The sequence below is a fragment of the Spermophilus citellus genome (assembly GCF_964194105.1).
Source record: "Spermophilus citellus genome assembly, chromosome: 4".
NCBI classification, from domain to species: domain Eukaryota; kingdom Metazoa; phylum Chordata; class Mammalia; order Rodentia; family Sciuridae; genus Spermophilus; species Spermophilus citellus.
The window spans coordinates 215,481,501-215,603,396 of NC_138185.1; the positions used below are offsets into that span (position 1 = coordinate 215,481,501).

The 121,896-nt window shown below is 53.8% G+C and overlaps 1 protein-coding gene across 2 annotated transcripts; it reads left to right on the forward strand.

Moving 5' to 3' along the window:
• Nucleotides 1-2,019: 2,019 nt before the first annotated feature.
• SLC24A4 (solute carrier family 24 member 4) lies at nt 2,020-121,053 on the forward strand (the record flags this gene model as incomplete). Of its 2 annotated transcripts, none has more annotated exons than XM_081291851.1 (17): nt 2,020-2,149; nt 4,218-4,328; nt 77,352-77,428; nt 80,733-80,807; nt 82,133-82,217; nt 82,657-82,760; nt 83,236-83,310; nt 86,028-86,053; nt 87,566-87,619; nt 88,265-88,407; nt 92,080-92,249; nt 93,877-94,081; nt 108,983-109,149; nt 114,021-114,135; nt 117,039-117,151; nt 119,731-119,796; nt 120,868-121,053. In XM_081291851.1, 17 exons carry the CDS (start codon nt 2,020-2,022, stop codon nt 121,018-121,020), a joined length of 1,869 nt encoding a protein of 622 aa, XP_081147977.1. In that variant the 3' UTR covers nt 121,021-121,053. The 2 variants fall into 2 exon arrangements, with proteins under 2 accessions (XP_081147977.1, XP_081147978.1); XM_081291852.1 differs by having other exon boundaries at nt 88,265-88,350.
• Between the last annotated feature and the right edge of the window lie 843 nt (nt 121,054-121,896).

Sequence of the window (121,896 nt, forward strand, 5' to 3'; positions counted from 1 at the left end):
CTTTGTTGATATTGAGATGAAGCTGCTCAAAATAATTAGTGTAACTTCTCCCTCCCTCTCCTCCAGGGCACCTCTGGCCTGCAGCCCTGTGCCAGGCTAACATGCATAGAACAACCTTGCTTACTCAGTCCAAAGGGAACCTGGCAGGTGGTGGCCCATCCCTGGCATTGGGACAGGTTCAAAGAGGGAACTCATCTCACACTTGATTATGCACACAAATCCCCAGGGATCTTCTTTAAAATGCACATTCTGACTGAGTAGGTCTGGGGTAGATCTACTGAGTCCTCCTATCTCACAAGTATCCAGCCAATCACCGGGGCCATACTGCACATCCACAGAAGGGTGACTTTTAGATTCACAACTTCTGGGGGTTTTATCTAGGGGTCTGGCTCCCTTTTGGTTCCTGGAAAGCAGGGACTGGACTTTCTTACACCTTTTCTTGCTTTGTTCCCTGGCTGGCACTTGGCACAGGGCCCACGCATAATGGGTAAGTATTTATTTAATTAAACAGAGTTGGTCTTGTTCCAAAAAGGATTTTAAGTGGACTTAACACCTGGCAGGCCCTAAATTTGCACGTGATAAATTGGCCAAGGAAGAAGTCAGAACTAGAGGTCCCTTTCCCAGGCCTGCACCTGGACTATACACCTCCTTGCTTTTCTGAAAATGTCTCTCCTAACCCATTTTTAAAGCTGTTTACAGTAGAGGATTGATCTGAGAAGAGGAGGAAAAACAAAACCAGAAAATCTTGCGGAGCCATCAGGCTCTGGAACATCAAAAGCTCAACTCCCGATGGCTGAGCTGCAGGACTCTCCAGGTTCTCAGGTTCTCTGTCTGCCTACTCTCCAGCGTTTTGCTGGTTGGTGGGGCGACTCCTCACCCAGGTCCCCGGCTAGCAGAGGCCAGCGAAAGCCCTGCAGGAGCTGGTCCCTGAGGGTGCGGGCGCCTGTAGGCTTGGTGCAGCCGGCTTGTTAGCTCTGCACGAGCAATTAATCTTCTGATGCATCCCCCGCTCCAGGTACTGGCCTAGGGTTCCCGGAGGGTCTTAGGAGCCGGAATGAGAGCAAACCCTCCGCAGATTCCCTGACGGTGCCATAACCTGTTTCTCTCTGCAGCAGCTTCAGAAGATAAATAAAGGACTAATTTAGGTTCCATAGAGAAGGAAGGAGAGAACAAGGGACAAGGAAAGGGATTACTTTGGTCAGTAGTAGGGCCTCGCGGGGGGGGGGGAGGGAGGAGCGCACAGGCGAGTGCGCCCTAGGGGAGGAGTACACGTGCTGGGGAGGGAGGGCGAGAGGCGGGCGGGAGGGGAGGAGTGGGGAGGCGAAAGCAGCTAGCGGGAGGCGCCACTGCCTCGCAGACGCAAGCACCGGCAGCTGAGGAACCCGAGAGAAAGTTCCGGGGAGAGCTCGCCCCCGGGAGGGCCGATTGGAGGCTTCTCGCCTGGAGGGTCGCAGGTCCCGCGCGTCCAGCCTGCCTACCAGCTGCGCACACTTGGCCGCCCAGGGGCTCCGCTCGCCGGGAAGTAGGGGAGCATCGCGGGCTGGCAGTCGGGGCGGCAGCGGCTAAACTTGGAGGAGGAGGATGCTGCCAGTGGGCGCGGCGGCGTGGAGCGCGTGGGTGCACTGAGTGCTCCCGGCGGGCTCAGCCGGGAGAGCACGCTGAGCCTGAGCGGGCAGGTAGCGGCTCCAGCTCCCGGACTGCGCCAAGCCTACTAGCTAAAGCCGCCAGCGCCACCGTGCCGGCGTCGCCTTTTCGCCACCGAGCAATGGTGTGCGGAGAGTGCAAGCCACGCGCGGGACTCTGAGCTCCGACGGTGCCGTGCCCCCACCTCTCCTCTTCCTTCGGGAGACCCTCGCTCTGGGCCAGCTACGCTCACGGGCCATGAAGCTCTGGCCCAGAGTCGCTCGCCTCTGAGCTGCGCATCGCCGGCTCCAGCCCCGGCGCTGTTTGGCCACATACCGCACTCTGACCCCAGAAGCTCCCCATCCCCTCCCAGCGACAGCGCCCAGGCGCTCGGAGATGGCGCTCCGCGGGACCCTCCGGGCGCGCAAAGTTCGCAGGAGGCGAGAGATGCTGCCGCAGCAAGTTGGTTTCGTGTGCGCGGTGCTGGCCCTGGTGTGCTGTGCGTCTGGCCTCTTCAGCAGCTTGGGTAGGTGCGGGTGCCGGCTCCCTCGGGCGGGGGAGTCGGGGGGACTTGAGCTGGGAAGCCTCGAGACAGCTCCCGCTCCCTCTTCTTTAGGCTGGTTCCAAGGGTTTGTCCAGCCCCCTCCCTGCGGGGCAAGTAGTGCGCACCCAGGAGGACGCTCTGAACTGTGGAGCCGGTTCCGCCGAGCTGCGCGCGGCCCCCGGGGGCTCAGGACGCGGCTGTAGGTGTGTGTTACTAAGATTGAATCCTGTGCCGCCTCTACCCCTGGAGCGCAGGGAGAATGGGCAGCGCAGCGGCAGCGGCAGCGCCCAGGGATGAAGTCTCCGGCTCTGGGTTGGGTGAAACTGAACGGTCCGCTTTGCTATTCTGCAGAGCTACGAGGGTTGTTCTCCACGTCCCTTGAAAACCCAGCCTCAGAACGGGAAACTGCCACAGGGTCTCAGCTCTCCCTTCGCCCTCGCCTTAGTCCAAAGCGGTTCCCTGGTTTTCCTGATGCGTCTTCCCCAAACACTAAAAGGATTGGGACAGTCTGTCCCCGCGGGAGATTGCTGCCACATTTCAGCATCGCTTCCCTTAACTCCTCTCAGTTCCCACGGAAGGAGAGGGCTGGTAGGTGGGGCCGTGATTCTCCAAGAAGGACAGGGAATTGGGAGTCACTTATGTTATTGCTAATTTCAGATGGAACCCGGAAAGAAGAAACTTGGTAAAACGTATGCCTTGGGGTTTGAGTCCATGTGGAACCCTCAGAGCACATTCTTGTCCTGATGCTGTGGTTGCAAGTTGGATACTGTGAACCTTTAAATGTTTCTTAATGTAAAAGAAAAATAGAAATGTAGGTGATTTTGCAACTGAGACATGGAGGTACAGCAGTTTTTTGTTTTGTTTTGTTTTGTTTTTGTTTTTGTACCAGGTGTTGAGCCCAGGGGAACTTAACCAATTAAGCCACATCCCAAGCCCTTTTTATTTTTTAATTTTGAGATGGGGTCTCACTAAGTTGCTTAGGACCTCGACAAGTTGCTGAGGCTGGCTTTGAACTTGTGATCCTCCTGCCTCAGCCTCCTGAGCTGCTGGGATTGCTGGCCTGCACCACCTCCCCAGTGGATGGTACTTTCTTGAGAAGTTAGACCGTTTGTCTAAAGACCATTCATTTAGAGAGGTTTACAGCAGCATGTTAAAATCAAGTGAAACTTGATCAAAGTTTTTTTTTTTCTTTTTTAAAAACCACTGCCATACAAAACCCAAATTTTGTGATTTGGGATAGAGTATTAAAAAGTGACTCTTTCAAAAGAAACCCAGAGAGTTTGTTTTGAATGTTTTAATGCGGTACTTTGCAAATTGGGCAAGTGGGGTTTCCCCCCCCTTAATTACACACCAGAAATAATAATTTTAAAAATGCCCAGATGCTCTTAGCTGTCAGCATTCTAGAAGAGGTATTATTACCCAGCGGAAACAGTGCACCTCAGGAGAGGTAAATGAATACTTTAAAGGTCTTAAAATGAGAACCATTTTATTTGCTAGGTCAGGAGTTTAACGGCCTTTGGACCTGGCGTCCTTGCCTTCTCCCATGGGCTTAGTGTGTCCTTTGGACCATTAGCATCACTTGGGAGCCTGTCAGTGTAGAATCCCAAGTTCCACCCCATTCTGGATCAGAATCTGCATTTCAACAAGACCCCCAGGTGATTTGTGTGAGAATCCCTAGGCCATTCCCCACCAACTGTCTGGCTTGCTAACTTACGGAGTTCCTGACTCTGTTTACTGAAAGAGAAGTCAGTGGTCACCTAACTAAACCCTTTATTGCACCAATGAGGGGCTGAGATCAGCTCAGTCTTGTCCAAGGTCAAATTACTCGATGGTCTATCTGGGATTAGAAACAATGAATTAGTCCCAGGAAGCAGAGTACTGTGGGTAAGCAGGTGATATATCTCCAACCATTAGCTCACTCTCTACAGGTGTCTCTAAATAGCCAAACAGGTCTGTTGCTGACATGGCTAGGTATGTACCTGTAAGGTCATTTTGAGAATGCAGGTATCACATTGACCTAATGTTATCTCTGACTTGTTTTCCAATCCAGGACACAAAACAGCTTCTGCTAGCAAACGTGCTCTACCAGACGCATGGCGGAACAGAAAGCTGATGGCTCCCGTGAATGGGACTCAGTTGTTGAAGAACTGCACAGAGCCGGGTAAGACGTAGATTCTCCTTGCTGCCCCCCAGGTCCTCCACCATGCCCTGCAGGCTTCTGGCCCTGCTGGGGATGGTGGTGCCTGTGTGGACAGCTCCAGCCAGAGCTGGGAAAGTTGGTTTTATGAACCCTAGTAAGAAAGGGTACCTGCACCGTGTTGGAAGATAACCTGCAGACAGCCATCTGTCACACTGCTAAGCAACACAAGTGGTTTCTTTATCCAACAACTCAGAAGGTCACATTCCAGGGTTTTGCTTGTTTGTTTGTTTGTTGTTCTCACAGTGCTCCTAAAGGCTAAGTATCCCCATCCCCTGGGTCCCCTTGGTTGTCTGTGTGTCTGTTTTCTTCCCCTATGGCCACTGCATGTGCTTGATAGAGGTCTGGGGCCAGCAGATCTAGGTACTCTGGTGGATGATGCTTAGGGATGGCCCACCGGGGTCAGAGAGCACTGGGGAAGGCACGGGGGAGGAAGAGTGCTTGGGGCATGGGGCCCTTTTTCTGAGATGGATGTCCCTAGTGTACCATTCCTCTCCAAGAGATAGACTCTGCTTTCCCTTGAAGTGGTTTTGATGTTTCTCCTCAAAATTCTCTAGTGAGTCAGCGGAGGTAGGGACCCAATGATGACATCTTGTCTGTGCTCCTGCCACAGGCAGGCTTCACTTATGGGAGTGAAGAAGATTCTCAGGAGGAGAAAAGAGCAGGCATCCAGGCACCTGGAAGCTGCCCTGGTCTCCCGTGGGGCAGTTCTAGGCATTAGCTCTGGTGCCGATTCTTGGGGTCTTTGTGAGGAGGATCGAGTGGGGTGATGTGTTTGAAAACCCCGAGGGAACTGGGGGATTTTATCCTCGGTGGCTCTTTGACCAAGTCGTCAGGCAAAACATAATCTCCTTGTCTGTCTATTTTCTCACCTGTGGAATGGGCAGAACATTTGCCTGCTCTGGGGTTGTTGGAAGCATCTGGTAAGTCTCTGCATGGATTAAAAGGAGACGGATAGCCAGGCAAAGGAGAAGGTTTGGATGTCAGTCTTCACGTGTCTTATGGTCCCCCTCAGTGAGGCCATCTCCCCATTTTCCAGGTTACAAAAGGTCTAGGGAGGAGACCCAGTTGCTCCAAGTCACAAGTCTCCTAAGTGGTGCTAGTGGCTTTGGAACCCAGGCCTGTGTGACAGAGATGTTTTGTTGGTCCCACAGATTTGTGAAGGCTGAGCCTTCCCTCAAAGGCACCGTGCTATTTTCTATACCATTAACTTCCCTCAGGGTCCTCTGTGGAGGATCTGAGGCGTGGAGGGGAGATGAGCGCTTGCAGGGCAGTGCTGGGACCGCCCCCCCCCCCAGCAGTCCCGTCCATCCTGGTGCCTAACCTCACCCAGCACATCTTCTGAAGACTCCAGGGTGCCAGTGAACTAGAACCCAGTCAGAACTTCCCTAGCCTAATTTTTTCTCCAAAGTCCTAACATGCCCCCCCCCCCCGTGATTGATGCCAATTGTAGCAATCCAGGTCCCTAAAGTGACAGGATGGGCCCCAACATTGGCTGTCCCTGGCCTTACACCTGTTCACCATGTCATGAATGCCCCTTGACCCAAGTCAGGGCAGCAGATGTCTGGAAGTTTTGACTGGGTTCTAGTTCACTGGCACCCTCATTTGGGGCCAGCTGTGCCCTTGCCCAGTAACTTTTGTCACTTTTTGATACGAGCATGTTGGCTTAGACTGGACCCTATTTCTAAGGCTGGAGTTCTCCTATGCCCCAGTGTGGCCCTGAGGTCTTCAGCCTGCTGTTAAATCAGCAAGTATTCCCCAGACTTATGAAGCAGTCTGTCCTGTTCTACAGGAAGGCCTGGCCTTGTCCCTCCTGTGGAGGGAGAGATGGGAAATATCATTAGCAATGATTAACATCTGTACTATGTTTCACGTTGACTACTTCCAGAGTAGAAGCTGAGACGTAGAAAGGACTCGGTAAATGTTGGTGGAATGATGGAATGAAGTACGTTTCCACGTATTATGTACTTCAGTCCTTACCATGTTTTTGCAAAGACAGGAACACAAAGCTTAGAAGCTCAGTCTTTTCCCAAGATCTCTCCATCAGCAGAAGCATCCCTGGGTTATCTGGCTCCAGAAGCCATGCCTTGCCCACTCCATTGCACCAGCACCTGGGCTCCCCCCAGCTTCCCCATCCCCTGCACGTGAGCAGCTCTGCCCCTTTCCATTTCACATCTGTAGCAAACGCCACCTTTGAGGTGTGTCTGGCCCATGTGTGGCATGGGCTGGGGAATATAAGCTGAAACATGGTGCAGCCCCTGCCAGGGAGTGGCTTATGACCAAGTAGAGCCGACAAGATCTCCCATGGAGAACATGGGCGATGACCAAGGACCACAGAGGTCTCTAATCAGCAGTCTGGGTGGCACTTTGGGTGCTCAGAGGAGGAGCAGTCCTGATGGGGGTCTGTGCTGTCATGGGTACAGTTGAGGCTGGCCTCCATTGCAACCACAGGAACTTCCCCAAACTGGGTTTAGCCCCCAAAGGAAATTATTACTTAGTAACTGGAGTGTGGGATGGAGGGTTAAGAGGTGTCCATGACCCAGTTTCTCTCTCTCTCTCTCTCTGAACTCGGTTGTTCCCGTGTGGGGAGGTGGTGAGCAGAGGTCCAACTTTACACTCTCTCAAATTCAAAAATGCAGGGAAAGTACACCTGAGGCTGGGCTTCCTCGGCAGGAGCCCTGAGCCAGGGCTTGCAGTTGACTTGGCTTGAATGTGTGGCCACCCTAATTGCTTGGGCTGGGGGGACTGGCTTAGACCTGGGTCCCAGGCTGTGCCTCTGGAGAAGAGAGCATAGCCACCTCCCCCAGCTGAGTCTTTATTACTGGATATCAGAGGCGCCCAGCCTGGGGCTGCTTCTGTGAAGAAGGTACCAGGGCTCCGTGCTGAGTTTCAGGCTGTGGTGAGGGTGGCTTGCTGGCTGCCTCCCTTCTGCATAGCTGAGAGGTTTCCCCCGGGGCATCATGAGCTCCTGTGTCCTCTGGAGGCTTCTGCCTTGCACCCTTCTCCACCCACCCGAGGGCATCTGGTGCTCCTCTTGCTCCTCTCCCAGACGAGTTTCTTTAGGGAAGAGGAGAGGAGGGGAATTCAGAGTGGCCGACTGTCCAACCCCCCGCCTGCAGGTGGTGTCCAGCAAGCGCTGGTGCACATCTTTGTAAGGGCCTCTGGGCAGGGATCAGACTCCTTCCCCCAGCCTCCTGGAGGCTCCTCTTGTTTTCTGAGTGGAGTAACTTTCACTTAAAAGCATAACAAGGAGCTGCTCTGGTCATCCCAAAAGACTCCATGGGGTTAAGGTGCTCTTTTCCTGACTTGTACTTCTGCCACCTCTGTGGGAAGTCTCGATCTTGTCATTTGTGTTTTGGCTTAGGTGCCCCAGACACGCTCCCATCACCCCTGCCTTGTGTTATCTTCTAAAATAACTTTGTTATCTGCCAGCCTTGAGGGCTACCTACTCTGTGCCTGGAGAGTGGTTCTCAGTCCTAGCCACAAGTGCAGTTCACCCCGGGGCTTTGTAGAAATATTTGAAATGCCTGGGCCCCACCCCTAGAGTGTCTGACCTAATTGGTTTGGTGTAGGCCCAGGAATCTGTACTTTTAAAGGACTCCCTAAAGGGCCCAAGCAGTGGCTCAGTGGAAGAGCACATGCCTAGCACGTGTGAAGTGCTGGGTTTGGTCCTCGGCACCACATAAAAATTAATAAATAAAATAAAGGTATAGTGTCCATCCACAATATATATATATAGAACTGCCTAGGGGATTCCAACTGGAAGACAGGTGATGCTCACCTGGTCTGAGCTCTGCTGCTGCTCAGTGTGGGGGCATCACCTGGGAGCTTGCTAGGAATGTAGAGTCTCCGACCTCCCCCTGCAGATTCGAATCCACATTCTGACAAGGTCCCCACATGATTCACCAAAGGCCAAGAGGAACTGGTCAGCATGCTGCTGGCTGCTTGGAAGGCATGCAATAAATATCTGAATTCTGAGTGAGAGTTAAGACTTTGTCTAACAGCAAGTTTCCTGAAAACTTGTTTCTTTCTTTCTTTTGGGGTGGGGAGAGGATATAGGGCAGCTAAAGCAATTGGTTTCGTTTTTGACCAGTGATGTCTTTGGAAAATTTATAAATAACTCTTTTCCAGAGATCTGAAGGCACGACCCAGGCCTCGAGGCCTTAGATGTTGGTTTTCATGGTCTGTTGAGACCAAGTGAGTCCCGTGTGCATAGAGCATGAGATAGAAATAAGTGGCAGTGACTTTAAGTCCCTTGGGACCCATCTGAGCTTGGGCTGCTATAACAAAATGCCACAGTCTGGGTGGCTTGAACAGATACTTACTTCTCATAGTTCTGGAGACTGGAAAGTCAAGATCAAGGTGCTAACGGACTTGGCGTCTGGTGAGGACTCTTTTCCTGGCCTGCAGTTAGTTGGCTGCCACCTTGCTGTGTGCCCACACAGTAGAGAGAGAGCACAAGCTCTCTGGTCTCTCTTCTTATAAGGGCATTAATGCCACCCTGGGACCCCCACCTTCATGATCTTGTATAGCTCTACTCACCCCCAAATACGATCACATTGGGGGTTAGGGCTTGCATAAAATTTGGGGGAATGCAAACATTTGGTCCACAGAAAGAACCAGTGAGTTTCTGTGCTGTGGCGGTCACCAAGACACGCAGACCCTGGTGGCATATGTCCACAGTGGGCAGACTGGGAGGGGAGGGCCACTGGAGTGTCCGAAGACAGCCGAGGTTGGAACTTGGTATGTCTCAACCGCAGCCCACGTGGCAAGTGACACCAGGGGGCTCTGACAAATGCAGACGCCTTGGCCCTGCCCCAACCCTGAAATCAGAAGCAGCCACAGATGCATTCCAAGGGCTGCTGTGGAAGCTTCTGGAAGCCATGCCCTTTCCATCTGGATCGTCCATGGCAGGTTCTTGCTGGTCTCTCTACATCCTAAAGGCTTTCCTTGGTTACCACATCCCATGTCGCCTTCGCAGTCGCTGGCGGTCGAGAGCCATCGTGGCTCAGCTCCTTGCAAGCCCCAGTTCTGGATCATCTGCCTCTCCCAGCTAGAATGTGGCGGGCGAACGCTGTACGCTTCAGTTTTTCCACCTGTAAAATGGGACACAGGGCTGATGGCTCATCTGCCTCCTCAGGTTGTTAGAATTACATGAATTAAGACAGTGTTTGGCACACGGCACGTGCTCAGAGCTCAGCTTCTGTTCTCATAATTTTCTCATCTGTTTATCCCGGCGCTGATCAAAGCCAGTGGATAATAGGTGCCAAAAAACTATTTGTCAACTGAATTTGGAGGACAAGTGAACAAGTAAACATCTCATCAGACATTTTTTTCTTTCCTCTTCTGGAAACAAACATCTCTTGGCTTTATGTTTTTTAATCTTTGGAGAATTTGGGGTGCTGGAGGATGCCACACTGATAAAGCCTGTTTCTGCATAGAAACCCCATTTTTATATCTTGACAGGTGTTAATTTGGGCTTTTGTTTTGGTGGTGGTAGGGACCGAACCCAGGGGCATTTAACCCACTGAGCCCCATCCCCAGCCCTTTTTTATATGTTACTTAGAGACAGGGTCTCAACGAATTGCTTAGGGCCTCGCTAAATTGCTGAGGCTGGCTCTGAACTCATGATCCTCCTGCCTCAGCCTCTCAATTACAGGCATGCACCACCGCTCCTGGCCCACTTTGGGCTTTTTAATTGGGGTTAGCATGGTCTCCTCTATTCTTATGCTGCTCCCCCCATTTGAGAGTGAGTAAGTGATTCCTCCTCCACTGAGTCCATCCTATGCACCATGTTGAAGAGGAAGATGTCGTAGGAGCTTGGTTCCCTCCCATAGTTGCAGGGGGTTCAAGTCCTCTTTAAGGTTTTGCTTGGGAGAGGCTGAGAATGGAGGGGGGTTTCAGGGGAGCACAGGGGACTGACTCAGGCACTGGATGGAGGCTCTTCCGTGGCCTCTTGGTTCTGGTCCACCCCGGCTTTTTCTTCTGTAAAGGCCACTGAGGAAGAGAGAGGCTGGCAGAGTCAGAGGGATGGGACCCCTGGTGCAGATGGCACTGAGGCTGGCCGGGAGGAGAGAAGGCCATCGGACAGGGGTCTCCATAGACACCCTGTATGGGAAGCGGAGGTACAAAAAGCAGGACAAATCAGGAGCAGGAGGAGGAGGACCCAGAACTGCACAAAGTACATTGGGGCAAGTGGGCGGGGAGTGCACGGTGCGGTGGCAAGACGCTGGAACACGGCTGCAGCCGCTTGAGAGACAAGTCACACATCTCGGGTTCTCAGGTTGTTACATAAAGGCACATCTTGAGTTGGAAAAGCAAGAATTGAGCTTAACACTGGAGGCAGGAGCGCGCAGTTCCCCCGACAGCAGAGGCCGGACTCCCAGGCTGGGAAGGGGCTTGGCTGCACAGAGCGCAACCTCCCCAGAGCCCGTCGCTCCTCGGACAGAGTGTTACCAGCCAGCCTAGCAGAGCCACCTACAAGTGGCCTAGCAGAGCCACCAATCTGATCACAAACGGAGGCTGAGGAAGACAGCAGCCTGTCATCAATGTGCCCACGCTTTTCTGTTTGGGGGGGGGGGGTGGAGCAGCGTCACGTGATCCCGTGGCTTGGGGAGTGGAAGGTGTGGATTCCAGTCTCCCCTGTGCCGAGATCCCACCTGCGGGCATTTGGGGCTTTCTCCCTCCCTCTCTTCCCCTCTCTCTCTTAACATACAGAGATTTCAGTGTCCAGGGAAGGCTTTTGTCCGTCTGTCCTAGAGCTGGTGGTCCAATGCGGTAAAGACAGACATGTGGGTTGGAGACTCAGCTCAACCCTCACCGGTTGCGTGACCTTGAAGAAGTTACATAATCTGTCTGAGCTTCAGGTTTTCTCTTTTGTAAAGTGAGGATAGCAGCCCTCCCTCCCTGTCTCCCTTGCTGCTCCAAGCCCTAACCGACATGACGTACGGAAGTACCTAAACCGAGCCGGGAACAGGAGGTAATTGTTATGAGTGTCATTGCCGTGGCCGAACCAGGGTTTCACGTGCTGGATGTTCTAAGTGTTTCCATCTATTTGCTTATTTCTCATAACAACCCGTTAGGTGGGTGCTATTATGGTCCTCATTCTGCAGATAAGGAAAAAGAGACCAAGAGAGGTTAAGTAACTAGTCCAAGGTCACCCAGCCAACACAAAGAATCAAGTAAGTGTGTGTGGGTTTAACTAATAGGCTTAATTTTCTGGACTAGTTTTAGGTTTACAGAAAACAGAGAGCCCCTCTATTCTACCCCCTCTATCAGTTCCCCTATTATTAACATCTTGCCTTAGGGTGGTACATTTGTTTGAATGGGTGGACTAAAATCAATACATTGTTATTAAGTAAAATCCACAGTTCACTCTCCCTATGGTAGGTCCTGGTTTTGATACACTTGTATCCATCATTACTGTATCATACACAATAATTTCACCAACCAGAAACTCAATTTCAGGCCAGCCAGGCTTGAAAAATTTGGGTATTCTGAATCATGAGTGTATATCATGATCCATCATTATTAACTAAGGAGGTAGAAAAAAGATGATTTAGAGATGAGAACTTCTGTGGTGAGTTCTGGCTTGTCACCGGTGTCCCCCCTGAGAAACGGGAAATGCCTGTTCGTGGCCCAGCCAACATTAGTGTGGCTGCTTCTCGGTCTGTTTCTCATATCAGTTTGTTTGCAATCAAAAGTTTTTTCCCCCCCTTATCCAAACTATTGTGGCCATCTGCTAGCATCTCTCCTCCTTGCTGGGCCATCTGCTACCCCCTGACTTGCAGATTCTCCGCTCTTGACGACACGCCGGCCTCCCGCAATCCAGAGCGCGCCCACTCGGCTTCCTCTTGAACTCTGAGGAACGTTCCTCCCCGAGTTAAAAATGGAACTCATTAAGCATTGCCATGTGCTGCCTTGGGTGGAAGGGAAGAGTTGGATGCTTGACAAGGGATGTTTGGATCTAACGTTGTCTGTTACCCAAGGGGCCATCGGAGCATGGCATGTCACTGTGCTGGAATACTCTACTGTTTTTCCCAAGAAAGTAGTGGATGTCCCCCTTGGGAAAGGCACAGAAGGTCACAGTGTGGCTGAGAGGGGCAGGCACACTCTTCGGGGGATCTACCCCTTGCAGATGGGACCCATGGCCAGCTGGCTTCTGGTCCTACAGCTCCCTGCTTCTCATGGTAATTGCCCAAGAAATCAAATGCAGCATGCATTTCTTGAATGTGCACACGCCCTGCGGTGCACTAGGCTCTGAGCTGAAAGGGACCCTGTGCCTACTGTCAGGGGACAGGAAATGGAATAGGGATGTGGGGGGCGGGGAGACAGGCCTGAGCTCAAAGACAAAGCTGCCTGTGGCAGATACCATGGAGCAGGGTCCCCCAAGGAGGGTGTTGGGGAGGAGAGAGATGGCTCAGGGCCAGAGTGAGGACCCCTGAGCCTGGCCTCACAGGGCAGTTGCTGGCCACGGAGGGACATCTAAGCAGATAGTACTGTGCAGTGAAGAGTGCTTCCTGAGAAATCGGAGCATCATCTCTGTACCTGGAGGAGTGCTTACTAGCAACCGCTGCGTCCTGCTCATTGGTTGTCCAAGGGGAAAGAGAAAACAAACACCAGCTAAGAGAACCGGCACAGTAGTAAGTAATGAGGCTTTGGGGATTTATCAGGGAGTCGGTGCTCAGCTCGGGCTACAATGGAATCAGATTACTTTGATTTTAATTTTTTTTAAAGTGCAAGGGTGGGGGGCTGGTGGTTGGGACGTGTGGGTATCTGCCACCTGCCCAGGATGAAGTTGGGAAATGGTTCTTGGTGGCTGTGCTAAGCCATAGTTAGAGCGGATGCCTCGGATTGCAGGTGTGCTTGGTTCAGTGAGAGCCCGTGGCAGGTGGCAGCCGTAGCAACGGGCACATGTGCTGGACTTTCCCCTTCCCTGTGAGCTTCTTGAGGGAGGGGGTGATCCTGCCTTTACTAGTTCTGTAGCCTTGAACTCATTTACTTTCTAACCTGAGGGAAGGGGCAAGGTTTGTTTTATTCACGGATGGATCCTGAGCTCTGGAACCATGCCTGGTGTGTGTGAGCTCGTGATGGTTATACGGTACCTTCCTCCCAGGGCTCTTCTTACCTGGAGCTTGCATGTGCATATTATTGTTCATTGAGGACCAGAGCTGTTGACTCTGTGTCTGACCAGGCCATGCAGATGCAGGACCCGGCGTGGGTTTGTACTAAATCTGGCGCTTTCCACTGGCCACCTGAGACCTGGGGAAGGAGGTCTGGAATAGAGAGGCCAGGGTTGATGCCCTGACAACCTGTGTGGTTTTGTGCAAGTCACTGGCTGTCTGAGCCTGGGTTTGCTGGCTGTGGAACGGGCATCAGCCTATGGGCTTTGAAGGACTCAATGCCACGTGCTATGTGGGTGGTGACAACATTTGCACCGTGGGCCAGATGCTTCAACTCCAAAGAACAAGCCTTCTTTGTGTTATAAAGAAAATTAGTTATTTGGCAGCCTTTTGGATTTGATCCTTTTCTGAGTAAGATTTGGCGGGAGCGTTGTGCTTGACTCTTGGAAGGCAAAGATCTCAGTACTGGGATGTCCGGCTGGAACAGAAGGAAGAAGGGTGTTCAGACATCTTTGCACACGCTCGTTCTCATGACCCCAGCATTGGTTAATCTCACTTCATGCTACAAATGTCAGACTTTTGATTTCATTATACATGCCAAGTTCAGTGAGCGCTGGGCAGATCCCATGCTGGCTGGTTGGCTCTGCACTAAAATATGTGTTTATTAAAAGAGCCACATAGGCAAAAAATGACCCTACTCAGGAGGCCCCCTGGTAGGAAGCCATCCCGAATTTACTAGGTGACCGCTGGTTGAGTGCCCCTGTTGCTGGGCCTGTGGGGAAATTAAAACTGACCTAGCTGTGCACCCTGCCAGCACAACGGGGAGCCCCTGTTCTAGTTGAGAGGACGGGAATCTACAAAGCCATCCTGCGTTACAAAGGGGAGTGGAAGTGCTACAATGCTAGTGCTCATTGCAGAGGAGGGAATTAAAGTCCTTGATGTCAAGGTCATAGAGGGCATCACATCAAAGGTAGCATTAAAGATGCTTTTGAAGGATGATGGAGTAGACACTTAAGTGGTTCTATTCTAAGGACTCTGCACACATTGCCTGGATGATCTTTTAACAGCACTTTGGGGTCCGGGGGTGTCACTATCTCCTTTTACAAAAGCTACCAGGAAGGTATGCAGGGGTTAAATAACTTGTCTACGCAGGGGATAGCCATATTGGTCTAGAAAGGTTTAAGTTAAGTGTTTTCCATTTTGCAGGGATAACACACTGCATTATATCTGTAAGGTCCTATCTATGTGGGTTTGATTACAGAATTATTTTATTATTTTATAAATAATGAAAAACAAAAACAAACCAAAATCTTGTCCAAGGTCTCCTAGCTCAGAGTTGGCTGAGCAGGGGTTGCACTTGGGCAGCCTGGCTTTGGAGTCTGCTCTTTGGAGGAGGAAGGCGAAGGGTCCTCTGGCTGAGGGAGCATAACTGCTGGGTGATCTTGGGACAGAGGGCGTCAAGGTGGGTTTGGCTGGTGAGTCACCTATAATGTAAGCAGAGACCAAGAGCCTTGAACACTCAGAGGATTCACGCTCTGCCTTGTAGGCAGGGGGGACTGGTGGTGATTTCTGAGCAGTTGTGTGTTTTAGGAAGACAGCCCTGCTGGTGGGCAGTGTGGGATGGCTCAAATCAGGATCTGTGCGTGTTCTTAGCATCATGCTTAATAAGCATTTCAGGGCCAAAGAAAGTGAAGAAAGAACAATTAGTAGCTACCACAGAGAGATTTAGGCAGAGGGGATGGTCTCCTGCAGTGTGTCAGGGAGTGAACAGATGGGTCTAATCTTGTGGGCATGCCAGGTAGGAGGTAGGAGTTGTCAGCTCTGATCACAGGTGACATCCAAGGTCTGTGGCCCTGCCATTTTCCATGAAGGAGCATGGAAAGTGTGCCTTCCTTTCTTCCGCTCTATGTGGACCCTTGTCCAAGAAGAGCCTTTTCCTGCACTTGATGGCTGGGTTTTATCCTGCATCCCACCTTCTCAAGTGTGCATCTGACAGACACCCTTCAGCCTCCATGGCTGGGACACTAGGGGGATGCTAGGATTAAAGAGAGAAATCCCTGTCCCCAGTGAGCCTGCAGGTTGGAAGGACCACATAGGCTTGTACTGGTCACCTGTAGTGGCACGGCTGGAAGGCTTCACAGAGTGTGCAGCACCTGAAGTGTGCTTTGCTGTGAGTATTTGATGGACAGATGGGGGAGGGCGGGACGTCCTGGTGCAGTGACCGCAGAGATGGGATGGGGAGAGAGAATCTGCTACATCAGTGGTGAGAGAGGTGTTTCCAGTTGGTCCTGGGCTCAGGTCCTGGTGGCTTTTGAGGCCAGATCAAGTAAGTTCCCCGGGCACTGTTTCCTGTCTGGCTCACATGAGGTTCCAGGAGTAGGAAAGAGGCACCCGGGGCACCTGGCAGGCAGGGTGGGAGCGGCAGGGATGGCGGAGGTGTGGTTCTCACCCTGGAGAAGTGCAGTGGGGGTGAGGCTGGGCACCCCCATCCTGGAGCTCCTTTTATCCATTTGCAGGAGCTGGTTTATTACACTTTTTTTTTTAACCAGCATGGCTTATCCCCGTAGGATTGCACAGAGGCATCTGCTATAAGCAACGTTGGAGGCATTTAAACAAAATAATAGGGAAAAGCTTATGAAACCGAGTATTATCTAGAGCACAGACAAGGCCTGTGGCCCTTGCTGTGGGGACACCACACTCTGAGGCTCATCCTGGTGTCCTTTTCTGCCTCTCCCCCACTCAAATCTGCAAGGGGGCAGCCTGAAAGGGGACCAGGTAGGGTGGTTGCAGCCCAGTCTCCCTCATGGCCTGGTGGCCTTTGTCTGTCTCCCCAGCTGGAGATGGGCACTGGGTGGAGACCCCCTGAGGTGCGGCTGGAATGCCTTCCTACTGCTGAACAAGCTCCCTACCTAGGTGCTGAGCCCAGGGAGCCACAGGGGCTAGATGGGAGCTCTGGGAACACGGGACGCCCCAGTTCATAAGACACAGATGAGAGCCCAAAATAGGGGTCACCATGCTGAAAGGGCTTCAGCCTGAAGATACCCATTTCCAGAGACGGCTAGAAGCCCCCAGAAACCTGCAGGAGCATTGATAAAGGTGATTCATGGAGTAGAGAGAATAATTTATAAGCAAGATTGGAGAAGCCAAGCAGCTCTGCTTATTAGCTGGGCCTCGGTGAAGGAGGACTGCAGGAAGGGGCGCTGCGCTTGTCTGGAGGACTCCCTTGGCTGGGGGGGCTGCACCTGGCTGCGCAGGGAGGAGCAGAATGGAGCTCTCCTCTGCTAAGTGCCTCTGGAATGAAACTTTGCCTTCTCAGTGGCTCCCCAGGAAGCTGCAGGGAAATCCCATCACCTAGGACGTTTCAATTAGACGAGCAGCGCACCAGGGGCTTATTAGAGGGGGATTTGGTGCCGGCTGTGGAACTGACTCGCTGTGTCTGTGCATCTTTTCATTCTTTAATTTCCGGGTAATACTTCTGTGGGTCTCGGAGGGGGCAAGTCCTTGAAAGAATTGCTTTGAAATCCCTTTGATCATCTGAACCTTGCTTGTGTTTTCCTTAGCTGGCAAAAATCCCAATACGGCGCACTGTGACTCGCGTTGCTAAATGACTTGCGGGCTTTGGGTGACCCATATGCATTAGGAGGAGGGGAAAGGTGGGGGCAAGGGTACCTAATTGGCAGACCACACACACCCATGGAGAGTGCTGCTGCTTCTGCAGCCCCGAGCTCACGGTCTCCGTGAGCGAGTCAGAAGGGACCTGCGAGCTGTTAGAGGAAGGCAGCGCATGCTGCAGCTCTGAGCACTGCTTCTCCTTGATCAGTGTCGCACCATCAGCCAGGCCCTTGTTAGAATGAAGACGCAGTGGGTCTAGATCAGGGCCTGAGGGTCTGTGCTTCTAAAGTGCTCCCAGGTGCTGAGAGCATTGCCTGTCGGGAAGCCGCACTTTGAATTGTGACCTGGGTTTGGGTCCCAGCTCAACCAGTGAGCTGTGTGGCTTGGGCAAGTTCCTTGACCTCTACAGACTCAGTTTCTCTGCAATGAAATAGGATCACAGGACATAACTGGTGGGGGCCCAGGCAGAATGACATGAGACCCTGCCTGCTGGCTGCCTAGCGTTGGACCCATGTCAGTGGTAGAGAACCCAGCTCTGGAGCATCTGCAAGGGGTGCTTCTCCACAAGGTGGTCTTCCCCTCCTCCCCATCCCCTGCTCAAAGCAGCCTGATGAGATGACTTTGGAGAAGACTTCGAACTTGGCCTCTCTTGGAGGCAGGTTGGATCACAATGATGAATTCCAGGTTCCGAGAGATTCTGCCGTTAAGAAAGCTTTCAACTTTAGAAGTCATTTTTTAAATCATAGTGGCTTATTGTTATGATTTGAACATGAGGTGTGCCCTCAAAGCTCACCTGTGAGACAATGCTAAGATGTTCAGAAGTAAAATGATCAGGTTATAAGAGACATAAGGTAATCAATGTCTTAATCCACTGATGGTTTAAGTGGGTGATCCTGTAGGCAGGTACTGTGTGACAGGAGCAGGTCACAGGGGGTGTGCTTTTGGGGTATGTTTTTTTTTTTTTTTTTTTGTACTGGGGATTGAACCCAGGGGCACTTAACCACTGAGCCACATCCCCAGCCCTTTTTTATATTTTATTTGGAGACAGGGTCTCACTGAGTTGCTTAGGGCCTTGCTAAGTTGCTGAGGCTGGCTTTGAACTCTCGGTCCTCCTGAGCACTGGGAGGACAGGCACCTGGCTTGGGGTACATTTCTTGTCCCTGGTGAGCAGAGCCCTCTCTCTGCTTCCCGACTGCTGTATCCTGAGCTGCTTTCCTCATCCACACCCTTCTGCCATGATGTTCTGCCATCTGTGGACTGAGACCTCTGAAACCCTGAGCCAAATAAACTTTTCCTCCTGTAATTGATCTTGGCAGGCCTTTGGTCACAGCAATGAAAAAGCTGACTATCGCCACCCACCCTAGAACGCTTTTATCTTCCCAAACGGAACTCTGTACCCTTTCAGCACCCATTCCCTCACCCCTGGAAACCGCCCTTCTACTGTTCATCTCTGTAAATTTGACTACCCCAGGCCCCTCCTAAACGTGGAACACACGATGTTTGTCTTTTGTGACTGACTGCTACACTTGGCATGATGTCCCCAAAGCCCATCCTGCGTCAGAATCGCCTTTGTTTTTAGGGCTGATGGCATCCCATTGTATGTAGAGACCACATTCTGTTTGTCCATCCTTTGACGGACCTTGGGGGTTTCCACTTTTTGACTTGTGAATCATGCTGCTGTTGTCTGTCTGAGCTGTTGGCTTTTGTAAACTTAGTATTCGCTGCATTTTGGGGGGTGAGGGAGTTGAGTGAGTGGAAAAATATCAAACTCTCCAATCACTACGCCAGCCCTCCAGGTCACAATCCAGAGAAAAAACTGAGGTCCTCAGCCCTGGCTGTGCATTGGAATCACCCAGGGAACTCCACAAAAATGGCAGTGCCCAGGTGCCACCCTGAACCCGTCAGATCAGGCTCCCCAAGGTTGGGACCTGGGGAGAGGTATTATTTTTCAACCTCCCTGATGAGCTTAGCGGGCAGTTGGGGTGGAGAGATGCCAGTAGACTTGCTGGATTCACTTCTGGTGGCAGTACAGGGCCAGGCCAAGACCTCGGGGGTCTTGAGTCCCAGGACTCCACACACTGCAGCCCGGAGTCACCCTCACCCAGATCAGCCACCTGTGCTAGAGCTCCTGGTGGCCCGCCAGGACTCAGGGAGGTGAGATTGGCTTAGGATGGAGCAAGGGTACGGCCGATGAGCAGCAGTAACCTTGGCCTCCGGCTCCTGTAGGTCCACCTGCTAGAGGCAAGTGTCCATTCGTCCACCTCTACTAGGGAGGCTGGGGAAGGTCCTGCCCACACAGGGTGAACCCAGCCAGGAAGCAGGTCTGCTCATGGAAGCACCAACATGCTATAGGAGACAGGATGCCATCGAGTGCCAAACATCAGGCCTGCCCTGCCGCAGCGTGCAGAACTGACTCAGAGTTGCAGGAGCCAGTCTCATTCTGAGGATGAGTTTTTGATGGCAGGGAGGGGACACCAAGCACACCCCAGTATGAATATTTCTCATCCCAGGATGATTGCTGTTGCTTCTCCTTGTCACTTCGAGATGGAGAGGTGCCCCTGCCTTGCACACCCAGCCACCAGGCCCTGGCCTGTGATCAGGGCCTCCCCCTTGTAGCAGGGACCTTCCTTGGTGTGTGTGACCTCGGGAGCCACTGTTTAGTGATCTGCCAGCCCTGTCTGGTGGTCTCAATGGCCTGATCTCACTTTAGTCTGATGTGTAATAGTGCAGAGAAGTGACTTCAAGACATTTACATTATTATTTTTAAAGCAGAGGATGGGCCTTGGAAACCAAGCCAAAAGTCTGTTTTTACTCCAAATTAAGTCTTCCGACTCGGTCCCCTCTGTCCTGCAGTGTATGATCCTGAGGTCTTCTTCAAGGAAACCACTGGCTATAAAGCAGCCACCTCCGCAGTCCTGATGGTGGTGTGCCACATCCATCAGGCAGTGCTCGGGGCCGGGCATGGTATGCACCAGGAGAATCTGGGCTGTTTGCAGGAGCGGAGCTGGTGAACCCAGGGCAACAGAGCCCACATTTCCCTTCAAACCTAGGAACCAGTCCCCAGCCAAACAGCAGAGCCAGGGGACTTGCAAATCCCCATTTGGTTGGGTACATGCAGCCACAGTGTCATGGGGTGATAGACTATCCCTGCTGCTCTTTCCACTTGGAGAACGTGACGGACATGCTTTGAGCAAACTTGCAGAGATGTCCCTGAGTGGTTGACTGCGCTGAGATTTGCAGTACCAAATTGAGAGAATAAACCATGGCAAAGGTAATGGTTTGATTCTTGGCCTTATTCCCCTTTCAAAGACTTTAGGTGGCTTTATGGCCGGGGCTGCAGCTCAGTGGTAGGGCACTTGCCTGGCATGCATGAGATCCTCCTAAGTTCCATCCCCAGTACTGCAAAAATAATTTGGATGGACGGTCCTTAGTATGCAGAGTGCAGAGCCAGGTGGCGTCCCCCTCTTTATTATCAGGCGTGCTGGGCTTCTCACAAGCATCCACTGAACTGGGTGTAAAATGAAGGGTGGGCCTGCCTGGGAGTGGCCCTCTGACTTCTGAGCCCTGGAAGTGTCAGGATTGATCCTCTGCCCTGGGGAGCTGTTACCACCGTCGGCTGCTCAGCTCACCTGCCTTGAAACTCCAGTTTCTGGTCTTCCTCCCTGTTTTCATGTTAGATGATGTCAGTGTAGCCGCAACCCTTGAAAGGACACGGTGGCCTCCGCGCCGTGCCTCACTGTTTGCCAGAGAGGGCTGGTTACTGCCGTCTGTTCACCTTCCCCTCACCCCGTCTGCAGTCTCTTCTTAAGGCTGGCTTTCTGGACACACGCTGTTGTCAAGCGGTAGCACCCTGAGATTCCTTTTCAGGAGAAGTTGGCAGAAGGAGTCATTTGCAGACTTATTAGAAATTCCCTGTCCATCTCCACAGGATTGAGTCATGGTCATGTTCAGGTTGAGCTCATCCTGGAGGCCAGATTTTCCCGGCCTGCTTCTCCCTGCCTCCCAGGCGGATGGGGTTCTCCTCTCCTACCTCCCCTGCTGCCTCGGGCGGTTGAAGTCTGCTCAGGCATCTGCTGGCTTGTTTATTGACTCATTCGTTTATTTATCAAGAACTCCAAGAGCCTGTGAGGCGAGGAGCACTTTGCCAAATGTAGATGAACGGAGAGAGGCTCAGAGGGAGCAGAGTCACACTCGGGCCCAGGCCCAGGCACACCCACCCCTTGACGCCAGTGGGAGCCAGGTCTCCCTCTGTGGACTCACTCACCGGCCCAAGAAGCATAGCTTTGATGCCGGCCATGTGTGGAGTACCCCAAGTGCCATGTTCAAGGCTCCCCAAGTGTCATCGGACCAGGATGGTGAACTAAGAAATGTCGGTCAAACACGCTCTAGGGAAGATTTACGTGCAGGAGCAACAGGTGAGGCCTGTCATGGTCCAGAGGAGCAAGGGGGGTTTTCCTCAAGGCCTCCATGGAGGTGTTGGTCTTGAAGGTGTGGATGACCTTTGACCCTAGCGATGGAGCCAGCTGGAGGGACCAAGGCCCTGAGGCCAGGCTTTCAGTGGTGGCCTGTGTTATCATTTGCATTTACTTACTCCCAGCTCTTCTGTGTAGGTGGGGTGTGACTTCCAATAGAGAGTGTTCCCTCCGTTGACATTGGGCATGGACTGGCATATGCTTTGGCCTGTGACATGTGAGCAGACAAGACTTGCACTGTGTCTGAGCAGAAGCTTGAGAAGCCATGTGTGTTGCTGCCAGCTCTTGGTCTTTCTCCTTTTCCACGAGGATACTGCATCCCAGACAGCATTGACCCTTCTTCCTGGGCTCTAGAAAGGGAAGACAGGAGACGCCATCCCTGAATGGCAACTTGTGGGGCAAATGGGAAATATATGTGTATCATATGTTCTGATGGTTTTTCGAATTGTTTGTTACTGCAGCATAACCTAGCAAGAGCTGGCTGATACAGCCCCTCAGCAGTGGACTTGTGTGGTTTGCTCATGCGCAGTGTGAAACTTGTTGAGGGGAGAGAGGTCTTCTTGGAATTAGAGGACAACAGGCTTCTGTCATGCAGCTCAGGGGGTCTGGATTTCTCATTGAGGCAGTTGGAGTTGGTGAAGGCTTCTGGGCCAGGGATTGATAGGATGAAGGATATGTTTTGGGACAGTGACCCCCAGCTCAGGGCAGAGGGTGAAACTGGTTCTGTTGAGGTGTTGGAGGCTCTTTTGAAAATCCAGGCAGGAGGACAGGAGGGCAGGACTGGTCTTGGTCAGACTGATGGAGACTTGTGATTCCTGGGACTGAGGGGCAGAGAGGCCAGTTCCCTGCCAGGGAGGGAGCTCAGTCTTGCTGGACCCCCACCAGTAGGGGAGCAGGGCTGGCCCAAGACGCTCCATCTGGGCGGCCGAGTGTCCCAGCACTGCCTGTTGGAAAAGATGGCCGTGCGCTTGTCTGGGGAGGCAGGCCAGGTGCAGGGTGGACGTGGGTTCTTCCCATGCCTTGAAGCCTCCTGAAGTTCTGCTGCTGTGTGAATCGCTGGAAGGTGACGGTGCGACAGGCCTGTCTGAGGGACAGATGGGACGCTGGGTCAGAGGTGCCTTCAGCCAGGAGCAAAACTCAGGGCCAGGGCTGGCTCTGGCCTTACCTTCCGTCACTCAGTAGCACCAACCTGTCGCCAGTCATTCATTCCACAGTGTAGTTAGGAGAGACCTTGGGGGCACGTGGCCTGAGGCTGAGCTTCAGCCCTGCCACTTCCCGGCAGTGACCTCGGGTGAGTTATGTGTAAACCTTCCCATGCCTCAGTTTCCCCATGGAGGGGATGGTGACTGTCCCAAAGTGGTTCTCTTAGGGCTGGTGTCATGGGAGGGGGCTACTTACGGAGCACCCCTGTCGACCAGGAATTATTCTAAGCAGCAGTGGACTAAACATCCCTTCCCTTGGGAGTTGGTGTTTTAGTGGAGAATAGAGAAGAAAATAAACAGGTAAATACGTAACCACGTATTTAACCAGGTGATAAATACTGTGAGGAATGATATCTTGGGGTAAGGAGATAATGACCTGGATGTGGATGTGAAGCTATCTGGAGGAGAAAGCAGACCACAGGGACTTTGCACTTCCTGTTTCTGGCCCAGGGAACAGGAAGTGTGAAGGCCCCGAGGAGGCGTGTGCATCTCTGTTCTGGAAGCAGCGAGGCGGCCCGTGTGACTGGGACACAGCGGGCCCGTGGGGAGACTTCCTCTTTCTATTAGGAATTCGAAGCCTCTGCTTCCAGGCCGAGCTTGGGCCGTCCTGCTGACGTGGCACTGGACAGTAGTGTGGGAATAGAGGGTCTGAGACCTGGGATTGTTCCTGGAGCCTCGGGGTTTCCACCTGTGAACCGGGAACGGTCTTCCCTACCTCCCCGGACGGTCACGGGGAACACGCACCTCAGGCTGCAGAAGTCTGTGTGATGAGCACAAGCCCCTGGGAGCCTTGGGGAGGGTGATGGGAGGTCGGGGGGCCCTGCAGTTTCCCTAGGGGAGGGGGAGGGGTCAGCACAGGGTCAGCACAGCTGCGTTGGTTGGCGTTTTGAACCTGGGTTGCAGTTTGCAACACTGGCTGCTCCTTGGAGTCACCTGGGGAGCTTCTGAACATGCCGATACCCAGGCCATCCCCCAGACCCACCAGGATCCTGAGTGTGGACCCAGGCTGCGGTGTGTGTGTTTGGGTGGGGCGTGGCCTCCCTTCCCTGGAAGAGTCCGGGTGTTGTAGGATACGGATCACTCAATCCTGAGAGTGAATCCCAGGATCCACCGAGCTGCCTCCTTTGTACCTCATTTCTAGCATGGCTCACTTATGCAGTAGGACGTGACATTATTTTTAACCTCCTAAAAAAGTGTCATAAAAATGAGAGTGCTTTACAAGTGGCCCTCCGTTCTACTAAAGAAAAGTAAAAACAGGCTTTTCTGTGGGTTCTGATATCAGCCTCCTGTTTCTTTTTCCTGAGGAGTTACTGATGACCTTTAGCTGACATGTTAAAGGAAATCAGTGCGATGCATTCTTGATATATTTTGTATGTGCTGAACTTTTCGGAGCCAAAGGTACCAGAGGACTAGTGTGTCAATTCCTGGCATAAAACCTCACTAATGGCAAAGGCAGTCAGGAACACTGGAGTTTCAAGGCTAAATAGCAGGCAGGAAGGCATGATGCTTCTTACTAGGCAGCAAGATTCTTGTCGTTCATATCATTTCCCCTATCGCTTTGGCTGCCAGGAAGCTTAAAGGTGTTCAATGCTGGACTTTCTTCGAAGTTTTTAAAAAATATATAATTATTTATTCCTACCCCACCATTACTTCTCCAAACTGTTACTCAACCTTTGACCTTTTACTCTGATTTCAAGCCTTTTTGGAACTAAATGAGTTATAAAATACTTTTAAAGAAAATAATCATGCCTTGTGCCTAAATATCTGATTGAAAAAGAGTTGTTATCCAAAATAACAGGAGAGAAGTTGAAGCATCTTTTCTCATCCTGACATCCCTGGGTGAGGGTGCCGTTGTGAGCCAAGCAATCCTTGCTCAGGAGGTGAGACCACGGGGTGGAGGGAGCTGGGTGCTCTATTTACCGTGGGTGTGGACTTGGCGGGTTTGAACCTCCTTGAGCCTCAGTTTCCTGGTTAACGGGATGGAGACAATCCCAGCTTTGCAGACTAATTGTGCAGATTGGATGAGCTTAGGCGTGTGAGGCTCTTGGCCCGGTGCCTGGAGCTTAGTGAACAGTGACATAATAGTATTTTTATAATGAGTGTCACTCTACATCAGGGGTCAACAGACTCCTTTCATAGAGATAGTAAATATGTCGGGCTCTACGGGCCACGAGTCTCTGTGGCAACTGCTACTAGAAGGAATCTGTACGTGAAAGTGTTTCAATCAAACTTGATTAGCACCGGGTTTTGGTTGGCCCACCCCGTTCCAGGTCACAAAGCTGGTTGGCAGTTTCTCAATTCCCAGTCCCTGGGCGCTTCCTTTGGGCCCACACTGCACACCCCCAGAAAGTGAGATTGCTCAGTAATTACTTTTCTGTTGTCCATCTATTCGTTTTCTGGGTTATTTTTCCCAAGATCCACCCCCAGGCCAAGGTTTCATGGTGAGAAATTGGAAACAGAATCAGCACGCCCACGTATTTTCCCTGAGCCTGATCTTCTGATGTGCATGGAGAAAATCCGTTTGAAGCCAAGTGTTCTCAAGCCCCCTTGGGTGAAGGCATTTTGGAGCCCAGGGGTGGAGCCCGGATCTTGTCAAGGTTGGGATATTGGTTACCAAGGATGAAAACTGAAACTTGGGATGGAGACGAGGTTTTGCCTAAGGCTTTTCTGCTGACTGCAGCGTCTGATCGGGGAGCTGCTTGCTCTCAGGGAGGCACCGAATCATGCTGCAGGGTCCAGAAATGTCATAAAATAAACCATCCCAAGACAAAAGGGAAAGATGAAGGCGGCCCAGTTCGTCCAGGTCAGAAGGCTGATGGGGGCCTGCTCTTCCCGCCCCTCCCCACATTTCCCCCACCCTGCCCAGGTTTTTGGTATTTCTTGGGGATATAGAGCGTTTTGGTTTAAAGTATTTTTTCAGATTAAACTTTGTATTTTGAGATAATTATAGATTCATACTCGGTTGTAAGGATCAATACAGAGATTCCTTGACCTTGCTCTCCCCGATGGCAATGTCTTGAGAGACTGTGGTGTACCACCACAGCCACCTGTTTACTGTCAGGTTCAGAACACTTCCGTCACCCCCACAACCCCTCGTGTCACTACTGGTGGTTGGAAATGTCAACTCTGGGGGGAGTCCGGCAGGCGGCCCACCAGACAGCGGCTCAGCCATTGCAGTAGCTCACATGCTGCCTGGGGCTCAAAGTCTTGTTTCCAACAACAAAACGCCTCCGCTTTCGACTGTGGCTCAGAGAGATTTGTCATTGATTGTTCTCCTAAGTGGCCCTTCTGGTGGGTTTGAGGATGAGCAACTCACTGGTCCCACTGGCCACTTCACCTCACGGATCCCTTGGGGCTGAGCGCAGAGATCTTCCTTCCGTGGATCAGTGGATTCCAGAGTGCACTCGGCAGGAGTCAGCAGAATGCCCTGTGTGCACGGCTGCAGGACTGTGAGCGTGTTCCAGCGACTCAAGTCCCTATCACTAGACGACGGTGAATGATGGCTGTTGCTAACCAGCGGCCATCTGTGGGTCATGTGCAGGTGCGTTATCTGGGCAGCTGCTAGGAGTGGCAGGTTGGGGGGGGGCTGCCCCCCAGCAACTCAGCTGTCGGGTGCTGTGGAAAGCAAGGGGTCAGTCAGACAGTGCCTCACACCGATGTATGACCTTGAGAAGGACAAAGAAACCCCCTACTCCGTCCTTTCAGGTGTCCCAGCACAACTCACAGGAAGGATTGACTCAAGAGAGAACCAATAATGCCACATGTCAGGGCTCCGTGGGCCTCTGTCAGAATCAGACACCTGGAGCCTCCAAACCAGGACCATTCGTGGATGGGCCCCCGGCTCCATCCCTGAGGACAGAGGACACAGAATTCTCTCCCCAGTCACCCAAGGTGGGGACGACTATTCATATATCTCAGCCTGTCCTCATATATCAAATGACATTGTGTTGATGGCATTTGGGACATGCAGTATGCTAATTACCAAGTCACTGAGTTATCAGCAAACCTGAATGAGTATGCAGATTGGCAGAGTACCTGGTGTTGCTGGGAAACCAGAGTTTGGAGCTTGGCCAATCCTTATGCGAACTTCCTACCTACAGAGGACTGAAAGTTAGTCCCCCGCCTCAACAGATTCATTGTGTTGAAACCCCAATCCCCAGTGCCATGGCATTTGGATGTAATTAGGTCATGTGGTGGGGCCCTGGCAGATGGGTTAGTGCCCTGTGAGGAGAGGCTGCTTTTACCAGGTGAGGATACAGAGATGAACAGTCTGCACCTGGAAGGGGCCTCCCCAGAACCCAGCCATGAGGAACCCTCCAGAACCAGAAGACAGGTATTTCTGTCATTTACAAGCCACTCAGTCTGTGGCACTTCGTCATCTCAATCCAAATTAAGATACGCCCCCTGGTGGGCCAATTCCTGGTCAGGGCAGTGAACCGACCCGTCCCTGGGGCTTTGCCCAAACTACACAGACCCCTTCATCACTTGTCTGGGAGGAGAACCAGCATGCCTGGCAGCCGACATACCAGTGGTTGGCAGGACAGCAGGGCCTCCCAGTGCTGGCCCTGAGGCCTGTGAACTGCAGGCCCTGGGATGGCTTTTTGGGAGCTCTGTGTCACCACCTGTGAAATGGAGGTAATAAGGCCCACCCTAGGGGTTGTGACAGAAGTCAGCCTCCGCTGTCCTTAAGTTAAAAAAAAATGCCACCCAACTCCTCCCTCTCTCTCTCTCTCTCTCTCTCTCTCTCTCTCTCTCTCTCTCTCTCTCTCATGCCTGGAGGGTGAACACAGGCCTCACACTGGGTAAGCATCTACCACTTGAGCTACTTCCATAGTCCTTTTATTAAAAAAAAATCATTTTGAGATGGGGTTTCACTAAGTTGCCCAGGCTGGCCTTGAACCTGTGATCCTCCTGCCTTAGCCTCCTGAGCAGCTGGGGTTCTAGGCGACTGCTATTGCGCCCAGCTGCTCAGCTTTCTCTGCCTCTGTTGGTGGCCATCCTGAAGGGTTCCTTCTCTGGCTGGAAGGGCCCAGGCTTAGTTTTCCTTAGGGAGACTGCAGTTAGTATGGCAGGTGTTGGGAGTGGACAGGAGAAGGAGGGAACTCACGATTGAGACCCTGCTGTCTGATCAGCCTGATTGTGGTTAGCAATGAACTGAGTCCTTACCCCCAGGGGAGAGTACAGGTCTGCCAGGAGATAGGGACCTTGAGCAGAGCTGACAATGAGAGACACTGTGTCTAAGTGAAGAAGCAATTAGAGTGTACAATGGGAATGACCTGGTGCAGGAAAGCTACCCAGAGCAGGGACAAAGACAAGGAGTTACTAGATGAAGGGGAAAGGAAGAGGCAGATACAAAGGTCCTGGGGTAGAGGAGATTGTGGTATGTCACTGCAACACAGGTGAGTTGGCAGTGTTTGGACTAGAGCGATGAGGGGAGGTGATGGCAGGTGAGACCACGAGGTTGCAGGGACTGGAACAGGCCCTTATAGCCCAGGGGACAGAATTGACTGACCTCCTTGGTTTCTGCATGCCATGAGAATAGATTCTGCTTTCAGACTCTGGCCATCAGACGTGTGGTACCATCTTCATTCTGTGAATGAGGAGTCAGGGTCCAGGTATGTTGGATCCCAGAGGTGGTCCCAAGACTCATTTGCTTGCTGACCTGTTCTTTATCTGCCGGAGGGGAGGTGACAGATGACATCTGAAGTCCCTTCCAGCTTACATCAGAGCAGGTTAGAGTTGGAAGGACTTACGTGGCGCCCCCTGAAAAGCACCTAAGGAAGGACTGCTGAGTTCAAGGTGAAGTCCTCCTCTAGAAATGTCATCAGCATCTGCAGAGTAAGTCCAGGTGCCTGATGCTATGATTCTGGTTGGGACCCCCATGTTCTGATTTGATTTCCTGGTGGTGCTTTTAAGATGACCCTGGAGAGGAGCAGGTGCTTAGGAAAAAAAAAAAAAACAACTCAAAAGTTCTTGAATAGCTGATATATTTATATGATTCAAAAAAAATTTAAAGCTGATATAATAATAATTCCCCCTCCTACCAGTGTCCCACAGCCACACCAGCCCCTTCCTCAAAGGAAGCCCTTTACCAGTGTTTGGACATACGGGTTGGTAACCCTAACATAGAAATCTGACATCCAAAATGCTCTGAAATCAGAAAATTTTTAAGTATTGAGATGACACTTAAAAAGTTTTGAATTTTGGAACATTTTGGATCTCAGACTCTTGGTTAGGGGTGCTCAAATGGTGAAGTCTATGCAGATATTCCAAAATCAGCTCTGAAATATGGAACTCTTCTGGTCTTGAACACTTTGGATAAGCGTTGCTGGACCAGGCATCCACAGAACATGGGTCACGTGATGACTCGGATTTCATGCTACCATTAGGGGCGTGGCCTACGGGTTTTTCTGGGTCTCTTTCCTGGCTGCTGAAGGCCCAGATCAGGGGTAAAAAGTGCCTCCCTCCTCTAATCTGCTACATAGTATCATGTTGTAGGAAAGGCTGTGAGCAGTTTAACTGCTTCCTCAGGGACCTAGATCATAGAGGATAGGAAACAATGTTGCAGTGGACGGCTTAGAAATGGAATTGCTCCATCAGAGGGTGCGAATTTGTCACTTCCACGGATGGTGCTAAATGGTTCTTCTGTCAAGTTTGTACCTCCGACCCGCCAGCCCTAGGTGAGTGGGACAGGGCCCCGCCCCCGTGACGGTATCACACTTGGTTCCAGTGCAGGCTGGAGGGTGGATCATGCATCTCAACCAGCGGGGTTGAGCCTTTATCCTGCTTGAATCATCTGTGGTCTCTCTCAGGTGGCTACTGATTGTGAGCTTTTTCTCTGCAAATATTCAATCAGTCGCCCCCTCTTTGGGCTTCTGGTGTTGTCAGAAAGGGAATTCCGTGGTCAAGTTCCCCAAAGGTAAGTCTAGTTCAGCCAGGGAGGGGCCTGGCGGGTTCAGGATCCTTTAAGCAGCTGTGACCTTGCAACAGCTCAGAACTCAGATCCACCTGTCCTGCCTGCACCTGCCACAGCCCTTGAGCAAGCTTCTTGTATGCTGCCCAGAGAGCACAGAGACGCTGGTGTGCTGGCCCAGTGCCAGAGCAATCTGCCATCGGTGGCTAAGAGAATTTCCTGGTTTTTCCTTCCCTTCTAGTGGGCTCAGACATAGGGATGCCCAACGCCTTGTCCAGCCCTGCAAGGGATCCGACTCCGCGTTACTGACCTGACCCCTTTGGTTCATTGGTTTGTCGTTGTGCAGAAGCACACAGTGGAGCAGGTACTTTTAAATGCTGCCCTCACAGAGCTCACTGTCTGGTGGGGAGGAAACAGACACAACCTGTGGGCAAAGTACACAAAGGGCTGGAACAGAATTCCTAGTTCAGCATCCGCATCTCTGATAGCGAAGGGTCAGTGTGCACAGATCACCTGGGAAACTTGGAGGATGCAAATTTTATTCTGAGCATCTCGGGGAGGTTCTAGATTCTGGGCTTCTGATGAGCTTCTGGGTGGAGATTCACTGCTGTGGGCAGCAAGGCCCTGGAAGGTGCAGGTGAGGGACCCCCAGTGCTGTGGTCTGGGTCTTTGGAGTATCACCTGGGCTTCTGAGCAAAGGCCTCACCGAGACAGTGGCATGTGGCCAAGGAGGTGGGGAAAAGAGGAGGTAGGCTGGAAGACCTAGGGGACAGCCCACTCTGGGGCCTTAAGTGGCAGGTAAGGCCTGGTTGGTTGGGGAGGAGAGGTGGCTAGAGTAGGGTGGGGAACACTTGGAGGTAAGGCATAGAGCTGAGGAAGAGGGCAGATGTGGCACTGGGTCGTACAGGTCATGGTAACACCAGTGGACCCTCCTTGTGTGCACTGATGACACCCCAGTGTGGTCTTGTTCTCAGGTCGAAGCCAGGGCTGAAGAGCTTAGGCCACCTGCTCAGAGGCTCAAAGCTGGCCCTGCAGCCCAGGCCCTCGACCTTGGGTTTTGTGCTCGAAGGTGCAGGGCGGAGGAACTTTTCCGTTCATGCAGACATTGACCTGTTATTTTGAAACACAGGCTGAGTATCCCTTATCAGAATCACTTGGGACCAGAACTAGTCTAGCTTTTGTCCAGTTTGGAATATTTGCATATACCTACTATCTTGGGGATGGGACCCAGGTTTAAACGTGAGATTGGTTGGTCTCTCCTACGTATCTTCTACACATGGCCTGAAGGCAGTCTTCCATAATATTTTTGGTGCATCTGCATTTTGACTTTGACGTCCCGCGAGGTTAGGTGTGGACTTTTCTACTTGTGGCAGCATGCTGTGGAAAGGTTGTAGATGTTTGGAGCATTTTGGGTTTGGGAGGTTAGTGATGCTCAAATACTCCAAGCCCAGACTGGGCGGGGGGAGAGGGCAAAAGACAGGGGTGGAATCTCCAAGCTGGATTGACGTGAGGAATCGGTCCCCAGAAATCACACGGCCCGGTGCCTGGCACTCTGTACCTGCTCAGTAAATTGTAGTGACATGGACCACATCTGTCTCTTTGACAAAGCTTCAGTGGGTCCCGGGTTAGAGGATGAGGTTCAGGATGCAGTGGAGGGTCCAGTTCTCCCTGGGGTCTGCTCCCTGCCTTCCTCCTCGGGCCCCTCACTGCTGGATGACCCAGGTGCGCTGGTCTCCCTCACACATTCCGTGTGGCTATTACAGGTCCTTGAGGGTCTAACACTAACCAAAACCCTCACCCCTGGCTCAGTCCCGGGAGCCACTTTAAGGGCTGCATGGATCTCACAGATGCTCCGTGGAGCGTTTCAGGTTTCCAGGGTAATTGCAGGTGGAGTGTTTGCTTGTGCTGGACTGGATGGAGCTCCTTACTTTGTTTCAATTGTATTTCTACCTCAAGGAGCGTTAGTTAGGTAGTGACACTCTCCTTTGGTATTGGAATAGCATTTCCCAATTATTTGAGACGTGAGCCATTTATTTCTCGGCGAAGACTATTTCCTTGGAGCAGTGACATTACAGGCCTCTGTGGCGGGGCTGTCATAGTTAAGGTCTAGGGAGAACAACCTAGTGAGTCCATAAATAGCTGCCCAGGAAGGTGGGTTGCAAGAAAGAAACAGAAAACAGGTAACCTTTTTTTTTTTTTTTTTTTTTTTGAGAACGGAAATCCTACAGCTTAATTAAATGTCACTTGGGAAACTTAACTCTGAAAAGTAACTGCTGCGTTTTGAGACCTGAGACCTTGGTACATCATGTTCACAGCAGCTTGATCCCCAATAGGTGGAAGCCCCTGAGGTGGATAAACAAGTGTGGAGTGGACAACGTGGGAGTGTCACTGAGCTCTAAGTAGCAAGGTCCTGCGGACACATGTCCCGACACAGATGGCAGACGTTATGCCAAGTGCAATGAGCAACTCGTGAAAAGAAATACTATTTATTTCCACTTATGTAAAGCACCCGGAGCAGCGCATTCACACAGAATTGAATGGGGGCTGCAGGGGGCTGGAGGGGAGTGAGGACAGGTGTGTGCGCTGGGTACAGAGGTTCTCATGGGAAGGTGAGAGAGTCCTGGCTGTGGATGGGGGTGACGGTGGCACAACATGTGAATGCACTTTAATGCCACAACTTTCAAAAGACGAAAAATATGTGTTGCATCTCAAAACTGCGGCTCGCAGAGGAAGCCTGCCTCAAGGCGTCTCGGGCGGCCTTGGTGGAGGGAGCTAAGCGGCAGCCAGTGTTGCCAATAGGACCCCTTCCAGCCCATGCATGCGTCCCAGTGGGCATTTGTTGTCCCGAAGTCACTTTCTGAGGACATGCTTCAGGTAGGCTCCTGCTTTGAGGATGCTTTGCCAAAAAGTGTGGAGTGGAGAGAAGAATTATAGTTGGTTCTTTTCTAGTAAAAAAAAAAAAAAAAAAAATTCTCCTCTTACTAATGGCTCCAGTCCTGCCCAGAGGGCCAGAAGGTGGGACCGTTGTGTGGGGAACTGGAAGAGGAAAACGGGATGTTCGTTTGGGCCGTTAGACACCTGCAACTGGAATAGATTTTTTTTTTCTTCACCTAAAGAGCAGAGTAGTGACCCATTATGAAACATGTTTATTTCTAATTAAGGTGACCCTTGGCAGTGATGGCTGTAATGCTTGGGTCAATTGTGCTAGGACATGTGTTGAAATCCCGCTACATGGAACCCTCGGCTACTTGCTGAGCCCCCCGTGTTCTGCAGGTGCTGGGGGCCAGTGTGCAGGCGAGGGAGCTGCTGGGGAGCCGCCCCGGGTACCAATGGCCACCTTTACCCATGGTGTGGTGAGCTCTGGACTCACATATCCTCTGGCCTTCTGGATGCCTCTGCTCGGGCGTCCAGTAAGCACCCCAACTTAACATGGTCCATGAGGGACCCTTTGCATCTCCTGCACCCTCCCCCATCCTGGCCAGCCCTCGCCATCCCAGCCTCATCACCAGCTGTCCAGATAAGTAGCACATCTCCTGCTGTCCCTCTGGCTGTCTGCCCCATCTGCCTCCACCCCACACATCCCCAGCCTGTCTGCTTCCCTTCACGGCTGTTCTCAGCTGCCCAGGCCCCGGGGCCATCCTCTGTCATGTCGTCTGGGGGCAGATCTAACTGGGGTGGCTTGTCCAGTCCAAGGGACTCCTCTGCAGGAGCCTCTGGTTGGCCCTGTGGTCTTGTCTGGCCTGGCACAGACGTCCAGATGTTCTTCCTGCTTTCCTTTCCCCCACTCTCCAATATAGGGAGGGTGGCTTCTCAGGCCCTTCTAAAACTATTAAACATCACACACACAGAGAAGCACACAACACTCCCGCACGTGTGGCCAGTGGGCACCCATGTAGTGACCCCTCAGGTTGAGGAGGGAGCGGCCTTGCCTGGCCCTGCACAGCTGTCCTGCTCTCCTGACCCCTGTCTACCCCAGAAACCTCTGTCCCACCTGGAAGTATCCAGTACCCCTGTTTCCTAACGCAGGTAAAGCTAGCTTGATTTTACCTTTAAAAACCTTTATGTGAATGGAGTTAAACTAAAATGCCAACACACGCCGTGTTCTCTCACTCAGTGTTCTTAGTTTTGTTCCTGGTCTCCTGGGGGCTGTAGTTCATGTCCACTCTGATGTTTTCACACACGGAGCTGTGCGGTTCATCCACCAGCGTTGTTAGGTATGGGTGGTGGTTTCCTATGTGCTCCGTAATCCTCCTCCCCCGTGGGACCTGGTGCACACCTGCTTATGTTTCTGTGGAGTGACACGTAGAACCGGGGCTGCGGGCTCCTATGCCAAGCAGCTTCCCGAGCGTTTGTACCCGTTTGCAACGCCTTGGTTGTATCTGTGAGTTCTGGTAGCTCTAGACTTCACCAGAAATGAGTCATGGCAACTGTGGTCGCCATTTACTGGGGCAGAGGCCTGAGGAAACCAACTTAGAATAGGAAAGATCCATCTTGGTTCATGGTTTTGGAGGATTCGGTGCTTGGACGGCCGGCTCCATTGCCCTGGGCCTGAGGTAAGGAGGGCATCCTGGCGGAAGGGCTGGGAGGAGGAAAGCCACTCAGCTCAGGCAGCCAGGGGCAGAGAGAGGAGGCGGGACGCCTGAGATCCTTCCAGGACCCACCCCCCAGTGCTACCTCCTGCGGCCACTCCCTGCTGCCCTTGGCTTTCACCCCCCTTCGTGGGCCATTCAGTAGCTGATCACTGATGGGGTCTGAGCCTTGTGATCCAGTCACTTCCCAAAGTCCCACCTCCGAACCCTGCTGCCCTGGGGACCACGCCTTCAGCACATGTGGCACTGAGGGACATTCCACATTGAAGCCACAACAGTGGTCTGTTGAAATTACAGCCCTTCTCCAGGGTGTGCAGTAGTGTTCCATTGTGGTCACCTTCCTTGACGTCTTTAAACATTTTTAAACTTTCCGTCACTTAAAAAATCTATCTGTAGTTCTGGTCCATGTTTATGGGAACCGGTGGCCAGCGGGGAGTGCTGCCGTGTGGGAGGCTCACGTCAGTGTCACCGGCCTTTGCACTCGCTCTCGCTCATACGGTGATCATCTCTCCCCTGTAGTCTCAGAAGATCCGGCACCGTTTTCCCCAGTGCAGCAGTTGGTTGGGCTCTTAAGCCAAGTGCCTCTTTATCTTTCACTTTTTTTTCTGGGGTTTTTTTTCCTATTGATCCACAGAAGTCTTTATGTTTTCAATACAAATGCTTTGATTTTTGCTATAAGTATCTCCCAGTCCATGACTGGCCTTTTTGCTCTTAACAGTATCTTTTTTGATGAGGAGAAAGGTTTGATATAGTCCGATGCATCCGACCTTCCTAATACCTAAAATTTCTTGTGCTTTGTTAATGATTGATTCCTTATTGACCTTGAAGGTATCCGCCTACTCTATCTTCCAAAAATTCTGTGGTTTTTCATGTTACAACTGTCTGCAGGTCACCTGTTGTTGATTTCTGTGAATGTCACTTTTTCTGGTGGACCAAACCAATTGTCCAGTAAGGTAGGTTGACCTGTTAAAAATGCAAATCATGTCATGCCGATATTCCCCTTCAATCCCAGGTGGCTTGGCATTGACTTTATTTCTATGTCCATCTACAGCTAAAAAATATTTTTAACAAATATGAAATCCTTTAATTCTTAAAAAAAAAACACATTTGGAGTAGATGAGGAAAATGATGAGAGAGACATGAAATGTTCAAGGACACCTAACGGGACAGGCAGGAGCTGGGGTTTGTGTCTGGGCAGGATTCGTGGGAAACGGGAGCTCTGAGAATGTGACTTGGGAAGGGCAGGAGGGAGGACCCATGTCCGAGGGATTTTCCAGCCCCATGTCCCCAGTGAGCATGTGGGTTTACTGCATCCCAGGGACTTGTCACTCCCGATGCTGGTTGATCCTTTCCTGGTGAAGGATCTTGGGAAACGTACATCTGTGTACTCTGGAGAGACGCAGTGCACACTGGTAGAAAGAGGGGTGCCGACAGCTCTCCCGTGGAGCCCACACCTCCTGGCTCTGCATGGACACATCCCACCTTTGGCCCCAGTTAGTAACATTCCATCCATCAGTGTTCTGTGGACCATAGTTTGGGAAATAAGTTTACTGCAATCAACAGTTACGTGGTTTCAAAAAGCAAGGGGGAATGACCCACAAACCAATCAGTGCTTATTAAGATCTGGGTTTGAGCATTTTGAAACATAGCTAGTAATATTGAATCATTTTCTATCCTGATTTTTCTTCTTTCTTCTGCATAGCATATAACGCATAAATAAATTTCGTCACCTCTGTAAAGACCTCTTTTCCTGATTGCATTCTGTGCCACTAGGCCACGGAGTAAACTAAACTGTTTACTTGAGCTGTTAAATTTCTTGGCTTCTTGTTTTTTACTGTCATGGTGTTAAGATAAAGGTCGTCTATGGAAAAGCCTTTTTAAAACATTTACAATGACTCCTGAGGATTCTTTCCTGAAAATGGAGTTCCTGAGACAATCCATGTTTAAGGCCTTGATCTGTCAAACCACTTTCCAATAGCACCGTGCCAGTCTGCCCCCTGTGGAACATAACATTCACTCATTTTTAAACACTTTGGTGACCCATTTTTAATTATGAGTCCACTACATTAAATAGATCAGCATATGAAAGAATGGTTTACTGGTGCTACGATTCTTTCATATGCCGATCTATTTAATAGATCTTTTCTGTGTGAAAGCAGGACTATTTATCAGAATCGTTCTCTCATTTCAAACCTTGTAACTTCTCTTTTCATTAAAGCAAATAATGGGTGCCTTTGCTCCTTCCGCCTGGGGATTTGTGGCTGTCCAGGCGCATATGCACCACGTTGTCCAACAGACTGAGTGAAGGCTGGTCAGGGACTGGGAGGCTGTGGCGTTGGGGGCTCGGCTCCCAGTGGGTCCTGCTTTGGGGGTGCATCCCTCCCAGGCTGAGCCCAGCCACATCTGAAACCTCCATGGGCCTAGGCACAGTTTTCCCTCCTGTCCACTGTTGAGCTAATAGGAAATATAAGTTAATTTTCTCCAAATCATCTGCATTTTAATAGCATCTTGAAGAATCTAAACCTCCAAAGTCCAGAAGGAAAAAAATATCTAAAGGAGAAAATATTGAATGAAGGTGAACGTGAACCTTTCCACTGGTTGGTGGAGAAGACAGAGAAGCTGACCCGGGACCTTAACAGAAGCTTCGGGTCTGTGCTGCTTAGGATTCCAACACCTGGACACCCTGACTCCCCACAGGGGATCTCGCAGAAGCCCCATGAGCAGGAAGAAGATTCCTGTGTCAGCTTATAGATGAAAGCACACCCCATCTGACAGGTGAGAAAGTTGTCGTGGGCAGTCTGTTACTGGCGACTGCTCTGCCTGTCCCCACGGAGGAGATGTGAGGCTTCTGAAGAAGATTGTCCTGTCATGGTGTTTGTGGCACCCGACAGACTGCGTGTCCTCTGGCTCCAACTGCTTCCTGAATCAAGCGACCCAGCTGGGGTGCTGCAGACGCTCTGATTGGCCCTCTCTCCCTTTGCATCGAGATACCGAGGTGACCACAGAGGCTCCCCTCAAGAGTTCCTACTGCACAAAAATCTGGATTGCCCAACTCGGGCTGCACAGTGTTCTCCATGAATTCCAGAAGAGGGGATGCTCTGTACACAAACAGAACCAAGCAATCGACCTTTAAAATGCACATTTGGAATGAAAGGAGACCCTTTAATCTTAAGGAGAATGTGTTGCCGCGTCCCAGCAAGCACTGGAGCCTTGAGATGTGCGAAGCCACAGGCACCGGTGGCCAAAGTACACCTGTGGCCGTGAGTGAAGCAGGGGTGTCCCTACAGTTGACATTGTTCCCGTGCACGCGTTGCAGCTCAAAGGATGTTGGCTGATTATGTAATGGAATTTTTTTTGCTGAAGATAGCATTCAAAAGTGCAAAAATGTTCTCTGCTCTAGCTAAAAAAAAAGTTTTGTAAAAAATGCCTTAGGCTTCCTGAATCCTCCTTGGAGCATGTGACGTGGGCTAGAGAGAGGCAGGATCGGGGAGGGGGGGGGCTCCGACAGGTAAGAGGCACAGGGCAGCTGGATGAATTTTTCTTAACCATAAGATACCAGCTGCCTGCATTTCTGGATGCATCTCAGTCATTTTGTGAAAATTTTAAAGTCCACGAAGGTCAACGTGGAAAGGAAAAGAGGGAGGGAGAGAGGTTTCCAAGGTGGGCAGAATGGCTCCAGCCATTGGTGACAAATTCAAATGGGAGATTTGCTCGGTGCCGGGGACAGCCATAGAAAGGAGCCCTTGGGTGCACGGGGGGAGGGGGGCAGTGAGCAAATGTGCTGGGCACCGTGTTTGGGGGACAAACACAGCAGGTGGCATTACGGAGAGGGGAGACAAGTGACTGTGGTGGTGTGGGGAGGGCAGCTGGCGTTGGCATGGAGCCGGAGGATGGGGCAGCTCGAGTGTGTAGCCCGGGGTTTCCATGGGTGCTCCAAGGAGGACCCAAGTGTCCCTCTGGTGTTGGAAATGGAACCAAGGACGACTGAGAGTGGGGGGCGGGCTACAGAATCTCTGGGTCAGGGGAAAGACTGCAGCAAGGGAAACACCCTATTTGGGGACCCAGAGGAGATCTCCTAAGCAATGCCCGGGTCCAAGGTGCCCAGGAAGTATCCGTGGGAGTCGTGAATGCTGCCTGGGGCACTGGAGGTCAGAGCAGGCCCCGTTTCCTGACCAAGTACTTGGGGGATGATGTGTGGAACTTGCTGTCCTTCCTTGCTTGGGCCAGAAATAAACCCCCAGCCGAGGCTTCCTTGTGCAGCCCCCGCTGGTCTGGCCCTGGCCTGTGACCCCAGGTCTCTCTGGTTCCTTGGGCTCTGCTGCTCAGGCCCTGCCCTCTCCTCCCTGGCCTCCCGGGGCTCTGGGGGGGGGGGAGTCCTCAGCTCCATCTGCCTAAGTGGTGAGGCTTCAGCACCCCTCTGTCCAGGCTGGTCCCTCTCCTGCATCCAGCCCCTTCCTACCCTTGCTCTCCCTCCCTCCTGGTCCCTGCTCGGGCTCTTCACTGTGGCCTCCTGTGGCCCTGAAGCAGGTGAGGAGGTGCCCCGGGTTAGGTCAGCCAGCAGGGCAGCTGGGGTTGGACCAGACCTCTCTGCAAATTCACATCCACTGACCAAGATGACCTCCTGGCGCTGACCGACTTGTCTAGAGGAAGTATTTGGGGTCATGTCAGAGTTGGCTGCTAGTTGACACAGGGAAACCCCTGTGACGGTGACAGTGCCCACAGGCAGTGCTGGCAGCCTGCGTCTCTCCTCTGCTGGGCCGAAGAGCTTCCTGGTGCCTGGCCCCAGGTCAATCAGGTCAACCCGTTTTTGTCAAAAGCTTTTGCAAAATGTGCAGAGAGATGCAGCTGCCCTGGGCAGAATCCACCATGCCCTTGATAGGCACTCAGCAAACAGTGGATACCTGCTGTATGCGTGACACTGTGCCAGGAGGCAGCATACTGTGAAGAGCATCAGAAGAGGGCTTGGCCTGGCTGGACTCTGTCACTGGTGTCCCCTGCCTCTGCCAAGCCCTCATGTAGGGTGGCCCTGGGCTTCAGAAACTGACGACAAAGAAGAGAGAAGCAAAATTGAAGCAGGGGGGACTCTTTCCATTTGGCTGCTTCCCCCTGGGCAGGTGCTGCTCTGTGACATGGGGTCCGGGAGTCAAGGGCCTGTGTGGCTCCGGTCTGTACTTGCAGGACCAGCCTTTGCCACCAGAGTGACAGGACAATCCCTGTGGGGCAGAGCATGGAGTCAGGGAGCCCATCTGCACAGGGTATGCGCACGTCTGCAGCCACAGTGGACCCGCTCCCAGGGCTATCCAAGGCCTGCGCAGCCCGTGTGTCCTGTTCCGTGGCCTCCAGTGCAGCTGGTGGCTGCTGTGCCCAGTGCACCTTTGAACGTGAGTTTACACGGTGCTGATGGTACAGATGACAGCGCCTGGGGTCGGCCAAACGCTGCATGCGGCCGGCACACTGGCTCTGAGAGCCCTGCCTGCCCACCTCTGCCTTTGGTTAAAGTCTCCAAAATTCGCCCTGGAGATGCAGAAGCAGCTTCTCAGTCTGCAGCCCTGAGCGCCTGCTGCCTGGCCACCGTCTGTGTCGGATTCCACACTGACCCCCACGAGTGTCCTGCGATGCCCACAGGCGCATCCCGCTTCTGTACAGGACAGCCCCTCTGCTGGTCACTTTCCCTCCAGATTCGGCATCACCCCTGAAACGTCCCCCACTCGCTCAGCCAGTTATTCTGTTTTCCACACTGCGTTGGTGACATGATTAGATTATCATTATTAGCGTGCCGCGTAATTATCTTATCACCATTAGCGGTGTCCACACAGGCTGCAGGTGCCTCGGCTCCCTACCAGCCGTGGTTGGAGGTGTGGTCCCAGGCCTCCGTGGGATGGCCTGAATCTTGCCTGTGGCGACCTCTCTGGGTGGACTCTCTGCTAGGCTCCTGGGGGAAGTGGGGTAGGGGGTGGGTGACCGCCCTTGGGGACAATAGCAAGGAAGAGGCAGAGAAAGCGCAGAGTTATCCATAAACACGCGGGATGGAAACAGGTGTACACACAGCAGCGGCTGTACGCCAGAGGGAGGGACAGGGACGGCCCTGGGCACCAGCAGTGACTTTGGAACACACAGTCCCACAGAAGACAGCCTTTCCCACCCAGGTCTTTGCCAGAGTCTCAGGAGATGTGGAAACCGAGGAAGATGGAAGGCAGTTTGTTTCCTAGACCTGGAAGCTCTCCCTGTCTCTGCACAGCTGGTCCCTGTCCCTCCCTCAACCCCTCCCCCTCCCCTGCCCCTCTTCTCCCCCTTCCCCTCCATCCCCTTCCTCCCCTCCTCCCCTCGTGATCTCCACAAGAGCCTGGGGCCACTCCATCACCTCCCACCCCATGACAAGCTCCATCAGTGACCGGGGCAGGTGGCTCCTGTGTGAGTGCGTGTGACTGAATCTCAGGTGGCATCTGGCCTGGCTCTGTGCAGTGAGCGTTCAGTGAATGGAGTTCATCTCTGGGCCTCCTCCCTCTGCCCCGCACCCTGCGTGTTCCCCAACGCACCCGTTTTCTCCTGGCCTTGCCTGCCCTTCCCTCTGCCCGCCTCCTCCCTCCCCGGCTCAGCTTCTCTGGCGCCTCCCCTCGAGGCCCTCCTGGATGCCCTGCCCAGGTCCTCCCTGGGCACAGCCAGACCACTTGGCGTGGACATCCTCCATGTCTGCCCACCTCCCACTGCCCTGCTGACACCCCATGTCTTGGGGGGAGCTCCCTGAGGGAAAGGGTCACTCGCTGGTCATTTGTACATGGTCGGGCGGGTGCTGGGGTGAGAAGTTTGAATTAAACTGAAATTCCCGCACAGGCCACTGGATGCTGGTGAGGTTGGTCTGGGCTCGGGGCTTCAGGAGAACTCCAGCAATCCAAGCCTGCTGTGGCCTTGGTGACCCCCTTTCTGGAGTGGAACCTTCTGGGCGGGCTCTTAGCTTGCAGTCAAGGCCTTCCTGTCTGCTGGGTCTACCCAGGGCATCGAGGGTTTCTCGAGCTCCCTGAGCACAAGGGCGGGCCTCTGGGTGCTGGTGTGTCTCTCTCCCTCCTAGACCTGCCCCCGAGCTTGGACCCCTTGTGGCCTGTCTTACATAGTGACATGTGGGTGATACCAATCAGCCTCCCTTCCCAGCATCTTAAAACCACCTGGGAGGCATGTGCTGTGACACCCAGGTCTCCAGGCAGGTGGAAGATGACTCAGAAGAGCAGCTCCTGTTGGCTGATTACTTAGCATGGAGGGGCACTGTTCTGGGGATTTCAGGATACAGTTATTAATTCTTACAAGTCTTGAGGACGCTGAGGCAGGCAGAGTGATGCCCTGGCTCCAGGTCGTGCGGTGTAAGCCGCAGAGGCAGGATGGAGCCAGGCAGCTCCAGGTTCAGATCCCGCCACAGGCTGCTTACAGGCTTCTTCCGTGTTCCAGGCACCGATAGTAACAGTTAGACGACAGCCCGCCACGTGGGAGGCACAGCTACAAACCCTTCAGGCAGGTCAGCCCGTCTCAGCTCCGAGGCTTTTGTGGGACAGGCGTATGCCCATTTTACAGGTGAGGCAATTGGGGCACTGAGAAGTTGAGACACCAGAGCTATGGCTGGCTGAGGTTGGAGGAAGTCCTGCTGTTGGTGCTGGCCACCTCGGTCTTGCCCTGGGAGCCCCTGATCCCAGGGCCACGCCTCCGAGAAAGAGAGGATGTGGCACATATAGGGGCCACAGAGCTGCCCGTGCACTGAGACCCCTCTGGAGGGCAGATGGTCTTGGGGTGATGCAATTGGAAGCACAGGAGTTTGCTACCCACATGCTCAGGATAAACCCAGCCCAGGTCACCAGGACAAGGTCAGGGCAGCCTTGTTGAGCAGGGACGGTTGTTGGAGAGAATGACCTTGTGTCCTCCGGCAGTGGGGAGCATATTGATTAGTGTTTGCCTGGAGTACGCAGAGGGCTTCCCTGTGAGTTTAGCACTGAGGGTGGAATCTCCCTGCCCTGAAATAATACCCTCTGCCTTGAAATAAACCCCTGGGGCCAGCACAACCTGGGAGTGTCTTCAGGCACAGCTTGGATGACAGAATCCACACCAACATGGCTTGATTCCTCTGTCAGCTGGATAATGGGGACGATGGTGACAATTCTCACTTGGTGCTTTTCTGTGGGTTTTCACAAACCTTGTCTTTTTAGATGTTTAAAACAATCCTGGCGTAGGCAGGGAAGGGTGTTTGCTTCTGTTTCTTTTTCAATTCAATGCACAGAGAGTCCAAGTAACTCGCCCAGGGTCACACAGCAGGTAGGCAGCAGGCCAGTACTAGAGCTGAGCCTCCTTCTGAGGTCAATTTCTCCCCAGACTCCTGGTTTTGACCAGGAGCTTTCTGCACAGCTTTGGGGTGAACTGTTTCCAGAAGTGGAGCAAGGAAATGAGAACATGCCTTGGTACCATCCAGGAAATACCCCCAAGTCCGCATTGGTCCCTTAGGTGTCTTCTAGTGTGGCATAAAGAAAGGGACAATGTGCTCAGCCCGAGGCCGGCTGGTCTGCCCTTGAACACGGATGGCTAGAACGCAGGGTGTGCCCAGGTGTGCCCAGCGCCGTGGTCCAGCTCTGAGCAGAGCAGAGAAGAGATCGGGGCTCATACACCAAGTGCTCCTCAAGCCTCTGCTGTTGCCTCTGAACCCGTGAATCTTCACGACAGGCGCGGCGACGCGAAACCACGGGACAATAAAGCCCAGGGGTGACGGAGGGGCTGGGATTCACATTCATCCGTCCAGACCTGGGCCTTGGCTGCCTCCTTGGGAAGGGCGTCTCCTGCCACCATTCAGAGAAACCCCAGAAGGCTCTTTGCTCGTTCTCCTCTGTGCCCACGTCCTGGAGATGGCAGGTCTCTGGAGGTCCCTGGTTTGGGCAGTGGTTTGGTCCCTGTGTGATTTCTTTTATTTTTTAACCTCCCCCTTCCTGAGCCGGGCAGGGCCCACTGTGCCTTTACCAGCCTGAAGCCCTGGTGTTGGCTGGGCTTCGCCCTGCGAACCGCCCCCAGGGACCTGCCTCCCATTTAACTGAGACGTCGGGGCCTCAGAGAGGGGAAGCAGCTTGTGCCAAGGTCCTCAGGCAGTGAGGGACAAGGTCAAGATCAAATTCAAGGTCATCTGGAAGAACCCACCTGGCTGGCCAAGGATACTTGAGCAGTTGGTGGGAATAAAGAGAGAAAACAGAAGTTTCTCCACACAGCGGTGGCCAGGGTACGCCCCCAAGCAGGTGCCCCACAGTTTGCAGGGGGCTCAGGGACTCCCCAGCTTCACCTTCCCCTCCTCTGCACCAACAGGTCTTGCTGCATTTCCCGTTACCTTCAGCATTTGAGACCTGAGTCTGTATTTTAAATTCGTGCTCAGCGTATATTGAGCCTGAAAAAAGAGGATTTCCGAATCCTACTACACGGAAGAAGTTAGGGGACCTTTAAACATCGGGTGGAATGTTTTGCAATTTGCTCGCTTGACCTACTTTTGTTAATAGATCTTTAATTCTCTTTAATCATTGGCTCCTATCTGTTGATTTTATTAAATTTCAAAAGCCACATGTAGTTTGAGTCCTCTGGGCAACAAAATGTCAACAGATTAGGGAGCACGTTTTTTCATTGCCTGTGACCTGCATGTCACACGACACTAACCTAAATCTGATTAGAAATGCGGTTTGCCCCCCTTCGGATCCTTACCCCAGAACTTCCCCATCGGAAGACCAGGGAGACGTGAGAAATGAAACCGGTGATCAGGCCTGCCTCCAGCGGTTCCCATGCCACCAGATTCCTCCCCGGGGACTTGGCTTGGGAGGATAAAGCACAGTTTAACCCTTTTCTCCCATAAGTGACTTGAGGACCTCTAGAATGAAGCTCATTGAGTGACAAGTCTGGTGATAACAATTTATACCCAGTAAAGTATTTGTGATTTTTAAGTGTTGGGAAGGACATGGAAAAACTATAACTTCCATACATGGCAGGTGGTGATATAAAATGGTGCCCCCATGGTAGAGAACAAATTGAATGTTCCTAAATAAATTAAATATGGAATCACCATATGATCCTGCAAAATTCCACTCCCAGATATGTGCCTGAAATCCCAGAAAATAGGTGCTCAAACAAAAACTTGGACACAAATATTCATAGCAGTATTATTCATAATAGCTGAAAGGTAGAAACACCTCAAATGTTGATCAACAAATGAGCGGGTGAATAAAATATGGTATATCCATACAATGGACTATTACACAGCCATAAAAAGGGTTGAAGACCTGATATCTGAAACCACATAGATGGATCTGGAAAACATTATGCTGAGTGACAGAAGCCAGATGCAAAAGGCCACAATGTCCTGGACACTCAAATCCAGAGACCGAAAGATTGGTGGTCATTGAGGGCTGTGGTGGGGGTAGTGGGGAGTAGCTGGTTGGTGGGTACAGAGTGGTTGCACAACATTTTGAATACCAAATGTCACTGAATTGTGCACTTGAAAATGGTTTCATTTCATGTTTGTGAATTTCACCCCAGTGTGGCTTAGCAGTAGAGTTCATGATTAGCATGCATGAGTTCCTGGATTTGATCCCCAGCACTAAAAAGTAAATGAATAAAAAAGACAGTTTGGATTCTCATAACACTCACTCATGTTCTATTTGCCATGAGGCCAAGAAGTGAGTTGGGGAGGGAGGGTTTGTAAGTGGGTTGTCCCACAGTAGGGTGCAATAGCAGAATGGGCTCTGGAGAGAGGCAGATATGGTTCAAATCCTGGCTCCCCCAAGTTCTGTGATTTTGCATAAGTTACTTAACCTCTCTGAGCTTCATCTTCCTCATCTGTAAGATGGAGCTGCCAATAAAACCCATCTCACAGGGTTGCTAATACAAAGCTCTTCAGATCAGCCACAAATGGCCTGGGGCATGTCACCTTTCCAAACTTTCATTGCCTCTGCTCTAAGAGTGGGGAGCCGGCCTGGCGCACCTTGACACGTGGGTGAGGTATATCCTGGGCAGGGAGGAGCTCCGGCTCCTCTGGCCTCTGTGTGCTCAGGCCTCGGGGGAGTGGATAGGGAGGCTGCCGGCGGGGGACTGCTTTTCTTTCCCTTGTGACCTGGCTACTGCCTAGGAGCCCAGCAGAGCCCCCAGCCTCTGCCAGGACGGGCGGGTCGGTACCTGCCCAGGCTGCGGGAGGCAGTGCCCAGCTGGGCGGCCATTCCTCCAGGCAGAGATTATCCCCCCCCACCCCCGGGCAGCGGCTAAAGCTGCTTTAGCTCAGGTGCCCGGAGATTTCAGGTTCCCGGGATCAGAGTCTAAATCAGCCTCAGGGCCCGTGTGCCCGTGGGCGGGGACGGTTGAGTGGCCGGAGTGAGGCTGTCAGCGGCTCTGCCCGTGACCCACAGGCAGGGGCGAGGGCCACCTCCTGGCTTTTCTGCAGGGGTCCCGGGGCAGAGCTGGGGAACAGTGGCACCGGGGGTGTGGCGGGAAGCTCCCTGCCCTCTCCTCCCCCTGGGCTCCCCCTCCCCACTCAAGGCCTGGGTTGCAGGGGCCCTGGAGAGGGGGGACTTCAGGACGCCCGCTGCTGGATGCCATTGGTGCCATCGTGGTAGGTGCCAGGGCTTGCTCCCTCGAGGCCGGCAGTCTGGCCCACCGCCTGCCCACCCGCACCGACCCGCCCCGTCACCGGGTCTGGGCTCAAGCCTGGCCCCGGGCTGAAGCCCCGCCCCCCAGCTCTGGGCCTGGAGCCCGGGGACGCTCCGGGGCAGGTGGCCTGTCCTGCCCGCGCTGCAGACCCTCGAGGTCGGGATTCTCTGCTGGCGGTACCTGGCCCGTGGCCACCCTGCGGGCCGCTGGGGTCGCGGGAAGCCAGAGCGGCCCCTCCAGGTGGAAGGCGGAACCGCTGCGAAGGTCAGACCCCTGCCACTCGGAGAGGCCGCCAGGGGGCGCTGGCCCTGCCGACAGGCTGCTCCCTCGGGTCCCTCAGATCCTGGGCCTGGGTCACTTAGGAAGGGGCCGGTGCTGGGCTTCCTCTGGCTTCAGGCAGGATTCGGCTCTGGGGAGCCCTTGGTGCCCCCCAGGCCCCAGGCCCCAGGCTGGGGAGGGCACGGTGCCCTTCCTGCTCCTGGCCTCTGGGCAGATGCTGTCAGCACTGAGATAATCTGTGATGATCTGAGATTGGGTTTTGGCGGCTCGCCCCACACCAAATGGGGCTTCTCTGAGTGAGAGAGGCCGCTTTCCAACCCCTGGGCCTCCAGGGTGACAGCTGAGGGATGGCAGCCTTCATGGGTTCCTGCTGTTGGAGCAGGAGTGACTTCCAGGCTCCAGGAAGGTGGAGCCTGTCCAGGGTCGAACACAGCTGGGCCGGCACCAGGACACTGGACCTGCAGGCCAGGGCTCCACACCTCGGCTGGCTCCACGTGCAGCAGCAGGGCTAAGCTGGGCCTGCAGAGCATCTAGAGGTCAAGGGCTCAGGCTGGATTCCAGGCGTGCCACTGTTAATTAATCCCCATCCAGAGAGCAGTAGGAAACTCAAGATAGGTTATTTTAAAATGCATCGAAACCTCACTTATTCTAGCAGTTCATACCTGCCATCTTATTTGTTATTTGAGAAGATCCGTCAACCCCCTGCCTGTTAATCTGCGCTGTTTTTTTTTCCCCAACCCCTTTCTGCCTCAGGGCCTTGCACTTCTCCTTTTCTGGAACCATTGTCCTGGGTCTTGACATGGTGGATTCTTTGAGTCATCCAGGCCCCAGCTTAAATGTCACCTCCTCAGAAAAGCCTTCCCAGCCTTCCCTGTCACACGTGGCTCTACCACAGTCTGGCCCAATCTCATCGCCCGAACTACTATAACTACCCTTGAGAGCTGGCCTCGCCTGTCTTGGTCACTGTGGGTTTCCCTTGCCTGGCTGGTGCCTGGCACATGAGAAGTGCCCACTAGGTGCTTCTTGAACGTCAAGGGGGATGAGTGTTGAGTGTGTGTTTTTGGTGTCTGTGGCCTCCTGACAGCCTTGTCCCTGTGGCCTCCTGACAGCCTGTGTCCCTGTGGCCTCTTGCAGGACCTGGCCTGGGTGGAAGTACAGTTGGTGCCGGTACATGAATATGCCACCATTGAGCAACTGAACTGAAAAGAACATTTTGGCTCCAGGTTATTGGGGGGGAGGGGCGGGTGTGGCGTGGACAATGAGATAGGAATGCACAGTTCCTGTTTGGAACCACAGAGCCAGTCGCACTGTGCAGTGGACGGCTCTCCATCTGCAGATTCAACAGACCGCGTGCCCAGAGCATTTTTTGAAAGTTGCATCTGTACTGATCGTGGACAGGCTGCTTTTTCTCGCCATCTTCCCAAAACAACAGCCTGACGAGTGTCTGCACGCACTTAACGCTGAATTAGGCATTGCCCGTCACGTGGAGAGGCTCTCAAGTCTGAAAGAGAACGCCCGCGGGCTGTGGGCAAATGCCACCCTGTTTTGTTTAAGGGGCGTGAGCCTCATGGACTTTGGCATTTGTGGGGTACAGGAATCAGTCCCTCCCAACACCAAGGGACAAGTGCATATGGTTAACAAACACATAAAGATGTAGCCCGGACGTCGAATGATCATATCTGAGTGATTTCCATTTTCTTCTTCGTGTTTCTTTGATATTTTGAACATTGTCTATAGTGTACCTGCATTTTCTATAAAAACAGAACTATTAAGTTTTAAATAGAGAGTTACTTTTTCTCCATGCTCTGGCTTCAGAACCCTGGCTACAAAAAAAAAAAAAAAGGAACATAAATAAGAAAAAATGATCTATCTATAACGAGGATAATAATACAAAGACCCTCTTGAACCTGGGGCCTGTGCACCCGAGGCAAGCACTCTACCAACTGAGCTACATCCCCAGGCCTACAAAGGCCCTCCTGTCCTGAAGGGGAGCGGGTTTGCTCCACAACTTGGAGCTCTGAGCTCAGAACCCGCCCTACAGTGAAGCTGTGCCTGGTGTCCCCTGGCAACCTGGAGGCAGAAACCCACTGAGAGGCTGCTGTTGTGGTCACAGTGGGGACTGGAACATAGGTCCAAGCTGCCTCCTCTGTAGGTCACCTGTGGACACTGATGCCATCTGGTGGAAGGGGTTTGAGGGACGCCCTTCCTAGAGCTGCTTCTGTTTCCAGACCTGTCCCTGGGGCTCCACCAGGGTCCTGCCTGGGGCACTCTGCCCTCCAGTGGCAGGCGCGGGAAGTGCGTCTCTTCTGGGTCCTGGCACCTGTTGCCTAGGAAGCAGGTCCTGGGCAGTCTCTCCACCCACCAGCAACGAGGCCGCGGCTGCCATCTGCCAGCTTTGGCCCCTGGCCACCTCTGGACCTGGCCTCCACTGGCCAGTGTGGACCAGGGGGCAGTTGTCTGGTTGCCTATCTCCATCCTTCCGATGGCCTCACAGTTGTCTTGGTAACCAGCAGAAATGTCCCTGTCACTTTCCCATAAAAATCCCGGGGTCCTCATAGCAGCAGGGATGTGAGCTCATGCACAGCCTGGCCCTAAGCTGCCGGGGCGCCCTGTGACTGGCCCCACGCCCTGCCCTGGGACCTCAGCTTGTCCCCTCCTTCTGCACACCTGTCTGCACGGAGAGAACCGGGATTCCAGTGTGGGACTGCCAGCTGGGGACAGAGCCGGCCACACAAGTGCCGTGGATGCCCTCCCCTCCCTTTCTTGGCACACAGGCCTGCCTGGCCCGCGAGGCGGGTGTGTCTCCCCTCCTCTGGAACCCGCCTGTTGGCACAGGTGGGACGAGCGCATCTTCTCTGCCGCCTCTGTACTTAACCCCTCCCCCACCCACCGGCTGCAGGCACAAGCCCAGGGCCACCTACTCTCCTCAGCTGGCCTCCTTGCTCTACTGGGAAGTGGCCAAGGGCGAAGGAGACTGCCTGAGTCCCTGAGTAGGTGCCTCGGCCCAGCACGGCGCCCACAGGACAGCCAACAGTTACAAATGAGTGAAGGCGACAGATGCTTCCAGACGGCCCTTGCTGTCAGCGTGTCCCAGAGCCGTGCCTGGCTCACCCTCCCAACAGCCGAGAGCCGGCTTGCAGCTCTGAAGCCACGCCAGGATGCGTCTGGAGCAAACCGTTTAATGACTCTGGCGTGACTCAGTTGAGATAGGAGCCGAGTAAACACTGAACCAAATGAATTTTGATTGCTGCCCAGGCATTGTGAATATCTCTGTCTGGTCGGGGTGGTTTTTTTTTCCCCTCAACTGAAGCATGAAATATACTCCGCAGGTCCCCAGAAGGGCCCGTGGGCAGGGCCTCTGGGTAAAGTAATGTTGGAAATTATCAGCATAAGAAAGGCTTTCTCAGGCCGAGGCCTCGCTTCTGTAATTAGAATTTACTTTAAGTTTCAGGACTGTGTTTGTCAAGACCAGAGGCAAGGGGTGCACTGCACAACCTCAGGCGTATTCCAGAGCTGATGTTGTTTCGGGGAGGGTTAATACAAGGAAGGCTTAAAGATTCATTCTGATTTCTAGAAACTTCATCAGCATGTGCAGGAGGCCTGCAGCATGGGGCAGGAGATATAAAGGTGAATTGGGTAAGAAATCCGACGTCCAGCAGGCGGCTGTCAATCAGGTGTAAGGAGAGGTCTTGGGGCTCAGGAAAAAGGCAGCAAGTTTAAAGGCTCAACAGGTCAATCCTGGGTGGCTTCCTGGAGGGGGCATTCCAGGCAGCCTCTAGAGGACCAGGAGGCTCTCAGTGCCCATTAAACCCGTGTTGTCAGAAAACTATTCACAGGGGTTGGTTGTGAATTATCTCATTGGTTGCACCAGCAAAGGAGAGCCATCGATTCTTTACTCCCTATCCCCTGTCTCTTTCTTCCCTCCTGGCTCAGATCGGCCACTGTAAGAGGAGTGGCATATTCAAGAGTCTGAGCAGGGTGCAGCGCGCTGCTTTTTAGAATGCTGGCTCTTGCTAGTGCTAACTGTGTGATTTCAGGCAAGTCACTAAACCTCTCTGAGCCTGAGTTTTCCTCTCTGCAACGTGGTGGGGTGAGGATCGCACTCAGAGATAAAAGGTAGTGAAGGAGCAGCCCTTTAGGTCTCAGAACCATGCCTGGCGATCAGCGAGTGGTCAAGGTCACCGGGCATGAGGCCCATGTGGACACATCCCAGGGCTTCCGTGCAAGAGCTCTCTCCCTGGGTGCTCAGGGGGAGCCTGGGCCCTGTCTTGTGAGACGGAGCTGGTTGTCAAGGACAGGGCCAGCTCCTTGGCCTCCCTCCTGCCCTGCACCCTCACCTCAATGCTGTTTCTGACCTTGATACCCCATCTCCTGGGATGTGGGGGGAGGGCAGGGGTCTGCACCAGGACAGGAGGGCTGTGGTGGAGGAGGAGGGGCTCTGGGTGGCTGCTCTCCTGTCCCAAGGAGCTTGGAGGCTGCTCCCTCTGCAGGGTATGGACCCTGTACTCCTTAAAAGGCATCTGTAAGATGCCTGAAGTCCCTCTGCAGGGCAGTGTCTGACTCCAGGACCCCATTCTGAGGGGTTTTGGGGGCTTCCCATGGTGGTTCAAGATCTTCCCTTCCTCTAGGTGTTTCCAACTCCCCAGAGGGTGTTTGAGGAGTGGCCCTCTGGAACAGGCGTGGCAAGGCGTGTCGTGATGAACCCTGGAGTGCTCTTAGCAACACAGAGCCTGGATTTGAACCTGCAGCCTTGAGCCGGTTGCCCAGACTCTCTGTGCCTCAGTTTCCTTAACTGTAAAATGGGATCATAACTGACCCACCCCTAGGCTGCTCAGATGAGCTTCACAGACTGCGCAGGCAGCACCCAGCTCTCCGTCTGCAGTGTGTCCCTGCCACTCAGCAGTGAGCTGGGTCCAGCTGGGAGCTGACAGGACCCCGGGAGCCCCTCCCCAGTGCCCGAGGCATGGCAGGCCCTCAGCAGTGTCTGCTGTTGACCAGAAGGATTACTGAAAGCCAACCTCGTTCTCCCCTCACCCCAAAGGGCAGTTAAGCCAGCAAAAATCAGAAAAGAAGGGCAGCCGTGACACCAGCCATCCTACTAAAGGGGCTCACGTGTGAGCAGATTATCTGGGCAGAAGCAGGACTCCTCCTGTGTGGGCTGACTGCCGGGCCTGGCCTGCACCCTGAGGCTTGGGTCACTCCTGGTGTTGAAATTCCAGGTGGTCCATGGTGGTGACATTTTGGGTCAGTGGGTGGAGGCTCCATAGCTGTCAGAAGGCATCCTCAAAGAAGCTTGGGACGTTCCCGTCTCAGGCAGGGAGCCCTGCGCTGGTTCTAGTACCTGGTACCTGTGGAATTGGCCTTCAATCCTGAAGACCCACCTCCACCAGCCTCACCATCTAAGGGAGGACAGGAAATGGCAGGACCCAAGGTGGGTACCCAGGGGCTGGGTGGCAGGGGACTCTGTGGAAGTGGCCTGTCCCCAGAGAGGAGTATTTTAATCACTGATATTGTTTAAAATTACTGGCCAGTGGTTATCATAAGTTGTCTGATTTTTATTATTTTTATTGTGGTAAAATATGCACAACATAAAATTTACCATTTTAACCATTTTTAGGTGCACAGCTCAGTGGCACTAAGTGCGTTCACATGGCTGGGCCAACGTCACCACCACCGCCTCCAGAACTATGTACCCAGGAAACATCAGCTCCCCCAAGTCCCTGGTAACCACAATCTACTTCCTGTCCCTGTGGTTTGGACCATTTGAAGTTTCTTAAGTGAGCAGAACCTTCAGGATCTGGCCCGTGGTGCCTGCCTGGCTTGTGTCCCCTGGTGTACTGTCCTCAGGGCTGCTCTGGGTTGTCCTGTGCATCAGGATTTCCTTCCACTTTAGGGCTGGGTCATGGTTCCCTTCCATGCATACACCAGGTATTCGTCCATTCATCCAGCCACGGCCACTCGAGTTGCTTCTGCCTCTCAGGCTGTTGGTGGAGGACAGAGGAGGCTGGACACCCGAGCAATCAACAGGAAGCAGGTCTATTAGTTGCATTGGTCCAGAGTGGCTATCACCTAAAAATCACTGGGCCTCGAGTCTGGAAATTCTTTAATCCTTATACTCAGTGGGGTGGTTCCAGGTTGGTGGGTGGGTGACATAACAGTTTCTCTTTGTCCCGTATTTTTAGGTTAGGCCAAGGTTGTGCAACTTTTTAACCACAGAAAGCAGAAGTGACAATTCTCGTACATCATCCAGTTTGCAGGCAAATTTAGCTTTTGTGAGAAAGCATCTTAGCTCTTACAGAAGATAGAAAGTTCCAAAGCACACTGAGCTCTTTGCAGACATTTTTTTAAAATTGTTTTAGATGTTGATGGACCTTTATTTATTTATTTTTATGTGGTGCTGAGAATCGAACCCAGTGCCTCACACATGCTAGACAAGTGCTCCACCACTGAGCCACAGCCCAGCCCATCTTTGCAGACATTTTTGTTCTTATTAACATAATAAGAACAAGTATGGCGAGGGTCTCTGGAGGAGCATCTTCCTGAGTCTATGGTGGCTGAACAGCCACGGCAGTGAACAGCGCTGTGAAGAGCTCTCATGGGCGGAGCTCTCGTTGCTTCAAGCCATCGCCTTCAGTTCTTTAGGCGAGTTCCCAGAAGTGGGATCGCTGGGTCCCCGGGAGTCTGGGCCGTGCGTGCTATTGGTAATTATTAATGTTCACCTGGGGTTGTCACCCAGCCTCCCTTGCTGTCCCATTCCTGCATGCTTTTCTTCTGTTGTCACCTGAGAGAACCTTGAGGCACCTCAGAGAATGTTGTGAGATTTAGATCTGAAGAGTGCAGGAGACACCTGAGGGTGGGTCCCTTCCCTGTTACTGCAGAAGGGGGTCTTCCCAGCCGGGACCAGGGGTGAGGCCCGTGGTTCTGCAGCTGCTGGTCCCAAGCCTGGCTCCTGCTCTGCCCTCTATGGTTTTTTGTGGCTGCTGGTGGCCGCCTCCTGGCCTTCTTTTTGGTTGAAGAAGGTCCACAGGCTCTGACTGGGGACATCTGTCCTCCAGGATGGACCTTAGCTGACCGTGGCATGGCCCTTCCCCTGGCTCATGGCCCATTAACATCTACATTGGTGTGGCCCCCAGGGACGTGCACCTGCCTCCCAGTACCCAAGGAGCAGGAAAGAGGACGTCAGAGGTGTCCCCAGCCATCTGTTTGTCCAGGGCAATCAATCCTGTACCAGGAGGTAGTTCTAGGGCTTGTGATGTCAGGGGGGCATCAGGGCTGGTAGTGTGCAGGTGTCTGAGATAATGGCTTCAGATTCCAGGGTGGCCCTGGGGACACTGGCATTCAGGAGACATCTGACACCCAGTCAGCCGCTTCGCAGCAGAGGGCGTGTCCCCTCCAGACCTGCTGCTTCAAACACCATCAGAGGCGACTCACTGTAGGTAAATGCGCTCCACCATTCCTGAAATGGCACGACAACCCCGATTTGCTCTAGAGTTAGCTGAGGGGAGGCAGCAGAGTTGTGTGTGTGTGTGTGTGTGTGTGTGTGTGTGTGTGTGTGTGTGAGCGGAGGGTGTGGTGCAGCCAGATCCACGTCAGTCAACGGCTGGAGCTGTCTGGTGACACGGGGAGGTTCACCCTGCTGTGCTCTGGATTCCCACACGCATGTGGTGCCTTCCTTATGAAACATCAAGGTAAACCAGCGGGTCCCTGGAAGCTGGCCTCTGGCTTCCTCGCCCTTGCAGTGAACACCCCGCCCCCCTTTACCAGGGGAGCACAGAGGCTCCCTGACAGCGCTCCCGGACGAGGAGAGGCTTAGGAGGGTTTGAACCAGATCTCATTCCCAAAACACCGGGCTGCCCCGTGACCTACTGCTCCTGGGGGGACTGTCCTCCCTGGGGGTCTGCCCAGCCAGGGCCAACTCAGCCCCTGGAAATCCAGCCCACCAGAGGCCCTCCCTCACCACCCCCAGCAGGGCCTGCCTGCAGGGACCTAGATGGAGGTGATGGTGTGGCCTTGGGGGTGGAGCGGTAGTGACTCGTTCAGGTCACGTGGCTCTTGCATAGCAAAGCCACCTTCCCCGTGCCTAGCTGAGACTCTTTCCCCGGTATTCCTTGTCTCAGTTGCTCCAGAAGTGTGGCCTCCTCCCTGCCCCAAGTCCCTGGGGCCTCTGCCGTCACCTCGTTAGCAGGTCTCATTTCCTGTGCCTTCCCTGGGCTCCTAAACTTGCTGCTCACATCTTCCCTCACCCCTGGGCTCCCGCGTGGCCCGTGACTCCAATTCCCCAGCATCCCCTCCTGCTCGTTTCCGCCCCGTCTTGTTTGGTAGCTGTGCCTCTTGGCTCGCTCGGTCTGGTGCCAGGGGACCCCTGGGTAGAGCAGGGCCATCTTTCCTTCCTGTGCTGTGCTGAAGCTCCCACCTCCCTGTGAGGTGCCAGCCGTGAGGCGCTGTGGGCGGTGGCGCCTCTGATGGCTGCTGGGTGAGACTCCAAGTGCGGCCAGTGCTGACAGCTAGCTGCCCACTGTGCCCACCATGGCCGCCTGCGCTGGCCACACGTGGACGCCCAGCAGGCCCCTGTCTCAGCCAGCTCTTTCCTCCTCCCCAGGACACTACTGATTTTCTTGACCCTTCTCTTTCAACATTCTCCAAAACTCACCCTAGTGAGATCTAGAAGGAAGATGGGATTTCTGGATCCGGAGACCAGGGTTTAGGAAACAGATAAGTCTTGGGTGGTTAATTGCTCGTTTCTACTGCAGGATCATTCAAAGACGAGATGCAAACAGAGAATGTGTTTCTTTCCCGAGAGTCTGGGTCTTGTCAGCCTGGCTGGGTTTCAGGCTGACAGGAACCTCATCGGGTCTCTCTGGAGCCCCTCAGCCTGTCCCTTGTCTTGCAGGGCTCTGGGCCCTGATCGTGGTACTCGGGGGCTATTTTCCACGGTAAGGAGCACCTGGGTTTATATATGGAGGCCGCGGCGTCTCCTGTGTGGGTGGTGGAGGCAGAGTTGGCTCTAACACCACGTCTCGGCCTGGGCTCACGGTTGCTGCCGGGGGCCCTCTAATACCCAGCATTTCCCTGCAGAAGTGTCCGGGGCCTGGCAACAGGAGCTGCCTGGCTGCAGAGGGATGTCGCCGTAACCCCTGAATTCACACAGGGAGACTTCCTCCCTGGGTGGTCGTTTGAGAAGGGGGGGCCTTTTGTGAGGGATCAGTGCCCTTCCAGAAGAGTCTGATAGGAGCCTGTTTGCCACTCCTGTCTTGTGAAGTCCCACAGAAGTCACCAAGTATGAGAGACAGGCCTCACCTGACCTGGATTCACTGGTGCCTTGATCTTGGACTTCCCCACTCTGAGAGCTGTGAGCAGTAGATTTCTGTCATGTACCAGTGACGGGGTGGAAGGAATTTTATGACAGCAGCCTGCAGAGGCCCAGACACATCTGAACAGAGGCACAGCGGAGCCCTCTTAGGTGGCCAAGAGCAGAGAGGGTGAAGCAGTCAGTTAGCGTGACTCTCCTTGTCCCTCATGTTAGAATCCAGACTGTCATGGCCAGCGCCTCTTCTGGAAGTATCTAAGGAATAGTTGCTGCCTGGAGGTCCTCGGATCTTCTGTCACTGTCCCTGCCATGGTTACCATCTGTCCCCTGCAGCATGATGATTCAGGGGAGCGTGTCTAGGTGGGTGCTGTCATCAGAAAGGGGCCTGGTCACCTACTGAAGTCCACGGCCACAGTGTCCAGTGCTGTTCAGCGTCCAGTTTCATCCTGATAGACACGGCGCTGTGATTCCTAATTTTCTTTTATCTTTAATTCTCCCAGGGTTTTTTTGTCACTTTCTCTTTATAAATTCGCATGTTTTTCTTGGCTTGAGGAAATCACATCCATTTGCAATGTTTTAAAGATGCTCAAGAAACCCCTACGTCTGCCAGCAGGGAAATAGTGATCCAGATGGGAAGTCACCGCGACTGTAATATTATTGTTTTTATTGTGACACTGAAGCCTACGTCAGATTGTGTTCAAAATAATCATAAGGGAGATTAGGATGGGGTGGTGTGATTTCAGGAGAAATTCTGATTATTCTTCCAATAACCTTTAACACAACTCTGAACCCTAAATACCTACTTCACACATGCCTCATGTAGGATGCCGGCAATATCGTTCACATGTTTTTTCCTAAATGTTAAATTTTTAATGATGGGTGAAATAGGAGGGAAGATTAATCAGACTCCATCAGACGAGGCACTTCTGCTTCTGGACAAAATCCCAGCTCCCTCCACCCAAGAGAGGTGCCACTGGAGAGAGGCTGGGGGCTTGAGCTGTGGGTTCACTCAGAAGCCGGGGAAGGACGTGACTGGGCACGCACGGGTGGCATAAGACCAGGGGACACAGGTAGGTGGGAAGGGTCTGTGTGGGTCCGGGTGGATGAGGCAGCTCCAACAGATCCCCAAACCTGGCACGAGAAGGGTTTGCAGTGAGAAGACTTTTTTGCCAGTCAGCGGTTTCTGCCTGACCCGGGCAGGGGGCCAGGGTGCCCTGAGTTACTCATCTTGCCTGTGATCGGCATGTGTAGAAGCCAAAGCTCCCAGCCCCGGTGCATAGAAGATGCATATTGCAAAAGGTCTAGCTCAGGACTCTCAGAGCTGAGGCTGAGGCTAGACTAAAAGCCTTCAGGGCCCCTCATAGGCCAGAAATCGGGATTTCTTGCACATTTTTAAAACACTGCAAATGGATGTGATTTCCTTGCTTTTCATTTAGAGCTATCTCTATAGCTCTGTGGGCACAGGAGGTACCTATAGCTAGCTCCCCAAACTTCATTTGCAGAGATAATTAAGGGATGCTAGTTACCTAAGCAAGCTATTAAGGGTGGCTTTGCTAAGGCTTTTTATTTGCAAACTAAAATGAGTACACTTCTAGAGTTTGAGGGCCTTCACACAGGATGCTGGAAGAATCTGGATTCCGCTCGGTCATTGCTGATGCTCCCAGGTCTGTCTGCCCACGTGTCCATGCAGAGTTGGAGGGAGTGGGCTGTGGGAGTCCCCTGCTCATTGTCTAGAGATGGCTATGGTTTTTCCTCACCGCTGCTCTTGCTTCTAGTTTAGAAGCGAATCACCATTAGTGTAGCTTCTTGGTTCAGTTTGGTGAGGGCTGTTTGCTCCTCGAGGTGACAGCCCTGTGGGCCTATCATTTGCTAAGAATTGGGCTCAAACTTGTATTTTCATTTGAACAAATTGCACTCCCGCCCTGTCCCCACCCTACAGTGCGCTGTGGTGTGATGCTTGGTCTTTGTCACAGAGTCCTTTGTCACCTGGGAAGTGGAGACAGTTGAGATTGGGTGACCCCGGTACTTCCTTTGTGGGCAATGGTGTAAAAAGATGAATAAAAAATAACCCGTGTGGGAATCTGTGCTCCTGATGAGAGACTGGGGAGTAGACTCGGCCCAGAAAGGAGCGGGGACAACCTGGGAATGTGTCCCCGCGTCATCCCACACTTCATGGTGTGTTTTGAAGGGTGCCCTCGGCTGCTTCTCTGTGCCACTTTACTTCCAGGCCACCGGTAGCTCCGTGTCTGTGCCTGGGTAGGTGACACACCTGCAGATTTCATGTTCTGCTTTGTCATTGATCTGTTCTTTCCTGGGTCTCTGGAGTAGTTTGGATTCTTTTTCGTGTGTTGACGTGTCATGCCATCAGAGCTCACGGGAGCATCTGGATGGCTTGCCGAGGCTGGCTGTTCCTGCACCCCGTCCCCCCTCAGGACTCGCTGGAGCAGGTGGGGCTCCAGGGTCCTGGCTCTGGGGGATGCTGCCACCCTGGGGCTCACCTGGGGACCTGGCGGGGCTCACCTGGATGGGTCTGCAGGGGAGTCCCTGGCACCTTCACAGTGCTGACAGCATTTTCCCTTAGCCTGGTAAGAAGCCGCAGGAGGGAGCACGTGTTTCCTCCTCCACCTCTGGCTGTGACCTCATCTCAGTGTGCCGCACAGCATGGAGCTTTGCCCCTTTAGCGTGGGAGTCCACGTGGCGGGTTCTCAGTGGCTCTGACATCGAGGTGCTGTGAAATCCATCACAGTGGATCCCCAGAAATTTGCGTTGGGACCATCTGTTCTCAGAATCTCAGGGAAGATGAGCCCCCTCCTGCGCCCTGCGCCTCCTGCTCCTGCCTGGCTGCTGGTGGTGCTGGGAGAAGTCCCCGAGCCACCATGTGGAGCCACCATCTGTGACTGACTGTGCATGATCAGGGCCTGGGGTGATCTGGGTTTCTGTCTTTGGCTTGAAGATGAACCTGAAATGAGCCAAGTGGCACCCGTCACTTGCGCTCCGTCCCTGCTCGGGGAGGAGGAGAGAGCACTGTGTGGAACAGAGTCGAAGCCTCCCCAGGCTGGGATCAGAGGGCTTATTGTCTTTATTTCTTTCCAGTGTCAGGGGTCAACCCCAGGGCCTTGCACAAACTAGGCCCATGCTCTGTGGCTGAGCCCCACTCTGGTCCCCCCGGGGGTCTCCTATCTTTGCCAGGGGCCTTGAACTTCTGGGCTCAAGTGATCCTGCTGCCTCGGCCTCCCAGGTAGCTGGGACTTGGGGGTAAAGTCTAGCTGGCTCCCAAGGGGTTATTGAACCAGCAGGAAGGAGAGCCATGGTGTGCAGGTAGCTATGGGGTCGGAGGGAGGGTGGCCCTCAAGAGCTGTGATGGGGCTGGGGGCATCCAGGGCTGGGGCTGGGGGGATGGAGACTCGTCTGAAAGTCCTGCTTGTCTCCTCCTAGCATCTCAAGTCGGGGTGTAGTAAAGGAAGTGCCCACCTGCTGGAGCTTTCCTACCAGGATTATTTTTCTCACCCTAAACACAGAAGCAGACAACACACTGATATTTAGGATCCATAGGACACGACTGGGCTCCAAATCATTCTTGAGTCAGGAAACTTTGTACAGATCGGCTGGAGCCATAGAACCAAAAATAAGCCCCGTGGGCCAATCCCTGAGCAGACATGACGTCCTCTGTCACATCCCCACACACCTGGGCCCTGGGTGTGGGACCACTGCTGGGTGTGGGGATAACCTCTGGGTCCACACACAACAATAGAAGCTTTAAAAAAAAAACTATCTTGTGGAGTGCCGGGTTCTGCACAGAAGCATGTGTACATAAGGGGGGACTTGTGGGGAGGGCCCCTCGGAGCACTGTGGCTCAGCCGCAGGCTGGAGAGCCAGGCAGTCAGCAGCAGCCTCAGAAGAAGAGGGAGACCCATGGTGGACCCCAGACCAAGGCTGGCAGCCCAAGTCCCAGGCCAAATGACAGGTGCATGTCCCTGAGTCCGACGGCTAAAGAAACCCGAGTCTGACCCAGAGGGCAACAGGAGCAGCAGGTGGGCAGGTGGGAGGAGGATCTGTCCCCTCCACCACTTCCCTGCTCCCACCAGCCCCAACCCAGGGGATGCTGCTGCCCCGGACAGTCGGCCTCCTGCACTCAGTTGGCTGACCCACACGCCAGTCACCACCTCCAGAAGCATCAATGCGAGTTCTCTAGGCTCCCCAAGTCCCATCGCTTTAACGCCCAGACGGGTATCACGCGCACAGACTTCTGGGGCTGGCAGCGTCCGATGGCCATGGCGGTGGGGCACTGGGTGGCTGGAAGCCCTTTGGCAACAGGGCTGGTTCAGTGGGGGACCAAGGTGGGGCCCCTCGCGTCTTCAGGTCAGTAGAAGCCACCGAGGGCTTTCCAGAAAGGGCCTGGCCTGGCTGGGCTTGGGGGTGAGGTGAGGCCGGCAGCCGGGTTCAGGTTGGAGCAGGCCTCGCTAGAGAGGGCTGGAGAAGAGGCTAGGAGGGACGGGGACAGTATTGGAGGTGGGAGGAGGAGAGAAAGGAACATGGGAAGGGGCAGAGCCGGGGTGGAGCTCGGTGGCAGGCACCAAGCCTGGGTTCCATGCAGCACTGCAAAAATGGGGTGGGGTGGGGGGCAGCCCCAGGGCCTGGTCCCATGGGTGCCTCCGCTCCTTTCTGAAGTCCTTCAGGTCCTCAGAGAGGCCTGTTAGGCTCAGCCCTTTGCTTCCTGGGACCCACCACCCTGGGTATGGTGGGACAGACTCCCTCAGAGCCCACCACCTGGATCGGCTCAGAACATCCCCTTCCTGATGCAGCCGAGGTGGGGAGGGGGTCCCTGTGGGTCCTGGGACACCCTGGGCCTCACCCAGTGTTTGCAGACACCTCCTGCCCTTGAGGGGGATTCAGAGAGATGGCCTGTCTGGCCGTCTTCCCTCCTTCCATCCTCCACCCGCGCCTGCTGCTTTCCCAGGGAGGGATGCTCAAGGTGTTGATTTAAGTCTGATGGCAGCTCCGTGACTGTGCAGCGTTCGAGGGTGATCAAGCAGCCTGCTTCAGGGGGATTCTGGCAAGATTTAGAGTCTTAATTAACAACCGTCACCGCCTGTGCGGAGCCTTGTTAGAGGACATTTAAATGCCAGCGCTCTGGGGCGATACCTGGGGAGAGCCCTGATAATTTATTCAGGCCTCAATTGATCTTGAAATGCATTTTCGGGGTATACACTGTTCTCTAGATGCAGGTTCTCTGGAAAAGAACACACTGTTAATTTCACGCACAGCGAGTTAAAAATGTCACTCTGTGGGGTCTGAGCTGCCATGGCCTGGCTTTGGCCTCACCTTGACCTTGACACCTGCTGCTGAGGGAAGGGGATTTCCCACTTGGCAGGATGGATACAAGCAGCTCAGATCAGCAGCCCCCCAATCAGGTTTCCCTCCTCCCACAAGCAGTGAAACCAAGTTTGCCTAGAAGAGAATTCCCTGGGCCCGTTACTCTCCATATGAAGGTGTTGGTCACCTGAGGAGGAAATCGGTTTCATGGCCTTGACTTGTAAGGAGGTGTTTCCCCGTGTTTTGACAGAAAGCTGCTCCCTGCCTTCCAGGGACCACTGTGACATCACGAAGCATCTTTGGTGACATCTGTTGGCCTTTATGTTGGCAACTAACTGGGCAGGAACTCACTGGGCCACCTTCCCCCCCTCCCCTGGCCCAGCACAATCTCCCAGGGAGAGTTTTTATCAGATTGGATGATTACACAATCGCAGTGGGATTTATCAACTGCAGAGGGAGAGGAGTGGGGAAGACCCTGAGCCCCGTGAACTTGAGGAGTCGGCCACGGTCCCATCTGCAGTCACAGGGCGGTGGGGTGAGCCAGCCAGCCAGCCGGGGGGAGTGGACCAGGGGAGAGACGGCTCCCGGCCTGACTATGAGACCGCAGCTCTTCTACCCTTGACTTTGAACCCGACGTCATTATGTGCAAGTGGCACAGCATCAACCATCTAGAACTCGTCTGTACCACAAGGCCGCGTCATGGCCAGCCGCAGCGGTAGAAAGTCAGTTCGCTTGGTTTCTGCCTGCTGGAAACCAAGCTTTGAGCAAGGCTGTGCAATAGTTTTCTAAGATAGTCACAGGGTCACGTACAGATCAAAGCCTCTGCTCCCCCCCACCCCCGCCAGGGCTGTTCTAACAGCAACTAGATAGGTGGGAATTTTGGTAGCACACGGCAAACCCTAGCCTGGAATGGCATTGAACAGGGAGGAGAGGTGATTGGCTCCTGAGCTGAGACCTCAGATCTAGCTTTAGGTGTGGCTGGATCTAGGTGTCAGTGGGAAGCATCAGGATTGGTCCCCTGCCCTTCCTTGCTGAATTCCTTCCCAGCTACCCTCTCTCTACAAAGGGACCCTGGGAAGTATGGACCTGCAATGTGCCACTTTTGAGAATAGCAGAGAGACCTCATGTGCCCTGGTTCTCTCTCAGAGTGACCGACCTGGGCCGCTGGGGCTGGACATATCTTTCCTCTTGGGCACTGAGTGGGCACAGCCCACAAGCCCCCCGGCCCCTCCACCTTCACAGGACCTGTCTAGGTTCCTGGTGCCACGGGGCCCTCCTTGCCCTGGTGGGCACCACGGGTCCATCCCTGTCCATCTGCCAGCCCTGTGTGCAGGTCAGGGGCCACCGCCTGTCTGCACCTGGCCCTCCCCTCCCTTCCCAGGTCACCCCAGTAGCTTCTCCCTGAGCTCCCATCCCGTCCCATCCCCCTGTCCCCGGAATGCTGTGAAAGGGTCGGTCACTGCGGCTCACGGGCAGATCCAGCTCCTGACCCTTCTGTGGCCCCCCTGCTAAAAATGGTTCTGTATTTTAAAATGGTCAGAATGATTTTTTTTTGAGAACACTACTTTGTGGCCCCTGAAAGGGTCCAGAAGTCACTGTCTGTGAAGGTGAATGAAGTTTTCTCGGCAGCAGTTGCGCTCCCGTGCTCACGTGTCACCTGTGGGCGCGTGTGACTGCCGCCCCCACACCAGGACGGAGCTGAGGGGTGGCAGAGGCCGACGGCCACAGTGCCAACCGCTGGTGTGGAATAGCAAGTCCTCAGAATTCCTGGGCTCAGAAATCAGGTGCACCCTGGTGTCCTTGGTGTGGCAAAGTCCTGACCCCGTCACTTGAGGCCCTTGCAGTCTGGGACACACCTCTCTTTTGCCCCTGCAGACTCCCTGCCTCCCAGAGTGCCCTGGGCCAGCGGGCACTGCCTCCGTCACCTGCCCCCACCTCCCACCGCCGCACCAGCTGGCTCCCTTGCCTGGAGTCTCCCTCCTTCTTGGGCCTCCCAGGAGGTCCTTGGAGGCCGGAGTCACCCTGCAGAGTGGGAGTGGACTTTCCCTCTTGGACAGCCCGCTGAGCTCTGGGTGACCACCCCCTGGGGCACTGGTCCTGCATGCAGGTCCTGCTCCATCGGCTCCCAAGCAGGTGGCCAGCGTCGTCCCTCCTCCCCCTGGGCCCTGAGCACAGTCCCCCAGCTGAGGCCACGCTCCACGCAGGTGGGAAGGAGGGAGAGTCGATGCCCCTGGCTGGAGCCTCTTCAGTACCCAGGATGGCTGAGCTGGTGGCCCCGGAACACTGGCACAGAAGGGCCGCAGCTGGTGGAGTACAGAGGCTGAGCTGAGGCGGGGGGCGGGCCTGTCACCATTCTGCACCCTTCACAAGAGACGCACCGCTGTTGAGACGTAGCTTGAGTGACTTGAGACTCTGAGGAGAAGATGGGGCGAAGGTAACAGTCATGGGCATTGGGAATATTCTCGCCTGTTCCTAGCTCCCCGTTTAGGATAGAGAGTTCTTGAGGAAGAAGAGTGTGTGCTTTGACAGCATGGGGACCGAGAACCAGGGTCCCCTTACAAGGAGGCGGAGTGAGGCAGGCATCAGTGTTCATTGGCAAGGACAGCAGCCATCATTAAAATCTGCTTTATTCCTAGACCAGGGTTTCTCACGCGACCTCTGTGGGCATGTGGGGCTGGATGAGTCTTTGCTGTGGAGGCTGTCCTGAGCACTGTAGGAGTTTAGCAGTGTCCCTACTCACCCTCCCCTGTTGTGACAACCAAAATGTCTCCAGGTGTTGGGGATGAGGCAGGACACACCGTCACTTGTGGTTGAGAACCCTGTCCCTGTGTGGATGCTTCCTACGCTCGCCTTTGGTGAAAGACCTGATTTTTATTTGATTTATCTGCTTATAAAATACTAAAGAGTAAATGCCCAGGAAAATGACCCCGTGCTTGGCAGGGTCAGTGGGTTTAAGTGCTTGTTCTCATCCGTCCTTTTCCTGTCTTGGTGGGCAACAGAGGGTCCCCGGGCGACACTGTAGCACAGCCCTGGACTCGGGGTAAGGTCAGAGAGCACCTGGTCTTGATGCTTGGCACGCAATTCTTCCCTTGGGCGTGCGTGTCCGAGGAGTGACTCGTCCCTGTGGAAGGTGGGCCAAGGCCACTCCTGGGTCCCACACCTCTGTGGAGCTCGGGGTGCTTAGCTTCCCTGAGGAAGGGCTGGAGCGGAGCTTCCCGTCAATCTTCCTGGGTTTTGCTCCCTCCCCCTGGAGCTGGAGGTCAGTCCCACTGGAGAGAGGATCCCTGCCCGCCCCGCGCTGGACACAGAGCACGGTGTAGCTGGCCCCAGGTCAGCTTCAGCGGTGCCGATTGGTCATCCTCGGAAGTTTGACACCCTCGCCTTTTGTCCTGTGGCCTGTGAGCAGAGGGAGACACGGTGGGGGAAGTGTCTGCGTTTGGAATCCAGGTGACAGACCAGAAGGAACATGCCCCGGGAGAGGCCAGTGAGTGAGAGTGGCCTCCCGTGTCTTACCCTGGGATGGCCGTGAGTTTCTGTTTACAACAAGCCCGCGGTGCTCTTGCGGAGCCCAGGGGGTCGGGTCTCCTTCCAGCTCAGGGAGGGCGGGAAGGATGAGATCCAGACCATCGGAGCCGAGGGGGACGTCAGAGAGGACCCGGAAGGAATCCTGCACTCTCTTGTTCTCCTGAGAGTTTGGAGGGAAAAGGGGTCATGTGTCCCCATCACAGCCGTGTGGGTTCAGCCCTGCTGATGACGGACAGACCTGCCTGTCCCCTCCTCCACCTGTGCTCTTGCTCCATCCTGTTAGCTGGGCCCTAGTGGCTGATGGGGCGGTGCATCTGCTCAGCCAGTGATGACGCCCGCCCTGCACAGGCAACTCTGCTGAAAGACGCTGTCCCGTCCTTTCCAGAAGGATCTCAGAGGGCCTTCCCCAAAGTCACCAGTGAACTCTGCTCTCATTTGTGCTGCTCTCATTTGTGCGGCTCAGGAGAGAACAAGACTTAGGTGTGGGAGGAGGTGGGACAGGGCTAACGGGGGACACTGCCGAGCACACGGGGCCCCAGAGGAAGTGGGGTAAGGGCTGAGTGCTGAGGGAGGGTGGCCCGGCCCACAGATACGGGTGGCACGTGGTGATGGTGGCCTATCAGGTCCCTCCCTAAAGTGCTGGTTCCAGAGCCAGCCTGGCTTCCTGGTTCGGCCTTGTCCGGGAAGTTGTGGCTCCTCATTCTTCACATCCCGGCTCCGACTTTCCACGGCCCACTGTAGCCCTCAGGGTTCTCCAGAGAAGCCGAGTCAGTAGGAGGCACACACACGTGTGCCCTGTGTTTCTTCTTGGGTATAGAAATCCACACGTCCACACTGACAGAATAGGTTTGTGTGTGCGTCAGCCGTCTGTCACTATAACAAAATGTCTGAGGTCATTAATCTATAAAGAGAAAAGGTTCATTTTGGCTTACAGTTTTGGAGATCCCGGCCCAAGATCAAGTGGCCCTATTGCATTGGGTCTTTGGCAAGGCTGGGGCATCATAGTGGGAGGCTCGTGACAAATCCTCACCGCAGGAGCCAGGAAGCAAGAGAGGGAGAGAAAGAGGACGAGACTAGGGTCCCACAGTCCCCTTCTAGGATATGGCTCCAATTACCTAAGGAGCTCCTCTAGCCCCACCCCTTCAAGGTCAGCAGCACCGCCCACAGTGCTGCCCTGGGGACCAAGCCTTTGACGTGTGGACCTTGGAGTGATGCTCATCCAAACCTCAGCACTGTGTGTGTGTGTGTGTGTGTGTGTGTGTGTGTGTGTCCATATGAGATTTGCTTTAAGGAATTAACTCCTTAAAGGAGCCGTGGGAGGGCCAGTCTGAATTGGCAGCACGGCAGGAGCTGACCTGCAGCTTGAGGCAGCATCCCTTCTCCCAGAAACCCCAGTTTCGACTCCTAAGGCCTGTGACTACCTGTGTGGAGTGGACTTCACACCCACGTGATCTGAGTGGTCTCTGCGCCCCAGCTCCGCCGCGGCAGACCTTCAGCTCATTTATACCCCGCAGAGCTCCGGCTGCTTGTCTGGCTGAATAACGGGGTGCTGCCGGCTGGCCCTGGAGGCCCGTGGAGCCCACCGCCGCTTGGCCCACAGCCCGGTCTGGCCCAGGACAGCGCGTGGGGGAGGGCAGGGGGTGCCTGCTTGGCGCCAGCCCTTCCCCCTGCGTCCTCCCACCGGCTTGCACTTGAGGCTGCCCAGGCCAAGGAAGGACCCAGCGTCTCTGCGGGCACGATGGCAGCCTTTCCCGGCGCGTCACCAGGAGTTAGTCTGAACACTCCTGGGTGATCGGTGTTGATTTTTATTCCAGGTCATTGTACTCCTAATGGGTTGAGTGACCACGAATTATCTCATCCAAACGGTGACGTTTTTGAGAGCAGAGGGGACGCTGGTAATTATTCTGAACAGCAGGTGGGCGTCAGGACCTTGGCCTGGTTGGCCTTGGAGCTCATGGACACAGGTGTTTTCAGCGCCTGTGTTTGGTGACAGGTTCGTCACATCAGTGAGTGCCAGCACGGTGGTAGGTCCAGTTGCTTCTCCAAAGAGATCTGGTGATGTCCTGACTCCCGGAACTTGTGAACATGACCTTATTTGGAAGTGGGGTCTTCACAGAGGTAACTCGTCACAATGAAGTCACACTGCACGAGGGTGGCCTTAAACCTAATGACTGGTGCCCTTACGAAAAAGCCACATGGAGACAGTAGGGCAGAGTTGACCATGGAGTGACACATCTGCAAGGCAGGAAAGGCCAAGGACGGCCTGCTGTCCCTGGAGGCTAGAAGAGGCGGGAACAGATTCTCCAAGTCTCAGAAGAGCTGACCCTGTCAGCACCTTGGCTTCCAGACTGTCCCACCTGGACCGGGTTTCAGGGGGGTTTAGTGTCTGGTGCTTTCTCACGACAGGCCCAGGAAGCACTTTATTAAAACCTTGTGCCAAGTGCCCCGTGTGTGCCAGGTTTGGACCAAAGTGCCAGGAAGAATCCGCTTGTTCTCCTGAGGGCCCCCGAAGTCCATGCCTGTGACGTTCACAGACCGGCCATAGGTCCTGGTCAGACAGCATGTGACCATCTCTGCTGGCTGATTGGACAACCGGAATTAACACGTGGCTGCGATCACTCTGGTGGCCACCTTTGCCAGCCAAGGACACACAGGACCTTCGCCACGCAGGGCCTGATCCCCTAGGGACCCTGGTTCCCTTCTTGTCACCTGCAGTGGCCAGATGGCTCAGTCCTGTTCTGCAGTCCTGTTCCTGGGGTGCAGATGGCCTGATGGTGTGAGTGACCTGAGTGGGGCCCGGGTCAGGTCCACTGCTCCCTGGGCTTCTGCAGCTGCCCTCCAGCTCCAACGAGCTCAGCAGCCCAGGACGGTCCAGCCTGTCCCCGACTTCACCAGGAGGTGCAGCGATGGCCGACACTGTCCACTTGGATGTGTGTATCTGGGGACCTGCTGCTCATTCATCCTCACCAGGTGGGACAAGGAGGCCGAACCCTCTGTGGTCAGGGGACACCCCTGCTCCTGAGCTGTGAGGAGAGAGCTGAGTTGGTGAAGGCCACGGGTGTTAAGGGCACAGCGTGGGTTCACATGACCATAACCCTGTAGCTACCACCTGTGATCTAGAACCTTCCCATCACCTGAAGTCCCTGTCACTTCTCTGCCCAGCCCCTCCCGCCCCAGCGTCTCCTTCCTCCTCTCAACTCTCCGGGGCATCCGGGAAACGGCCTGCTCTCCCTCCGCCTCTGAGCCCCGGAGTCTCTCTCAGTGGCTTTTAGGCCTCGGGCTTTTTCGATGAATCATAGTAAATTGACTTTCGCGTGTTTGCCATGGAAACAGTGGGACCCCTTGCAGGGTACTGGGACCCCCGGAAGCCCCAACTCCCCCTGCTGCGCCCTGGGTGGGCATGGGTTCCACCGTGTTCTTGGCGTGTGCCTCTGTTCACAGCCGCACACGCCGTGGATTGACGTGTATGACGTCTTTTCACCTGGGATGAGCGTCCTTCCCACACCCAGCGTGTTGAGTGTCCCCAGAGATGACGTCTGTCTAACACGCCAGGAGAGCAGGGGCTTTTGCCCGCTGGGTCACGGGTGTCCCCAGGATCTGGAGCAGTGCTGGCTGAGGGGGACATGTGTGGAAGAGTAGAGGGACAAATCACGGCTGTGTGACCGGCAGCCTGGATGACTGAGTGGCTTCTGCTGTCTCAATCCGAGGTGTTAGAAGCAGTCCACACGGGTGACTTTCTTCTCAGGCTTCCAATGATAACCTTTGAACAGGCTCCATGTGAAGAAAGGTCGTGTCAAATCACTGAACTGAGGTTCTTGGCTCTTGACGTATAGCCAGAGGCTCTTGGGGGCTGAATCACTCAGACTTTAGTTGTGGCTCTGCCTCTTCCTGGTTGTGGGACCTCAGGCAACTTACTTAACCTTTCTGTGGCCTCGTTTACCCACCTGTGAAATAAGACTTATGATAGTATTTCCAAGGTGGGTTAGGATTAAATGAAATTCTATAATTCTATGTAAAAGTGCTGGCTCGTCAGTTTTCTATCACTATAATGAAATAACTGAGACAATTAACTTATGAGGATAAAAAGGTTTATTTTGGTTCACAGCTTTGGAGATTCCAGGCTGTGATAAATTGGCCCTGGTGCTTTTGGGCCTGTGTCAAGGCAGCACATGGTGGAGGGAAGGGGGAGTGGAGCAGAACTGCTCACCTCAGGAAGAGGAATGAGGAAGAGATGGGGGTCCCACAGTCCCCTTCAAGGGCGTGTCACCAATGCCCTAAAGACACCCCCACTGGGTCCCACCTTTGAAAGCTTGATCCCCTCCCAATAGTGACACCCTGGGGACTGAGTGTTTATTACACAGACTTTTGGAGGATACTTATGATCCAAACTATAGCAAGTTTTTAGAGCACCCGGCATGTGTGTGTGTGTGTGTGTGTTAAAAGCTCATTGTACCTGTTTTCCAAATAGCAATGTTCTCCTTAATAATCCTCCTCCTTTTGATAAGCAGTAGTGCTGTGCCCCCCCCCCACTGGTCCCCAGTCTGCTGCATAGTGGGCGGGGTCTCGGTTCCCGATTCACTTTGGATATAAGCACATTATGTCATTGACTGTTCCCTCTGGTGTCCGCTGGCAAAGGTCCCAGCAGTACAGGGATGAGCACGTGACCCAGTGCAAGGGAAAGACGGTCGGACGGAAGGCGTGGCTAATTGTGGGAATAAACAAAGGCCACCCAGAGGAAGGCAAAGCCAGGCACCTATTCAGAGTCAACAGCTGGGGTCAGCTACTGTCACCTGCACTTGGCAGACCCGTCGGGCGAGGGGGCTGGGAAGAATATGGTGGGGGTGAGGTGTCCCCACACACGCTGTGCTCAGAGGCTGAGTGATAGGTCACCGGGAGCTGCACCCTGATGGCCCAGCCTCGCCTGAGTGGACTCACCTGGTAACTGTTTGGAATGGACTAGCTGGCGGGGTTGCCTGCAGGAGGCCGTCACTGGGCGTGTGCGCTGGCGTGGTCTGTCTTCCTGGTGGACAGAGCAGCTTCTCCACCTCGCCCTCCACCGTGAGCTCTGCCTCCCTTAGGCCCAGAGCCATGGCATCCGCCAGCCTCAGACTGGACCGCCGACACTGGGAGCTCCTATCCACATTTCCTCCTCTCAGCTGACCTCCTTGGGTGTTTTCAGTCACAGAGGTGAACAGTCAGCTCACACAGTGGGGAAGGAGGCTTCAGGCGTGACTGACGGGGAGGCCGGGGCAGGTGAACTGGAAGGGACATGTGTGTCCTCAGTGGGGACTGTCAGCCCCCTAGGCCTGCCACAGCTCAGGACCACCAACCAGGTGGCTTCAAACCTCATAACTTATGCCCTCCCAGCTGGGGAGGCTCGAAGTTTGGAGTGGGTGTTGGGACTGGCAGGTTTGTTCCTCCGGAGGCTCTGAGGAGCGCCTGTCCGTGCGTCTCTCCCACTTGTGGCCTGGTGTCCTCGGCTTGTGCACACATCACTCCAGTCTCAGCCTTCGTTGCTCCACGGCCCTGCTCTCTGCATCTTCTCTCCTCTTCTTAGGAGGTCACCAATCATGGCCATCAGTGTCCACCGAGTCCTACGTGGCCTCGCTTTGGTTTAACTAGTTACAGCAAAGACCTTATGTTGGGGACTGAGTTGTGTCCCCCAGGTTTGTGTGTTGAGGCTCTAGTCCCTAAGGTGAGGGGACCTTCGGGGGGGTAGTTAAGGTTGAGTGAAGTCCTAAGGTCGGGCAGGACTGGCACCCTCCTAACAAGAGGAGGAGACAGCAAGAGAACCCACCTGAGAGGTGCCACCTGCAAGCTAGGAAGGGAGACCTCACCAGGAACCAGTCCTGGCAGCACCTTGACCTTGGACCTACAGCCTCTGACCTGCAGGGTCTTGCTACCTCATTTTCAAACCAGGTCACGCTCCAGGATCCTGGTAGACTCGAATGTGGGGGACACAATTCATTTCCCTTCAGGGAGACAGTGGAGCGTTCTCTGGTTGGTGTGTTAGTCAACTCCTGTCACTTTATGAGCTGATTATCTCAGGTATTTTTTAGAGAGAGAGGGTATTTTTTTTGGCTCATAGTTTAATCCACGATTGATTGGCCCCGTGTTTGGTCAGGGCCAGGACAGCATACCCTGGCCGGAGCTTGTGGGGACACAGAGCTCCTCAGCTCATGACAGGGACTGGGTCCCACAATTCCCTTTGGAGATATGTCCCTAAGGACCTAAGGACCTCCCTCTGGGTCCCACCTCTGAGAGACGCCTTCCCAACATGCCACACTGGGGACCATGCTTTAAACACAGGCACCTTTCAGGGACATTCAAGATTCAAACTCGGGCAGCTGGCCTTGAGTTGGAAGCCAATTGACTGTCCTTGGCCATCACTGACCAGGCCTGGCCAATCTGGGCTGGTGGCTATGAGGTGGTGGTCTGGTTTCCTGAGATGGCTGCTGCAGAGAGAGTTTGTCCAGTGTCCTCTTGTCCTGTCAGGTCCCACAGCCCTGTGATTACCTACTTGTGCTGATTACAGCATCTGACCTTCTCTGGACATTGGTGTCTCCCCTGTAAAGTGGGGGTCGGGGTCAAGGATCTTTGGCATCAGAGCTGGCAGAGAGGTGCAGATGCAGGAACCACTTAGAAACCCAGGGATGGTGATGAGCCTGCTCCCCCTCCTGGGTGGAAACAGCTGAGCCACGTAGAATCAGGAGCTCCATCCAGTTGTGAGATTTTGTGGTGGGTGATCCCGTGGCCGAGGCTGCTGATCATATTTTTATTTTTTTGCAGCACATAATCTCTTGGAATGTCCAGAAAGATAGGATTGTCAACTCCTTTTCGTGCTGGTGAAGCTGATGATTTGATCTAATTTTATTTACTCCTATTTGGGACAGGAGGTGATGGTCTAAAACCTCCACATGCTGACTCTTGCCCATGAGAGGCAGAAGGTTCCTAGCGAAGTTATTTTAAACCATAGAATTGGGGAGAGAAAAAAACAATCACAATTTTTTTGCTTTGGGCTCCTGGTGCTTGGGTGGTTTCTAAACCACATACCTTATGTAAGTTGAAATGCTAGAAATTCGAAGCTATTTAAACGACTTCCCAGCCCTGCAGTCTTGTTTTCATAGTTTGAGAATAAACGTCAGGGCTTAGAATGTGAGGTTATTTTTAACCAGAGTAGAAAGCAAAGAGAGAATGACATGTTTGGAGGCAGATTAAAAAAAAAAAAAGTTCAATTCACAGTTTGCATTCCCTAAAGAGAATCAGCTAATTGAAAGGTTTAAGAAAGATCTGCATCTACCAGAAAGCATGGCGCTGCTGTCTGCAGAGTCGTGCGGCTGCAGAGCAGCAGTTTGGAAGTGCTGGTTCCGGGAAGGCCGGTCAGCCTGGCCTGCAGAGCCGCTGGGCAGGCCTCGAAGGTCTCCCTGGGGTTTCTGGCTCTGGTCTTATGTGCTGAGAAGCCGCCTGGCTGGACCACATGGTGGAAGGGCTGGCTGGGGGAGGCTGGGGTGGGCTCAGTGGGGTGGTCCCTGAGAGATGCTGCTGGGGGTGCAGGTGGAGGGTGAGTGGGCTTGAGAGTAGTTTGGGAAGGGAGATTGTCTGAGGACTGACGGGTGCTGGGTGTATCAGTCCGTGTTCGGTGCAAGACATCGAAACCATCCTCAGTATTTTAAACAGAAAGGATTGAATGCAGGGAATTAGGCACTTACAGAATCCCAGGCGGAAGGAGCCGCCCTGTGTCTGAGGCTTGTGTCCCCCAGAATTCCCATGGGGAAGCATGACCCCCCATGGGGTGGTGTCAGGAGGGTCCTTGGGAGGTGCTCAGGTCATAGCTCTGCCTCTGCCCTCATAGGAGATGCTCCAGGGGTGCCTGGCATGTGTCCCCTACAGGACGTGTGGACAGAGGAGACACCTCTGACGCAGAGATTGGGGCCTTGGTCTTGGCCTTGCAGCCTCCAGAACCATGAGAATCAATTTCCATTGTTCCTGATCCTCCCAGGTTGGCCTGTTTTGTTATAGCAGCCCACATGGACTCGGATGGGCGGGCAATGGAATGATCAAGTTAAAAACATTCTGCGCCGACTAAGGGAGCGGGTGCTCCTGCCGGCAGAGCTTCCTGGCCCTCTCCGTAGCCCTGGTCTCCGGGACCAACTGCAGCAAGAAGAGTGTGCTGCCTCTTTCCTGCCCCCAGAGTCTCCTGGGTCAACAGGGCCAGGGCTGCCAGGGAGCTGAGGCTCCTCAGAGCAGGACACAGGGCTGAGCACGTGTGACCGTGAAGCACCCAGCCCGACCCCATAGCTATGCCCCCTTGGCAGGTTCACATGAGAAAGTGGGAATGGACCTTGAGCACTAGGTGGCTGTCCCCCCATCATGAGCTGTGAGGAAGGGGTAGGCTTCAGCGACAGCTCCCCCATTTCCCTCCTGAACCCTGAGATGGCTGGTGGGCCATTCCCTGGGGCTGGGCTTCGGGTGCTCAGGATGCCAAGGAAGGGTGTCTAGCAGCTGCCTGGAGATTAGGTCTTGAGCTTGGCAAAGACCAAAGTTTGAGAGAGGCCTGTGGAGACTAAAGGTCAGAGCCGAGAAGAGGGAGAAGAGGGCTGGGGACAAGGCCCCAGGAGCAGCAGCATTCAGGGGACCCTACAGGAGACTGAGGCAAGGGGGGGCTGGAGGGTCCAAGCAAGAACGCTTCGCGAGGTGGGCTCACACGACGCCGGTGGACGTCCAGGCATCTTGCTATGTATAAGATGCGACCAGAAAGGCTGCACGTGACACGATTCCATCCATAGGACATTCTGGAAAAGGCAAAGTGTAGAGAACGCAGACATCACTGGTGGCCAGGGTTGGGGAGCAGGAGGAGGTGACTAAAAAGGTCAGCACAGGGAGTTTGGGAAGGGATGGAGTGTCCTGGGGGTGTGGCGGCAGATGTGAAGGTCCATGCGGTTCTCACAGCCCATAGAGCTGCAGCCTGAGGAGTGAGTTTTACTGTATGTAAATGTAATATGGGTGTAATATGCATGGACAGATGGACAGTCCACAGGTCCTTTTGTCCATTCATACGTACATTCATTAATATGTGAACAAGAAGTGGTTTGTTCTGTTGAATGTTTCAAGGAGATGAAGGAAGGTGAGTGACAGGTGTCTTGACCTCTGTCTGAGTGGGTCCCGGGCCACGGGCAGAACTGAGCTGATTTCCTCCCTCTAGGAACTTGGCTGCTGGCCATGGCCTCAGAGCTTCCAGGGCCAGAGCCGCTTGGTAAAGAGACTCGCCCCGAGACACGCGCCTGTTATCAGTTAGATGCTCACTGGGAAGAGCCTGTGCTGCCTGGTTGTGTGACTCTAGGAAATACTTGAGGTTTTCAGGGTCTCTGTGTCCACATCAGTAAAGTAGGAACAGTGAGCTTCTCGGGATTGCCTGAGAGATCAAGGGGCTTTGAAAAGTTAGAAACGCAACCTTTGGAACTGGACATGGGTGTCGCTGTATTTACCAGCCGGTTCCCTGCATGTCCTCCACCTCCCCTGGTCAGTGACTGCTGGCCCAGTCCACTCCTCGCCATCATGAAAAGCTTCCTACTCTGTCCGTCCTTTATTACTTGTCCATCTGCACCAGGCCAAGCATACAGTAAGGCCACATCTGGGAAACGGCACTCACCTGGTGCCTGGTGCATTGCAGATGCTCAAGAAACACATATTGACCCCGCCCTTTCAGGATCAAGGTATCCTCCATCCTGATGACCTCCTGCCTTTGGAGCAGCTTCAGTGCTCTCTGAAAGTCAAATCACCTTTGAGATGAAGCCACGTGCTCAGGGAGGCTCAGGGTACACAGTCTCGGGGGTAGGGGGGGTCTGTAAATATCAGTTGGATAATTCGCACTTGACAACTAGCAGCGATGTCGGCAGAGGTGCAGAGCCTCGCAGGGGCGGTTCAGAGCCTCACGTGGGCAGCTTTTGTGAGTGAAGAAAACTCAGCTGTGCCTTGAGGACCTGAGTGCACGTGTGCAGGGTGCTGGGGGCACTGGAGATGCTTCTGTCCAGGGCCCTTAGGGCTCCCCTCTGATGTGGGGAGGGCAGCTGGCAGGAGCCACCTGCCTGCAGTGCCCTGGGTGCTGCGCACAGTCCAGGCCCGTCATGTGGAGGGAGGCACACATCTGGCCTGCAAGGACACCTGGGCGTGTCCAAGGCCAAGAAGGAAGAGAAGTCACTCTTGGTACCAAGGTGCAAAGGCAAGAACCTTAACAGGGGGGTAGGGAGCAGCTGCCTTGCCTCCTGTCCCCTCCCTTTTCCTCCCTCCCAGAGCCTGGGATCATCCCTGTGTCCCTGAGTTCCCTGAGCTCAGTTCCACCTGCAGACAAATCTCTGCCTTCCCCGTCCCCATGCCCCTGGATTCCTGCAGCTTAAAGGCTTAGGCAGGACCTCAAAAGCCATGTGTGTGACCTCAAAAGCCATGTGTATGACCTCAAGAGCCATGTGTGTGCCCCGCTCATTCCTTTCTCCTGGGGGGGGGGGGGGATGGGGCGGGGATTTGAGCAGCAGGGACAGGCTCCGCCCCTCTCAGACCTGGATGGGGCTTCCAGTCCTGGGAGGGGGGGGGGGAGGAAGGTCTCCTTGGGAACCCGGGCCACGTGGTTTCTCTGCTCTCCTGCCGTCCTCTCCCCTCCGGGCCACTTCTGCTTTCCCTATTGTTATTGTACAAAGTTGTGTCCTCTAGAGCTCTGGGGTCAGCGTCCCCCATGAGCTAACGATCCTCAGAGCCATTGCACGGAGTCCTCAGGACACCAGGGTCTGTTGTGATCCTGGCTCCAAGAGGGTATGGCCCTGGGGGTTAGCAGATTGCCAAGGTCACGCAGGTCATAAGGGCAGAAGCACTTCCCGAAACCTAATTCTGTCTGCAGTGCCTAACATACAACATATTTGCAGTCTGCAGTTATTGCTCTTGGTGGCCAAGGTGGGAGGGACAGGGATCCCCTGCCACCTGGCCGGCTGCTGGAGGATTCAAGTCCTAAAGAGAGGAGAGGATTGGTCCCAGCTACCAGCCACCGGCTGGGAGTGGGGAGTGGTCCTCTGTGGGCTGCAGTCTTGGACATCAGGGTTAGGGCATGCCACACCCAGTAAGGAGCAGCAGATTGCCACTGAAGAGACAGAGGGACGGACTGGAGAAATGACCAGGCCATTTTAAGTCTATGAGTGGCCAAGCCAGCCTCCGATCCACAATGCACCATAATTCCCAGTCTTGGCCTGTGTGGCTGGGTTCCCTGAGCTGGTCACGTCCCTCTCTGAGCCTCACCCAAAAACAGGCATGCATAAGGCCATAGTGCCAGCCCCCTGGGTTCAGGGTATATCAGAAGACTCGGGTGGGCACTGAGAATGGCGGGTATGTCTGGGGGTGCCATACCTGCTGCCCTTGATGGCAATGTCAAGACACCTCTGTGGCCCTCCAGCGTACATCAGGGGAGCTGAGCAAGGCGGGAGAGTGAGCAAGGAGTCGGATCCGACCAAGGGCAAAGCCACTTATAACCCACATCCCCTCCCTGCTGGAGGCCAGGTGATGTGTCCTCAGCAGCGTGACTTTATTTTGATTCTCAGAGACGTCTCAGGATTGGATAAATCGCCAGCTCTCAAAACAATGGTTTGCAGAGTCGGGAAATGCCTCAAATTCTCATGGCAGAAATGTCTATTGATCTGCACTGAACCATCCCGGGCAGCTCCATTCATCCTGGAAATAAGACCCTGGCAGCGAGACGGCTGAATCTCTCCCTTAGTAATTCTCATCTCCAGGCAGAAAATCCTTGCAGCAGATCCATGCCCTTGAACTGGCAGCAGCAACTGTATTAAGGGAGTTGGATTACAGAGAGAGAGGGAGAGAGGGAGAGAGGGAGGGAGAGATGAAAGAATCCATTCTTTTCTAGGTGCTTGGGGAGCTGTTCTTTGTTGTTGGTAGAATCTGATGTTCAAATCAGGAAAGTTTCCGTATGAGGGAGAAACCATCATTGTCAAAGCTTATGGCAAATGACATTTACAGAGAAGGGATTTCTGTCCTGGACGTCCAGTTAGCAAGCATTAATTGAGTGTCTATTATGAGCCTATTGTCACTCCAGGTACCTGGAGGGCTGGCAAGGTTAACAGCATTGTCACAGGATGAAACAACATAGATTGTCATTTTGGTTAACATTTTGTCGTTGCTTATTTAATTGATTGATAAAGTCAATTAAGAACCCATGTGCCAGGCCTGGCCTAGGCACTGAGGACACGGTGGTGAACTGGGCAGTGAGGGTCACTGTCTTTCAGAAGTTTCTAGTCTATCTAGTGTGATAAGAACTGGAGGGGGTCTGGGAGTGTCCTTTTGGCATGTGTTTGTGAGAGTGCTCCCCCATTGGTCATCTCAGGTGGTGGGAAGACGAGAAGGGATCAGTCTCCATTCCCAGGGCATTCAGAGGCTGATGAGTGGCTCAGGGCTGCTTGGGAGGGGATGGTGCCTGAACCCTGAGTGTTTGCCTCAGATTATTTCCATATTATTATCCATATTTTAGCTCTTATGAATACAACTATGGGCATTTGTGCATAAGTTTGTGGGCATGCACTTGCATTTATCTAAGATGTACACTTGGAAATGGAATTGCTGGGTCCTGTGGTCACTGCTACCTTTTGATGAACTCCCAAAGCCACTCTGTGTCACCTTCCCTCCAACATGGTATGAGGATTCTGATATCTCCTTATTGCCAACATTTATTCTGTCTTTTGGACTGTAGCCATCCTGGTATGTGTAAAGTATTTTGTATAGTTTTTCAAAATATCTAAGACATGATGGATTCTAAGGTGCTAGAGTAGCTGGGTATAATCTAGTCTCCAGCACCTTTTCCTAAGAGCACTCATCTGCCCTGGGCTGAGAAATAGCTGACCTTCTTGCTCGTCAGCCCGAAGCCAGTGGACTCCACAATTCCTTGTTGGACTCCCAGGTCTCAAGTGAGGTTTGGGGGCCCACTGATTCCTAACCCTCTGTTCTCTCCTCTTGTCTTCCAGCCATCCACGAGTTCCCCACAGACCTGTTCTCCAATAAGGAGCGACAGCACGGAGCTGTCCTGCTGCATATCCTCGGTGTAAGTGGTCCTTACGGGCATGATGTCACACACCTAAAACCTGTCTGCCACAGCCCCTGAGAGATTCCATTTAGTCCTTGTCACAGCCCTGAGAAAAAAAGCAAATACCAAAAACCGTTTTGCCCACTGAGAGGTGATATCTCCAATGTAGAAAGTGGTTCAGTCCTGTCTGCTCTCTGCTTTTCTAATGGTGCATGACAGCACCTCTTCCTGATGTGTAACCATGAGCCAATAAATACAGGTCAAGGGTATCAACCCCTGCACGACATATAACCCCCACCCCAGACAAGTTACCCACCTTTACTTACCTACAGTTGAAACCCTTGCACTTCCTCTCAAACTTCCCTCCATGTGCAGACGGGCCCTGATAACACATGGTGAAGTTCAAATAGCAAGTCAAAAAGGGAATAATGGGTTCAAACTGAAATCATAGATGGTGCCTCCGTAATGGGGCAGACAAACTCCAGGCCCAGCCATGCATGTTTCACTGCCTGTTGTTGTAAATAAAGTTTTATTGGAACACAGCACTCCATTCATTTCTGTGCTCTCCACGTCTGCTGTGGTGCATCTAAGTGGCCCCCAAAGCCAAAAATATTTACTTTCTGGCCCTTCCCAGAAACCATTTGTTGACTCTGTGTAATGGAGTTGGGAGACGAAGCAGGGCAAGGCTCGCTTTGCTACTTTGGATCAACCACAGCAAATTTCCCTTCTGATCACAGCCCAACCGCCCAGCACCATCTGCTTGTATATTTAATCCCAGGCAGACATTAGTCTTTTAAAAGAGATAATTAAGAAAGTAAAACCTGGGATTCTCACATTGACAGCGACAACCGGAGAGGAATGAGTGAGTGAAATTTCAATTAATAGGCTAAACCTCTAATGAAAATGAAGGGTTAGAGTGAGGATTACAGGCAGAGTTTGAAGGGCGGGCGTGTATATTATTTCTGTAGTAATAGAGTTGTTATCTTTCTGGTGACTCCGACTCTACACTTCCCCTTTGACTGAGGTGGTGTGAGTTTGGCTGATTGGCCCCATAGCTCTGTGGCCCTGTCCCACAGAAGTCTTGGCAGAGCAAAGACAAAACAACTTCAGGAATTTTGCAAGGACTCTTACCACACTCTGGCTGGAGGGTCAAATCCAGCCCAAGCCTGTTCTCACCAGTCACATTTTATTAGACCATGGCCACACCCCTTCTAGGGCTGCTTTGGCTCTCGAAGAACAGAGGAGTTGCAATGGAGACCCTTGGACCTACAAAGTCAAAAACATTATCATCTAACCCTCTACGGAGGGAATTTTCCAGACTCCTTTAGGGAATGCGCACCTCAGGCAGGGGAACCAGGGGTCTGCAGTACTAGAAATTTCCCGCCCTCCTGGAATGGAAATTGTGGCACCATCTTGGCTCCTCTTTCTTCTCTGTTCCTGTGGGTGTCATAGAAGAGACACCATGTGGCGCCCCGGGTGCCAGTTCGAGCCAGATTCCCGAGGTCTGTGGCAGGGTCTCTCCTGCTGCCCTCCCCTCTGTCCACAGCCCCACACTTGGTTTCTTTTTGCTTCTGTCCAGAAGCTGATGAGTCACATCCAGGGACTGTCACCCATGGACTCCAGTAGACAGACCTGCCTGGGGTGCTGTGGCCTTAGATAGTGTCTCTTCCACTTTATTTTATCAGATGAGTTGTGAGATCCTCGGGTGTTGGGCGTGTGGGCGGGAGCTTCCTGGCTCCTCTCTTTCTGCAGACAGGACATCCCTGCCCAGCAGAGGGCAGCAGACCCTCCTCTCCCAGGGCCCCCTGCCTTGCCTCCCCCATCCTCCATTTCCCCTTCCTCACTCTGTTCTGCCGCCACCTTGACCTTGCTGGTCTGTCAAGCACCCTGTTGCCTCAGGGCTCTGCGCTGGCTGTAAGGCGGTCACCACCAGCAGAGGCTTTGCCTGGTGCTCTGTCACCAAATCCCTGCTGCAGGCACCCACACCTGGCACGCAGGTAGGCCCTACTGGATAGATGGGCAGGGAAAGGGCCCAGCTGGACAACCACTTGAAAACCACTGATCTGCTCATGCATCGTCGTTAAACAGAGAACAAGTGGAGACCCAGGACCACGACCTGTCCAAAGTCATGTGGCACAGAAGTCCCAGAACCAGTATTAGGACCAGGGCTCTTGGGTGCTGTGAGCCTCCCCAGGCAGAGGGACTGTGGATTTCCATGTGTGCAGAGGCCAGCAGGACCCAGGAAACGCTGGCTCACAGGGTGACCAGAGTCCCCCTTTTTCTTGGCAGAGAGTGGACAGTCAGTAGCAAGGACGCTGCTTGCAGGCTAGGCGTATTGGCATGTTCCGGGAGGCAGTTTGGAACGCCCTCCTTCTTGGTCTTGCCTCTGAGGGCAGCCTCTGCTGCTAGGAGAGACCCGCTTCTTTCAGAAGAGGCGTCTGGGTTGGACAAGCAAAGTGTGTCTCCTGCTGTCCCAGTGTGCACGCTGTCCTTCTTCTCTGGTCACAAAATGTGTGTCTTTTGGGGGGGGGGGCCCAGGGGGTCCCACACTCCAAGCAGCAGACACCAGCTGGTATTCCATAGTTTGACTCAGTCCCAATGCTGTCCACCTGGGGATGGCGTCAGACCCACAGGTCAGGGGCTCGGCCACCAGAGTGTCCTCCCTTCTGACGCCTGTCAGTCCCTGGGGGCTTCTGATCGATGCTAGAAACAGGGCTCCCGCGTCTTCCTGAGATTCAGTAATTTGCAGGAACAACTCATAGGACTCAGGGGAACGCTTTGCCTGTGTTACGAAGCCTTGTTTGCAGATCCAGATGGAGAGACGTAGGGAGAGGGGTGGGGAAGAGGAGCTTCCGCCATCTCCTGGGTGCACCCTCCGCTGTCCTGAAGCTCTTGGGACCCTGCCCTTCGGGGTTTTTGGAAGCTTCCTTACATAGGCAAGATTGATTACGTCAGCCTTGGCCCCCAGGTTAGGGGGGAGGGGGTGAGGTCCCTAACCTCTAATCCATCCCCCAAGGAGAAGCTACTGAGGGGCCCTGCCACCAGTCATGTCATTAGCCCACAAAAGACACCATAGACCCAGGGCTTTAGGGGCTGTGTGCCAGGAACCGGGGACAGCATCCCACGAGAAGATGCACAGGCCCGGGGAGCCCGGGTTTGATCCTCTTCACTGCACGTATGGCTCCTCTGGGCCTCAGTTTTCCCATGGGTCAGGGAGGAGTTGAGGGTGCTGGGGTTTCCTCTGGGCCCCCATCTGCCCCTGGCCTCTGCTGGGCTGCGACAGGGGCCCTCACTGACCCCATGTATCTTCTTCCCTTGGCAGGCTCTGTACATGTTCTACGCCTTGGCCATCGTGTGCGACGACTTCTTTGTTCCGTCCCTAGAGAAGATCTGTGAGGTACGTGGGAGGGACAGGGATGAGGACACGTGGCCTGTGAATGACAGGGTGACAAGGCTGGGGAACGCTCTGGTGGTAAAGACCGTCACTCTAAGCAGCTGGTGTTGGTCCCATGGTGACGCTTCTCTGCAGCCACTCAGTCGGTGTTGGCTGAGGGCACCCTCTTCCGGCTCTTGGCGGAAGCCGCTACTGTAGGATGTCGGGCTCCTGGGTGGCCACGCGTGTGTCCCACCTGGCAGGCAAGGGTGCCCAGTGCTGCTCATTCCCTGTAGGTGGCAGGTCACAGTGGGGATCTGAGCCCCTGGAGGCCCCTGGGGGTGCCGTGCTGCTATGATGGTGGCAGGAGGGAACATGGCTATTAGGAGCAGGCACTTGCCCACAACGTCCCCCGCTGCCAGGCCCAGCTTAGACAGCTTGGTGTCACACAGAGCAGGGAGCGGCAGAGCCTTTCTGTGAACCCCTCCTCTTTGATGGTGGCTGGGCCTCCACCTTGGGGGTCAGCACTGTGGCTCCAGCCTGCGTCAGGCCCAAACCTCTGACCCTCTGAGGACCCCTCAGTAGCTGGTCAGTGAGGAGGGGCGTGGCCCAGGGCTGGCGTGGTGGCCCCAGAGCCCAGGATTGCAGAGGCTCCTTGGGAGGGATACTTAAGCCCCAGCCCTGCATTCTACATCCGGGCGACCCTCCACGGCCAGAGCATGGCTTCCCCACACAGAATGGGCCTTGGAGAGCCCCCAGCTTGTCTGGTGTCAGCTCATTCCAGGGGACAGGGCCTCTGTGAGCTGGGGTGACGAGAAGACTCACCACAGAGAGCGTGTCTCCTGAATGTAAGACCAGGCTGTGGGGGACCCCTAGGTGCCAACCCCCACCTTCTCGGACAGGGCCTCCATGACAGTGTCTAGACTGTGGGCTCTTGGTGGGCTCCACTGCAGTCCCCACCCTGTTCTAGGTGACACAGGCCAGTCTCGCTCTCAGGCTGCAGCAGGGAGGGTGACCGTAGGCACCGCAGACCCTCTCTGTATAATCCACATTTCAATAACAGAGTCTAATGGGGGCTGGCTGGCTCTGGGGGTGCCAGAGCTTCATCCAGGGGACAGTTCCCAGGGGCCTTGGAGATGAGCAGAAAGCCGACGGCAGGATGGGAGAAGGGGCTCGTGTCCAGAGGCCTGGCAGAGCATGGAGGCGTACGCTTGGACACAGGGAGGAGAGGCTGCCAGCCGGGAGCTGGGCTCCCCAGCACATGTCCCTGGAGCTCCCTGATTCTATGTCCTCGTGATGTCCAGCACCCCGTGTTCCACTCTGAGGGCCTGTGGTCCCTTCTGTTTCAGAAACTCCACCTCAGTGAGGACGTGGCAGGAGCCACCTTCATGGCCGCAGGGAGCTCCACGCCAGAGCTGTTCGCCTCGGTCATTGGTGAGGAACCCCGGGCAGCCCGCGAGGCAGGGTCCACAGGGCTCTGGTGCCCAGAGCAGCGGGGTTGCATGTTAGCTCTGAGCTGCGTTCTCATCTCAATCCCAAGGCAGAAGTGGGGGACAGAAGCTAGATTAGGTTGGTGCCTTAGGGGAGCTGGTGGGCGTGGGGTTGACCCATTAGGGAGGTTTAACCACCCTACAATTAGATTGTGGCTTTGGCTGCACAATTCTCTAATTGGGCCGGGTCAACGAATCCTATGGCCTGTGGATTACGCCCCAATACAACCCCTCACAAAGCGGGGAGCGTCGGAGCCGCTGATCCGGGGCCCCTCCACCCGTCGGGTTCCCCATTCCCGCTGACGTCCAGGTGCTGTTGGGGGGTGGGAAGGACCTGCTCTCCCGGCAGCCACACAGCCAGGCCCGGGCTCTTTCCTTTCTAGGTGTCTTCATCACCCACGGCGACGTCGGGGTGGGGACCATCGTGGGCTCCGCCGTGTTCAACATCCTGTGTATTATTGGAGTCTGTGGACTCTTTGCTGGCCAGGTGGGTGGCTTGGAGCATGTCAGCTTCCCGGGTTCCCTGTCCTCCGACACTCTGGGGCCTGGGATGTACAGGGTCACCACCGTGGCCAGTCCAAGGCCGAGCTTTCCTTTGACAACCGCAGCCATTTAAGGAGTGCCTCCTGTAACCCTGGCCCTGAGAGATTCCGGAACCATCTGGCCTCCTGCAGGCCTGAGGCTGGCTGGTTGTTGACACCCCATTCAGTGTCCTCGGAGTCCTGGAGGGACGTTAGACTTGACCTTGGAGAGGCAGGCCATGCTGCGACCTCTGAGGAGCAGGGGGAGGTTTAACCAACTCTTGAGCACATGCCCTGGCTCCCATCTCCTCCCCAAGTGTGAGGGAGGGCCGGGTGGCCTGGCAGGATCCCGGGGCATGTCCTTGCACCTGCAAGGGGCCTGGGAAGCTCTTCCCTGCCTCCAACCCCAGCCAGCAGCAGCTGAGGCCCTGTGCTCGGCAGGTGGTGCGTCTGACGTGGTGGGCCGTATGCCGGGACTCCGTGTATTACACCTTGTCTGTCATTGTGCTCATTGCGGTGAGTCCCCCTCCTGCCCCAGGTGTGGGTTGGTCAGGCTCCTGCAGAGACACAGACCCCTGCCTGCCTGTCCCTGACCCAGCGATGGCAGGTGCCACCTCTCCCTGTCCTCACACCTCTACCCACATGCCTCCCTCCCCCGAAACCTCACGTTGGACACTCTGCTACTGAGAGACCTTGGAAAAGCCAGAGCACGTGTCCAGTGGTCCCTGTGGGGGACTCAGGCCCTGCACTCCACTGAGCCCTTGTCCCTACTGTGGCAGACCCTGTTCTAGGGAGCAGAGTCCCTGGTTTTAGAGCGAGCAAGAGAGAGAGGGCCACCTGAAAGCAGAGAGGACAGGTGGGAGCTGGGGGAAGGAGGAACAGGCACAGGAGTCCAGACAGGGGTCCCTGGGGCCTCCAGTGTGGCCTCATCCCTTTGTGGGCTGCACCCCTTGGCTCCATGGGCTGGGTGACATCATGGCACATGACAGCGAGGCATCATGCCAAGGAGCAAGTCCTCCGCAGGACAGTTTCCACCCAGAGCTCTGACGTGGTGGGAGGGCAGGTGTGCGGCACACCTAGATCTTAGGGAAGGAACGTGGCTTGGCACAACAGTTTGCCCCTCGCCTCACCTAGAGCCGACTCCACCTGGCTGCTGGGCCCTTGTATCAGTTGTCCATTGCTCTGAAATTTCTCCCAAACTCAGCAGCTTAAAACAGCAAGGATTTTCAGGGCTGGGGAGCATGAACATAGGGCAGTGGGATCCTTGGGGCCATCTTAGGGGCTGTCTGCCACAGCCCGAAATGAAATTGATAGGCAAAACGATCTACCTACACTCAAGTTAAGAAAAAAAAATAGTTTCCATAGTGCCCTGACTAAACACAAAGGAGAGTAGAAGGAATTCCTTGTGAAAGAACGCAGCTTCCCATAAGCAAATGTTTTGGCATGAAGGTTCTAGAAGAGCCAGGCGCCCCATACAGAGCAGCTCTGGGCCCTTCAATGACAGTGGCAGGCTGAAGGGGCCACCAGCATCACGGTGTTCCCCGAACAAGGGATGGTTCCCGACACAGTTCTGAAGAGCGCCCTTCAGTTCCCAGGACTCACCAGCAAATTAAGTATTTACCAGAAACCATTGAAAATGACTTTGATTAGTAAAAATCAAGATTTATAAGCTCAAGGCATAGGTCCCTGTTTTTTTATTTTTTCAGTTGCTAGAACATCCATCAGGACATTTCAGACGTGCCAAATAGGACAGCTTGACCCTGTAGACCTGTATCCCGCGGTTCATGCCCCCTGGCCTCCCTGGCCCCCCTCCCTGACCTCCACTGCCCCTGCATGCCAGTAGGAAAGACGAAGATGGTTCCTGTAGTGTCCCATCCCCTTCTGTTGAGGGCCTTTCCTCAGTACCTTGAGTTCAGAAGCTCGGGATTGTGCCTGGCTGGGGTGGCCTCCTCAAAAATGGCTTCCAGATGCTGGTCCTGTGGGTGCTGCCCACTGTGATGGCTGGGAGAGGGTAGCACAGTGGGCCCAAGTCCAGCCTCTCCTGCCACCATACGTAGGGACCTTTGTGTCCCCAAGATCAGATATGTGGGAGCAGCCCATCCACTTCCTCTCCACACCAGGCCATGCTTGGGGGCCGCAGGAGCACCCCCTCCCACCACAGAAGCAGTATTCACTTGTGCCAGGGACTCTGGGTGGGGAGGGCATGGTTGGGTGTATTAATCTGGGTTTTCCAGAGAAGCATAACGGATAGGAGACCAGGAAATGGGTGGGTGAGTAGGTGGATGAGCGGGAGATTAATTAGGCTATTAGCTCAGGTGGTTACAGAGGTTGAGAGGTCCACGATAGGCCACCTGTAATCAAGAGACCCAGGTGGGTGGCTCATCCTAGACCCACAGCCTGAGAATCTAGGGGGCCACTACTATGAGTGCTGGAGTCCAAAATCCCAGAGAAGCTGGAGTTCCAGTCCCTAGAGGAAGGAGAAGGGTACCCCGGCTCTGAGAGAGGGAGGGGTGAGGTGAGCAGACGAGTGCAGATGTACCCCCTTCTGCCTTCTGTTCTCTCCAGTCCTCGGCTGATTAAGCGGTGCCCACCATGTTGGGTGAGAGTGGACCTTCCTTACTCAGTCCACTAACCCCAAGGCCAGTCTCTTCCAGAAACACCCTCACAGACATACCTAGAAATAATATTGTACCAACCTGTGCGTCCCTCAACCCAGGCCAGTTAACACCTAAAATCAACCTCTACATGGAGCAGTGTCATTGTCCCCACTGTCACCCCTCAGCTGCCTTCAAAGTACACAAGCTGAACCTCCCCCTTGGCATTCCCAAAGGGGCCACTCTATTTTTTTAGCTGAAGCCCCACCCTGCCACACACACCCTCTGTGTAGACATATGTGTAGACATGGAGGTAGATTTTGGTCTTTGAAGTTCCATGATTTCAGCAATTATTTGCATGATGACGGGGCTCCTGCCAGGTCAGCCCCAGCAGCTTTAGAGAAGCACGGGCCACTTGTCCTGAGAGAGCCACCCAAAGCTGGGCCACATGAGGCAGCCCACCGCTGGCCCAGGTTCCAGCTGAGGAAGGGTCACCTGCTATAGTGAGCAGCAGAGAAGCAGAGCCCGCTTCCTGTAGAGCAGGTCACAGGCCAGTAGGGGGTGGCCCTAGGTGTGTAGGGGTCTGCGTTGTTTTTCATTTGGAATAAATATGCTCCCTTGGCTCCTTTTGCCTTCCAGTTCATATACGATGAAGAAATTGTGTGGTAAGTCTTTAAAATCTATGTTTCTTTGGGGGGGTTTTCTCTTGTTTTTGTTGGTTTCCTGTGTCCTTGGTGGTTGGATTCACTGAACCATTCCTAGAATTACTTCTCAAACCTGAGCTTGTTCGTCTGTGAACGTCGAAGGATATCATGCCGAGCAATCTTGCCTTCGTGTTTTCAAAGTGAGAAAGGTGTTTCCCCGATATGTCCACCTGACGGATATCAAAATAGATCATAAACTAAAAGAACCGCAGTGTGGTGGCCTGCACGAGGATGAGCTCGGGCCGACGTGGGAGACGTTACTGGCCTAGGTCTGGGGTGGGATGCGTCAGAGGTGTCACGGCAGCGAGTTAGGGCTGGTGCCTTAATGGCCAGTCCCCATGACCTCCCTCCCTCTCACCTCAGGTGAATTCAAATCTTACTATAAAAAACAGAATTTTAAAAAGAACTCAGAAGAAAATATTGGGACTCCTCTTTGTGACATGGAGGCAGGAATTGATTCCTTCTTAAGATAACGTAAGGCACAAACTCCCAAGGGACAGGTGGAGACCTCCCCTCATACCTTAGGCACGGTGTCTCCTGGGGCAGAGCCGTGCTCTTCGCCGGCTCCTGGACGTGATTCAGAGTCTGCATGCTGTAGGTGTCTGTTTTAGGGAATGTCCCCAGATGGTCAGCCTCGGGGTGTCCGCTTCCTGACGAGAGCAGCTGTGTGCTATGGGCCTGGAGAAAGCAGGTGTGGTCCCTCCCTGGCCCCAGCCCACCATGCAGCCCTGGAGTCTCCCCACTGCTGGGTCTCGTTTCGCTCAAGTGTGGAAGGAGCTGGGCAGATGGCTGGGTGGTCTGCAAGTCCCTTTCTGACTCTGTTGGCCTGTGGACTCCCTGTTAGCAAAGGAAGTTCCTCAGATGACTGCAGCCCATGCCCAGCTCACAGAAGACTATGGCTTCCCGGAGGCCTGTGGTCAGAGGTTCAAAACCCACACAGTCCCCCTCCCCCAGGGTTGGACCATTTCTAAAGAGCAAAGAGGGAACATTCCAGGCTGACTCCCCACTACTCCATCACATGCCCAGTGGGTGGCCCCGGAGGCTCTAGCGCCCTGCCCCACCCCTTCCCTGGGGACTTGGTCCCTTCTGCCTATACCCTAGTTCTTCAGGTCCCTGACCAGACTCTCGAGTGACCACAGGTTCTCAGAGTGGAATCCAGGCCCCTGCCTCCCTGAGGTGGCTGCCCCACCTTCCTCCTTCCTGGTGGCTTCCGGTGGGGCTCGGCTGGGTCCTGCAGACCCCCATGTTTGAGATGATCCCCCCTCGGCCTTCTCTTATCCATCACCAAGAGGACTCCCCCTGGCCAGCAGCCTCAAGCGGGCCCATCCCACCTGTGTGCCCATGTCCTGGGATGGGCCCTGGGATGGGACGGGAAAGACACACTGCTCCCTGGCCTGCCCAGCCATCCTGTCCCTGGGTCCCCAGGCCATGGCCTCCGGGTTCTAACCGCGTTCTCCTCTCTCTCTCTCTGAGGTGGGAAGGTTTGGTGCTGATCGTCTTGTACGGGTTTTACATTCTGATCATGAAGTAAGTACTTCTCCTGCTTTGAGCTGTGGGCACCCCCTTCCATGTCCTGCTCCCACCTTTGATCAGAGCAGGGGACAGTCGTTCGGGTTCCTCTTCTTCCTCACACCTCTATGGGTCGTTTTCTAGAAAGGCCACACTCCAGGTTTTTTGAGAATCCTCACATTGATATAAAATATCCTCTGTGTTTTGTAAGAATGGGAGATAAACTGTCACACTGCAGGAGTCTCTTCGGGCGGCTCTTCAGCAAGGAGCCAGCTGGGGGTCTTGGGGATGGTGAGAGATTCCTCTCTCGGGGGATGGCATTGCTGCCTCTGAGTGACGTAGCCCATGTGAGCAAGAGGCCTGACCCATGGGCTGGGCTGGAAGTCCTTTATCAGGGCAGGTTTGTCATGTCCAGCTGCAGGACTCAGTCATTCTCTTGGGCAAGAGGTCTCTGACCCGCCAGGAAGCCCCCAGCTCAACAGGAGCAGGTGCCCCCAGCCCGCACACTGTTCCAAGGATCCTGCTGGGATGGCTGTCAGTTTGGGTGAAGCCCCTCCCGGGCTGCCCGCCTTGGCCAGCACTGTGCTGACCACAGCAGATACCCCCACCTGGTCAGTGGGAGTCCCTGTGCTGCTCTGACCTCCCATCCTCCCCGACCCCCAGGTACAATGTGAAGATGCAGGCCTTTTTCACAACCAAACAAAAGAGCATTGCCAACGGCAACCCGGTCAGCAACGAGCTGGAAGATGGTAATGACTTCTATGACGGTAGCTATGATGACCCCTCGGTGCCATTGCTGAGGAAAGGTAAGGCTGAGCAGACAGGAGCCAGAAGCTGGCCATGGAAGCCACTCTCTCTCCTCACACACACGCACACACACTCCCCCAATACGGTCACCCTTTTACCTTTGGTCACATACACCCTCAGTGAGAAGGGACAGTCTGTGTTTGAGACGTGGTTCAGACGCCTGTCTGCATAGATGGGAGAAGGATGGAGGGACGATGTACCAGGAAGGAGAAAGCCAAGAGTGACAGCGTGGAGTTTTCCCGCAGCAGGTGGAGGCCGCTTTGGCTTTTCTGATGAGCCACAGCGTCTCCGACAGTGTCAGGGCCTGTGACAGGAAGCTGAGGGCTGCGAGAACAGAGGCTTGTCCTCCCTGGGGTTTCTGCAGTGCCAGGCCCAGGCCTGCAGGAGTCTGTCCAGGGAGAGTTGCCCAGGGAAAGAGCAAGGCTGGGAAAAGGGTCCCTGGCCCACCCTAGAGAGCCCTGAGGGGGCCCCGGGGCAGCAGCCTGGTCACCTCTGCTCATGTTGGACTCCCCCCTTTCCTGGAGTGTAGGGGTTCTGGACATCTGGATCCAGCCGGAAGCTCACTCTGCCCCGCTCCAGAACAGCATTTGAGCCTGGTGGTTGTCACCATTAGTATCTGGAGAGGCAAGGGCTCAGTGGCCCCCTGTGGTTGCCCCTGGGTGTTGAAGGCCTCCTGAGCCAGGCTCCAGAGCCCTGCCCACCTGAGGGTCTGCCCCTCCCTCTCCGTGGGTGTTTCATGAATGCCCAGAAGGATGTCCCAGGGGGAGCCCATCTCCCGGACATGTCCTCAGAGGGGCAGGACCATGTTGGCCACTGTGGGGATTTCAGCTCCACCGTCACAGTGGCTCTGAGCTGCCCATCACAGTTCCCAAGGTCTGGTGGGACAGAGGCTGGCCCCTGCCCAGAACATACATGGTGATTGACTCCTGGTCCCCTGGACCTTCATAGCAAAGAAGAGAAGCACCACATGGAGGGTCACTCAGACCAACAGAACATGCCCACTTCCCCAGGTGCCAGTCCCCAGAGCTGCCTACTGTCCCGGGGGCTGGCAGAGTAGGCCGCCCCCCATGCCCGGTGAGAGGCACCCCTTGTTTGCAGTGGGAGAATTCAGCTTCTCACCTCCCGGGAGATCTGTCACCCCCACACGTGGCGCCTCTGGGAGCTCAGTCATGGCGTCTTGACCACTTCTGTGTCTGCAGCAGAAGGGCTTCCCCATGATTTTATCTCCCCCAGTCTCTTTAAGTCCAGGGTAGTTTCTAGAAAACTGTAGACTGTTCATGAGTCTGCCCTCAATCCCTGGGGAGCAGGGAGGACCAGGTCTCGCTCTGGCCATCAGTAAAGGCAAGGGCATGAGGTTCCGGAGGTGGGGGTCCAAGGCACAGGCCTGCACTCCTGGAGCTGGAGACCTAGACCCTGGGGTGTCTTAGCCCAAGTCTTTGCTGCCCATGAAAGGCTCCTCGAGGACCCTGTGTGGGGTGCCACTGTGCGCTGTCCCCTGAATAGACCTGACCAAATCGGGGGTGGGAGTCCCTGGTGACCACAGGGCGACCGAGGATTCCAAGGACCACCAGCTGGTGGATTCTCTCAGGAAGCCCTCTTGGCCTGGGATGCAGCTCCATGGTAGAGCATGGGCTAGTGCGTGCAAGGCCCTGGATTCCATCCCCAGCCCCGCAGCAAGCAAGCAAGCCCCTGCTCTCTCAACCCTGACTTGGCTCTTCTCAGCGGAGCGTTTCCCACATAAAATCAAAAACTTAAAAAACCCAGCCTCGTGGGGGACCTTTTCCCCACCTTGCAAACACCTTTATGCACTTGAGTGTTTTCGGGGGTCCTAGTTCAACCTAGTGGATCAGTGTCCTGGCTGGTTTTCAGGTGACCTTGCTCATAGCCTGACAGCCTGGGCCACCTGCCCATCGGCTGCCATGCCATTGCAAGCCAGCCTGCCCAGAGAACTCACAAGGGGACCTTCCAGGCTGCCCTGGCCCTGGGCACAACTTGAGCTTGGAGCAGGAGGGGAGGGGCGATACCTGTGCTTCTGAACTGCCAAAGAAACAGGCTATAATGAAGTCACCTTTGCGGCAACTTGGCCGTGCCACGGCATGCTCTCACTTGATGGGTGGCACCAGGACAAAGTGTCCCAGGAAGCAGGGGTCATGGCTCCTGCTCCATAGTCTCCCTCCTTCTGAGTCCCATCCCTCTCCAAGTGGTGCCTGGGGCGGGGCTGCTGCTTCAGCAGGGAGCCGGGAGCCAGCGGTGTTCTGTGGCGGCCCCTGCCTCTGAGATGGCAGCCCCAAGATCAAGGGTCCCCGTGGAGGGAGCCTGCTACTAACACCTTCCTTCAAATAACCCCCTGGCATCTCCGCCACCATCAAGATGCCGCCCCAGGCTCCACCGCACGCTAATCACCTCTGCCAATCTGTTGGCCTCTGCTCCCTAACTCTCCTGAACTGTAAGTAACCTGCTGTCACCCCCCAGTAACACGTGCATCTAAACAACCAGTAAAACCACGTTGCACGCCTCTTGGAGGTCAGTGTCCGTGGCACCCCGACGGGCCTCCAGCTGATTTCTAACCACACGCCTCCTGTCTGCTGAGCCTTGCTGCCTCTGTGTGTGTGTGCATGGTGTGTGTGGGGAGGGTTGTGCGTTTCTGTGCCATTAACTCCTGCAAGACGGTGCTTCCTGGACCTGCCCCCTGGTTACCCTGTTACTCGCGAAGGACATGGTGGGATCTGGTACCTGGTGCAGTGTGACAGCTGCCCATTTTCATAGCCCTTCAGAGGGGACAGTGTGGGCTTCTTCTATGTGCTGTGCTCATGAGTGGCTCGGTTACTAGGCCCTCCCGGGGATCTGGAGCCCAGGGTCCATCCCCCAGGATACTAACACCGAGCATATCTGAGAAGGTGTCCAGGGACAAGCCCAGGTCTGGGGAGCTCTGGTCAGCCCCTGAGTGGAAGGAAAGGGCCGGAGAAAGAGAGGGCATGTAGGGTTCGCCTGAGACACTGGGCTGGCCAGCAGCTCCTCTCACCAGCCTCTGGGCCGGGTCCGGGGTCCGGGATCCCCATCCTCGACTTCGCAGCTTCCCTGCGGGAAACAAGGTTAGAAGCGTCCCTGCCAGTCTGTAAAGTTTCACCCGAGCAGGGAGAAGACAGGGGAGGAAGGCTCTGCCACAGTAAGGGTGGGGGCTGTGATGAGCACCAGGTTATGGGCCAGAGCCACCTTCACAGCCATCGAAGGTTCTGTGGTCAGCACTTGTGCTTTGATATAATACGTCAGGGCCCTCTCCATGCAAGGTATGATAAGAAAGGAAAGTAGACAGGCTCTGGGACCTGTCTACTGCAGGTGGACGTCCCTGGTGAGGCTTAGTGGGGCCTGAAAGACCCTTGCACTCGCCCCAGGCTGGCCCCAGAGGACAGGGAGATGGACATCCATGGATGAAGGGGCCAGATGCAGAGGACTGCCCAAGACCACCTCTGCAGGCCCCGCTGGGCGCCGTCAAAAATGCCAGGTGGCTCTTTGGGAATCAGTGGCCCACCTTGACTAATGGGAGGAGCTGCAGCCAGGCCCCCAGACTTCCAGGTGCCAGGAAGCCCTCGGAGCCAGAGGGAGTCCGTGGCCCCGGCACCTGGCTGCCGTCCTCTGGGAGGTCAGCACTCACCCTGGCGTTGTGTCCATAGTGAAGGAGAAGCCGCAGTACGGCAAGAACCCCGTGGTGATGGTGGACGAGATCCTGAGCTCCAGCCCCCCCAAGTTCAACTTCCCCGAGGCGGGCCTGCGCATCATGATCACCAACAAGTTTGGGCCCAGGACCCGGCTGCGCATGGCCAGCAGGATCATCATCAATGAGGTGAGTCCCCCTGGACTGGGACAGGGACAGGGCAGCCCTGGGGCCTCCAGAGGCCCGAATCGTCCACAGGCAGCAAAGGGTCCCTCCAGCCATCCAAGCCAGCCCTTGGGCACTTCAGGGATAAATGCAAAACCGTTTTTAAAAAGTATTTATTAACCAGTATTTCAGAAACAACAGGCATGTGTCTGGCCGGCATCTGTCTGGCCGGCATCTGTGGTCTTTGCTGTCTGTGTGCGCGTGGGAACTCAGGTCCTTATTCGGAGGCAGTGGCAGGGGCTGCGATGAGCACCAGGTTATGGGCCAGAGCCACCTTCACAGCCATCGAAGGTTCTGTGGTCAACACTTGTGCTTTGATATAATACGTCGTGGCCCTCTCCGTGCAAAGTATGTTAAGAAAGGAAAACACTGTGCCAAGCTTTGAATCATTTTGATCCAAAGGAGTAAAATTTGTATGGATGACATTGTAGCGAATCTTGCCCACTTTTATTAAGTGTGATGGGGGGGGGGGGGCTGTTAACCAACGAGTTTGGGGATTTGGGTTTGTAGCATTTTTTTATGGCCTCTGTAGGCAGGAGCATCGCAGGTCTTGATGAGCAGGTGAATACTGGTTATCCTAGCCCACGGTTAGAAGCCACTGGGAATGTTCTTTCCCTGTACCAGGTTTAGCCAGCGTGGGGACCAGAGAGGCTGGGCTCGGGAGGAGGGAATCCAGAGTTTTAATCTCACCTTGGCCACTAACTCAATCTCCCTGGACCTCAGTTTCTCTGTCTGGGCTGTTGGACAGGCGGAGTCCAGCTCTGAAGATTCAGGGGTACACACTGGCAGGACACACCTGCTGCGGAAGCTGTGATTTCTGGGACCCACTGTGGCATGGCAGGGGGAGAATAAGAACCCCAGGTGCCCAGTTCAAAATTGATTATTAAGACCCTCTGGGCTCGTTTTTTCTTCTGTCATTTTAATTCCACAATGTCACAGAGAGGTTTGCAAAGCTCAAATCATTCAGTGGCAGCAGTGCCTATGACACGGAGGGAGGGGACACAAGGGTCCTTGTTTGCAGAGGCTGGGTACTCAGGGCACAGAGAAGGAGGGCTTTCTCCAAGGCTGTTCCTGGACTTTCTGTCCTGGCCCCCACAGGGCTGCACCTGAGGCTGACCATGTCTAGTAAAAGTAGCCACAGTTTACTGGGCGCCTGCTCCGTGCCAGGAAGATGCTGGACATTTTTCCTACGTTAGAGCTTTGATCCTCCCACCGACCATCACTGGATGGTTCCGGGGTGTCTGTCGGGTGAAGTCATTCACCAAACCACACAACTAGAGAGGGGCCAGCAGATTCCAGGCCAGTCTCAGTCTAGACTCTGAAGGAGCCTGTGGGGGAACCTGGGGGTCGACCCAGCTCAGCCCCTCCTTCCTACGTCTTTATTCTTTCATAACCCTCGTCCTTCCTTGCGTTGCCTGCTATGGTCTCTGCCAGGTGGCTGCCCGTCAGGCCCCGTGCACACTCCTTGAGTGTGACCCTGGGGACTCTGTCCTGGAAACCTGTCAGCTGGGTGTACATAGGACCAGGGACCAGGGCAGGTGCGTGACACCGTGTCACCTGCTGGTGTCTGCCTTGCCTCCCGCCCACACAGCGGCAGAGACTGATCAGCTCAGCCAACAGTGTGAGCAGCAAGCCGCTTCAGAACGGGACACACGAGAACATCGAGAACGGGAATGTCCCCGTGGAAAACCCCGAGGACCCTCAGCAGGACCAGGAGCAGCAGCCGCCACCCCAGCCGCCACCCCCAGAGCCAGAGCCGGTGGAGACTGCCTTCCTGTCCCCCTTCTCCATGCCTGGTACGTTTGGGTGGGTGCTGGGTGCTCCAGCCATGCCTCCATGGGCTCCATCCGGACCGAGCCCTGGTCTCCAGCACAGAGGCCTGGATCCCCGAGGGAGGTGGAGGGCTGGTGCCAAGGGGCCACCTCCGGTCACCAGAGTGCTTAGGACATCCTCAAGGAATATGTCATCTGCATTGTGGCACACTGGTGTCCTTGCTGCCATTCCAGGCTGCCTGAGGGCCTTTGCACTACACTTTGCTGGGATGAACTACCCCCAGTTACCCGCTGGCTCATCCCTGGCCACCTTCAGGGCTCTGCTTAAACACATCCTATCGCTGTGGCCTTCCCAGACCACCTTGTTTAAGATACTTTATATTTTTCTTGTGTGTCTCCCCGACTGAAAGGGTAGCTTCCAGGGCCAGGTACCTTTGTCTGTTTTGCTCACTGCTATATCGGTGTCACCGGGCTTCACAGGTGTTTAGTGGCTCTCTGTGGAATGGGTGAACTCAGGAGCTCACGTGCAGGAGGACCCCAGGCCCACCCCTCGCCTTTGCTTTACCCAGTCTTCTGTGAGGGGGAACGAGGCCTGAGCTCTGGGGGCCTGTTCTTGGGGTTCTGTCTTGGTGTCTGCCATCCTCCAAGGCAGCAGAATTCCAGAACTTTCAAAGCCAGAACTTGATGTTTTTTCCTGAAAAGAATTCTGTTTAACATCGGCTCAGCCAGCACTGATTCAGGGGGACTCTGGGGGCATGGGGGCTGCCCCACCCCATCTTTGGGGAAATGCTCCTGTCTCCACGTAGATGGCCCAAGCCAATCAGGCTGTGTCACTGTGTCCCTGGCTGCGGCTTGAAGATACGGGCTCCTGTGGGTCACGGGGTTTCCCTGGAGTTCCTGGACTGGAGGCTCAGGACCTGCCCCTCGTAGCCCCCGGCAGGCTCTTCCCAAAGCCCAGGGCCAGCTCGGAACTGGTGCACTTCAGGGATTGGAGCAGGGCCTGGGATCCTCATTGTCCATGCTTTTCCAGGTGATTCCTGGGACCAGCTGAGTTAGGAACTGCTGTCCCTGGTCAGCACCTCCCAGCCTTTCCCAGAGGAGTCTGGCACTGGGGTTCAGCCTCCCAAGGCCCCTTGTGCTGGCCAGGCAAGGGGACTGGCGTCTAACCCCACCCCTGTGCATCCTGGCACATCAACACACCTGCCCGGGAGCCCTGCTTACCCGCCTGGTCTGGTGGGAGCAAGGCCACACTGGACTTGGGTGGCTGTTGGCCCTGGGGCCATCTGGACACTGAGCCCTGCAGGAGGTGGTGGTCTCCAGATCCTGGGTCCCCTATGGAGTCGCCAGGTGAGGGAGTATTTCCACATGGCAGGGTCCTGGGTGGGGGGGCAGCATGTCCACCCTGAGGACTGACTCAAGGGTCACTAATGCAGGACAGGCCTGAGTTCCTGACAGGTGCAGACGTGTCCTTGGGTGCTACCCTGGCAGCCCTGGCAGTCCTGCGGGCAGCTGGTCCCTCTGCTGAGTACATGGGGCTGACTGAAGGCACTCAACCCTCAGCACCCAAAGGAGCTTGTGTCCCTTGGGGCCTGGACACCAGTGCCAAGGACAGCTGTGGCCACAGCCATGGAAAGGCAGCCTTGCTCCAGGAAACGGGCAGGCGATGGGGCTGGGCCAGGGGCCGGCTGCTCTCTGGTGGTCTGCACACCTGTCCTGCACTCTGTGAGGTGGGACTTGGTGTCCCCATTTCACAGACGAGGGGCTGAGAGGCCACAGCCACCACCCACCACCGGCCACTTGATCTGAATCTGGCCCCAGTACAGCCCCCATCGGGGTCCACAGGAAAGCCAGGGCCAGGCCTGTTCCTGGGCCAGATCCTGCTCTGTAAAGTGGGGCAGACACGTGGAAGGACAGCTGGCCTCCGACTCCTTCAAGCCTCCAGCTACTGGGATGGCAGGAAGGCCCCGGGACCAGCCACCTCTCCCACCTCCTGTCCTGGGACCTGGGCTCCTTCAGACACGGCCATGAGTCTCAGATGAGCTGCTTCCCAGGGCAGAGAGTGAGCTGATCCCGGAGGGCTGGAACCCATGGCCGCGGACTCCTGTCCCCGGGTTCTCTGCCCTCTGGGGAGTGCATCCCTTTTGACCCACCTTCTTCCTCAAACCAGAGGATCCAGAAGTTCCCCTGGGCCTGGCTCTTCAGTGAGCCGAGTGCAGGGAACTCCCTGGCCATGCCCGACTCTCTGCCCTCGGAACAGGCCTGGCTTCCTGGGTCCCAGGGACAGCTCCCCTGCTGTCCCCACAGATGGGATTCCAGGTGTGTCCTTGGAAACCACAGGTCATTTCCTCCTCCTGTCCCTCTCCGTGTGCAGAGCAGGGGGCAGGGGCAGAATTGCTGCCTGAGCTGGCTGCGGCTGGTTCAGGTGCCAACGGCAGCCAGGGGACGGGGACCCCAGCACAGGCAGGGAAGCACAGGAAGCCAGAGCCAGCTAGCGAGACCCCAGGCCAAGGAAATCCCGCATATCCAGTGGCAGGACCCCCCACACCCATCTTAGCTCATGGCTTATCCATTGCACAGTGGCCGGGGACATGGAGCATCCACAGGGGTGGGTGGGACTGAGTCTCCCAGTTGGGTCCTCAGAAGGCATCACAGAACCAGGGAAGGAAAACCAGGGCCAGGCCGTGGGAAATCCTCGGGGCCAGCTGGGAACCCATGCAGCATCGAGGAATCGAGGGATGGGCCATGGCCAGACTCATGTCAGCTCTCCTGTGCTGCCAGGGACCGGCAGGGACAGACTCCAGGCCCCAGGTCCTGCATTTGAATCTTAATTCTGCCTCTCACCCCCATGTGACCCTGGACCAGCAGCGTCACCTCCCTGAACCTCTGTTCCTCATCCACAAATAGGCTGATGCCCCCAGGGTCTGGGTTGACCTGGACAGTGGATGTGAAGATGTAGGCACGGTCGCTGCACACCGTTGTGCACACAGTAGGTGCTCAGTAGATTCCCTCTCCTGCTCCACCCTCCTCAGCTCTGGATGGCTCTTGAGCGCCGTGCCGGCCAGGAGGAGAGGGTCTTGGGTCCTTCTAAGCCCAGGAAGCTGGCACTGCAGAAATGGCCCTCGATGGCCCCCCCACCTCCCAGCTGGGAAAACCAGGGAGCCTGCTGATGCCACGGCTCCTGGTGGCTCCACTCGGGCTCCGCATGGCCCGGGCTCCAGAGTTCTTATGGTGGGGTCCTGGACCAATCCTGCCCTGGTCGTGGGAGCCACCACAGATGGAGCACCTCCTGACCCTGTGAGTCAAGGCCAGGATTCCAAAGAGGCATCCTGTCAATCACTGAGCACGACTTCGGGCTCAGGGCAGGAATCAGCCAGCTCCCACGGTGGCCGAGCATCTCTACGTGCCCACGAGGTGGCTGTGCTGAGATGGTATTCACTTGGGGTCACATTCATCCCTTTCAAGTGCCCAATCCAGTGGCTCCTAGTGTATTCACCAAGTCACGCCACCACCTCCACAATCAATCAAGGACATTTTACCCCAGAGAAACCCCATAACCATGAGCAGTTACTGTCCTTGCCCCCAGTCCCTGCAGCTACTAATCGACTTCCTGTCTCCCTGGACTTACCTCTTCTGAACATTCAATATAAACGAATCACGTGATATGTGGCATTTTGTGAATGACAGCTTTCACTTGGCCTTTTCCAGGTGTCCCCATTTGGAGTACCTGTTTACTTCTGTCCCTCTATAGCTGCGTAATATTCCCTTACACTGGGTAGGCCACGCCTGGTACATTCTCCAGTGGATGGACATTTAGCTGGTTTCCACCCTTTGGCTATGAGCAGCTTTTAAAAGAGCTAATAGGGCTTCGTGGAGAAGGGGCTCAGGATCTTTTTTTCTATTTGTTCTAATACATGACAGTAGAATGCATTTTGAGACATCATACGTAAATGGAGTATCACTTCTCATTCTGGTTGTACGTGATGTGGAGTCCCACCAGTCGTGTCATCATATCTACACACAGGGTGTTAATGTCCAATTCATTTGACTTTCCTTCCTACCCCCTTCTCCCTCCCCTCCCTTCACTCCTCTCTACCTAATCCAAAGCCCCTCTATTCTTTCCCAGCACCACCCTTATTGTGAATTGGCATCCACATATCAGAGAAAACATTTGGCCTTTCATTCTGGGGGACTGGCTTATTTCACTTAGCACGATAGTTGGCTTATTTCACTTAGCACGATAGTCTCCAGTTCCATCCATTTACCAGCAAATGCCAATATTTCATTCTTCTTTATGACTGAGTAGTAGTCCATTGTGTACATATACCACATTTTATTTATCCATTTATCTGTTGAAGGGCACCTAGGTTGGTTCCATAGTTTAGCTGCTATAAACACTAATGTTGGAAACACTGTGAAGTGATAGAAGCCGGATGCTGAAGGCCACATGTTACGATACCATTTCAATGGAATACCCAGGCCAGTCCAATCAATGGGGCCAAAAAATGAGTCAGTGGTTTCTGGAGGCCAGGGGGTGAGCAACGTCAACTGGGCACTGGGTTTCTATGGGGGGTAATGAAGTCATCTAGAATTTTCTAGGGGTGGTATTCACACCACTTTTGCATATGCTATATCTCAGCTGTTTTCAAATGGAGTTCACCCAGAGTCGTGGCTCTTAAAGTGTGGTCTGGAGTGGCCCCGCAGCCTCCGGGTCCCTGGGAACTTGTTGGAAACCTGAATTCTCCAGCCGAGTGTGGTGGCACGTGCCCGGGGTCCCAGCTACTCAGGAATCTAAGGCCGGAGGAGCCCAGGGTTCAAGGCCAGCTGGACAACTGAGGGCGACTCAGTCTCATCAAAAATAAAGAAGTGCACATTCTTGGAGCCCTGTTCCAGGCTGCGAGTCATCAGCCCCAGGGGTCTCACCTCTGGGGGGCTGTGAGTCCAGGGGCTGCACTCTCTAGGTGGTGCCGCCCCTCTCTGGGGCCCTCGGGAGCCCATGTGTCACCCAGTGTCACCCAGTGGCACCGACACTCCCACGTGCGCAGGGCAGCCCCGCCTTGGCTGCAGCGTCTGATTAGTTAACTGTCCAAATTAATTGGAGGTTTTCTGGCAGCAGCTGCATCTGTTCCCTCTCCTCCTGCCGTGTGGCCAGCCATCTGTTCTGTTACACAGCACCTTAAGTGCTTGTTGTCCCACAGTGACATCGTAAAGTTCTGCTTCCAAAGAGAAACCCGAGCGTGTGGGGAAGGACGGCCCTTTGCCCTCCTTGGTGCCAGGAGCCTGGGGTGAGCTTTTCTCTCTCATGCTGCATCCAGAGAGAAGGAGTAGGGGGCCAGGGGGCCTCCAGTGGCATCAGGGGGGTGTCCCCTGAGTCGGGCATTGTGCCACCACTCCTGTGGCTCCATGGCACTTTTGCCAGGCCTGAGTCCATCCAGGGAAGCCCCTTCAGGATGCTTTAAGCCAGAGCCCCATCACCGTGGGACCACTCAGGGGCTCAGAAGGGGCACGAGACACTCACCTTCCCCAAGCCGTGCAGGTTGGCTTCCGTCTCATCAGCTGGCAAAGATGGCCTCCATCCCACTGGGTCAGCCCGGGGCACAGAAGGCGCCTCGGAGGGAGGATCACATCCAGCCGCTAAAACAGGAAGCTCAGTGCCAGAGCCTGAGGCTCAGGGGATTTCTTTTTCTCATGTAATAAGCAGCCCTGGCCTGGACGGTCTTGCAGCTTGGCTGCGCAGCCATGTCCCCTAGCCATCTTCAGCAGGTGGCTTTGTCTTCGGGGTCTGCCAGGTCCTGAGCTCCAGCATGTCTCGGTGCCAGGCAGGGGCGGGCAGCGAGGCCCAGGCCAAGGTCGGCCTGTCTTACAGGGGTGCTTCCTGCAGGCTCCACAGAGTAGACTCACCGTCCACTCAGAACTGTCCGTCCCCATCTCAAGCTTCACGGAGACCTAGGGAATTAAGGATTTCAGATAGGGACTCACTGTCCCAAGCAAAATAGCGCTCTGTTGGCAAGGGGCCCTGGGAAGGAGAGGTGCTGTTCCCAGCAAAATCCCCCAATGGGCTTGCGGAGTCCTGTGGCAGCCCAGGACCTGGGTAAACCCCGCGATGGCAGGCCAGGGTGTCCTCTGTGCGCTGTTGGCTCCCCCTACCTACCACAGTGTTCAGGGTGAAGAAGGAACACGCTCCGTGAGTGTGGGGATCGTGATTAGCCGAGCCACAGCAGGGTCAGTCCTGCCTAGGCCACAGCAGGTGGGATGGAGGAGTGTTCCCCGAAGGGAGATTAGCTGGCAGTTGAGGTGAAGGGTCACCATGTTGCTGGCCAGACAAGAACAGTGACTGCCCTCTGAGACCTGGAATCGCTCGAGTCCTTGAGAGACCGACTCACGTTAGCAAAACTCCCAGGACCTGATGGAAAGACCCGGAAGCGTTTTCTGAAGTGAGCAGCATGTCATAGGTGACCACTTTCCTTATTTTCTTTGTGCCTCAGGCTTTGCCGTCTGAGGCCCCTCTCTGGGAGACACTGCCCCTTCCAGGCCTGGCTGGTTCCTAGAGCAAATGGCCGACTTCCAGGTGCCTGCCCTCTGTAGGCAAACCCACCACCCAGAACCCTAACGGAGCCACACCCAAACCTGGCGGTTGGACAGCAGGGATCACGTTCCTCTGTCCTAATCATCCCAGGGAAATGTACCCACTGGGGGTCAGCCCCGCAGAAACCACTCAGCCTTCGGCCTCCCGGCTTACCTGTGTTGCCATGGAAACCACCCTCCAGGCCAGAGCCCACGTTCTTCCCCTCCACCTGCCTCCTGGCCTGTGCTGGGGCTCCCCTTGTGGCCCTGCCTGGTGCCCTGCCTCTGCCGCTAGAGACCTGGACACGCCTTCCCCATGACAGCCACGCCTGTCCGTGTGTCCTGCCTGATCAAGACGAATTCTAAGACGGAGGTGGGTTTGGCAAGATAATGTGCGTCTCAGCATAACTTTGGAAATCGAGGGTCTGGAAGCAGACGCTTTAGAGTCCCGGCAGGACTGAGGGACCTGTGTGTGAGCAAGCCCCCAGGCTCACGGTCAAGCCAGGAGACCAAACCCTGGGGCAGGACGTTGCACAAGAGTGAAGCTGGAATTAAAGCAACGGGATGTTTTCAGCCAGGGTGGCAGGTGGGAACCCCTCCCTGCTGTCTCTGTCTTCATAACACTTTGGCTTGGGACCCTTTGGTTATAAGTGATAGAAGCTGTGTTGGCTCGAGCAGGAAAGGGGACCTTGGGAGAGTATCTCCTGGAGCTGGGAGAGGTGGGTGTCAGGATGAGCTGGAACCAGGAAACATCCCGGTCCCTGTCCCTCAGACCCACTTCTCCTCCCCTCCTGATTTCATCATCCAAGACACACACGGACACTGGTCCCAGACGGGTTGGCTCAGTCTGACTATAACACCCCCCCCCCCCACCCCCGTGCTGCTCATGTGTAGAGCAAAGCCGTGGCTGAAAATAACCCTCCTAAGGGGAGTGGGGCAAGTGCTGCCAGAGGTGTCCAGGTCCTTAGGGAATCCAAGCTCCCAGGCCCAGGTGGCCTGAGTTGGCACAGCCAGGCCCGAGGCCCTGCTTCCAGGAGATCCGGGCCGTCAGTTCGGCCAGGTGTGATTAGGTTCTCTAATTTTTCCATCTCAGTGGTGTTTCCTGGCGACGTTCTGGTCCCTTGGCACAAGTTGAAGGAGCATCTGACGTCATCCGCGTAGTTTGTAGAAATTCTTTGCCGGGAATTGGGCTTTCAAACAGTGACTCTCTCCTCCAGGATGGTCATGTTTCCAATCTACTTCTGTTTCTGACGATCTTTTTCCTGATCTTGTCCTCACTTTCTGGGGGCCCTGAGGGCCTCCCCTGCAGTTGATGAGTCCTGAGTTCTGCTGGGGCTCGAAAGGGGCTGGAGGAGAATCCCACAGCTGCCCGTCTGTGAAGGGCTGTCCGCCGAGCCTCAAGACTTGTACAAAAACTGTGTTCGTCAGCTTCATCGCGGTGACGAGATACCTGAGAAAATCAACTTAAAGGGCTCTTCCAGTGAAGGCCCCAGCCTTCAGAGCACGAGCCTTTGGGGAACATTCTAGATCCAAACTGTAACAAACTCAGAGAGCCACGGGTCCGTCCTGCAGACCGCCTCAGTAGTAAGGTGGGGCGGGCCGTTTACTCAGATTGACATCTTGTCCCCGAGCCCCAGTGTGTTATCATCTCCCTATTTTAAGGTAAGAAAATGAGGCTCGCGAACTGCTTTCCCAGTGCCCACAGCGGAGGAATGACTGGATTTTGACAGAGTCAGACACCAGAATTTTGCCATTAGCTGTCCTGTCCTTGGCCTCTGACCACTGGACTTCAACTTTAGAGCAATTAGTAACAAAACAGCCAATAAAGTGCCAAATTACCCAGCGCAGACTCTTGGAAAGCAGGAGGGTGTACCACCTCCTGATGGTGTGGCCAGGCTGGCGCGGTGGCCCCGGGAGCTGTTACCAGCTGTGTTTGCACCCTGGTAAGGAGGGGCGGGGATGGCGGTCAGGTACGAGGTCAACTTGGGTAGAGTTTCAATCATTCATATCTTTAAGATCCAAAACTTTACCAAAGAGAGAGCTCACCATGGGCTGGCGGATAACGGCTTCCAGAGGAATTAGAACAATGGGGAGGCTGGGGATTTGCCAAGTGAACGGAAGTGGGGGCCTAGCATGAGCATCGTGGAAGCCTTCCACACTTTGACCATGACCATGACCTCAGCAATAAACCTCTCTCTCATGTGACATCTATAAAAAGAAAACAAATGTCATGGAATAGTGATTAACCTTCACTGCCTAGGACCGCTCTGATATTTTCCATTTCTTTTTAAGAAAATGCTGGTTGCCGTCCACTAATTGATTTCCCAGTCACCAAGGGATGCCATCCAACTTTGCTTACCCTGTGTTGCCATGGAAACCACCCCCAAGGCCAAAGCCAACACACTACAAAGGGTCCATTGAGCAGGGCATGGGGGCCCACACCTGTAATCCCAGAGGCTCTGGAGGCTGAGGCAGGAGGATCTTGAGTTCAAGGCCAGCCTCAGCAACTTAGTGAGGCCCTAAGCAACTCAGCAAGACCCTGATCCACTTGGGTGTCTGTGAAATGAGAAACTTACCTGTGTCATTAGTGCCCGTCTGCAGAGGCTCCTGGACTTTGAGGTGTCTGGGGTCACAGTTCCCCATGGCGAACTCTGCTCCTGTGTACAGAGTTTAGGTCGATTCTAGAAATGCCAAGGCCTCACTGCGGCCCAGACAAGCTGCACTGTGGGCTGACAAGAGCCTGAGATGTCGCACAAGCTGGGATGAGAAGGTGCAGAAGCGTCTGCAGAGGAAGCTCCAGGCAGGCAATGTGTTTCAGATGCAGCATCTGGAAGGGACCCGCAGCCCAACTCACCGACGTCAAGCTAACTGTGTTCCCTGAGGTCACTATCACAAGCTGGCTGGAGGTTTTTCTTAATAATGTATTTTTAATTATTTAGGAAGATTAAAAGCACAGGTGTTCAGAGCTGAAGCAACTACTGCTGGCCTACTTTGCAATTTTTAAAAATGAGATCTAATTCATATACCATAAAGATCACCCTTAAACATTCAAGGGTTTTCTGCTATTTTCACAAAGTTGTGTAACAATCACTAATACATAATTCCAGGACATTTTCATTATTCCAAAGAGAAATTCCACCCCACAAACAATGGCCCCACTCCTTCCTCCTCCCTTTCCCTAGCTACCACTAGACTACACTCTGTCTCCACAGAGTTGCCTGTTGTGGACATTCCTAATAGCCACCTTTTGTGTCTAGCTTTTTCCCTGTAATAATGATTTCAAGGTTCACACAGACAGCCTGGGCCAGTACTTCATTCCTCTTCATGGGCAAGTAATATTCCTTTGTGTTTACACACCGTATTTTGTTTATCCATTCATCACTTGCACTATTTGGGCCGTTTCTTTTTTGGCTGTTATGAATAATTCTGCCATGAATATTTGCATACAAGCTTTCATATCAACATTTTTTGTTCCCCTTGGGTATATAGGAATAGAATTCCTGTATTATATAGCAGTTCTCTGGTTAACTCTCTGGTTAACTCTTTGAGTTTTCTAAGAAGACATTTGACACTCCCACCAGCAATGAATGAGTGTTCTTATTTTTCCACAATCTCAGTAATATTTTTTATTTATCTTTTTATTTTTATGTGCACCAGAGATTGAACCAGGGGCACTTACTTCAGCCCTTTGTTTTGTTTTGTTTGGAGACAGGGTCTCTCTAAGTTGCTCAGGGCCTCACTAAGTTGCTGAGGCTGGCCTCAAACTTGTGATCCTCCTGCCTCGGCCTCTGGAGTAACTGAGGTTGCAGGTGTGCACCACCACACCCACCTGTTATTTATCTTTTTTACTGTAATTATGCTTGTGAGTGTGAAACTGTTTTGAATTGCATTTTCCTAGTGGCTAAAGATGGTGAGCGTGTTTGTTTGTTTGTTTTTTGTTTTTATAGGCTTATTGGCCATTCATGTATCTTTTTTAAATTTTTTAATATTTTTTAAATTTTATTCTATGTGGTGCTGAGGATCGAACCCAGTGCCCCGCGAATGCCAGGGGGGTGCGTTACCGCTTGAGCCACATCCCCAGCCCTCATGTATCTTTTTTGAAGAATTGTCTATTCAAATCCCTTTGTCCATCTTTAAAATTAGGGTATTGTTTTGTTTAGGCAATTGATGATTTATGAGGGTTCTTTATATATTTTGGACTCTAGGTCCTTATCAGATATATGATTTGTGAGTTAGGAGGAGTCCCCTCAGTTTTTCATTAATGTCCTATAAATCACTAACTTTTTTAATTTTGATAAAATCTAATGCATTTTTTCTTTCATTGCTTGTGATTTGGGTGTCATTTAAGAAGCCATTGACTAATCTTATAGCATAAAGAGCTGTTCCCATGTTTTCTTCTAGTTGTTTTATAGTTGTAGTCCTTATATTTAGGTCTAAAATCTTTAAAACAAACAAACAAACAAAAACCTTAATATGGTGTGAGGTAGGGAACCAGTTCCATCATTTGCACATGGATATCCAGTTTGCAGCATTTGTTGAAGACTGTTCTTTCCCTATTGAAATGTGTCTTTGTTGTTATTGTTTTGAGGTATCAGTGGCAGTAGAGTGCATTTTGACATATCCTGCATACATGGAATACAACTTCCCATTCTGGTGATTGAACATGGGCATTTATTCCTATATGAACATAGGAGAATCACGCCTGATTCATTCCACGGTTTTTCCTATTTCCATCCCCCCCTTCATTCCCCTCTGTCTAGTCCAATAACCTTCTGTTCTTCCTCCCCCCACTTAGCGGGGAGTTGGCATCCGCCTGTCAGAACGCTCCACCTTTGGTCTGGGGGTTGGCTTATTCCATTCAGCCTGGTCATCTCCAGCTCCACCCATTTACCAGCAGATGCCATCATTTATGCAGGTGTCTTGACACCCTTGTCCTGTGTCAGCTGACCTTGAACAAAGGGCTTATTTCTGGGCTTTAAATTCTAGTCCCCCTCCCTCGTGCCAGCAGCTCCTCTTATTTGTAGAGCCCTGTAGTCAGTGTTAGGCTCAGAGTGTGTAAAGTCTCCAGTTTTGTCCTTTTTCAAGCTTGTTTTGTCTGGGTCCTTTGTGTTTCCATGTGGATTTTCGGCTCAGTTTGAGAATTTCTGTAGAAAAACCCCTTGGGGTTCTAATGGGGATCCCGTCAACTCTGAGAGCCCTTTGGGGAATATTGCTTTCTTAATAATATTACAATTGTCCGTGGGCTGGGGCTGGGGCTGGGGCTCAGTGGTAGAGCACTTGCCTAGCATGTGTGAGGCCCTGGGTTCGATTCTCGGCACCACATTAAATAAATAAATAAATAAATAAATAAATAAGGGCATTGTGTCCACATATAACTAATGAAAATATTTTTTTAAAAGATTACATTGTCCAGTCCACAAACAGGACATCACCCATTTATTTAGGTCTTCTTAATTTCTTTCAATGATGCTTGGTAGTTTTCAACTTATAAATCTTGTACTTTTGTCACACAAATATGAGTAGTAATTTTTTCTGATGATGCTATACATGGAATGGTCTCCTTAATTTCATATCTGGATTATTCGTTGTCAGTGTATACAAGTGAATTGGATTTTGTATATTGATCTCATATCTTTCAACGTGGCTGAGCTTGTTCATTCCGTGTGTGGTTGTGCATTCCTTACAGTTTTCCATATGCAAGTCCGGTCATCTATGCAGAGGGACAGTGTTATTTCTTCCTTTCCAATCTGAAGGACCTTTACTTCTTTTTCTTGCCCCATTTCCTTGGCTAAAACCTTGAGGACCAGACTGAATAGAAGGGATAAGAGCAGAGCTTTTTTGTTCAACCCAAAGGATTTTTAAATCTTCCCTGTGATTTCTTCCTCCATCACAGTGATTTAGGAGTGTGCTATTTAGCTTCCACACAACTGTGAATCTTCCAGTTTCCCTGTTGCTGATCACCGACTCCATCCCACTGTGGCCAGGGAACACACTCCCCGATGTCAGTCCCCATGCCTTGACTCTTGTCTCGCAGCCTGACACTTGGGCTGGCCTGGAGAAGGTTCCGGAGACTGTTCTAATGCATATATCAATGCTCTCCATCAGATGGGGGGTTCTCCAACATGAGTTCTCGTTCTTCCTCTCCTTTTCCCCTCCCCCTGCCTCCCAGGACGCCTGTTTATCTGCTTGGTGTTCACAGGTCGCTGAGGCCTGGTCATTTTTCTTCTTTTTGTCTTTCTGATCCTCAGGCTGGATCATCCTCAAGGTTGTTGACTTTTTAATTTCTGCCTGCTCAAATCCGCTGTGGAACCCCTCTAGTGGATCTTTCATCTTGGTTACTCTACTTCCTGATTCCAGAATTGCTGTGTTTCTTAAGTCACTTTGATCTCTTCATTCATATTTTCCAGTGAGATTCTCGTACTTTCTAGTATCATTCTCTTGCTTTTCTTTAGTTGTTGTAGACATAAAAAAAAAAAAAAACCCTATGTATATTTCACAATAGCCAACTAAGTTTTTGTCTTATGAACCCAACCTCTGGACTTCCTCTGTGAAGGTCATATTGGCTCTTCTTTTCCCTGTGTCTGGGCAATATTATTTTGCATGACTCATAAATTTTTGTTATTGTTATAGAAACAATGTATTGTCGTATATTTAAAATAACAAAATGTGGAAAATCTAGAAATCATTTTCTTCCCGCTTTCCAGGGTGTGACATTGTTGTTGTACTGTTATCATTGTCATTTGTTTGTTTAGTGATTCTTCTGAACTAATTCTGTAAAATGTGTATTCTTGGCTGGGCCAGGCCACCCAGTCTGTGCCGGGTCACACTAGAGGCTCATAACCAGGCAGAGCTTCCCTAGATACTGAACTCAGCAGCCCCCTCCCCACCCCTTGTCTTTGTCAGGGGGCTCCGTGTCGTTTGGGGTCGCCTTCAACTTTTAGACAGGAAGTTTCCGACTCTGCATTCACCTTTGCTTTTTGCCATCACAGAACAGAGGTGAGAGCTTAGGGCGACCTCAAGTCTCCTGACCCTGGGAACCACCCGGCAGCGCTGCGCATGCGCTGGGTCCTTGAGGTCTGTGGGAACACGTGGCAGCTTTGCCAAACCCCTGTCAATGGCTCATTCCCTATTGGTTTTCCTAACTGTGATCTGCCACTTGGGGCACATGATTTGATGATTGCTTCTGACTGTTTTCACCAAAACCCCCAGGAAAAGGCTCTTCACACCAGGTTCAGATATGTAGACAGTCTTGAAAGTGGGGACTTCCAAGAAGCACCAGAGAGGTCCATAACAGTAATTCTGGGGGTGGGGGTGGGGGGCTTCCCAAGTGCTCTGCGGAGGTTTCCTAGGAGGGTAGATGCAGGCTCTTGGAGGCCCTTTCACAGGTTTGGAAACGTCAGTCACAACCTGCCCTCTGGTGGCCGTAAGTGGAACTGCAGGCTGCTGGTTGGCAGGTGAGAGGGACTGGAAATGGGGAAAGTGAGAACCCCCACAGCTCACTGGGATCTCGCTGATGTCCTAAATAGACATCCTGGATTGCCACAAGCCTTTGACTGATTTCTGGAGTTCTGAAAAAAAAAAGATTGTCACCATTTTTGCCATTGTCCCCACTGCTTTTACAGAGAATTTCAAAGGTCCTTCCTGCACTGCCGTCCGCACACCCATACCTGGTGTCTCATTAAGGACACTGCTGCGCTCGGTGACTTCCTGAGGCCACCTTTCCTTGGCTGAATTGTGTGGGAATGCCTTGGCAGGGTCCAGTGTTGGGGACCGCCAGCCAAGGCACACACCTTAGGCTAGTCTGTACCTGCCATAGGCTGACTGTGTGACCTTGGTCGAAGAAGCCGGAGATCAGAGTACTGACTGTGTGCTGGGCTCTGTGCCGAGGTCTCAGACTGCGTCCCGTCATTCTTGCAACAACCGAGAGATTTTGTTCCTACTTAACAGATGAAGAAATGAATAGTCTACAAAACGGCCAGCGCTGTGTTGATTATCGCCACATTGTTGTATTTGCATGACTGTATTCCTCGGGGAAGGAAGTGACACTGATGGGGTCACTCAAGGTCATTTGAATTCCAGCCCATCCATCCGTGGGATTCCGGGGCTCAACCACATCCACATCCCAGCTCCCTGGCCAGGTTCCTCCCTGCTCTGGGTCTCACCTCCCGAGTCCTAACAAATGAAGGATTTGAATAGACTACAGTTAGTCAGTCTGCACATGCTTACTGCTTTGCCCTGCTGCTTCCAGAGTGACATTATGGAAGCCCGGGATTCTGGGAGGTGATGTTCTTTGGTTTGGCTCGCAGGTGTATAACTCCATGTCTCTCTCCCCCCTTCCCTCCTTGCTTTCCCCACCCCCTGCAGAAGCACGAGGGGACAAGGCCAAGTGGGTGTTCACCTGGCCCCTCATCTTCCTCCTGTGTGTCACCATCCCCAACTGCAGTAAGCCCCGCTGGGAGAAGCTGTTCATGGTCACCTTCGTCACCGCCACGCTGTGGATCGCCGTCTTCTCCTACTTCATGGTGTGGCTGGTGAGTGGTGGGAGCGGCGGGGGGACTGGACAGCCAGCCCCTGTCCAGCAGAGGAGGAAGGCTGGGCTCAAGGCCCTCACAGGCACTGCTGTGCCACCTCAGGGCCAGTGGCTTATTGCTCAGAGGACAAGGGTTTAAACACAGAGCGGGCGCTGTGCTGTGTGCCAGGGGCTTGGCTGCAGCTTGTGCTCACCTCTGAGGCGGGCGTGCGGGAGGGACAGGGACTTCACACAGGTGAACGGCGGGATGGACGGAGGATTCTGACGGGGTCAGCTGATCACAGGCCCCCCCACTTCTGGGTTCCCCAGGGGAATGTGAAGCAAAGGGGCCGGGGCTGTGGGAGATAATGGTGGACGCAGGTGGCTCTCCCCAGGACCCCCCAGTGCTCCTGTCCCTTCCCCTGTGCCCAGCTCTGCTGTAAGCGCCCCCATGTGAACTCCCTCATGACGACCCCATGGGACAAGTACTGTATTGTCCCCGTTTTACAGATGAGGAAACTGAGGCATAGAGAGAGTGAGGGTCTCGCCCAAGGTTACACCATCAGTGAGTGCTAGAGGTGGGATTAGAACCCCAATATCGGCCTCCTGGTCCGTGGCCTCCACCCACACCAAGAGCTGCTTCTCACTTTATGCCTGGAGTTCCCGTGCCCATGGATGGAGGTTTTGCAGCTTCTCGGAAGCTCCTCGGGCCACACTCAACAGCTCCCTGTACAAACCCCTCGCTGGCTGGGCCAGGCTGCAACAGAACATGCTCCTGGAGCTGCGTGTCCCAGCCAGAGGGCCCCTGTCCTCCTCCTCAGCCCAAGTGGAAGCCCAGGAGCAAGGAGAAGGTATCCATGTGGCTGCCTTCCCATGAGTGGTGAAGCTCATCTGTTGCCCACTCATGCTTTGGTGGCCCCCTTGGGTCACTGCATTCTCCCCAGACATCTGGGTGGAGACAAGCGAGGCTTGACTTTAGAGGCAGCAGCCAGGTGGCTTCCCCTGTGGTCACAGGGCCATCTCCCTCAACTCCAGAGGAACCACACAGCTCAGTGTGAACAAAGGTCCGGGGGGGGGGGGTGTCACACCAGTCCTACCTCTTGGGAGCCACTGGCCTGGGCCAAGGTGGCCCCCTCTGTGAAGTGAGTGACCCGTGCTGTCTTGTAAGGCTGTTGGAGCCTGTTTTAGCAGCTGCTGTGACCAAGAACCCTGACAAGAACAATTTTAGAGAAGGAAAAGATTATTTGGGTCTCTCGGTTTCAGAGGTCTCAGTTCATAGATGGCCAGCTCCACTGCTCTGGGCCCAAGGTGAGGCAGAGCATCGTGGGGGAGGGGTGTGGGGGATGAGGAAAGCAGCTCAGGACATGGCCCCCAGGAAGCAGAGAGAGAGCTCCCCTCACCAGCAAGAAAATATAAACCCCAGGGACCCACCTCCTCCATCCCCCCCTACCGCCTAGTTACCACCCAGTTAGTCCCCATCAGTGGATTAATGCACCGATTAGGTTAAGGCTCTCAGAGCCCAGTCATTTCACCTCTCAGCCTTCTGCGTTGTCTCACCTGCGAGCTTCGGGGAACACCTCATAGAGCCTAATGCCTCAGGCACACAGGCAACCTGGTTCTGCTCCCAGCCTGCCGCAGTCTGGCTGGGCACAATTCAGGAGCCACTTGTCAAAAGAAACTAACTTTATTTTTAGAACTACAAACGCCAAACAAAACAGCTCCTCAGGAAAAAACCCTCAGAGCCCAACTGCCACCACCGGCTTCCCACAAGCCTCTCACCCCCCCACAACCCTCACCACCTCCCACAATCCTCCTGTTCTTGAGGCCGATTGGCTGGGTTGCGTGGGTGGAGCCAAAGAAGTCCCCCAATGAGCAGCTCCGTGGAGGAGCCAATCAGCTAGATGTTGCTGGGGCCTCTGTGAGCCAATCATCAGCTGGCAGTCTGAAGGGCAGGGAAACAGCCCAATGAACATCACCACAGAGGAGCCAATCAGCTAGATGTTGCTGGGGCTGCTGTGAGCCAATCATAGCTGGCAGCTGGAAGTTTGCTGTGGCCCCTTTGGCTGTGGCTCTCAACACCAGCCAACCCCATCACACCCTCCTTGCTCTCCCCAAAAAGTGTGCGAGCCCAGGCAGGAGTCCAATAGGATTCTGAGTAGCTCTGGAGAGCTGTCATGCAGGGCAGGAGGAAGGGGGCTTTCCTGTGTTGGAAAGAACTGGAAAGAGCTACTCTGAAAAACCCCCAGGACGAGGTGGCAGAGAGCACAAACACTGGGCCTTGAATTTGAACATCTTAATTTTTCTGAAGCAAAACTACCCACCAGCCCATCTATATTTAAACACAGCACTCAGTGGGTTTTCTTACGTGTATTCCCCAAACAACATCCCAGGTAAACAGGGTTTTGTGGCATTTGGAAGATCAAATTAATGAAGGTGTGGAATCTTCCTTCTCTAGTTACAGAAAACAATGGACTGGGTCTCTCCGCTCTGGTCAGCTGCAGGGCCGGACCCCCGACCCGCACACCCTTCACCTACGAATCCCACTGCTGTTTTTTAAACCAGAGACGTGGTGGCTTGGCCCAGGGTCAGGGGCCACCTGGCTGGAGCCCTCTTACCTGTGGTTCTGAACTTCAGAGGGCCTGGTTGGGGGGTCTGACAGTGCCAGCAAGGTTTGCTGGCCTGGGAGCAATGCCCTTGCTGTCACTGTGCCCTGGTGAGGGTGCCAGGGAGGACTGAAGACCCCCACCTGCCTTTTCCCTCTCTCGCCCCCAAAGCTTCAGGGAAAATAATTCTTGAGTGTGAGCGTCCACAGGGAGGGACCTTAGAAGTGGATCACCCTTTTCCCCAGCACAGTTGGGGACACTGAGGACCAAGGTCACACAGGTAGTCAGGGACAGAGTTGGGACCTGCCCTGGGGCTCTGGACATGGCTTTCCTTCTCTTTCTGAAGCCTAAGCCACAGGAGGCTCAGAGGCCGCAGGGTTGGAGCCAGGCTGAAGCAGGGCTCGCGTGGCATCCCTGATCCTAAACACGCTGGGTGCTGTGGCACCCCGCAAAGGCTGCCTGCATTCTAGACCCCGTCACTCTGTAGTTAAGGGGGGGGAAGCCCTAGTAATCCCAGGGTAACCCAGTTTCTGTGCTGATGGTGTCCAGAGTCACCAATTAGAAACCTGTTGGCCCCTCCTGGTCTGGCCTGTGCAGAGCCCCTCACAGCCTGCATGGATTAATCACTGACGGCTCCTTCTTCCTTTTTGCCCCCACTCTCTCCCTCTGTGCATGGCTGAGAACAATCTCATCAGCACAGGGTGATCTGAGAAAGTGACGCTCACTCGAGAGCAGGGAGGGACTTCAAGTAGCACTGAGCGAACCCTCTTAGTGGGTCTGCTGTCCTCAGACCCCTCAGAAAAACTTTCCCCTAACAGGGACATCTTTTAAGACCAGATGCTGGCTGCCGGCCAGAGCCGAGCTTTGCACTTAGAAAGTTTGCCCTGTCCAGGGCTCTCTGAGCCCCAGGAAGCCTGATCCCCAGTCTCTTTGCCCCCAAAGATAGCAAACAAATGATTGAAGCAGAAGGGGAGATGCCACCGTGGACATCTGCCATGAGCCAGGTGCTGTCACCTTGCATTTTCTCATTTTGTCCTTGTCAACAAGCCCATTTGACAGGTGAGGGGGCTGAGGCTCAGAGGAGCAAGTTGGCTCACCCAGGGTCATACAGCCACTCGCAGGATTGGAACTGGTAGCTGAGATGTGATGGGCTCTCGGGTGCCACTGTCTGGATCTCTAGATGGAGAGGCAGAACAGAGCTGAGGGCCTGGTGAGCCAGGGTGGTCCAAATGCTTCCAGGGCTTTCCATCTGACAGCTGCTCCGACCCCACCATCCCTCCAGGTCTCACATTCATTAGTAGAGTGTGTGACTGTGCACCAAGAGCTTTAAGAGCCTGTGGATCCTTTGATCCAGAAGTTTTACCTCCTGGAAGTTACCCTAAGGTGGCAAAAAGCCAAAGATGGACAGCGTGATGGAAAGGCTGGAGCACCAGCTGTAGGGGCAGAAACTTGGCTCAGAATCCCTGCTCCATTGATAGCCAGCTGTGTGTCCATGGCACTGTGGCTTAACCTCTCTGACCCTCAGTTGGCATAACAATCGTGCCTCCCTCATCAGTGGGTGGTAAATGGTAAATGATAGAGTACATGAGATTGTGGAAAACACCTCGTACTGAACCTGGTACACAGTAAGTGCTCAATAAATACCGTCATAGGCAGTGATGTTATAAGAGCCAAAAAGAAAACAGCTAAATATCCAGCAGGGAGGAGTTGGCTAACGTTTTACAGCCATACAGTGAAATGTAAGTGTCAGCTAAAATGTGTTGTAGATGACGATTCCAACGGAAAGGTGTCCCCAGGGTCATTATGTGAAACAGTCACAAAAGAGATGTTGGTGGTGTACTTGGATGTCATTTTTCCTGACATATACACACACCAAAAACAAGGTCTGGAACCTTCTGAAACGTTGTGCCCAGACCAGCAGCCACACCAACCCCGGGGCCTTGTTGGGAAGGCAAGAACTCTGGTGGGGCCTGGCCGTCTGCATGGGCACCAGCCCTGCAGGGGTTTCCTGAATGCTCGAGTTTGAGGCCCACGGCTGACCTAAGAGCTGAGCAGTGGCTGTCTGAGGGTCTTAAGAAATGGGAGGTCATTGTATTTTATTTTGTAAATGTTTTGAGACATAGTACTTGTTCAATCAGGGAAAAAAGCACACTCAAGAGATACTTTTAAAACTGAACCCTATTCCAGATTTCCCCCTCCGTGACAGCAACGTCATGTTCAAGTTAAAAGCTCACAGGGTGGGGACAGTTTCGGAGGTGTCGGGTGGGCTCACTCCCCACCTCTCCTGCAGGTGACCATCATCGGCTACACCCTGGGCATCCCTGACGTCATCATGGGCATCACCTTCCTGGCCGCAGGCACCAGTGTCCCCGACTGCATGGCCAGCTTGATCGTGGCCAGACAAGGTATGGGTTGAGTCTGGTCCCCGCAGCCACCAGCAGTGCCTTGTGGCCCCCTCATCTTCCTGCCCAAGTGTAGTTGGCCAGGTGTGGCTCTGAGGATGGCAGCTGTCCGGTCCTGGTACAAGGGAGATGGTCACATCCGGAAGCATCACATCTTAGATGCCATCCGTGGGGAGAGCAGTCCCATGGTGAGCTCCTGGAGGTGTCTGGAAGCATTCACTCTAGTGGTTGTCAAAAAAATGAATCTAAGCTGGGCCCAGTGGCACACGCCTGTAATCACAGAAGCTTGGGAGGCCGAGGCAGGAGGATGGTGAGTTCAAAGCCAGCTTCAGCAAAAGTGACGCACTAAGCCACTCAGTGAGACCCTGTCTCTAAATTAAATACAAAATAGGGCTGGGGATGTGGCTCAGTGGCTGAGTGCCCCTGAGTTCAATCCCCAGTACCCCCCCCCCAAAAAAAAAGAATCTATCTTGTGACCTCCAACCTCCAAAGTGAGACTCCACACAGCCAGCAAGCTGACAGGAGCCGTGTCCCAGGGCCAGGAAGGGAAAATGAGCACCCTCTTCATCCAGCTCGTCCCCCTTCCTCTGGCTTCAGAAAACCAGTGTTTTGCCGTAGTGGTCTCCTTGTGAGCCTGCTGAGTGGCCACGTGGCGCAGGAGGAGGGCTGCTGTGCGGGCTCTGAGGGCACAACTAAGAGCCGTCCAAAGTCCCGCTTTTCTCTACGGCTCCTTTTCTGCCAGTGAGGGGGCCTCTCAGAGTGGACTTCCTGGTTGATCCAGTGGACACAGTGGGAGGTCAAGAGGGCAAGAGACCACAGTTTAAGTGACTGGCCCTGGGGGGGGGGGGTCATGATGCGAGAAACTTCAGGGTTTGAGTAGGGGTCCCAGTGAAGTCACTGCAGGTCTTCTTTAGAACAAGGGACAGATGGTCTCCTTGGCCCACCTGTGGTGGTCTGAGGAAGGACACCGTCACAGAGTGGCTATAATGAACTGTAGGCGTACAGAAAAGTGGGGAGCCTGAGACCCGGACTGGGGGTGCATCATAAGGGTGGCAGAATTGCTGTGATTGACAGAACCCCACAGGCATGGTAAGATCAGGTAGCTTCTCAACGGCAAAGGGCATAGAAACCGTGTTAGGAGTCTGCTGCGCCACGCAGAAGACCAGCAGCTTGTTTTAAAGGGGAGGTCCTGCACCCTGAGCTCCCTGCAGGCTCCCAGCTCAAGTGTGGCCCACTGACATGGACCTGGAAGCCTGGGAGAAATGGGGCCTCTGGGCCCTGCCCCAGTCCCACCAAACTGGATCTGCGTGTTAACAGAACCTCCCCCCACCCCCTGGTGATTTGCATGCTCATTAAGGTTGAGTCATGGCCCTAAGAGTCCTCGAGGAGTCACACCAGATGCCACAGATGCTGCGTAGTGTGGGGACTCCAGCAACCCTGAGGAGCACCTGTCTTTTCTCCAAACTCCCGCACCTTTTCTCCTCCCTCCCTGTCTGGGGAGCCCCGTGTCCTCACCAGGCACCAGCAGCTGGTCCAGAACAGTCCTGTGTGTTCCTGAGTTTTGCCAGACTAGGATCCTGGGAGGCCAGGTTCCCAGAGCTGCGGCCCCTCACAGGACCAAGCTGCCAAGACTCTGAGGTCACTCGGAACAACGCCTGGCAGGAAGGAGCAGGAGCGTCCGCCCAGCCCTGCAGACCTTGGGGGGCCTCGTGTGCAGGAGTCAGCAGATGACAGCAGCCAGGACAGGAGGGGGTGGGCCCTCGTCCAGATGTTGGTCAGAGCTGCCAGGCTGTCCAGCCACCAAGCAGTGTCATGGCATAGGTACCGTGTGCCAGGTTTGCTCATTCTGCAGACCTTGGTGTGTGTCAAATGAGGGCTGAATGGGAAGTTAGAACAGACTTCAGCCAGCACGAGTCTTATTTATGAATTTGCTCTCTGCACTTTAATCCCCTCAAGAGATTGAGCTCCTCAGCTGGCGTAGCTGGCATGAGACTGGACAGTGGGCATGGCCCCCAGCCTCTGAGATGCTTCTGTCCTGTTTGGAGAAAGTTTACCCTTTAGGAACAACCAAGGCATGAGATCTGATACCCTGTGATCCTGGCCAAGGCCAGGTACCTTTGCCTGGGCCACAAACAGGACTGTGATGGCTTGTCATAAAGGGTGCCCGACCAGGCGTCCTGACAACGGGCCACTCACACACTGTGCCCTTCATCATCGGCCCCATGAGGATGATCTTGTCCCCAGTTCCCCAGCACAACTGGAGCACTAAGTGAGGCAGAGCTCATGGTGGGTCCTCAGAGAATGTCAGAAGTTCAAGGTCAAGGTGTGGGCAGAGTTGATTCTGAGAATCCCTCCCAGGCCGCTGTCCTGACCTCCTGGGCTGTCTTCCCCCTCAGCCTTTCTCCCTGTGTGCTGTGTCCAAGGTTCTCCCAGTCACATTGGATGAGGGCTCATCTTAATGACCTCATCTTAACCTCTTACCTTGTCAGAGGCCCTGCCTCCAGTAAGGTCCCACCCTGGAGAACTGGGGGTTAGGACATTAACAAGTGAGTCTGAGGGCCACGATTCAGCCCGTAACAGGGTCTTTTAAATTTTTTGAAGGGGGGCTGGGGAGGTGGCTCAAGCGGTAGCGCGCTCGCCTGGCATGCGTGCGGCCCGGGTTCCATCCTCAGCACCACATACCAACAGAGATGTTGTGTCCGCCGAGAACTAAAAAAAATAAATATTAAAAAAAATTTTTTTTGAAGGGAGAAGATCTTAAACCTCACAAGAAAGGTCTTAGGAAAATAGGGTCCATGAGGAGGGGATCCCTTTCTAAGGAATAGCACTGAGGAGACAGTTGTGAGAAAGAACACGGGTTTCCAGAGACCTGCTCTTGATGACGGAAATGTGTTGGTGGTCCCCAGGCCTTGGTGACATGGCGGTGTCCAACACCATAGGAAGCAATGTGTTCGACATCCTGGTGGGGCTCGGCATCCCGTGGGGCCTGCAGACCATGGTCATTAGTTATGGATCCACGGTAAGTCCCCCCAGTGCCCAGGGAAAACAGGTGGGTGCACTTAGCCCAGGGTTTAGGAGATATGCCTGTCTCCATCCTTGGCACCTTGGCACCCTCCTTCTTTGTTTTTCACGTATGTTCTGTTGGTGCGCTGTAATTGTACGTAGGAATGGGATTTGTTGTTCCATACTCATACTTGCATGCAAAATAGCAACATGATCTGGCTCATGTCCCTCCCCAGCCCTCTCCCCTCCCTCCCTTCTTCCCACCCCCTGGTTCCTTTCCTCTACTGATGTCTCCCTGGTTTGCGGGAGGTCCCCACCACCCCCACCTTTCTTTTCCTTTTTCCTCTCCAGCTTAGGAGAGAACACATTCCATCTTTAACCTTCTGAGTTTGACTTATTTTATTTAACATAATGGACTCCAGTTCCATCGATTTTCCTACAAATGGCATATTTCTTTTTCTTTATGGCTGAGTAAGAGTCCGTTTTCTTTATCCATTCACCTGCGGATGGACCCCTAGGCTGGTTCCATAGTTGGCTGTTATGAATTCTGCTGCTGTGAACGTGGATATGCGTGTATCACTGTAATAAGATGATTTTAATTCTTTAGGGTAAATACCGAGGCGTGGTACAGCTGGGTCATACGGTGGTTCCATGCCTAGTCTTTTGAGGAAACTCCATACTGATTTCCATAGTGGTTGTACTAATAGGATTTTACGCCCCCAACAACAGCGTAAAAGTGTTCCATTGTCTCCATATCCTCCCCAGCATTTATTATTGTTTGTGTTCTTGCTGACTGCCACCTGGCTAGGGATGTGAGATGAATCTCAGTGTAGTTTTGATTTGCATTTCCCTAATTGCTAACGATGTTGGATATTTTTTCATATATTTGTTGGCCATTTGTATTTCCTCTTTTGAGAAGTGTCTGTTTAATTCATTTGCCCATTTAGTAATTGAGTGGTTTGACTTTTGGGTGTAAATCGTTTTGAGTTCTTTCCATATTCTAGATATGAATCCTCTGTCAGAAGAGTAGCTAGCAAAGACTTTCACCCACTCTGTAGATTCTCCCTTCACATTCCTGTTTCCTTTCCTGCTCAGAAGCTCTTTAATCTGATGCTGTCCCATTAATCAACTTTTTTCCTGAGCTTCGGGGATCCTATTGAGAAAGCCGTTGCCCGTGCCCACGTGCTGGAGCGTTGACCCTACTTTCCTTCTAGGAGTTGTGTAGTTGCCGATCGAATTCCTGGGTCTTTGATGCATTTTGAGTTGACTTTTGTGCAGGGTCAGAGACAGGGTCTAGTTTCATTCTTCTACATACAGGTAACCAGTTTTCCCAGCCTCATTTGTTTAAAAGGCTGTCTTTTCTCCAGTGTGTGTTTTTGGCACCGTTGTCAAGGATCAGACGACTGTAGATGTGTGGGTTTTCCCTGTGAATTCTCTTCTGTACCGTTGGCTGTGTGTCTGTTTCTGGGCCAGGGCCATGCAGCTTTTGTTGCTATGGCTCTGTAGAATAATTTGAAGTCAGGTTTGTGATGCCTCCAGGGTTGCTTTTTGGGCTTAGAATTGCTTTGGCTACTCTGGGTCTTTTATTCTTTCAAATGAATTTTAGGATTATTTTTTTCTAATTTTTTGAGGACTGCCATTGGTATTTTGATGGGGAGTGCATTGAATCTGTGTATTGCATTTGGTGGCATGGATGTTTAACGACATTAATCCTGCCCATCCAGGAACATGGGACGCCTCTCTGTCTTATGAGGTCTTCCCCAATTCCCTTCTTCAGTGTTCTGTAGTTTTCATTGTTGAGGTTTTTCACCTCCATGGTTAGATTTTTTTTTTTTTTGAGGCTATTGTGAATGGAATTGATTTCCTGATTTCTTTTTTGGAAGCTTCATTGTTGATATAAAGGAAAGCTATTGATTTTTGTATGTTGGTTATTGACCCACTACTTTGTCAAGTTGCTTATTAGCTCAAGCTGTCTTTTAGTAGAGTTTTTTTGGATCTTCTAGATATAGGATCCCATCATCTGCAAACAGTGATTATTTGACTTCCTCCTTTCCTATTTTATTTCCCTCTCTTGCCTAATTGTTCTGGCTAGACTCTCCAGCACTATGTTACCCAGGAGGGTGGGAGTGGACGTCCTTGTCTTGTCCCGGGTTTTAAAGGAAATGCTTTCAGTTCTTCCCATTTACTACGAGGTTGGCTTTGGGTTTTTCACGTGTGGCCTTTATGATGTTGAGGTGGGTTCCTTCCATTCCTTGCGTCTTAAGTGTTTTTATCATGAATGGGGCACACACCTTCTTTGACAGCTTCCAGAACAGACTGGGGTGGGGGATCAATGGGATCAATAAGGGATCCCATGTTTGCCGAGGGCTATTCAGTGATTCCACCTCTTATCTCAGCCTGTCCCCCTCCCGGGCCCCTTCCTCAGAGAGCAGAGTCCAGGTTGAACCCACATTGTCCAGACCCCCTGGCCATGTGCTTACCGGAGGACCCTGTGTTCTCCTGAGCAGGGAGTGAATAAACCTGAGCGCGCTGGGCATTCACAGTGGATTGGCCACGCAGCCAAGAGGCTCAGAGCCCCTGTGTTTGCTTTTCCAGGTCAAGATCAACAGCCGGGGTCTGGTCTATTCTGTGGTGCTGCTGCTGGGCTCCGTCGCGCTCACCGTGAGTGTCTACAGTTCCAAAGGAGAAGCCTCACGCAGGCCTCATTTCACCAGCTTCTGCCTCGTCTTGCAAGACTTGCAAGACTCCAAACACCTCCCTGTCCCCTGCCCCTGGCATAAGACAAATGGAGAAAGGTGTACACCCACACCACTACTAAGCACTTTCCTGAGCAGATGAGATGTCACAGGGGAAGTGAATTACATTTCCTTTCTTCTTGCTGCCTCGTCCAGTGCGCTCTCTAGTGCCAGGGGACAGAAAATCTTCCCATCTGAGCTGACAAGAGGGGGTACGGCAGGCCTCAGGATGACACTTGGTAGTTAAGGCTTCCCTACTCCATGTGCCTAGGCCTGAGCTGAGCACTTTACTTCTGCGTTACTTCTCTGATCCTTGCTGCTCCCTGATGAGGGGAGTGCAGGTATCATTCCCATTTTGCAGAAGAAATCGAGGCTCGGGGGGTAAGTAATTTGCCCCAGGTCACAGACTGAGGAAACAGCAAATCTAAGATTCAAACCAGGTTGGTCTGATTTACAGAGCCTTGTGCTCTGCAGAGGTAACCGGTCCAGCCCTTGGAAGCCTTGATTCAGACATCAGGAAAGACAGTGGGGGGAAGCGTGCCCCGCCACAAGCGTGTCCCACCCCCGCAAATGCAGTGGCGGGACACACACACACAGAAAGGGATGCCCCAAGCTGCAGTTTGCCAAGAATGGGTCCATGGGAGCCTTGGGAAATATGCCAAGGAAGAAAGACAGGCCACGTTCTGAGGCCAAGATAAAGACCTGCTTGTCTCTCGACAAGGCCTGGGCTGGGGGACTTGTGCACCTGAGGAGGTGGCCCTGCCTGGGAAGGTGAGTGCCCCGAGGGTGGCTGCTGGGTATCCTGGAGTGAGCAGGACTGGGCCATAGACTGCTCCTGGCATGTATACTCAGGGCTGTTTCTGGTGAAACCAAGGAGAAGCCCATCAGGGACCATTTGCCCTTGTCTCCGTTCTGCAGCTCCAGGGTTTGTGAATTACACATTACGCCTTCTGTGTCCCTCTTCCCCAAGCCCAACTCTTACACTCTGTCCCCCCAGGTCCTCGGCATCCACCTCAACAAATGGCGGCTGGACCGGAAGCTGGGCGTCTACGTGCTGGTTCTCTACGCCATCTTCCTGTGCTTCTCCATAATGATAGAGTTTAACGTCTTCACCTTCGTCAACCTGCCCATGTGCCGAGAAGACGATTAGAGCTGAGCCACCACCCCGCGCCTCCTGGCCGCCCACCACACTGGCATCCTTCTCTCTCCCTCCCCTGCCACAGGTCCCTCCTGCCTCAGCCACCACCATATGACCTTTCATGAGCTGGAAGGAAGGGCCATAGTGGTCTTTGCCTGGTCCCAGCCCAGGCTGCTGGCCTGCTCCTTGGAGTCAGCCCCCAAGGCAGGGTCCTGGCGGTACTCGAGTTGAGCAGCTCCACAGGCCCCTGAGCTGCCAGCCGCGGGGACATGGAGTGTCCCATCTCTTGCACACTTCTGCATGCAGCTTGTCTTTCTCCTCCATGGGCAGGCTCAGAAACGAGGCGGTCGGTGCCCACGAGGTCTCTCTGGGCAAGTGCAAAACAAAAGTGCCACTCTGTAGTGTCAGCTCGGGGCCAGAGGAGTGAGGTCCTCAGGCAACATGTGTCCCCAAGAGCCTCTGACTTCTGCCGGAAGCACTCACGGTTTGGAAGAGGCAAGGCGTCACCCTGCTGGGGTTGGAGACCATGACAGCAGAAATTCCACTCCTTTTTCTGGAAAAATTAGAAGAATGGAAACATTTCTTTCACAGCAGAAGAGAGAAACGCAAATACTCTTATCCTTTTTATTGATGCAGAGAATGAGCAGTGAAATATTAAAAAATAAAACATCCGACAGATCATCATACTTGAAAAATATCATTCCACACTAAAAGATCATGATGGGGACCCAAAAAGGTCACCCCTGTACAAAAATGAAACCTCTGTGTCTCGTCTTGCATTGACGTGAAGATGTTTGGTTTGGAATATAGAAAAAGGTGAAGGACCCACGTGGAAACAGGTGCTAACTCAGAGACACAGTGAGGACTGCAGTTCACTGCTTGACATTC